This window comes from Coturnix japonica, chromosome 5, assembly GCF_001577835.2.
Source record: "Coturnix japonica isolate 7356 chromosome 5, Coturnix japonica 2.1, whole genome shotgun sequence".
NCBI classification, from domain to species: Eukaryota; Metazoa; Chordata; class Aves; order Galliformes; family Phasianidae; genus Coturnix; species Coturnix japonica.
Window position 1 is genome coordinate 2,478,153 of NC_029520.1, and position 121,896 is coordinate 2,600,048.

The following is a 121,896-nucleotide window of genomic DNA, read 5'->3' on the forward strand; positions in this document are numbered from 1 at the left end:
TGGTTTTTTTCAATTGCCTTACTCACATCCCTATAGAAGGTATTAGGTGCTAGTTAACTCACTTGAAAAAAGTACTCTATATAGGTCAACTGAAATAAAACTCTGAGAGGTTGGCTGGAACTTTGCAGTGTTACATGCTGTTGTGCCCAGTTTGCAATTAGAATACAGACACTTGAGGGAGTTGACCTACAAGAAGGAAGGAGTGTCATCAACGTTGGACAAAATTCACCTTACTATGATATAAACTTCTCATATCCACCTGAAAGTTCTTAATATTTATTTTAAGCTGTGATAGATGGTCTCAGTAGAAGATGCTGTTAATGCATTGCTAGGCCTTTTCAGAGCTTGCCACGTGCAGTAATGAATAGTAAAGAATAATTACTCTTGCTTTTTAATCCTTAAAGCATTTTTGTGGGACTTAATTACTTTAAGGCCTGATCCACTGCAATAATTATTTTGGCAGATTCAGATGCTGAGCATATTTGTTGATAATTTCTTTAGCTTCAATAAGGAGACTCAGAAGTTTTTTCAGTAAAGGCATCACAGAAGTGTTAAAAATATTACTGCATAATAATGGATATGTTCTTTAAGGTTAATCCTATACTTGAATTCCTCAGTAATGATAAATCTCTACTTATGTAATGATATTTCTCTACTCGTGTAGTAAGGGACTTCAAAGCAGGTCCATTTATCTCTGAAATTGTCATTTTAATGACAGTAAGCAGAAGGGCAGAGAGGGAACATTAAGGATAAATTTCAGCTTGGGACAACATACCCAGTAAGTCTTTTTAATCTGGTTTTAGCAACTTTAGTTTAATGATGCCCAAAAAGAAAATTAAGATGCTGATTAATGATTTGGTAGGGTTCTACTCAGGAATGCACAGTGCTGGAATTTCATATGTGTGCCAGCTGCTTTTGAATCTGGTTAAAGAGCCAGCTTTGACTGATGCATGGGGTTATTTAATTAATTTAATAGGAGGTCCTTCCTCTCTGTCCCCTTTTTCTTCAGCATTGCTGGCCTTAGTTCTCTGAGTGGCATGTTGTGAGCTGATAGCATTGAGTGAGGACAGTGGAGACCTTCTGCAGAAGCTGTATGACAAAGCTGCCAGCAGCTTCTTCATGGTCCTTTGGGGAAGAAAAACAAAAGTCTCCCTAATAACTTACAGTGATAAAAAGTGGGTATTTTTGTTTCCTACAATAGATTTTCCTCCTTTCCGACTTATTTAATTCATTAAATAAGTCACATTCCAATGTGCAGAGCCAAACTGTCTGCTTATGCTTTTATAAGGGCTTAAAATATGTCATCTCTGTTTTGTTTGATGCTTTGGATGAATTAGGTCTAAAAATAGTTCTTATGCTGCTAGATCTTGTCTAGAAGGACATGGCTTAGTCTGGAAAAAGGAAAAAGGTTCCAACAGTGTTACTTGGATGTGATAAATTTACTGTGAGCAGAGTTAGGCAGACACTGCATTGAGGAGAAGTTGGACATTTCAGTGTCATTCTGTCATTCAATTTCTATTTGAAATATATTATCTTGATTTATTTATTTATTTTTAAGCAGCTCTGAGATCATCAGTTGAAACTGAGAGCTTTCTTCAACTATGATTTGTACTGATCATGCTATCTATACTGAGACTGAGTATGCAGCTGGTTGATAGTCCACTGGCTTGCTAGTTGTATGTAGCACGCTTCAGTTTATTCCCCTGTTGTTTTAAAGGCAGTAATGCTATGAAAAACCATACAAGAAGAAAATAACATGGCAGTATCCCACATAACCAAATAATGATACTTAGGGGTTGTTGTACATTGCCTTCCAGCATTTTTGACTTGCAAGATTTTCTCAGCAGGCTTATCCCTCATGACTGCTAATACCAGCATGCTTAGGACATACCATTTGATTAATGAATGCCTATTTTGAGTTATTCATTAGTTTTCTTGCCTTTGAGACTGTTTTAATTAACTAAATGCAAAGGCCCTCCTGTCAGTACAGAGATTGTGATATCTTAAAAACTAAAGTAGGTTGAAAAGGATGCTAATCATGTTCAAATAACTAGTGAAAGGATGGCAGGCTGTTCTGTGTGTTATACTTTTGGGATGCTTTGTTCCACATAGCTCTGCTGTTTTGCATAACTTACACATTAAAGTTGTTAAACACGGTAAAGGCATTTGATGTATTAGAGTCATGTCCTGGAAAGTTGGTGGAAAAAGAAAATGGGGTGCACTAGAAATGTCTGGGGCTTTCCCAAGGATGGAACCAAATGTATGGCTGGTCCAAATCTTAATTGTAACCTAAGCACAGAGAGGTAAATTTGACAAGGAGTACATAGTAGTTCCATGCTTTTCAATATTCTGAGTGGGATGAAAGAAACCAAAATCCATTCCAGCAGATAACAACCTTCATGAGAAGGACCAGGGCTACGTTGGTACTAGATTTAATTATGTTTGCTAATTTACTTTGATTATTGAATCTAGTCTCGAGGTCTTTGAAATAGAACTAGGTAAAGTAGATTTACTTAATGTAAACTGCTTTTCTTCTTTTCATATTGAGGGCAGGACTAAATTCCTTTGCACAATGCAGAAGTGAAAATCTGCAGAGTTTTTGAAGGATCTTGGCATTTCTATAGTCATCCTATACAATTCTGTTGACATATCCATGCATTTAAGTAGAGATTTCCAGGCATTAACAAAGATGTGTGCATCTTGACGTAAGTCTTTATCTACTTGAAGAACTCTTCACCTTCACTGATTACTTTTCTTGTTATACTGTTTCATGTTGTGAGAAGTCTTTGTATTGAAGAACCTTTAGTTCACTGCCACTCATGCACTGCTCAGTATTCTGTCAGCCATGTTTTTTTATTTTACATCATGTATCAGTTTTGATATAGAAAGTCTCAAACACAGTTGGTATATTGCTAGTTGCTGAAATATATATATACATACGTATGTATATGTTTTAATCAATGCATTTCTCTTTATTTAAACTATTTTTATTTCACAGACACATGAAAGTATGCTAGAAACTGGAGTAACAGTTCTGATGAGTTTGCAATTTACAACCTTAGTCGAACACTTATACTGAAATCAAAGGCTTTGGAAATTGTTATCACTGGAAATGAGAGCAGAGCATTTGCTACTTTGCTCTTCTTTAGGCTGAGGAAGTTAAGGAAGTTAATCTTCTTTTAATGACTTAACTCTGTGGTTTCATAGCTATTTGGAGCTAGAAGAAAGGCAAGCTGCTAGTTATTTTTGAGGCGTTATCCACCACCATCCTTACCAGTAATGCTGCAAAAATAGTACATTTATTGGCTGTACTGAATGTGGGTAGAAGAAGAGTAGGGGCTGCTCTCATTGCAGCTTTTCTTAAATTAGTTCTGCAGTGAGGTGCATAATATATATAGTGGAAATACTGCTTTTATTCTTGGAGGTTTCTGTCAGTGCTGAGTTCTCGGAGGCATCTACATCAGTGTGTTGTTTGCTTCGCAATTGTCTTGCTCCAATTTATAGGAGGGAGAGGAGGTTCTTTGATATATGTTACCGAATATGAGATTATGAGATTAAGAAACAACAGTTGAAATGTTGGTCCAAGCAGTTTATTGCAAATCTTTATCAGGGAGATGGGGAAGGGGAGGTGGGCGATAGAAAAGATAGGAAAGAAGCAAGAATTGCATAAAGCAGGGATAGTCACCACCAGGATCCAGCAGTGTCCTGTTGCATGCTGTTCTGATGGTCTCAGGCAGAAGTTGCTTATTATGTTTTTCTGGATTATCTTAATGAAAAAGAATTAGTTGATGCTGTTTTATGTTGTAGTTACATAAAAATCCTAAGCTTGGAATCCTTTTGCAGCTACCTCAGATGCTGAATTCTTATCACAATAATAATGCTGATTTTTATGATGCTGATGGCTGCCCTTGGTGACCAGGCTGAGTGTCAAGGAGTCTGTGTGCTCTGGCTTCAGCTCTCTATGTGTGCTTGAAGATGACATGATTAATGAACTGAATTACTCTTTTGCTCTTAGATTTTGTAGCTTGAATTTCAATTTGTTCCTTTAAAAATGGTATTCTTATGAAGTAATAGGGGAAGAAGTATCTCAGACACATGGGAAGGTTGGTGGTATGCTCAGGGATTTCTGCTGGTAATACCCCAGTAACTGTGAAAAGTTGCATGGTGTGAACCTGATGTTGATCCTTCAGCCATGAAATGGGGAATATAATGCTGCAGAGGAGAAAATTGCAAGCAAGTGGGTAAGTATTAAACAGTCAAGTGGAATAAAACTGATTTCTAGAGCTCTTTAATAAACCCCAATATATATGTGGGCAATAGATGGCCATTTGCACTGTGTCACCGAGAGCACGTGGATTCTGAAGGTTGCATTAGAAGTGTAGCAGGGCTCTTACTTCTAGAACAAAAGAATTCACTTCACTTGCTTTGTGCATGTGTTGGGGGAAGGTCTGAGAATGGAATCTATATGGAGATGGACACATACTCAGTCATTCTGTAGGGATGTTACTGAAAAGCTTTTTGGTTTAGAAGTTGTCAGCGCCATAAGCTAGCTCCAGGTCTGAATAAGTGAAATAAATAAATGAGCCTCATCAACGAGGCTCTGCATGAATGTCACTTAACTTGGAAATCCGATGATAAATTCTCATAAACATGTTCCTAATGTAAAATAACCTTATCTTATTCACAGAAATATTTAAGATTACTACCACTGCCAATTTAAAAGATGCAATGTGAACTAAAGCAGAGCACTTGGGTGATATACTGGAGAACCCTGTACAAGTTGGTGCCAAAACAAATTCCTTGTGATTATACTTATTTAATGTGCCCTGTTGATCTTCCTATTTCCAGAATACCTTGTGAGTTGGTCTTTTGCTTACTTTTCATTGTGAAAATCATGCAGTCTTCATGTATTTTCTTAGCATTTGCTACAGGATTATACCCTCTAATTTCCTTTTGCCTTGACTTACTGTTTATATTAGCTTTTCATTATTGTTAGCTATCAGTTTCTGCTTCAGTGTAGCTGTTAAGCTGGGAATCTAGCGTTATATAGGAACTTTCACCACTATTATTTATATGCTGCATGTATTGTAGACTACTTATCATCTATGCGGTACTATTGATTATTGATTCTATTTGTAAAATCCTGGAGTTAGGCTCTTCTAACCAATATGTTGGAACATAATAGGCAGTGTGTATTAGAACTGGAATGTAGTAAAAAACAGCAGTCTAAAAGTTTTTTTCCTAACTGAAATACTCAAAGCATCTGTGATGGAAATAAATCTCATCCTCTTATTACTCTTCTGTGTAGTGAGAGAGGGACAACTAAAGCAGGAAATAGCAAAGAGTGGCTCTCTCAGCACTGAGTGTTTGCTTGCCGGCATGGTAATGCAAAGCAGTTGAAAGGAATACTAAGAAATATCCAATACAATGCTATAAAGCTGATTCTGAAGTGTAGTGTTATATTAAAGAAGCTGCACTGCAGAACTAGCTTCTGTCAATAGAAGTGAAATTGAGGGGCTGAAGTGATGCCAGGGGGCACTAAGCAGGAATTTTGTTTATAGCTGAAAGTGGTGTAAATCTTGTGCCTGGCTGTACTGTACTCTGGGGTATCCAGCAGCTCTAGCAAATATTGTGAGTTGGGGAGAAATAGGAATTAATGTTACATCTGCTCACAATAGAATCAGCTACAAAACCAAATCTGAGATCTACACATTGTTGCTCATCATAGAGCAACAGGTGAGTGTAAAAACAGAATGGATGTTTGTATACAATTGTAGAGTGGCTTAGTCTTAGTTAGAAGGGACCTTAGAGATCATTGGGCTCTAACCCAGTGCTGTGGGCTTTTGCTTACGAGTTCCCTTCAAGCACTGAAGGAAAGATGAAATGAAATATGCCATAAGATATGAGAACGTTTTTGTTCTGTAAATGGATCGAATTTATTTGGATGGGGTTTAAAAGTGCTAAATAAAACTATTTGCACATTTGAAAAAAGTATAAATGAAAATATATATCTTGTTTCTGCTTTAGTAAATACCTTTGTAATGGATTGAAATAGTTAAGGGAGGACTTGTAAATTGTCAGTGTCTAATTAGCTATGGGAAATTCATTTCCAAGCCAGTTGTACTGAAGTACCTCCTAAGAATATCTCTTTTAAGTATGATAAAAATAGAGGCTGACTGAAGTGGCAAAATTATAGCCTTTTAGATAGATCTCAGTGGTCTGAAGAGAAATGTGTGCTTAGAAAGAAATTGAAGTAGAGGAGGAGGATTTGCTCCAGGACAGACATGAAGGAAATGGTCAGCTGCTTTGAGTCTTAAGAAATAACATCCACTGAGTATCTGGAGAGCAGCTTAACTCTGTAAAGAATTTGATTCTGCATGAAGACCACAACCACAAAAAGATATTGCAGTTGTCTCAGTGCAGCCTGAAGTCTAAGTTAGCATGCTCACATATGGTTTGTGCTGTTGTAAAGAGGAATGGCCTTATGTTGCACCAGGGAGTGTTTGGATGTTGTGTTGAGGAATACGATTTAGCGGGGAAGTATTGGTAATGGTTGGACTAGATGATCTTCTAAGTCTTTTCCAACCTTGATAATTCTGTGATTCTGGTCAGGTTGGATATCAGGAATGATTACTTCTCAGAGTGGTGAGGCATTGGCACAGGCTGCCTGGGGGCTTGGGGACTCACTGGTGGAGATATGGCACTGAGGGATGTGGTTTAGTGAGCAATACTGGTGGTAGGTGAATAGTCTGAATTACTACTGAATATCTCAGTACTGAATTGTTGGAAGAAACCGCGGGAGACGAGTCTCATGCTATCATAATCAACAGGTCTCGTTTATTAGGTGTAACAGCATCTCATTTATACAGTCAGTAATAAGCTCATGCATATTGCAAAAGTAAAGCTCAGGATTGGTGGGTTACACATTACTTCATCTGACCTTTGTGGTTAGTCTTGTGGATACTTTTTCTTTACAGCTATGTCTTCACCTTGCTACACATCTTGTTTTTCCCTCAGGCCGTCCTTGCCTCTAGCTACATATCCTGTCTTTAGCTACATACCCTGTCTTTCACATCCTGATTTCTCCTCAGCTGCTGCCTCCAGTCACGTACCTTCTCTTACAATTTAACTAGTGGTGTTTCATCATGTCCTTTCTCATGAAGCCATTCTGCATAAACACTCTCCACACTGAATTACTGAATATCTCAGTAGTCTTTTTCAACCTTGGTATTTCTATGATTGCATGATTCCCTGGAATCAAATAGAGTTAATGTTTGTGGTCATGGGTGATCTGATCCAGCACAACTTCTGTGTCTGTGAAGTGCTTGAGCAGATCTTCAAAGCATTCTTGTAGGTGCCACTTCAATCTGATCCTGACTGATAACTTGGAAATTAAATACTGAAATAAAAATCTCTCAAGGAATTATGAGCTTGAGCTGAGTGCTCTCAGAGCGTGGGAGGCTTTTTAGAACCCCACTCAGCTCTCTACCTTGTTTATGTTTGGCCCTCTTTACTATAAGCAGTGCTAAATTTCAAGCCATTCAAATTCACTTCAAATTATCCCTTAGCCTTTGGAATATGAGTATTCTGAGTAGCAGTCTTTGCAAATTTTAAGCTTCTTGAGGTTTCTGTAGGCTGATCAAAACCCACTGATATTTATTGTCTACCACTGAAGAGGGATGTGTGAATGTAGAAAGAGGAATTGCTTGCCTACGGCAAAGAGACATCTCTGTGATGTGCTAGGATATGTAATTGAGCCAGCACCATGTATTTCATCCAGAAAGAGTAATTGAAGCTGCTTATCACATCTGTGCAACAGCACAGTGGTAAGACTAATCAATAGTGAAATATGTTGTTAAATAAAGCCAAGTAGAACCCATTAGTGTATTATTTCACAAGGAAAATCCTAGCTGTATTTAAGTGACAACTGGGGATTTCTTTCTGAACAGAAGCGTTGTTATTCAGATGGAACAGAAATGTTTGGATATTTTTTTTTTTTTTTAAATCCATCAGCCCATACACACACACATTTGCCTCATTGGAATGGATGAGATTTGCAATTGACCTGTTGAACTTTTGTATTGCACAGATTTAGCAATCTCATAAACAGGCCTGTAAGCCACTTGGCTTTCCAAGCCTTGTAAAGATCTTGATTTCTGCTGAAATCACACCTGCTGTGTGAGGCTTGGCAAGCTAGGTCAGGGCTTATGTATCAGCATGGCAGAGGAATGAATGCTTTGGGCTGCTGGTTGTAAAATCAGGAGTCTGGAATAGAGGGACCTATTGCCAAGAGTGATAGATGCTCCTACAGCAAGACCGGTTTGAGAACCCTGGCTCACTTGCATGGACTGCTGTGTGGGTATGTTTGCATGGATGTGATATTTAGTTTGGGGAACTTATTCTACGTCTTTAGACTGTGAAACATGTGAGTCCGTATGCTTGTGTTAAGGCCTAGAATGCAAACTTCTCACAAGTATTACAGAATGTTTTGAGCAGAGTAGTTCTGCTGTGATATAATACTTAATGATCACATCTGTCTTCTCAACAATATACGACTGAGAAGCTTTACTTCAGCTGCAGACAGGATGCAGTTTGTCCAGTCTCTATGAGGAGAGCAATAACAAATTTGTGGCAGTGAATGCTCCAGTAATTGCAGAGACGATGTGACTGAATTTGTTAGCTGATAGCAACTGCCTCCAGGTGACTTAACTCCACTGTCCACAGTGTTCTCTGCTTCTTTTTCTTCTTGAAGAGTTACTAAGGTATTGTATTCTCTGGAAAGAAGGGCAGTTATGACTTCAGGGTAAATATTTAGTGAGTGGTTTTGTGATACTGTAACTTCATTCTGGCCTTCTCCTGAGTGTTAAAGCTTGGAACACTGAGCTCTCTTTCCAGTAAACAAAAATAAACACAAGACTCCAAAGAGCAACAATGATATAAAGACTTAAATTGAATGAATGAGAATTTCCCCTTGTCACTTATTTTGTTGTTGTTGCCTCTGTTCTGTATTTAATTAGAGGTGTGTCTGTAGCACTCAACAATATGTTAGGGGGAAAAAAAGAAAGATGGTAGGAATATACTTTTGATCTCAAGTACTGGGAACAAGTATAGTCAAGATAATATCCAGTATGGCACAAAGAAGCCATGAAATACAATTTTTACTTATAATCATACTTTATAGATGTATTGGAAGGCATCACAAATATGATATCATTTAAAATAATGGGACAGTTTCTCTCCTTTTGTAGTTGGAAGACTTTGTCTTATTTGGTTTTATTGCCTTCACCAAAATGAAGTGTCTTCAGCCTCATTTCAGCACATGGGTGTAGAATAGCTGAAGATCATCCAGTTGTGCCTTTAGAACGTCCTGTCAGCCATATGACAGGTAACAGCATGTGCTTAGTTTATCTTGTGATGCCTTTTACTTTCTTAAAGCAGAGTCATTATGGGCAACCAATGAATTTATTTGGTTAAATATATGAAAATGAAACAAAGGGTGTTTCCACACTGACTGAAGGAGTACCAATTTTATTCATGTTGACAGTGTGTGCGGGCACAAGATGAAATATGAGATTTGGTATGGTTTAAAAGTGAAAACTAATATGGTAGAAAAGCACGCACATCTGAAGAAGTGAGAAAGAGGAACAAGAGTGGAAGGGAGGTGATGGTGGAAGAGAAGGTGATAGTTAAAAAAAAAACCAATGTACTTTCAGAAGTAGAGATAAAGGACTCCTGTTAGAATAATTACTTGTGGGTTTGAACTGCAGCAAGAAATACTAAATGTGGGGACACCTGAAGGTGAGAGTTGAATTGCTCCAGCAGAAACTACTGAAAGATAAAGCATGATGTGAATCTCCTCTGTCCTAATCAGATAGTGAGGATCCTGATGGACTTAATTACAATTGTGACACATTTAAATACTACCTTTTTCTTAACAAATGACAAAGAAAGAGGAACAGCTGTTCCTCTCATCTTTTTTGTATCATTCTTAGTAATGAAATTCTACCTACCAAAGGATAGGTAGGCATATTAAGAAGAATTTTGGAGATATCACAAAACGTTCTTTCAGAAAAAAAAAACCCCAAACATTCCACTTTCTTGGGGTTAATAGGCATATCTGCAATGCTTCAAAGCAAAATGGAAACTTTAATATGGTTCCATAGACTTATAATAGGTCAGTAAGTTGTGGAATTAAAGGATAGTTGCAGCAGAAAGTACTCTAATCATTGGCTTACTTTGTTTCTTATCCCTTTTACAGTTGTAACTTCCTAAAATGTTGGCTAATGATTTTATTAATTAACTTCAGGCCAGAGGCTCCTTTACCCAAAGAATTTGGAAATGATGAGCTTTTTTACCCTGGGTGTTTGAGGTTGATGAAGTATAAAAGGGAGAAGAAATCTTTAGATATCAGAGGACTTAAAAACTAATGAAGATGAAATTAAAATTAAAGAAAGGATAATATACTGAAAGCGAAGCATGACAGTAAACCTACAGTGGTTCATGTAGCCTGGAAAGAAAATACACTGACTGTCAGAATCCAAAATCCTTTGGGAAAATAACATAGAATGAAATAGATTAATACTTAGCAAGGAAGTCAGCCACTGCTTTCCATCTGACTTTGTGTAGTTTGCCTGACTTCCACGTAGAATTGGAGAGAAATCTAATCTTCATTAGTCTGAAATGCCTGTTGTACTGTATTATATTATCTCACATTCAGGTATCGTAGTTAGTAAATTAGTTTTCTCCTTAAGCTCATTGCTGCTGGTTTGTTTTAAGGCCCATCTGGCTACATTTTCCTTACCTTCCACTACAAGGGGTTTTCTTCTTTCCCAATTTATTGTTTCAAGAAGAAAAAGGCTGAGACTTTGAAACAAGCTGTAAGGTACCCATTTCCCTTAATGTAGATTTCAGCATGAGTGAAGTAATGACTAAAACCACATACAATGTGAATGACAAGACTTTGAAGCCATCAGGAAGTCTGCTCTGGATGAGGACTATAGATTTTCAGGGCTAGCACAAAGCCAGCTACTTTGTGGCACTGGTAATAAGGAGAGAAAAAAAGAGGCATTAGCTTCATTTAAAATAATTATTGTTTTAAAATATCTGAAACCTATTTTCTTGGATCCTTTGAATCTTCATTCTTTGTAAGTGATACTAATAATAAAATTCATCTAATACGAGGGCCACTCTAGAAGTAATGCCTTTTATTTTAAGACATTGGTCCACAGTGTCGGAGGTGGCTGTTTGTGGTATGGCAGTAGAGACTGAACCTTCCCCGTGATATCCCCTTACATGTTGTTGCTGTGTGACAGATGGCAGCAGAAGGGCAGTCTGACAGAATGGTGTCTGACAGGAAGCGCGTATGAGGCAGAGGGGTGTCACTGAATTCCACCATGGAAAACAAATGATAAAGTACTGGCTGTTTACAATGACATCTTTGTGCAGCAAACTGAGGAAGTTGCACAGCAGTGTTTATTCCTTGCCACCTGCTGCTTTGTGAATAGCAAGATGTAGAGCTGGTACATGGCTGAGGAGCATGAGTGCCCTAAAAGGAGAGTGATTATGGGAGGAATACATAAAGAATATAAAGAACGTGAGTCATATACTATGTCATCAGTAACATACCAGTTGGACTGAAAAGACGTATTGCAAGGGCATGTGGAAAATACAAGTGATATCACTTTGTTTAAAATCAAATATTTCAGTCAAAATTTCTATACAGAGCTGACTAAGTTAAGGCAAAAAACATCAAGGTTTTTAATATATGATTTCAAAATGCTTGTGCTTTCAGATCACTCTCCAGAGATTTCTGACCTTCTTTGCAAAAAGAAATTCAAGATAATCTTATTATAGGACACAAGATGCTTGTGATTATTCATTTGTCTAATATATGGCACAATTGTGCCAGTTGCTTTGTTTGGAACTGGGGCTGCTGGTTCAGTGGACACAGTATAGTACTGGTCTAACATGCAAATGGACAGCATCAGAACCTCTTCCTTGGGCCTGTCTGCTTCTAGCAAGAGCTGTAGTGTATCATTCATCACCATAGATCAGAGTTTCGATTAGTCTAACAGCTCAAAGAGCTACATAATGGACCTCAGTTTATTGCATTCTTTAGATAAGCATGTTTTTCTTGCTGCTACTTGGGAAAATATATATTTATTTTAATTGGATTTAAGTGTGTTAATAGTAGGATTGAGTTGTTTTGTTTAGAAGGTGTTAGAATTACCCTAAGTGTGAGCACAGATAAAATAAATGCAATAGTTGACTCATGTTATATGAAAGCTACCCTTATTACCTAAGATATGTGATATTTGCTTGCATCAAAGTTTCTGCAATCGGGCTTCACTAAGTCTACTTAAACTATAGGTGTAAATGTTTGCACAAGTTTGGGAAGAAATGATAATGTGATATTGAATGTGAGGATAATCTGTAGAAGCAAAACTATGGGTCTGAGGCTCTTGTGCTCAGTGCTGTTAAAGATTCTGCAGCAGGCTGAACAGTTGGAAGGATGTCAGCGAGGAGTATGAAAGTCAGTATAGTTCTATTTGGTAGATTTTGATAAAGGAAGGGACCTTCCCTGGACTATGTCAAGCATAGAGAATTTTATTTACAAAATTCTCTGGAAAGATTATTTATTATATGGCAGAGGGCAGCCCAGTACTGCCTTAAATCTAGAGGTATTTGCTCTCTGAGAATCTCAGAACACAACCCTGTAAAGATAGAGTCAGTGCTGCCAGAGAAATGCTTGTTTTTTGTCTCCTGTTCATTTTTCTGGGGAAGTTAATGCTGAAAAGACAGTATCAGCACAAATGCTGTTGAAAATGGATTCAGATGTTTCTGAATACCTGATTTCATAGCGGTGTATCATTTTTAACTTGTACAGAAATTGAAAAGTCTTTAAGCAGAGCTTTAGGAAGCTCGCAGTTGGTGAACTGAGCAATATGTTATCTATCACCTTCAAAGTTCTGTCTGAACTTGTTCAATCTCCATGACAGATAGTTTATGCATTCAGTTCCATTGCCATTCATGGGTAGTATTTTATATTGTGGTAGGTACCATTGGTGGACATTACTTTTTTCTCAGCCTAAGTCAGAATGAAGATTTGGTTTTCCTAGTGAATTACACTGCTAAGTGCTTTTCCTAGAGGTTATTATTGAAATACAAGAGTGCTTGGGGCAACATCTGCCTATCTCATGCAGAGTTCAAATAAATGGCTTTTCCATAGAACATGCTGTGGTTAAATAAAGGGATTTGAAAGGTGCATGTGTGGATGCCATCTTGTGTGGTGTGCTTTAATGAGTGACCCAGGCTGGATGTAATGAAAGAATCATATCCTTTTTCCAACCTTCTAGGAAATGGTAATCAAGTTTGAATAGCTGTTAGACATATTGGCCATTGCAAGAACTCATGTTTCTTGAAAGAGAAGCAGCAATCATCCAGCCATAATGTAAAAGTTTAAAGCTTCTCTTTTAGCTCTGTACCCTGACACAGTCCTCTGTCATTCTTTTTCTCTGATTTAGCTTCACAGATTAATATTGATCCATTTTCCTTCTACTAGAAAATTAGGTTAGAGCAGAGAGATAGGAAAGGACAAAGCATCTGTGGAGATGAATGTTGTATTATTACTTTGCAGAGATTTACATGTGAACATTTGTGCAGGTATTTCTTCCAAAAACTGAAATACAGTGCAATAATATGTGCTAACTCATAATTATGAATGGGAGTAATAAAGCAAGAGTTCCTCTGAATGGAATATATATATATGGAGTGTATATATATATATATATATATATATATATATATATATATATACACATACACACAGCAATTGAATGAAGGTCTGAGGACAAGCTTCCTGAATGAAATATGCCATAACCTAGATTTGACCAGAATCTTAATAATAGACTTTACAACATGAAAAATAACACTAAAATGTAAACAGAATGTGAAAATTTTAGGTGGTTAACTATGCAAGTATTAACCATATATGCAGCTAATACAAGAAATAAATGTAATGCTGTGGCAGGCTGACACAACCCCTGCAGGCTGCGTTTACTTTGTTTAGGAGAAGAAAGTGCAATTATGCCACTATAATATGGAATCTACAAGAATTTCAAACTATGCAATTATAATATACTATTAGTGTGACAATTTCACTGTTGATGTAAAGTTTTGCACTGAGTTCCCTTTAATTCTATATTAATGACATTTTCATACAGTCTTGATAGTATAATTCTAATGCATGTCATATCTAATAAAAATTGAATTAGATCTGCACTGAGCTTTCAAAAGTAAGTTTTTTAATAGGGTATAACAAAACACAGTTTGAAATATTAAGAAAATCTCATTATTTCATCAAGAAAATCCAGTTATCACTCAGAGCCTTACTTTATTCCTGCTGCATCAAGAGAAGTTATGTAGACTTGTTTGAGGGATGGGATGCCAAGGCGCTTTATCACTGGTGCAGGTGAGATAAGGCAATGTACTCTATTGTAGCTCTGTGGAAGGATGCCATGAGACATTCTCCTTTGCTCACAGCCTGTCGCAGTATCCTCTATTTGACCATAAAAACAGCATAACTACTTACATATCACAAAACAACACAGTAAAACAAACCAAGTATAGAGCTAAGTGGAAAACATATTTATGACCATCATAAATAGCTGTTAACAGTTCCAGGATGATGCAATAAATGTATGGTTTATGCATGTGCTTTCCACGCTGCTGGTAATTATATTGCACATTATTGGAATGTACATTTATACTTTTTATCAGAGACTACTTGTGATGTGTCACATGGGGCTATAAATACTAATATGGAATTGCATATGAGAATCTTGACGATAGTATTCTATGTGTGATTCATCCCACACCAAAAGAACACGTATCTTGCATCATGAGTTCCCAACAGGTAAATTGTGCTTAAATTTTTGGGAATTCATCAAAAATGCTTAAGTTTGTTGCTTCCAGACTTACTGCAGCCCCAGTGTTGCCTAAAATGTAGCCCTGCAGTGTGAAACTAGGCTAGGCAAATTGGGTATGGTAAGTATTTAGCATGTAATCGTTGCTGTTTTGGATGGTGGGAAAAGACGTTTCACAGAGTGACATTTAACTATTATTTCAATAATCACATTTGTGAAATCATTCATTTCTTTGTATTTGAACAGCAAGCCTCTGTGTGCTGTGTGTATTTGCTGAAGAATCGTGGTATAATTTGAGCTGGAAGTCCAACCTGCTCAAAGCAGGGTTGGTGAAGAATATTGGGATGTATTGGAATTTAATTTATGATTTTAATGAAGTCCTGAACTGGCTGGTTCTTAGATAAAGAAAGAGCTTCCCTGGGAATTTCTTACCGAATTGAAATGACCTCCAAAATGATTTTTGAAGCAGCTGCCAGTGAACTCTGAATTTTAAGCTGTAATTCCAGCACTGTGCTGGCTTTTTCCCTTTTCCTTGCCACTGTGAAGTTAGGAACTCTCCCTAGGCAATTGAATCCTTCATTCAGCTGAGTACAGGTATAAAATATCCATGTTTTGGGAGCTGGCATTTTAAACATGCTTTGCTGTGTTATATGCTGTTTAAGCATGTTAGTAGAAAGGCATATTTAATACTTAAAAACTAAAAGCTAAAATTTTGGGCAATACATAAGGCTTGCTCTAAAGATGCCTGTGGAGGTCAGGCTAGATAGCTATAATTCTGAGTACTTATTTTGCTGTACGCTTTTAAGTGACAATATTCTGTCTTGCTTGAAATACATTTAACTGGAAATGCAATGTAGGCATTTAAAGAAGGAACTGACAGAAAATCCCACTTTAAATGCACTTATGACATTGATGTGCTTTCCTTTACCATTCAGGCAAGTCTCCGAGGCTTCATCATTCAGAGCAAATAGATTATCATAGTACTGAAGCATGTGTTGAGGCTTGAGATATGAATCAGTCACTCTAAGCCTAATGTCTCACAAAGTGATTATCACTAATGTGTCAGGTATCAGTCAAGAATGTTAGTACAATTAATGTGTGCAGTTGATGTATGTGTTTACATTTAGATTGTGTTTGTACATGTGACTATGAAATATTGGGCCCAACTGCATTGTAGTATTTCATCCTGAGACTTAGGCTTGCCCTTCCTATTTTGGTAAGAACATTTTGCCTTAATGGTAATTTAACATATGTGCTGAATTTTTAGTTAAATCAAACGGTGTTCCCAAAGATAGAAGAAGTCTACTGGGTGAGGGAAGAATAAAAAGATTAAGTCCTGTTGATGACGACCATTGTCCTTTTGATAAGGTAGTGTTAGAGTTGGGAGTGTGTAGGATATCAAGGAGACATAGTTGTTTCCCTGTCTTCATCAAAGAAGAGAAACTGGCTTCTGTTAAGTCTCCTGTCCCTTTTGCTTCTCTTCAACCAGTACTGCTATTGCAGAACCACGCTTGTGGATATCTTGCATTGCTGAGACCAGTGACGTGCGCATTCGCTAGCTCATAACAATTTTAATTAAGAAATGCCTGTTTATCAGACTTCCCAGATAAAACTAAGAAACTCTGTCTAGTCTTTAAGTAATGCACTGAATTTCAGATGTAATATAAAAATGTATCAAGTTACTTTTCTAGTTACTCATATTAGTTCTACAATTGAACAAAAACAAATGTACTGATGCATTCTTCCATCTATCAATAAATTTAAGCAAAAAAGGGAAAATTTTTCACTGAGTGAAAATGCAACATTCCTTGAGATCTGCATTTCTAATATCATTGTACGGAATATTTGTATTCAAGGTCTTAAAAGTTGTTGTTTGTCAATATGAGATCTCCATTTAAGAATGTACAGTGCCAAATAAATTATTGCTAAGAAAGGCTTCAAAAAGTCCAAAAAGTCTATCTCTCTCTCTCTCTTTTTTTTTTTTTAATATGATTAAGATTCTTTTCTTAAGAAGCACTTTGTGCTCTTCAGAAGACATATCTGCTTTAAAAGACAAAACCCTAAACCCAAATTCCTTATGGCTCAAGATCTGGATCAGTTAGTTTTGAGGGGTGAATGGATGTCTTCCCATATGTCTTCAGGCAAACAGCTTGAACGCAATCAAGTCTGACAGCTGTAGTGTTTAAGATTAACTGCCTGGTCCTTAATTAAAGAACTTAGTATCTAAAAACCACAATTCGTTTAAGGTTCATTTACCAGTGAGTATTTGTCTTAGCAGTAACACAGCTTATCTGTGCATGTGGTAACAAAATTAGTGCTGTGATCCCCTGACTGCCTGGAAGTGTACAGGCTGTTCCCAGGTGGATAGAAAGCCTCAATTCCCATACCACAATTTGTATAATTGAGCATTAATTACTCCCTGGTGCCTTGTCTTTGTCTCTCTTCCACCCTGTATGGGTACATATAAAGGAAGGATGAAAGAAGTTGTAGCTGCTGATGGATACCTGGAAGGTGCCTGGTAGAGTTAACTTTTTTATCTGGAAGAGAAAATGAGAAGCTGACTGCACTTTTTATGACCTTTTTACTGTTCTGCCATAAGTATCCATGGCAACGTGACTGTTTCTGATGCTGGGACTGTAGCATCAAAATAACAATAAATGTTGTGTTAAATTACTGCGGTCAAATACAACTTACTGCCAGGTGTGACAGGAAAATATCATAGTTGGGACACAGTGAGTTGTTTTCAGACATTATTTTAGTCTTTTTTTGGTATTATTTATTCCTTTTCCTATGTATATTCCTCTTCTTGTTCTCCTTTTCTCTCCCTTCCCCCTCCCTTTATTGTGGTGTGTGTGTAATTTAATTTATTAATTCTATCTCTAAGCCACATGAAGTCTTAATAAGGGTCAAAACTAATTTTAAAGAGGTTTCCATGTCTATTGGCTTTGATACAACTGGCACATATTCTTCAAACAGTTGAATGTAATGACACACCATACTAAAGTGTAGAAACTTTCATGCATGTGTTGTATAACATAGTTTCTGGATGCCTCTCATGTAATTTGACAGGTACACAGACTGCCAGAACTCTGTCTTCTAATGATCAGATCTCGTTCTTTACTCCGAGGGTAATGAGGTGCTGGCACAGTCTACCCAGAGAACTGTGGATGCCCCATTACTGGAAGCAGTGAGGGCTGGGCTGGATGGGTACCTGTTTGTTTCAGCTGCTGTATTTGTCAGCTTCACTTGTGACAGAGTAAAGAATGCTTGGATTTTGAAAGCATTTTCAATTGACAGTGATTTCTACTTGTATTTTTAAAATCAAGGTCAAGTACAGATGGAATAAAAACACATGAAATAATGTGAAGTAAAGCAGAAAAAAAGAGTCTGAAGTGCTGTTAAAGACTTCTGAGTTGCTTCTACTAGTGAGGGGCTGTTAGAGATGACATAAATATTTCAAAGTATTATTTTTGGGATCTGTTTCTCCTCTTTAACTTGACGTGCCAATGGGGTGAATTCATATCTAACTGCCATAATGATTTGTGAATTCTTGCTGTGCAGAGGTGATACCTCTCCAGATCCAGTCTGTCGGGCTGATTTGTTTGCTGCCTGCTTCAAGCATATCCTGCCTTTGTGCCATGATCCTGTATAGATGTGCTTCAAACAAATGAAGACTTTAATTAGAAAATGATGTTATTTTCATAACGTTTTCTTTCTTCTTCCAGGCGGAATCTCTAAGCACTGTTACCGTAACCTCAGAGCCAAGTGCCAGCTGCTGCCTGCTCGTCCCTCCCCATCCACCACTATCAAACCCTCCAGGACGCGGCTGGAGGCAGCACGCTGACGGATCGCCTGGAGCAGGCTGTGGGCTCGCAGCAGCAGCTCGCAGCCTCTGACATCACTCCCGGAGCTCACAACCCACTCCGAGCTCTTCTCGTATAGTCGTCTGTCGGTCGGGAGAGGAGGCAGGAGACGCTGTGAAGAGGATCGTGGAGGAACAGAACGAAACAGAGGGGCTACATCATGAAATTCCTCCTTGTTTCTTACTTGCTGCTTCTTTTTCCTGCACTGATCTTCAGCACTAGGTGAGTACAGAGAGCTATTTTGCTTACAGTTCTGTTCTGTTTGCTGTTTATTCTTTTACTCTCAGTATTCAGGAGAGGAATATCACAGGTTTCAGTTTCTGATGGGGTTGGAAGTTTAAAGCGCCAGTATCTTCTCTGGTTCTTGTTTTCTTCCTCCTCTTGATCCTCTGAGACACACTGAATCTTTTATTTGATCTCTCTGGGTTTTCATATGCCGTTAAAGAGCTGCTCCTGATCAAGTTGACCCACAGCTTGGAAGATGAAACCAAGACAGTTATAAAAATGAGCTTCATATCTACAGCAGCAATAGCATATACTGTGCTTTATGGCAAATAAGGAAGTCTGAAACTAAGGATGTACTAACATTCTCCTATTCAGTACAGAAAAACAAACACTTAGGTAATCTTATCCCAGCTCAGGCTTTTGCATCTGAGCCTATGGCTTATCCTCTAAGACTCTGAGGTTTATGGCTTATCTTCTTGACTGTGAGATACAGGTGAGGTGTTGCAGTGTTATTTCAATGCCAGGTAACGTTAAAAAGTTAATGTAATCCAGAAGCAGTACAGCATGTCACTGAGAAAGTGAACAAAACCTATTGCAGCCTGAAAATAACAACTACTCCGACTGTTCAGTGCTCTGATGAAATAGTGTCCACTTGCTCAGAGATGGTCTGTTTACTGTGCTGTGGGCATAATGTGTTCAGCCAAGGAAAGATGCAGCTTCTACACTCTGTTGTCTTGTTTAGAGAAGGGTTAATGCTGGCTGCTGAGTTGATATGTCCTAATGACACTGCTCTCAGTCCAGGTTTCCCAAATTCCCATTGCTGATGAGAAAATAAACCTAGATTTAAAGTGTAGCATTTCTCTGCTGTGATAGTAGTAAATACGCTGTCATTTTCTAAGCCCAGAAAGCCTGCTGTCAGAGGATGTGTATGTTCATCGTGAAAATGCTTGTTACCTTAGTCTTCATCTCTCATAAAACATCTTCCTGTAGCTGTTGGTTTGTTTGTTTGATTGTTTTACTCTTTGCAGAAACAAACAAACACGTTTCAAGTCTGAATACTTACAGAGTTTATAAAGGAAAAAAAGTCTGTTTGCAAGCTATTCAAAGGGAAGGGTACCAGGGGAATCACTCAGTGCATATGCAAACACATGAAAATGTTAATTGGAAAAGCTGTGTGGAAAAAGACCTGAATGCTGGAAGAAGGGAGGAGTATCAAAGTGTTTCCGTTACCTTCCTACTGCACCTTTGCTGGGGTGACACTTGTCATGTAGAGACCACAGTGCCAGTCAATATAAAGAACTCCAAGGCTCTTAGAAACATAAATCAGAGAGGATTGTAACATACAAGTGTTTGATAGCTTTCCTCTCTGATTGAATAAGTCTGAGGAAATATTCACTAGCAGCCAAGAGTGAAACTTGTGAATTTTGATGAATATTTCTACTCATTTAGAAGTGATATATTCTTTGAAACTGACCTGTGAATGCTAACTGTGAACATTTTGACTTGGAGGAGCGTATATATTCTTGAGTGTAACTTTTGCACGCAATGATTTGTATTCTTTTCTAATTGATGGCTGAAAATGATAGATGTGAGGAAGTTCACTTAATTCTGCTTGAGTGTACCTTATGTGTTATAAACTGAAGCTTTGGTTTTGATACCAGACTGGTCATCGTGTTCCATAGGATACCAACCCTCTCCTATATCATTAGTGATTTATGAGTTTGGAGGTATTGTACTATCCTGGTCAGCAGCTTCCTACAGTCACTTGATTTTTGACTACTATGTAGAACTTAGAGTAATTTCTCAACAACTCATAATAGAAACTTAAAAAAAAAAAACAAAACAAAAAAACAAAAAAAACCCAACAAAACAGTGCTACCAATATGCTACCTATTGGAAAGAGATGATGCTTTATTCTCTTCCAGCTGAAGATGGTTCTGTCTGCAGCAGTAGTTTTTCTTTGGAAACATAGTTAATGCATTTGCTGGACTGAAATGTAGCAGGTTGTCAGGAGCAGTTTTGTTAGCAAAACACAAGGTCTAATACTTGGTGTGTGAAATTGCTTAGGTAAGGAGAAGCACCTGTCTCGTGGTGCAGAATGTTTTCCACTACGATTTTTTTATGTATGTAAGTTGATAGAGAAACAAAGTATCACTACTGAATACATTAGTGCTGAAATGAATGTATGCATTACTTATTGGGGTTGTGGACAGCAGAAGTCCTTTTTTCCTTGTCATATGTGAGGTTTTGTTCTTTGCCTCAAGTCGCAGGTTTATGGCTTGAGCTATAACAAGCTTGCAGTTCCTGCCTGTTTTCACATTTCCTCAGATGATTTTGTTTGGGCAGATGTTAAGTGATGGTTGTATACAAGTTACTTTATTCACACTGCACTGGAGGCACGTACAAAAATGTGTCCCACTGTACTGCACACAGAGCGTGTAATAGGCAGAGGGTCTCATTCTGCCTGTGTGCTTCTGTGGATGCAGATGCATAAGCCTTCTAACTGGGGAAAATATTATTTGCAGAAGGGAGTATCTGCATGAAGTTATTCATTTGGGTCAGTAACTGAGATCCATGGTTCTGATTATCTTGTCAAAGTAGACTTGCTTGTTTTTAGGTAGAAGGACCCTCTTTTGAATAGTAATAGTTAAAGCTGGAAGCCTTTGGTCACCAAGAGTTTTGCTGTCTGAATGACGAATATCTAACTCAAAGAGCCTTGGTGTGAAGCAAAACTTGTCTTTTCATTTATGTGCTTAAAACACAGAACTTTTCTGTCCAAGCATGAAATTTGCCAGGTGAAAACTGGATTGAAATAGAATTTTATAGTTGAGAATAGGCCCATTGGCCCAGTAGATGCATTTTAGTATCAATATTAATATTACTAAACAGCAATTCTTTAAAAGGATGTGTAAATACCAGGGTTGTGAAAGGCAGAATTTATCTGCATGGCAGTGAAATGGCTGACACTTTCTTTCCTAATAGAACAATTCAGTGGTAGACTTATGGTGCTGATGTTAGAAGACAATCCAGAATTCAGGTGAAATGCCACCTTTTGTTTTATATCCGGAGAAAATCAGTGTGCTCATTTCTGGTAGATGGGTGCTTCTTAATGAAGGTATGGGACTTGGTCTACTGCACAACCATCGTTGAAGCGATGGATATAACGTCAAACCACTTGCCTTATAAAAATTGAGAATTTTACTCAAAAACTTGCTGTTTCTTTTTACTTACACTCCTTTTCATCTCCGACACACTTAGGGCTGATGTTCCAAGTGACTGCTTTTGAGACTGACAGGAGAGTAGGGGGAATCTTTCCCTTTCCTGGATTTTGAGGTGGAAGAGTGAGAAATACTTGTGGTAACATCCCCATCTGTAGCCATATTGCTGTTACATGCTCAAGCAGATGGCCAAAAGCAAACTTCCCTTCTGGGAATCTTAGGCTGAGGTCTAGCAGTGTTGTTCCTTTTTCTCATGTCTGAGTATGAACTGTGAAAAGTAGCAGTTTGATATTCTGATATCTGATATTCTGCTTATTATGCCATGCACAATGCATTTCTGCTCAGGACAACTGGAGCAGAGATACTTATGTAATTTTTAACATTTTCCTTGTTTTCAGGGCAATTGTATTGCTGACATTGCTCTGTTCTCATCTACTGGTTCAGCTGAATACAAGGATACCCAACTAAATTTGTAATCCTTTCTTCTACAAAAATGAATTTAACAGCAACCCGTTCCTAGACAGTGAGCCTTATGATATACCAATCTGCAGACAATTCTCTTTTATGCAAGTTGTCAGAAATCATTGCTTCCTGTTGTCTGGTTTTGCACTGGCTGTCTTGTAAGGGTCAGGTCCGTAAGTATTCTCTGAATGGAAAACAAGTGATGTATTTTCCTGAAAGAAGATTGTTCAGGCTGTCCTTCAGTCTCAATATTGCACCAAGGTTTAAGATGCATGTTGTTATAGATGCTATTTCAGGCATATTAGAACAGCAAGTGCCTTTGAGAAGTGGGATAGGATAAACTGAAAAATTTGTCATTGCATCAAATAATATCTGAAGTGCTTGCTTATCTTGTGCTGTTACTTACCCATCTTCTACCTTTGCCCCATTTCACTCCCATGTTAATTAATCTTCTACTGCATATTAGAGGGAACGTGAAAAATAAAAACACAAAACACTGCTGAAATCTCTGCTGTATTCACTGAAACAGTCTGTTTTAGTGAATCATGAGAGCAATCAATGATTTTTGAGCTGAAGAAATAAGTTGGTGTGGAATTTATCAATACCTTATTTGCCAGTATTAATTGATAGCTTCTATACAAAGCAGTGCAGAGAAATGTCAGATTCCTGATGCACTCTTACTATTCCCTACTATCTGAAGAAAGTAAGGTCAGCATTCCGCCTGCTGTTGTATTTTGCCTAAATGGTTAATGATTCCAGTTGTTTGCAGCATATTTCTGTTGCTGTTTCTAATGAATGCTCGTGGAAGCTGGTTAAAAACCAGCCTGATTGTCAAAGAAGTTGCAGCACTGAAAAAGAAAGAATGTGTGAAGCAACACCTTCCCCTTGTAGTCCCCTTGCTTGGACTTCTTGAGGTTACCATGCCAAACATTGTACCACACCACAGGCTTTGCTACACCTTCAAAATAGCTTCTGTTATAGCACACGTGTTTATCATACTGTACACTCCATGTAACCTCACTGTAGTGAGAACTCTTGAGGATCTCTGCAGTTGCTGTTATGAATGCTTGTAAAACTTGGTTGAATAATGTAAGGGTTTGGGAGGGAAACAATTTGCCAGGCGTTAAGATGATCATAAACAGGAGGGGGATGGACAGCTTATGTGGGTTGATAGTGTTAGGATAAGGGAGAATGTTTTTAAACTGAGACAGGGGAGGTTTGCTGGCGCCATATAGCTGGGCTCACAATACCTGAGGCTTTAAGTGCTTCTGTGATTTTGTTGGTGTGAACGACAACAGAAGTAAGCAAAGCAAACTTAGAACTGGTAAACTAGAAGACTGGGAATGATAGCAACCATTTAATATATACCTTATGGCAAGACTTTTTTCTCATCCTCATCCCTTTTGAATAATTTTTATTGAAATGCAGATGAGAAATGTGTGTGAAAATGGAATTGCTGAGACTGAAAAACTGATGTGCTCTGGGTGTAGATTATGTGTGTGTGTGTATATATATGTATTACATTATATATATATGTATTGCATTAAAATATATATCACATCCAAATGTAGTATTTTGAAGATAAATATTAAGAATATATAGCTTCTAAAAATGAAGTGATTATTTATAGGAAATGTGTCCTGTTAACTTCATCTGTTCATGTTTTTCAGGAAATATTTTCTTCCTCTCCAATGTCACCATTAAGACAGAGAAATACAATGTAATTAGTTGTTGCATACAAGATAGCTCTTCTCTTTCCTGAATTTGTTGCGTTGTAAAACAGTTGGAAAACTTCTATTTAGTAATTATCAGGACATTACCTCCTCCTGTATCTTTGCTTAACAATTGCTTTGGCACTTGAAAACTTCAGGCTGTGTTTATAAAACCATAGCGGTCACATGGATAAAACTGTTCCTATATGTTACTTGGGTAAAATTGATTCGAGAAGAAGCATGTCTTTAGCCATAAGTGAATCCATTTATAGACCCTCACAGTTCTTTTCCCACTTCTTGATTGAGTTATTGTTTTTGTGATTCTGAGTAAAATATCTACTTTTAAATACCTTTTCAAGCAGTTACAGCCTCTCTTATATAGGAAACTGAGAGTTTTGATAGGTGCTTTCAAGCTGTCAGGAATCTTCTCCATTATAAGAAATAGCAACAGATCTGTAATAGTCTCTGTCTTAATGAGGCAAGACCATGAGCTATGAAATATTTTATCTCTATAAGGATTCTGAAGGTTTTGCAGTCTTCATGGACATTTGCCTTCCTTGAGTGACATGTAGTCATTGGGAATATTGAATGGCTTGGCAGGATTCCACTGGAGTAAAGCTGGAAACAGTCTGTTGCTTTAAAACAACAATTTGATCACTTTCAGTCATAGCGAAGAAGTAAGGTAGGCCTGTTTAGCACCTCTGGAGTCACTGTACCATCCACAGAGTTCACTGAATCACCAGGATTCAGTGGGATCCTTGTAGCACTGATAGATTTTTGAATGGAGAATTCCTTTGTTTCTGGACCCACAGAAGAAGTTCATGACTTATTTACTTAATTTTGGGAAGGTCCAAACAACTGTCACTTATGTTATGGGAGTCAGCATTTCACCTTTACTCTTCACCTTTTACTTTTGAGGTGTGTGGTAGCCACATATGTTGATACTGTTCTTCATTTGTTTTATAACTTGCATATGAACAAAAATTGTGGATATTTACCCCATGTTCTTACTGTCCTGACTTTGTGGCACCCTGTTGCCAAGCACACAACATCTTGGGTATGCTAAGCAATCTAACTTACCTTCCTTTCATCTCTTCGAGAGCCATCTAATTCCAGGAGATACAAAGCACTTTGCTTTTGAGCTTGTGGGCCTTGCTTTTATTTTTTGAAGGACATCTGTGACAGCTTGAAGTGTTTGTCCCTAATGAGTAGTGAATGGATTATGTACTGTAGCAATTGTGAAATATTTATCAAATCTACAGTGTCCCAGATACACTCGTAACTGTCCTAGTTTGTCATTTGCATATTTTAAGCTCTTATTTGCCATAAAAATGGCCTTCCTTTGCTTTTCTTAATGTTTGCTACTTAATGTGTTTCATGGGATATTCTCTGTGTACCATGAGCGGGGTTACTGATGATTGAGAGGATGTGTATTCAGTTGGTGGTAATTTGATGAGTGCTGGGACAATGTGCCTCCTAATGTGCAGAAGTGAAGAATACAGGCATCACATAAGCTGTACTTCAGTTTATCTGATAGTTCAGTAGGGAGCTCAAAAGAGTAAACTGTGTATCTGTAAGTAATTAGACATAGCACACTGTCTGTCATGGCTGAAGGATGATTCAGTTCAAAATAGAATCTGCCTATTCTGTCTGAATCCATACTACTAAGAAAAGAAGGAAACAATATTAAGGCTCAATTTAAGAGCCTCTCTCTGAGGTCAATGACTACACAGCAGTGTGAAAATCAGTGTTCCCTACCAACATATGAAGAAATGAAGTACTGTGTTTCAGATGGATCCATCTCAGATCATCAGCTGGCATCTGCAGCTTTATTCCTGCTGTGGATCTGGCCATGCACCAAATGGAGACATCTTTTAATTGTGAGTATTATATCTTTGCCAGCTCAGTTAGCACTTAACGATGTTTTGTTCCAAATGAGTATTTAAGACTGGATTCTTATGCTGAGGTATTTAAGAGCAGCCCCTGCTTAACATAGAAAGTGAAAAACAGTGTTAGATGCTGACTTGTTTCCAAACCTAAGCTGGCTCCTTTGGGAAAACTGCACTGTATGGAACAGGGCTCCCTGCAGACTCTTCCTGTGGGAACCTGTTGCAGCCTTTATGTAGCTATCAGCTGTTTCAGACTGTTTTACTTTCTGTGATGCTGAGCAATCCAATGCCTTCCTTCTTACACACCTGCAGAGCTCCTTCCGAAATCCTCATTTCTTCTGTGTGAGCAGAAGGCATGGCAATGGAGAAGAGAAAATTATGTGTTTATGTGGGGTATAAGTCTATTCATCTCTCTTCTGCCACTCACTGTTTTTCATTAACAAAGGAAATTGATGTTAAGAGTGGACAGTTGGTTTACGCAGACTGCAGTAATTGAGATAACTTTTGTGGATGATGCTTTCCTTTTGCATTTACCTGCTCAAATTAATTAAGGGATTGAAGTTCTTGATAAATCTAGACAAATGGTTCAATTATCAGAACTGTTCCTGGTAAGTGCTGGCGCTACTGTGTTCTATGTTTCAAGTCCACAGGATCTGGGAAGTTATGGGGAAGAATTGTATTATAACTGTATATATATATACACATATAAGATATATACTGTATATCTAGGGAACTGAGTTCAAAATATCTGATCCAGCTTTCCATTCCAGGATGAAAGGAACAGGGGCAGAAAATGAGTTCAGATTTAGAAAAAAGAAGGCTGGTAATGGAGTGAGAAATCCCATTAACTGAGCTTGAATTCCATTTATTTCCCTCAGTGCTATGATATTCACTGAAGCCGTATATAAAATATTAGCATCAGGAAATATTCTCAAGGTTCCCTCAGATGACAGGCATATTCTGACATGAAATATATAATTGTTTTGGTCTCTGAAAGAGAGACTAAAACTGTGGATTCTAATTCGTCTATGAGCTGAAGTGTGGCTTGTAGAACTTGGTAAATGAGGCACAACTGAAACGATGGGACTGCAAAGGAACGTGTCCCACTTGTTACTGTGTCTTCAGCTAAATGGTTTGTACAGCTCTGAAGGGAAGCAGTGTGTCTGAGGCTCATGCATTTGGAGGTTCTGACAGGTGGGTGTGAAAGGTTTGCTCAGCTGCCTGGAGAAGGAATTGCTACTGGAAACTGAACTTGGAGAAATGCAGCTGTCATGCCGCAGTGGAATTACTGTTTCCAACAGGTAGCAGAGTGCAGTGGTGCTTCTGGAGGAACTAATAAGTAGTGAAGGATGCAGAGTAACTTAGCTTGACAGAAATAGAGGTCTGGAAAGATGGGACTTGTGATAGACTGAACTATAGTACTGGAGTTTCCTTAGAGACTGACCATAACACTGAAGGAAGGAGTAGCAGAAATAAGGTGGAGACAGGACTGCAGTGTGCAATCATAAGCACACGTTTCTCCAATTCAGATAATGATTGACTGTGAAAGTCTTGTCATTTTCAGGTAACATGGCAGAAGATCCATTTTCCTCTTTCCTTATACTAGTATTGAGATATTAGACCAGAAGCACAACTGTCTTTGCTATAGGGCATTGTCTTTGTGACAAGATCATGGTCACGCAGCTGTAACTGAGGGAACTGCATCTCATTCCCTTGGACTTGTTTTCCAGTGCACTGCAACAGGGCAGACGGTCTCATGTTTGTGTGCATCAGAATCACTGTTATTTTTGTGATAGTTAGTGTCATAAAGCTGCTTTCTCCTTCAAAAATACTTTTGGGAAGAGGACATGAGAGTGAGGCTTTGAGTGAGTAGAGTCTGCAGTGGGAAAGGTGGCCTTTATCTCCAAAATCCTGAGGATGATACGCTGTTGAAAATGAATTATTTTCCTCTTGAACTATTCCACTGGCCTGAGGAAATAAGCTTTTTGAATGCTTTTCAGTAAGCACTGAGAGAAGAATCAGAACAGTTTCATTAGAGTTATGCATGGAGGATAGTGAGCAAAAAGAATGGGACTTGTGGAGAGCGACATAAAAAAATTATGCTGCTTAGAAGCAGAAAAGCCCTTTCATCAGGAAAAGACGGGGAAAAAGAGTAAATGTCATAGAGTAACAGCTTGACCAAAAAGATAATTCAGATGTTTGGCAGTACCGTGAAGTAATGCTTTCTTGGGTGAGATGCTACAGAGAATGGGTCATTGCCCACCATAAAGGGTGTTCAGTGTGTGCTTGCCTGCCTACTGTGTTTCTCAGTATTATATCTACACCCAAACCATAACCCCCTTTGGTTGCAGATAGAATTCAACTCCAGCCTCAGTCAAGCACAGTCAGAATCCCACTGACAGAACAACTGCTGCACTTGGTCATGAAAGCCAGCATTATAACTGAAGTCGATGCAGTCCTCAGAATGCTTTTGCATTGGTGCAGTCAGTATTTGTAGGGACACTGCAGGGAAAATGATACAGCTGAAAGGTTGTCTTTCAGTCTAAATACTGGTGTATTTGTACATGTTGGCAATGTATTAGCTGCTGCTTACATTATCTCAACATTTTCTTAGAGATTTCTAGTTCCAAATAGTATTTCTGCAAGGTTTCGTGAAGCTATTAAGAAAATCTCCCCTTGTCAAGTCACTGTACCTGGCTACTAAAGATTGAATATTCTATAAAATAAAGGAATAAAGGTCTTTTGTGTACTTTCATAAACTATTTCAGGGTTGTTTTTTTTTTACTAGAAAATATATGAACTTTTCTGTGGGGAGATTTTATACGCAGCTTTGTAATGGATAAACAGAAGTTAATTAAGAGGAACTGAGACCTGAACCTGTAAGCTGTTCTTATCCTAATTTGTTAAAAATGACTTGTTTGTACTTTCAAATGAAGATGTTTCTATTTTATGCATCTTTTCATTCTTTTCATAGGCCCTCTGTTGTAGCTTATGTTGTTATCATAGAGACTGTGGTATTATGATTGTTGTTGGTACAACATTTTAGGCTTTGCTATTATTATTAGTTTGTTTACTTGATCATAATGAACACAATACTTTCTAAGGGTAAGAAAGACAAATTGAAAAAGAAAACTTAGGAACAGTAGCAACTAGTAACGCTTTGAATTTGATAGGTTTATTTCTAGAGGAATGAATAGACATCCCTCAGCCTCCTTAGGTGCGTAAGTAGAAATGGCCAAAAAATGATGAAAAGGCACGTAAAAAGTAACTTCTATTTATCTGTTAGATAAAAGAAATTACTGTTTCAAGGATTGACAAACAAAATGATGATGTGCTAGTAAAGTCTACAGATGCAATAATCATGTCTGTGCATGTAGACAGTAAAATTGCTCATGAATGGTGCAGATTTAGGCTGGTGACGTTGCTATGGATGTCAAGTTGAGGAAAAAATACACCCACAAACCTGTCAATCTAGTATTTGTGCTGTGTATGTAACCTGCCCAGAATCAGGTGGAAGATGGAAGAATCAGTCTTTTAATATCAGGAATTCAATGTTTTTTAAATCACCTGTTCACCTCATTGATTTTAATGCAAGTACATCCCATTAAAATAGCCAGTAGTCAGATATTTTCAAATTTAGTTACTGTTAACATAACATACTTAACAGCGCCCATTTAAAGTGCTTCTACTTGATATAGACTGGTTTGCTTAGTGATAGGGATTAGTACATTAATTTAAGAACCAATATATTAATTCAAAAAAATAAATAAATAAAATCAAGGGGTTCAGTGATGAAATTGATGGTGGAAAAAGGGGAAGAAGCAGGTGGACATTCGAAAACTCTAAATACCACTGAGCATGCCCAAAGGGACATTATCATACATCTGTGATACCTTGTAAAATAATGGATATGTAGGCCAAAGTACTGCATATGTTTGTCTTAACTGTATAAATATACAACCTGAACTCTGAGAGCACGTACTTACTTGTCAAGTAGCCCGGTGTGCATTGTGAGGGATAAAGGAATGCTACTTTCTAACACCACATTGGAGTTAGAGAGTTTTCTTCCTGGATTTTGTATTACATACTACTTAAAGTAAATGGAAAAAGTGACAAAAGCAAAATACTGTGGATACTGTGAATTTTCAGGCTGCCATGACACAGAAGGGTGGTCCAGACCTGCTTTCTCTGGTTTTCAGCATTAATGGTTATGGATATGGCATACAGTTAATGATCTTTAATGGTACCTAATTAGCTTTACAGTGCAGCGGAAGATTTTGTTGGAATTAGTGGAATAGTTCTTTTTCATGTAAGTCTAAAAAGTATGACTTAGGTGACCATCCCATAGAAATAAAGGATTGAGTTAATATGAGTATTTTCTTCCTTCTTATTTCCTAATGTCACATCAAAGCTATTTCTTGTATTTTTCCTCCAGATGTAATTCAGAGCAGTAGTTAAATTTGGCAGAGGGAAAAAAAAAACCCAGAGCTTTAAGGAGAATGAATTTCTATTTTCTTGACTAAAATAGTATTAGACCAAGGAATTACGCCTGTTCGGTATTAATACATAGTCTCTGTTGAAAAATCTGTGTGAATCACTTTTGTTGTTTCCTGTTCAAGTGTGGCCTTAAATGATCCCATACTAATTTACTTGAATTTATCTACTGGAAAACAGCAACTTCAAGGAAGATTAGTGAATAATAAATGGCTCTATGAGAAACTTTATGCTGGTGTCTTAAGTGAGCGAAGTCTTCTGTGTCTGCTCTTCGTGAATTTAGTCACAGCTTTAGTACAGTTAAGGAAGCGACAGCAGTATTCTTTTCTTTCAGTGTATTACTCTTTGCAGCCCCTTCTGCTGACAGCTGAAGCCTGTGAGAAGATTTTTTTCCTAACTGTGACTGCGAAGCCACATATATTGTGACCAGAAGTGTCCAAGTCATGTCAGTGAAACTGAATTGGTTTTGTACCTGTCTGTACAAGATTTATACGGTTTGGGGAACAGTGGAAGGAGGATGTAACTTGATTTCAGCTCTTGACAGGAGCACTGGACTTGCACCTGAAATATATCAAATAAGACTACTCCTCCTTAATGTCAAGAAGAAGAGATGAAGAACTTTGTAATGCAATTTTTCTTCCTGTTGAGTTGTTTATGGAAGAACACAGCTTGTAAAACAGACAAAAATCATTTGACTTGCCAATTAATGTACCTTGGTCATAAGTTTTGATGACGATCGTATAATATAATTGGTTTTGAATAATTTACGCTGTAGAATTGCCTTAACTCTAACTAATGCTAATCGCTGTGCCTTTTGGTTGACCTTGAGCTGTTCTTCCCCAATTTGCAAAATTTCCATTGCTTGTTATGCCACAAAGAGCAACTTTATTTTTTTGGTGCACTATAGCCCAAAGCGATATATGTGAAATGCAAGGCAGAAGTTTCTTGCATCTGGTGACTGTAAAGATGAGAGGAGTCTATTGTGATTTTAATGCCTTTGTAAAAGCAGAATCGTTGAGAAAAATGAGGCTGCTGACACACCAACCAGAAATGAAGTGGAAAGATTTAGAATGAGTGCTCACTCGTTCCTTTTGATAAACTAATATATTGGTCTTTACACTAATGTGCTGATCCCTATTGCCAAACTAGCCTATATCAGCGAGATGAAATAAGAAATAAAATGGATCTGACTGCATTCCATTATATCCATTTATTTCTGAGGCTTTCACCTTGTCAGAGACTGGTAAGGAGACAGAAAAAGGTTAACCTTCCTTGAAACCCAGTGAGTGGGATGAGGCACAGCTCTCTCTCAGGGTTCTAGTGTGGATACAGCTCTGCAGGGCTACAGGAGATGTGGAGGTGACTGGAATGAGTAGTACTGTGGAGGCTCTGGACATGATGGTAGGTTACTGTTGTGGTAATGTACCTTGCTAAGTATCCCAGGAAACGTGAAGTAGGCTGGAGATTTCATTGAGAGGACTAATGAAAAAGGCTGGGAAATTAGTTTTGTTGCATTTTACTTTCCTTCCCACAATTCATGATTCTTTAAACGGCATCATAAATTCTTTCATTTATGTAGGTAAACAGCATTAAGTAACATGCAAAGAATTTTATATTGCAAAACGTAGAGAATATATGGGCATGCAACAGAGTCAACTAACTTTGTTAACAAAGAATTATTAAAAAATCACTTTTTAAAGGTAGGAACAGACAAATAGCTGAACAATCTCGGGAATAGTTCTAGGTGTTTCCAGTTGTGGTAGATATAATAGTGATGTGAACACTGATGGGATTCTGTAGTACCCCAGCAAGTTACTGGTACTTGTGTAGTAGTGATGTCTAATGATGCCACTGTTTATCATATCAGATGAGTGTTTGCATGGAGTTGTATAATGTATGCATGTAGGAATGGTTTGGAGTCATAGCTGTAGTTGAATTAATATCAATGTAGCAACAATCAGTAGGCAGACAAAATCATAACTAAATATTTATAGAAGTATTTGCTTTGTAGTTGTTCAGAGCATGGTTCTTGGAAGGAACGATGACTTATTCAATGTTGAATGAATGCAGCTAGTAGTTGTAGTAAATTTGTATCTTCAAATTCTTTTTCTTTAATCTATAGGAAAAGCCTTCTTCAGAGTCTTTTGCCATAGGTGTATTTTTGAAGTTGGTTCTTCCTTTATTTATGAGGCTCTATTTATCTTGGTGCATTTTCTTATTCATGAACTTTTTGTGTGATCATTATTTCTCGCAATAACACAGAGAAGATCTTAGAGGTTCACTAGTTTGTAGCATTCTCTTTAAAGAAGAAAGATTTTATGCCTAATAGTGTCTGTATTAAAAAGAAATGCTAGTGATGATGAGCATTAAGTAATTGAAAAATCCTGCTGAGATCTCTGATGTTCTTTTAGCATTTAGTACTTTGCTCTCACTTCTTGAAGGTTTCAGAAAGCCTCCAGTAAAAAGAAAAGTTGCCATTGTGTGCTTTTATGGGTTGGCTCTGGTGGATATGGGTGGCAATGGATTTAGCTTTCTGTGTAGTGGTTCTTATGGTGCTGTAGAATCACTAAGAGTGGAAAAGGCCACTAAGATCACCAAGTCCAGTGTCAATCCACCCCCAACTTGCCCACTGATCGTGTCCCTTAGTGCCACAACTGCACAGTTCTTGAACACCTCTAGGGACAGTGACGATATCCCTGACCAATCTGTTCCTCTACCTCACCTGTTTTTGCTGCTGGAACAGTGTGGATAGCCCACTCGTGTTTTTATTCTTATGTAACAGTACTTGCAGAGCACCAAGACAAAGGTTTTTCTTCTACCACTTGGCTCCAGAGCAGCAGTTATGTTTGGATTTTGCAGGACAGCCAGGGTTGCTGTCCTGTATTGGTTGAGATATTCTATGACATATAGAGTGTGCTGGTGTCAGTCCCCTCTGTCCCTGCCAAACTGTACATCCTGCTCAGCAATGAGTGGAGGAGGGTTATCTTCCAGGGCAGCTGTTGCTTGGCACCTGGTCATGGATCTGCTTGTGGAAGGCAGTCAGTGCATTGCTTTCCTTTGCATTGCTTTCCATCCATTTATTTATTTGTTTTTGTTTTCCCATTCTTTCCTTGACCTATTAAATTGCCTTAATCTTGAGACACAGGTTTATCACTTTAGCTTTTCCTGTTCACCCCAAGGACTGTGTGTGTGAGTGGCTGCCAGCTGGGGTCAGTCCACATGACAAGGATAAAGATGGTATGAACAAAAAGCTTGTAGACTGAATGCTTCAATATTTTATTTAGAGGCAGATTTAAAGTGGAGGTGAATAAGAAGAGAGGGTTTTGTTTTTAATATTTCAGGAGATTGTGTATCTCTTTATTCATATGCTGTAGCAATTTACTCTGTGATGTTGTTTTGGTTCTATGTGGTATTCAGCAAGGGAAGTGCTATTTTCACTCTTTATAAGTAAGAGACAGTTTAGTGTCAGAGTTTTACTTATAGTTCACATGATGGATTTCTTCTGGTCCAAATATGTTTCTCCAAGCTGCTTCATTGGGATGAGGTGGGAGCTGGGGTCTGTGGAAGACAATGTTTTTTACTGCAGAGTTTTTACTGAAGGGCTGACAGTCTTTGTCGGTTGTGTTCTAAAGAATTCAAGTCGAGGTATCATAGATGCTCCTTTTAAGTTGTGCAAAATACTAAATTATTCCTATTGTAACGTTTGTTTCTTTGTAGTTGCTCAGCTCTAGGAGTAGTGTGCTAATTAGGGCTATTTCAGTGCTGCTTATAACCTTCTCTTTACTGGGAATCAATGATAAAGGCCAACTGTACACATTGAAATTATGTTATGTTTACTTGAAAGTGTCTGTGTGATATGTATAAGACTGTATGTATACTTTTCAAATCCAAATTGGAAATACCATTGGGGAAGTAAATTACTGTGTGGAAAAAATGTTTGCAGGATGTAATGGTGAGGCTATATCTCAGTATTTACAAACTCTTTGTACCATAGTGTGGTAGAGGACATGTAGATTTTGTTGAAGTAATTTGATATTTCAGTATCTTCCTGATCATCCCTGATTTCTCTTTGCTAGCATACTATTGTTGCAGAGTTGAAGGGCTTGAGCAAAGAAAGAGTAAAGAGCAACCTATGGATACAGGAAAACCAGACGAATGTTTATATCCTACTCAGGTAAAAATTTATTGTTAAAATCAGGTTGTTTTATTTTTTTTGGTGGAATATCTCAGATGCACATTTAATTATAGCTTAAATTTGTTCTAAGAGGAAAATAAGTTTTTCTGATTTTTTTTATTTTATTTTATTTTTTTTTACTGTTTAATTTGAATTAGATATGCTTCTCATCAGGAAGTAGTTCTTAGTGGTTGTTGTCATGCTCTTTTGGAGCACACTGATACAGCAGGGAACATCTGTAGCTCAGCTGAATCAAAGTTTCTAACACAACAAGGAACTATATTTCAGGAATGCAATGATGTTTAGTGCAGCCCTAGCATGTGAAGAGCGCGGTATTTCAGAACAGTCTTCATTTTTTCTCTTCCATCATGTTTGTCCTTTGAAATATTTTTAGTATAACATTCAAGTGAAATGAGTATATGGTCATATTCTGTCACTCCACAGAATGACCTGTGCACTGCCATCTTGCAACAAAGGTATCTTTGTTGCATCTTTGGATCAGGATAGATAGGGAGGAGGAATGACAAAGGCTTTGAAAACAGCTTGTTAGGAAAATGTCTTTCTGGACCCATTTTTGTGGATTCTAGCAATGGAAAGCCCTTCTTTTTCACATATATCTATCTTGGATCCATAACAGAACTTGCATCTCAAATTTCAATGGTCATAGAGTCATAGAACGATTTGAGTTGTAAGGGACCCTTAAAGGTCATCTGTTCCAGCTACTGTGCACTGAAAAGGGACACCTACAGCTTGAATAGGTTGCTCAGAGCCTGGTGCAGTCTGACCTTGCGTGTCTCCAAGGATGAGGCATCCACCACATCTCTGAGCAATCTATTCCAATGCCTTGTATTGTAAAAAACAAAACACAACTTCTTATATTCAATAAAATATAAATTATATTACAAGTATAAATTGCCCCTATTTTAGTTTAAAACCTTTTTCTCCTGTCCTACTGTATGATATATACTAGCTACTGTTAAAGAAGCAGTTTAGTACGTTTTTCAAAGTGAGGAGATATGTAAAAATTTGCCAAAAATGGCCAGATCTCAATTGAAAACATAGCTTTTGCAGCTCTAAAGAGGGACTGCTACTGATAGAAAACCTGCATTTTCCTGCTTTTAATGTAGAAGATATCTTGAGAACCACAGCTGCAGAATTAGAAAGTATATTACAAATTATACAGTCTTAGACAACTTGGTATATTGTATCTGAGATCAAATCAGAGGTTTTTCCCCAAATATCTGCACTTATGATTTCATTAGATACTGGTTCTGTTCATGCTATTGTGTAGGAATGTAAAGTGTGCATCTGTAATTCCTCTAAAAATAAATACAGCTACCAAAAGCTTTTGGGAGTGGGCAGTCTTCAAGAACAAAAATAGGTTTCTTGCACTGTGTGCTTCAAGAGTGATTCATACATTGTCTGAGAATCAAGAAATCATGTAAAGAGAAGTCAGGATGTATTTAATTTTAAAGTTCCATCTAAAACTGCTTGAGGTAGTTTGTGGATCCATTCTTAAGTGAGTGTATATTGGAATTTACTTAGACTATAGTTTTACTATAGTGTGTGTGCTTGTCTCAGTAATTGTGGCATCTTCCTGCCAGCTTGCTGCCTCTCATCTGCTGCTGTTTACTACTGTGAATACTGGCAGTCACATCAGCCTTAGGCAGGGGTAGCAAATGAATGACTGAAAGCATTACAACATTTAATTTCGGTCGACTACTAGAAACTTTAACCACCCAAGAGCCAAGTAGAGCGACTCTTCAGAACATTTATTATGTATTTATCACAGTGTAATTTAATGCAAAACAATTTTTTCTGCTTTTCCTTTCCTATAGCATTGTCATAATAGGCTCCTTTCTCCAAGCTTGTGTCAGAGGTGATAGAGGACAACAGGTGTTTGTGATTCTTCAGAACGTCTTTATAGGAGTGTATTGGTATCTCAATAGCAAAGAATTAAATCTGACTTGGCATGAGTGGCGTGGTAAACAGGTTTGTTCCAACATGTTTTCATGTTTTCTACTTAGGACTTAGTCATCTTGCCAAATGCCTTGTTTAATTTCGCTAGTGTTTCCTAGTAATTAAGAATACTTAACTGGGTTGATGAACCCTTCTGAGATTAAAATGTAGTTAACTGAGATTAAAAGAACCCAACCAAACAACAACAACAACAAAAAGCCCAGAATTTAATCCTTTGGTGGGCAGATTATTATTTGATTTTAGGTAGATTTACAGGGCTGTGGGATCTCCTTGTTTGTTCTGTTTGATTTCTCTTGATTTCTCTTGTTTATTGGAAGGTTGTGAGCATCTTTACCTCTTAGGGTAATAGCCCAGTACAGATATCAAGTGTTTCACAAAAGCCATTTAAAAAAGTAAGATTTATTCCCAATTCTCCATTTATTTTTATTTATTATTATTATTATTATTGTAATTTTGTTTTCTTTCTTCTCTCTTTAGTTCATTAGCCTACGTGACCGAATGATATTTAAGCATTCAGTAGCATTAGTAAACCTGTCAAAGTACTTTAGAGTGGAGAGTAAGTATACTTTTTAGCAATACCACTGAGCTTAGTGGGTCAGTTGAAAACTGAGCTATAAAACTGCCTGGAAGACAGAAGGCTACTTGGAGAACTGAAGGCAAGTTGCTGTTATGTTCTGGCATTTGTCTGCAGTCTCTATGTTATTATTGCTGGAAAACAGACATTTCTCACCCAGAACCCATTCTCCGGACATTGTTTGGATTGAAATACTATTGAGAATCTTTAGCAGAATGGTTTGACGTTCTCTCCATACACAGTGAACTAAGAAAGCAAATGCCAAGAGGCTAGGTGGCAATTCCTATTTGCAATTACTGCAAAGCAGACTACTTCCTAAACTCTTTTTTGGCAGTGTAAATGCTGTATTACAGGGTCACACCAGTATGTCAGAAAATGTAAGGAGTTTATGTAACAATATTTGGCAATGACTCTGTATGAAGTACAAAAGAATATGAAGTGTAAAGCTGTGACATTTCAGGAATTAAAATGTCAGCAGTTATCAAATCAATAATGCAACAGCTTTTTATTGTTTCATTTATTAATGAGTGCATCAAGCCAGATGGCCGTGAGTAATGATTACAGACATAAAGCAACCGGTATTTGTAGGAGATGTGCTAAATTAGCATTATTCACCTTGGTTATTTTGTTGGATGCTTTAAAATAGTGACACAACTGCAATACCCGAAATTGTGTGCTCTTAAGATTTTTGACAGAAGAAGTCAGAAAATGAAGATAAAGCATTACAGTGTAGTGTGGAACATAGTGTCGTTTGTTGAATGTTTGTCTTTAGAGGCATGGATTATGTAAGATAAGAAAAATCCACCACAATAAAACCAAAACTCCATTGGTTTAATTGTTGAATTCTTGCTGTCTTAGTGTCAAGTTGCATTCTGGAATATCCACATTACAAATTCTTAGCTAATGCAGAAAGCTTTTAAGTGAAACTGATTCGCGTCAGGATTAAAGAGATGTTCTTTTCTTTGATCATTATTCTTCAAGCAGAAGTTTGTACCAGTGAAAGTTTGGATATACCATGCTTCAGGGGCTATCTTTGCAAACTCTTATAGCAGGTGTTTTCTGAGGGTGTAATTAGTTGTGGATGACTGACAATCAGTGTGTAGGGTCGTTTTGGCAGATTAATCATGTTATATTTACAAAAGACTGACAAAGATATATTTGGAAATGGAAATTTTGTAGAAAAACTTGATTCTAAACCCAGAATTGATGATTTGCTCTGATTTAAGAGCGTATGTTCACTGGATACACAGCTTTCTCGAGCTGGCTGCCTGACTCTGGAGAAAGATCTCCAGACCATTATTACAAAGCATGTTATGTATTCTACTGATGTACTTCTCAGCTGATATTGTGTATTGTGCAAAGGTCATGCTTGCAAAAGGTGTAACTTTGTGCATCTTAAAACAAAGTATTTAGTGGGTATTGGATCTTTTAGTAAATCTTACCTGTGTTTAACGGTAGTTACTTGGGTTTTAAGCTTGTCTAAAAATGTAAGTAGCCCTTTTAAAGCAAGTTCAACACAACTGGTCAGGGAAGAACTGGGTGACCTGCAACATGTATACACGAGAAATGCCTGATGTTCCTCTGTTTTCACAGAGAGGTGTGGAAGTGTCTTACACATAGACTTTGCAGCTGTAATTAGATGGGTATTGTAAAGAGAAAAACCCCAGCTTGCTTGTCCACTAGCACATCTCAAATAATGATGCTGTCCTCACACTTATGGAGCCTGTTCGTGGTTATAGGAATAGTACTCTGTATTTTTAGGCAGTAAAATCAAATCTTCATCCTAATGATGCTATACAGAAGTGCAAGTGCTCTGCATTCAAATGGCTCTATGGCATGCAGAAAAGTGCGTGTCACAGAAGCAGGCAGGCAAGTAATGGAAAAATGCTCACAGGCAGTCTGCCTGTTCAGCATTGCTCTGTAGGAAGGAATTACTAATGCTGCCATTTGGTAAGTTCTTAAATCATATGATATTTAGCAAAGCAGACAAAACAAGCACTAAAAAGAGAAAAAGAAGCTTAAACAAAACCAGTAACTGTGCAGCGGTTGTTACTGAGGTTTATATTTATGTATATGTATTCACTTTAAAGAAGACATCACTGGCTTTATATGACGCTTAGTTGCTTTTTTTTTAATACTTGCTGCTCATAGACTCAAAGCATGGCTTGGGTTTGGAAGGACCTTGAACAGCATCCAGTTCAATCCACATGCAACACCATGATCTGTTCTCAAAGGAAAAGATGCTGTCACCTTACCAAGTGTATTCAGAAATCTGTGTATTGCCATAAACTCAAGCTTGAAACTAAGGGAAATGGAAGACACTTTACATGGTGGCATAAAATAGGTAAGTAAGAGTGTAGATGACACAGTTTAACTCGTGTTACTTGCTTTGGGGCTATTTTAAAAGGATAAACTCTGGCCTTGAAAGTCAAAACATATGGGTTCTTTTTCCATTGCAGATCTCATATGGGATTTGGGTCATGCGTGTCTGCAACTGAGGTCGCTTCTTGTTTGTCCTCTCAAAAGAGTAGCACCATGGTTCTGTAGCAATGCATCTGGTGAAACCCTGATCCAGGGCATGATAGTATGCAAGGTTTCCATGAACAACAGCAGTAGTAGTATGTAAGACTGAGAGAACAGAACAGCTGAACAAGGAAATTGTTCTCTTTAAGTAAATATCAGCTGTACAGAGAAATATATACATAGGAAAGACAACCTACCTTCTCTTTATAATACTGTGGTCTAAATCATACAGACTCTCCAAATTAAAAACTTAGGACCTAATAGAAAACTGAACTCTTTTTAAGATGCTTCCTTTGAAGGTTACTGGTAAAGATTCCCCACAATTTAATCACCCGTTTACTGCTGCATAGGGCTCCAATTCTGTCTATATATAACGTGTACCATTTAGGAAAATATTTTGCAAGTTTAAATCCTCTTGTGAGCAAATATACCAGCATGACTGCATATTCTGGGGTGGCATATGGTCTGCACTGATATGGCAAAACCATAAGAAAATTGTACATAATGCTGATAAACATTTCTGTTTGAAGCTGGAAACTTGAAAGTCTAGAGTTTGTTCCAGTCTAATAATTTTATACAAGAATGTTTCGGTTTCTTGGTAACTCTTAACTTCTGTTTGGGGTTTCTGGGTCGTGGCTATGACCTATGTATTTTTTTCCCTTCAGTTTTTTAATTTAACGTTAGTACAAATGAAGCCGTTTTTGTGATTTGAATTGTTTTTACAGTCAGGTAATATCCTCTAATTACAAGTACTTAGAGTGTTAGCTTGTCGAAGTGTTGTCCCGGAAGACAGCAGTGTAGTGGAAGTCACAAGGGCTGAGACTTCAGAATCACCATTCAGTGGGAACAAGAGATGGAAAACTAAATAATTACTGAGATTAGATGGATAGCAAATAGTCTGTAGCTTTCTTTGCCTTCTAGCTGTCTTATACTCTTTTCTCTCTTTACTGGTATCTTCTGTCAGATTTTGCATTCCTGACAGCTAACATTATAAATTAATGGTCTTTGTCAATAATACTATTTGTGAAGTCAGTGATATTTCATATGCAAGGGAACTGGATTCATATGTTTAATACCTCAGCATATTTGCATCGATCTTTAAAAAACTGATAACCTGGGTCTATTGCACTGGGGCCTGTTTAGTCATTGATGTAACTGTAAATGAAGCAAGATGTATGTAGTGAAACTGTCATTATTCTGTCAGCTTACATAGACTGTAGTAAGAAGAATGATTTGTGATCATAAGCAAACTGCTGAAATGATTATCTACTAACTTAGAAAATTTCATTATAAGAAGAGCATACCCTTTTAATTACATTTGAATAGCTTGTTTTGGTAAATAAGGTAGTCTAGTCAATATCAAGGGGCTTGAATTCCTATTGTCAGCTCTGCCATGGACCTACTAATCTGACCTTGAGCAAGGTGTTGTGCTTGTGAGTGCTTCTCTTGCCCCACTAGTATTTTTTTACTTGTTTGTTAGATATAAACAACATAGGGTAGAAATACTTTCTTTTAATAATATCCAGATTGCACCTTTTATGTAAAGGTCTTAGTATCAGGGTCAGTATTTCATCTCTCACTATTCTTGTACAAATAAATAATAGATAATAATTGAATTTTAGGTAGTAAACCAGGAAGAACTGATGGCTTGTTGATTTTTAGTAATGGAGCCCTTATCTTCTTTTTGCTGTGCTTATTAGAAACTACTATCTCCCACCACTTTATCTACAAACCTTGATTATAGGGAAAACAAAATAATAGTGTTAATCTCAAAAGCTGGGAAATAATGTATTTATCAATGAGACACCTCATTCCGTGGATGCTTTGTTTTAAATTTGTCCAATTAGGTTTTGCTTATCTTTTACGGCAATATAAACAATGTTTGTCTGAAATCACAGACAAGCTAAGCTGTAATTGCAACAGCTCCCCTAATAGAAAATGAAAAATTAATCTGAATCTTCTCTTTTGCTTCTTGTCTTCAACAGATTATCTTAAAAATTCCTTGATTTCTAACATGGATTTGTGATTTGATAAGACTAATGAAATAACAAAACCATGAAGTTCTTGTCCAGAGTATTTTCTTAGCTAAAGTGTTGAAGCAGCCTTTATGTAGTGTACAAATGAACGTGACTTCCTTATGGATGTGTCCCATTTATGTTCTGTTCCTACAGTTAGTTATCTGAGATAGCAATGCTGATTCAACCAAAGTTATAAAAAATGAAGTGTAGTTCCACAAGCATATAAACCCTCCTTAAACTTATTTCCTGCTTTTTCCAATGGCATACTCTAAAGTACCCGCTTCAGATTATCCATAATTAAGTTCCTTAGAAAAATGAATTGTTTTCTCCTGTTTCATCAAAATAGGAGCAAAGGAATTAGTGACAGAAAGCTTTTGCTTGCTCTAAGGTGCTCTCATGTTTTGTCATTCTCTGCAGTATGTCATGTATATACCAGTATATTATGCCCAGGGAGGTGGTGGAGTCACCAACCCTGGGGGTGTTTAAGGAAAGACTGGATGTTGCATTGAGAAACATGGTTTAGTGGGAGCTATTGGTAATAGGTGAATGGTTGGACTGGATGATCTTCTAGATCTTTTCCAACCTTGGTGATTCTATGATTCTATGTGCCAGACAGCTCTTTCATGGACAAACCAAGGCTGAGAAATCTTGGCTCACTTTGTTCTCCATGTTGGAGAGCATGAGCTTCTTAGCCAAACACCTTTTTTCTTATTAATAACCAATGTGTAATTCTGCCTTCTGCTGATAGCTCATTTCAGGGTGTATTGGGAGCACCTGATGTGATATACTTTGCAGTATTTTTTTCTTTAATTATATGTTAAATAATTTAAGGATTAATAAATATGCAGATTTCTGGATTGCACCTGCAGCTGAATTAACCAGTGTGTAAGATTACATTTGGCCTCAGTGTCATAAAAAACGGGCCAGTTTCAAAGATCAAGTATCATTCATTTCAGATGCAGATTCATAACAACATTTTTAGTCTTAATTATATGACTTATGAATATCCTGGCAGATGGTTATTGTCACTCTGAGGGCACTATTGAGCTCATGCTATTATTTTTGTCCCCAGCATTTGGAAGGAAAATGGAGAGAGTGAGATTTTATTATACATATATTTTTGCCTTCTTCCATATTCTCTAAATAGACCATCTTAAACTGGTTAGTTGGGGAAAAAGATAGGAGAAGTTATTTGCTGTCATCTTTCATTCACTAAGCGACCTGCCTTGACATTCACATCCTTGCATGGACTTGGCAACTCCCTTCCAACAGCACGAGGAGCTTTGCACATTACAGTGTATTTTGTTGGGAAGAAGGGAGATAAAAGCTTTCAAGATAGGCTTTGCGTGCATAGCTACTGTGCATATTTACATAAGTGTATTCCTTCTTTCTGTACCGGTGGCTGTGATGGTTCATGGAGCTCATACTGTGCCTTGCAGGGTTACTGCCCCACATCTGCATACATAATTGGTTTGAAGCCCACTCCACACTGCTGGCTACAGCTTGTGCACAGCCATAGCTGCACTGTGTTGCTAAGGTGGCCTCTTCATCATGTGGTATTAATGACCTTCTCATTAACTGTGGCTGTGCTCAAGTACTTCAGCAGGTGTTGGTGATCTGCAGTGATGAAGCAGCTTTACTTTCTTGGGGCAGTCTGCTTTGGATTTGGAACTCTATGGAGGAAATGCAAGTAGAATTTCTAGGTCCTTTCAATTGTGCTATTTTTACACTGATAGCTTTGAAAAGTAATGAAACAAGGCTCCAGAAGCTTGTATGTTTTATGTTAAATAAAAATTGCCATTGAAATGATAATGTCCAGGTAAAAGTTATCTGTTTGCAGATGAGCTTTCATTTAAGTATTATATGATATGTTTCTTTAGTTTTATAAACCTTCACTGTTCAGCTTCTTAAATACCCTTTTTTTCCCTTTTATTTTTCCTGGAATGGGCACTACTGTCCTCTTAGACTAGTATTGGTGCGGGGTGGGGGTGGGATTATGCTTTTATTTCAGACTGGAAGCAATGTTAATTATACTCTATTTGTTCAGAAACCTGTAAAGCCACAGTTATTAGTAGAAGACCTCCTTATCTATTGCACTGTGAAGATTCATTTTCATCTGCTATTATCTGTCAGCTCAAATTAACAGTCTGTTAGTATATCTTTGATAAATGCACAGTATTTAATGCAGTCCTTAATGCAGCCCCTTAATTTTAGTTCCTAGTGTGGTGCCAGCTGAAGTTTGCTTCAGCTGATGTAATTAGCAAAGCTCCATGTATGTTAATCATTTTGCTATTAAACTTTTATATGAATTCTTAATGGAAAAAAGAATTTTCACAAAACAGAAGGTTAGTATTAGTTTAGTGATAGCAGTAACTTACGTGTTATTCTAGTAAATCTGTTAATGGTTGATAAATTATTTAACCATAGGTGTCTGAAGCAGATTTACAGATTTTAATGAGCTCTCCTAATTTGACTTCCCACATGAAATTGTACTATTTTTTTGCATATTTATTAATTGGAAAGGTTTCACTGGTAGAATATATTCGTTGATATATTATCTCTTACTAATTATGGCATTATTATTCCCATATACAATGTCTTATTTCCTCAGAGCTGCATGAATATATTTTTTTCTACTATTTCACTTGCGTGTTAGTTTCTCCATGTGGAGTAAGAACAGGCTTCTTTGTTTTGACTCCTACTTTCAAAGCTCACATATGGATGTGTTTGGTGTTCATTGTTATAGGAAGCAGTTGTAGGTGTCTCAGGTACCTCTAAGAGAAGACAAACAGCGAAGTTCTAACACTAGTAGTAGGTAATTTCATTTGTTCATGGATATAGGAAATATCAAGTTGATCTTAGTCACACAGGGTAGCTCTCTCAGGTTCTGCTTTGATGTTCCAGTTTAAGTCATCAACATGTGAAATAACCCAGCCAATTTATTAATCCAAGCATTTGTCTCAGGAAGTTAGTTGCTTTTGTTTGCATTCCACGTGTTCACAAATAAGAGGAAGGAAGGAGTTATTCAGAAACTCTAGAAAGGCATGGGAATGGATCCCTATTTTCCCTTCCTGTGGTTATTGCCTCTCTAGTAGAGTATGTGTTCCTCAAAACACAGGGCAGTTATGATTACAAGGATGTGCTGATGGGAGATGTGAATTAAATTAAGCTTTCTGCCTGATATTTGGAAGAGCACAACTAATTGCATGCTAAACTGGGATTTTCCTGCAGATTAGCCATATGCTTATGATGTGGCTGATCTGAGGTTGTGTGAGTTGCTTAATTGAGGATTTGAATGTGGTGTAGTTTACAGTCAAAATAAATCCACTCCAGTTAGGAAACTACACGAACACATGCACCAGAGCAGACTTCTGAATTCTATTGAGGACTGACTCTATGCTTATCTGAAATATGAATGAGTAAGCTAAGTGTATTCAGGCATCAAAATGGGATTATCTGTGTAGCTCATACATCTGCATCTGCTCAGGCTCCTTTGATTTCCTAGGCCATACGGAAATCAAGTGAGGAGCTTACAGTAGTGAGAATCAAAACCAAATGAACTATTTGCAAAGATTTCCTTTCTCCTCACTTAATACTACATCACTTGGATAAACAGAGAACTTACTCCTTTAGCATTTATAGGATTTATTTTTCTTGGTTGTGATTGTTCTAAATCATTGTTATCTGTACAGTGAGCCGTGTTTCCTAGTTGGTTTCCTTGTTGATTTCCTTAGTCTTTGCCTATTCTCGTAGATTTCCTTTTGGTGGTAGAGCAGGAGGGGGAGCTATTGGACATAAAATATGCTAGTGATTTTAATGAACGCCTTAAAAATAAATTATCTGTTTGAATTCAAGGATGGTGATCAGGAGATCACCAATGTTGAGCAGGATCATAGAATCACCAAGGTTGGAAAAGGCTACATGGTGGGTGTCCTCCGGGCTTGGTACTGGAGCCACTTTCATTTAACATCTTTATTAATAATCCTGACAAGGGGATTGAGTGCACCCTCATTAAGTTTACAGGAGACACCAAGTTGGGAGGTAGTGTTGATCTGAAAGAGCAGCTGGTACTAACTGCTACAAAAACAGTGCACAGATGGCAGTAATGTACTAACAGGGTTCCTTGCTCCCCATTTATAAGTTGGTTTGTCATCTAGAGAGTCAGGGAGTGATCAGCAAACTCACTCAACTGGTAAAGCCAGTGGAGAATGGCAGCTGATGGTAGACTACCATGGTCTGAATGAAGTCACACCTCCACTGAGCGTTGCTGTGTTGGACATGCTAGAACTTCAGTATGAACTGTGAATCCCTCTGCCCTGTTTGTCATGGAACTGGGCTGAATCAGCCTGTAAACCCTTGACGGGTGAGAATCAACATAAGTGTACTTCATAAATGCTGACATTTTTATGTGTGTATAGAGTTTCTTTTTTATAAAGCTACGATGTACTCTTGAATTCCCAAGAGACCCCAGTTTTCAGGTGGAAAACACTGTGCAAAGGTGAATTTTCTTTAGGCTTATTTTGTTCTGTCTGTATTTTAGTAGTCTGTACAGGTCAGCTTTGTAGCTCATAACTCTGCAGTTGCTTTCAGGAAAGGCACTGCTGCTGAACTTACAATCTGCCCCTGAATCATTTTTTACTGTTACAGACATCTAGATGGAATGCTGCATAGGAAGAGTTTCTGTTTGCAAATATCTAAAGGTGATATTTTTAATGACAAACCAGAAATGGAAGAGCAGGATATTGTACTTCAGCGATGATGAAATATTGCTGGGTTGACTGTGATACTCAAATTAATGTAAAAGTATAGTGAAAAGTGTTTCACATCTGATTTTTATGTGTTGAGGGGTAGCATTATTAATTATATATACATTTTTACATTATTATATACATTTTTAATAGCTGCTAAAAACTATCCCTGTCAGAGCACGTGTGCCTGGCTTGCATGGCTTGGCAGAATAAACTTTCTTGTTGGAATAGTATTACAAAATGTGTTTAAATGTCAGCCTTGTGCATGGTATAGCCCTGTTTATCTCCTAAATCAGTGAAACCGTGGTGTGTGCTCACTAAATTATTAGTCGTAGATTATCTTTTATTCTAGTGTTGGACAGAGCCGAACCAACATAATTGTGTTCCCTTATAGCTGTGGATAGGAACATGATATCAATGTTCTCTCATTTCCAGTGGATCATCAGTTCTTTTGTAATGGGTTGTATTTAACAGGTAATCACTATTATGCCTATTCAATGAGGTTTAGGAAAAAAAAGTTAGCTGATCAAACCACACCTTGTCAGAAATGGATAAAGGGAACAGAAATACTCAGTGACCTTTCCGCTTTGGTTTCAGTTCTGTCAAAGTCATCTGTTTAGCCCCAGTAATTGAGAAAAGACAGAAATATGTGACTTCACATAGATTTTTAGAGGCATTTAATAGATTTTAGCATGCTAAATGTAATGAATGCAGGTTATGAGTGTTTTGGGGATATTTTTTAAAAGAAAATGATTTCAGTAGCTGAAAGATAGAAAATGCACTGGTAGGCGGGGGGGAATAAACAGGATTTCACTTCAAACAGACGAAAAAGTTCACCCTGAACACAAGAAATGAAACTTTCAATAGGTCAGCTCTCTTAAAATTCTGGGCCAACTGAGCTAGAATCCGACACAAAATCTGTTCGTTAGTTTCAACTGTTCCAGTGCAGCAGAATTTACTGTAACACTGCTCTTAGCCTCCAAACGCTTGCTCTGTTATCAAACGACAGGATCTGTTATAAGCGATGCTGAAAAACAAGGAAGGAGGTACAATAAGCCACGGGTATATCTGTACTTTGTACTTCAAATATTCTCTAGCTAGGGGATTTTGTAATGGAGTGCAATAGTTTGAAAGGAGAATGTATTTCTTCTTAACGGGCACGAAAGCTCTTACTCTGCTTCTGCCTTCTTTATTGTTTTCGTTCTTTTGACTACCTGACAGATGATGTTCCTGTTTCCCTTTAATTAGTACTATCCATATTTGGTATGAACGATGAGACTGGGAAATATTAATTGTAAAAAAAACAAAAACAAAAAACAATTAAAAAAACACACTTCTGGGTTAGTCCTGGAATGAAGACTTTTGTCACATGTTATAAATTGTTAATTCAGAGTAATTGAACAAATCTGTGTTTGGACTGGGGATGCCTTAGAAATCTTCTATATTTCAGTGAAAACTGTTTTTCCTGAGGCGCGATAGCACTTCATGACTCTCATTTTCATTGTGCCTGTTGTCTCTGTTGCATGTTGTTTTGCTTTGGAAGCAAGCAGGTTATACCATCATTCTTAGATATCAAAGCAATAACACCCATTCTTCTTCGTTCAGCCCATAAACAGTATTCTGTATTAGAGATAATAATTGTTGGTCAAATGAAAAATGATATGGATTTATATTTCATCCCTTGGGTTCCTTTGTACTTTGATCTCAAGACAGGTAATAGATTCACATTTAGCTTGGTATCTTCTTGTCCTCCTATTATTTTTTTTTTTCATCTTCTGACAGCATGATTCCTTAGTGTGGAGAAGACAACGTTGTTTTCAGTCTAGTTGTATAGAACTTAAGTTCCTTTAGGCTTAAATTACCTGTGAAGGCTGTAATGTGTTTGCTAGCAAATTTACCTGGAATACTAATAATCAAATTAAAAATGGTCTTTTTTGACTTAAGAAACAAGATGCTTGTCTAATGGAAACCAATGGGCTGAAGATGTCTGGAATAGATTTTTGTGCAAAGTGTTTGAGAGCATAGGTGTGAGCCACTAAATAACATATTACAACATCAAAAATTAACCTTTGTGCCTTCCAGTGTAAGGCTTATGATAATAAATTCCTACTCTGTGGTAGAGTACGTTTGTATCTTCAGTTCAGCCACTGGAACCCTGAGGGCAACTTAATTCAATATACATCTCATGTTAGTGTTGTGTGCCTTACTGAGTGGGTCTTAGAACAAGATTATGAAGTGAGTTGAATAAAAAAAAGAAAGTGGAGTAAACATGCATAGCATAATGCTGTATGATCAATCAGAATTTAATTACGTCTTGGCAGTTTACAGCAACTTTGCACTCTGGGAATAAGAAGTCAAATGGATTATGTTGGCTAAAAAGAGTCAGATGTTGCATTGTTTTTGAAATGAGGGCTCATCTTGCTGTCTTCTCCATAGTGTGAGTCACACCAGAGATTTGCCTGGCTATTGACAGTTCTGCTTCACTGGTGTGCGAAGCAAGTAGCTGCAGAAAGGCCCACAGCCTTTATATATACCCCACTATATATATATATATTTAGTATATACATGTGCATACATATGCATACATATTTTATAGGAAGAAGATATGCATTTCTCAGGGAGTTTCAGTTCACTAAACACTAGTCTTATCTTGGGCTAGAAACAAAACTGAAAATACAGCTGTTTCCTCTCCACTCAAAAAGAACTGGTTGAGAACTATGCGTCTTGCCTTTTTTTTCCTTCTTTTTATCTGAACCACGTTTGCTGAGGAGCCTTGGTTTCACAGGCTGCTTCAGCCTATTCAAATGAAAATGAAATGTGAATGACGAGTTGGACATCAGATTTTTGAGAGCCTAGGGTTCAGTGATCATCATTTCCTCAGTATGGCTGCATAAAAATAGTAGTGTAAAAACACTCACAGATATAAACTTCATATTAGACTTGGAAAAACAGGCTGTAGTTGAACAACAAGAGATGAGAATTTACCATATCCTTGGAAACTGGCAGTGGGGAACTATTCAGAGATCTCTTGGGGACGCACATAAACTTTCTGAATATGGCTGTAATGAAAAAGTTGTAAGACTTGGGGGAAAAACAAAGCATGAAGGTGAAGTAGAAATTGCTTCCCTACAGAAAGCGTTCTGTACTCAGAGTTCTCCCTTGCCCCATCCTTGGATGTGTGATGGCCTTCCATCATTGAAGGGAGCATAGAAAGAGGAGGGGGAACAACTGTATCAACATGGTTTGATAGTGATAGGACAAAGGGAGAGGTTTTAAACTAAGATTGGGAAATTTAGGTTAGATATTATGGGGGTGTTTTTTCACACAGAAGGTGGTGATGCACTGGAATAAGTTGCCCAGGGAGGCTGTGGATGCCCCATCCCTGGAGGCATTCAAGGCCAGGCTGGATGTGGCTTTAAAATGACTTTAATATGTTGCTGGGAGAGGAATATTCATGGCAGAACTAGTGGCAGCCTTTCCTTCCCCAAAGAAATCTTTCTGTGATGTCAATTTATATCCCATATAAATGATCTTGGAGAAGTTCTCCAAGCAGCCACACATGAGAGAGTCGTTCAATATGATGTACAGGAGGTTATCACTTGATAGTTTATTGAGCTACACAAAAATCACAGTTTCTGGTTTTATGACAGACCTCAGCTTCTAATGTTACTCTCCTGTAGCTATGAATTCATGAAATAAAGCAGTACACTTTCTAACTTGCAGATCTGAGTATGAAATAGTGCTTTTGGAGCCTAAATGGTCGCTTTTAGTTTGTAGAAGAGAGCTATGTTTCCCCATGGAGCTGCAGGTGCTGGAGGTGTTCTGGAACTGATGAAGAAGTTAAGAATTCTGGATTGTTTTGGGTCATTCCCAAAGGCCCCTCACTGATCAGGGCAATCATCTTCAGTATGGAGCAGTTCTGTACCTCCAAAATCTGGGGATTAAAGATTAAAGGAAAAAAAGAAGTTCTACATAAAGGATGGGATTTTTACCCCTACCATCACTTAACTCTGCAGAGCATAAGCATCATCAGCAAATGATGTCAGGATTTGCTGGGTCACCACCTCTGAGTGATCTAAGATCTGGTTAAGTGACATTATTATTTGAGATGAGAGCTAAATTAATTGAAAGTATGACCTCAGATCTACATACTGTTAACTGGGCTGTAGATGTGGAGCATGTAGTCTTTGCTATTCTTGTGCTCCTGTTCTTTGTTCTTAATGACAGCCTTGAGTAATTAAACTGCATCCTAAATAAGCTGTTAAAGAGTATTAATTCCTGAAAAATGTGGATATTGGTGAAGTCCAGCAACAAGAACAAGGAACAAAAAATACATTTTTGGCTGAGTAAACCTTTAGCGATGGGCCCCTCCAAGTTTTGATCATTTTTAGAGTCTTTTTTGAGCTCATGAGTACAGTGCCTCCTTAACTGGCATTTCTTTGTATATATTATGGCAGAATTGTACCGGGTGTTGCTTGTAGCATAAATGGAGGTGTGAAATGGGAGTTTGAAATGTGGTTATCCTTTTATCACAATATCATTTATTATTTCTGAGCTACACAGAAATGTGCAACTCCATACAGGCACATTTTTCTAATTCTCCCAACAGGGATATGTAAATATATCATCAAGGCTCTACATTTCTCCCCCCCCACCCCCCCCCAGCTTTCTCTGAAGACAGTGAAACAAATATAAGACTCCACTGACACTGTGGTAATGAATAGTGCATTTAACTACCAAATAATGGTGGTTTTTTTGTTGGTTTTTTTCAAGATTTCAAGTGTTTTTTATTTGATTCTCAAGTGGAAGGTAACTGGATGTGTTTTTAGATATAAATATGAGTGCAAGTATGTTACAGAGAATTATTTTTCTTGGTTTAATGTGAAGAGTTATAGTGTTGTTATAGTGTTCTTTCATAGCTATCACACAACTTTTGGTAATAGATACAGAATTGTTTTCTCTGGTTTACTTTTTTACCTTTTTTTTAGTTTTTTTTTTTGTTTGTTTTACACTCATGCATGCATATTCTGTTCTATGACATTTACTCTGTTAAAATTTTTACTTGTATTTTTAAGTAACTTGCCATATGGAAGGAGCAATTGGTCTAAAAACAGCCGTTGATTTCTGGTTTTGAGCAAGGAGTGAACTGCTCACTGGGGAGGGAGTTAAGTGTGAATAGTGGAATTACTAGGAAGTCAGTACATCAGATATTGGAGTTAGCACAAATCACAAAGTGGGATGTGTTAAATGCAGCTTTCTCTCTGGAAGTACCTAATTCACTCTTCTAGTAACACCAGCTAATAACTCAGTATAATTAAAGTCCTTTATTCATGTTATGTTTAGTTACACATCTGGATATGAATGCAGCAAGGCAAAATATATCACTCTGAAAGAGTGGACTTGTCCTTTCTTAAGTTATCACATATTGTAATTCCCCTTGAGAAAACTGTTCACTAATTCAGGTAGAAGCCAAATCAATAAACCCCTTGAATTGCTGCTGGATTCTATAGGTTGTACTCCTTTTCTAACTTTCTTGATAAGTGTAGAAGCAAGCAGAAGATCCTCCTTTCAGCTCCTGAAAGGCTGACTACTGTTCACCTTGATTGTGGGAATTTGTACTTAATCTCTGTTAAAGCTTGGATTGTTTCTCGCTGTCAGAGTATTCCTCAGTACTCCAACCAAGTGCAGCAGGAAAGGTATGCCGAACTGAGGGCTACCACTGGGGGGGAATGTGATTTTCCCCATCCCTCTCATGACATTATTTGAGGTCCTGAAATAGCTAAAAAGCTTGGTTTTCTGTTTCCAGAAAAGTGATCAACATTTTAGCTCTCTCGAGGCTAAGCCATACCAGTAAGAAATTGAGTGTAGGGTTAAACTAATGATGTAAATTACTGAGCTGATGTCTAAGTGCTTATTTGACTCTAACCTTGCACAGTAGTGCACAGGAGCTAAATTTTAAGAGAGAAGAGAACACATAGGCCAGCTGGACATAGCATTTCTATGACCTTTGTCTTTCTTTAGTAGAAAATTAGAGAAGAGGTTTTTGAGTTATGCCTAAAGTTGTTCAAATTTTAATTCCTTAATAGCTTTTGAATCGAAATCTTTGTATTATTATGTTAATTATATATGGGGAACAATCATCTGTATGAAAGGATGTAAGTGGGTATCTCGTGAGTTTCAACAAATTTAACTGTGGTAGTTATTTGTAGACTGGAAAACAGTCTATTTTTATTAGTACACTGATAGCCTGGGAAATGCAGCAGGAGAAGTATAAATTTACATCATTGCAGAATTTCTGTAGTTGTACTAGAGGCCATTGATTCCAATATTCCATAGTTGTATTTGAGTTTATATTAGTGAGGGTCACAAAGACATTACAACCTCCCTTTATTTACTTATATATATATATTTTTGTGTATGTCACATTAAAATTATGTATGTAGACAGCTGCATGAATTTGTATCTGTCTGAGCTAAAATAATGGTGCCTGTATATCATCCAAGTCTCCTTAGTTTGCACATGTGGTGAATTTCAAGAGTGTTCACGTGTCATTCTCTGAACCAAACCTTTGATCTCACAAAGTGCATTGACAAAGAGGTTTCTGCTGTGGCATTCCCTTCTGTTGATCCTGAAAACGTGACAGTGAAAAGTGTGATTCAAAACTGGTAGGGAATTGGAGGAGAAACACGTGTGCGTTCACAGCTGTTCAGTGATGATTAGAAACTCTCTGAGAAGGTTCAGTTCCACCTCGCTCTTGGTGTAGCTAAAGAAGAGGAGACTGGGAGCCTGATAAAATAACTTTATGGTGAGGGTAAGAAGAACATTTTGTTCCATCTACAAGACAAACCAGGTGCTGGCTGCTGATGGAGGCATATGTTGAGGTAAGTGTTACTTTCTGAGAAAAGGGAAGCCTGTAGGAAGTGAGACATGCATTTGCTTTCAGTGTGTCTTTTCTGTATGTGAGTGTGTATGTATATATACAAACACACATATACACACAGTGAAAAAGAAAAGGAAAAAAAGCTATTTTAGCAATCCAGAAGGATTTTATCAGCAGCTGTTCCCCCCTCTCTATGTAGTTCTCCTTATGATATATTCTGAAAATAAGTGTTTTTAAATAATTCAAAATATCACAGTCAAAGCTGTCAGGAACATTTATAATTGCACTTTGAAATGCTTTGTGTTATAATTTATGCTGTGAGCTTTGAAAAACCTCTTAGATACTTGCAGTTCTCATAGCTGCTCAAAAAAGCCAAGGGGGAAGTTGTAAAGGTGGAGATACCCTTCTGCTGTTCCCAAAGTCACTTAATGATGAAGCTGCTATGGACTGCATCCAGCTGTCAGTGCAGTATATTCATGCACGTTCCTCACATTCTCATTCCTTATTACAGAAGCATCATGAACTTGCTTTGGACAAGAGTTGTGTGTATGTGGCAAGCAAACAAGAATGAAGTGTGGTGAGCCCTGATATAGGCTGTGGTTTGATGTATGACGACAGAATGGTACCTGCATCTGCTGCAAGCTGTACCATGGTGTTGTGTAGGGTTGATCTATCTGTAGGCTTGTACTGATACCACTCAGGCTCAGCTGTACCCAATGCACAAGTGACATCCAGATGAGTGGAGTTGTGTGTATGTGTAGCTTGAATTGTGGCACTTGTTCTGATGCAGCCCATCCCACAAGTAAACACAAGTAGGAACAAGAAGGGAGCAAACTGACAGAATGCTTTGTCATAGACTTCAGCTATTTTCTGAGATAGCAGTGTCAAAGAAAACCTTAAAATATTTCCTTAAGGACTGCTTCAAGGCTCACCTACATGCTAGTAAGGTTGTTATCAGAACGGATGGACAACATGGTGATAAGTGATTCCCAATAACTTTCCAATAGCAGAAAAGTTTACAGGTGATTTTTATTTAGAAGATATATTTTTTTAAATTAACAGAACAAATACTAACTTCACACAGACTTCATAAAGAGAAAAATCAATGTGGCTTTAGCCGGCCTAATGGCAATATCAGTTGTTTAGAAATATTAGGAGCGTCTTTTTTTTCATGTGTATGAACTATATGTTTGTGTATTGCATATTAAAAGGAGAGCCACAAAGGACGTACATGATGCAGTGATTTCTACATACACTTGTTTATATATACCATTTTACTGATGAAATGAGGACTGTGTCTTTGCCACACAAATTTTGGCAATATATTTTGACATACTTTGTTTTGGCAAGAGTTAAAGATATTCTTTTACTTCTGCACCCCTTTCATTTATTTTGCATCTACCTGGCTTGTTCTTTTCTGCTTTTCTTCAGTATTTCAGAAGTGAGCATCTTTTTGGAACTGCCAGTTCTCAGCTTCCCAGGTAGAAAGCTAGTGATTTGCATTCACTAATTGTACACTTGGGATATTCCAGGTTTCTCTCTTGTAGTCTGTGCTGAAAGCAGACCTCTCAGTGTTTGTTGTTAAAGAGTTGGAAATACAGCAGTAGAGTTTAAAGTGTTCATTTATCTCTCTTAATTGCTTAGTGAGGACTGGCCGCATCTTTTGAGCTGTTCATGTGTTTGTCTCTTGTTTAAATTTCAACTTGAACTTCAGAACTTCATAGTTATTTTATTAATCTTTTGAACTCCAATTTTTTATTTATTTATTTATTTATTTCATGTTGTTAGTTTTCATGTAATCCATGTTCTCTGCTGTGGGAGTAGAGCTCCATGGTAGGTACAGGAAAGGAAATAACCAGTGATGTGAGGATAAGGTTGCACTGAAACACAAAAGAAGGGACATTATAGCTAAGCAGTTTTCTTTTGTCAGTCAGTGTGTGATCCTAATGAGCAGTGTTCTTTGGTTTAGTATTTGGTCGGTCTCCAGTTAAAAACAGCTTTACAAGAATATGAATTTGGTTCAGAACATTACTTTTAGAATTCAAAGGAAATAAGTTTGAGATATATTAAATAATCAGCAGCGTTGCAAAAGGCATTATCCCATATTTTGAACAAGACAAGACAGCAGTATTTTGAGATCTCTTTTCACAGTGGATTGAACAAAGTTAAAGGTGACTTTATACTACAAAGACAAATTTAATGTTTAAATGATCAGAGTTGCCTTTTCTGGCAGAAAATGAGCTATACAATTGCTTCTGTCTCTTCTGTTTAAAGTTGTGTTGCCACTAGTAATAGAAAGAAGAGAACATGCAGGGACAGATCTGCTGATGGAATTGCTGGGCAGGTGACTTATTTGTTATAGGGAGATGGTGTTCTTTCCTTTCTTCTTCTTGCCCTAGATTCATGTTAGATTCTATACAACAGGTTTCTGGATAAGAAGAATTGAATTTTGCTACTTTTTTCCCCAGGAGAAAGAAGTCTTCTACAGTGTTTATGTTTGTATGTTATCTAGAAGATGAACTTAAAAGCAGTAAAACAACAGGAACAATACAAGGAAGTTTGCCACAATAAAGTACCCCTGAGCCCACAGGTAGTTCTGAAAAGTTCACTGAGATTGAATAGGGCTCCCCACGCTCTGACTTGGTAGTCTCGGCTGAGGAGCAGACTGAACCCCCTGTGATTCTTGAAGAAGAGGTCAGGGAACTACTACTCCAACTGGACTGCCCAAGTCCATGGGTCTGGATGAGATTCATCCGAGAGTGCTGAAGGAACTGGCGGAGGTGATCGCTGAGCCGCTTTCCATTATCTTTCAGCGCTCCCTGTTAATGGGTGAGGTCCCGGAAGACTGGAGGCTTGCCAACATGACTCCCATTTACAAGAAAGGTTGTAAGGAGGATCCAGGGAACTACAGGCCTATTAGCCTGACCTTGGTGCCAGGGAAGGTAATGGAATGAATTGTCTTAAGGGAGATCACGCGACAGGTGTGGGATGACCAGGAGATCAGACCTAGCCAGCATGGGTTCGTGAAGGGCAGGTCCTGCTTGACCAATCTGATCTCCTTCCACGATCCCGTGACCCATCTAATAGATGAAGGAAAGGCTGTTGATGTGGTCTACTTAGACTTCAGCAAAGCCTTCGACACTGTCTCCCATGCTATTCTCCTACAAAAGCTGGCAGCCCATGGCTTGGATGGATGCACTCTTGGCTGAGTAAGGAGCTGGCTGGAGGACCAGGCCCAGAGAGTGCTAGTAAATGGAGTTAAGTCCAGTTGGAGAGCAGTCATGAGTGGTGTTTCCCAGGGGTCGGTGCTGGGGCCTGTCCTTTTCAACATCTTTATTGATGACTTGGATGAGGGCATTGAGTGCACCCTCAGTAAGTTTGCGGATGAGACCAAATTGGCAGGGAGTGTCAATCTGCCTGAGGGTAGCGAGGCCCTGCAGAGGGATCTGGATAGGCTGGAGAGCTGGGCTGAAGCCAGCAGGATGAAGTTCAACAAGACCAAATGCCGGGTTCTGCACTTTGGCCGCAACAACCCCAGGCAGTGCTATAGGCTTGGGGTGGAGTGGCTGGAGGATTGTGTGGAGGAGGCGGACCTGGGGGTACTGATTGATGCTTGGCTGAACATGAGCCGAAAGTGTGTGCCCAGGTGGTCAAGAAGGCCATCGGCATACTGGCTTGCATCAAAAACAGTGTTACTAGCAGGAACAGGGAGGTAATTGTCCCCCTGTACTCGGCAGGGTGCGGCCGCACCTCGAGTACTGTGTTCAGTTTTGGGCCCCTCACCAAAAGAAAGACATTGCAGCCCTGGAACACGTTCAGAGGAGGGCTACAAAGCTGGTGAGGGGTCTGGAGCACAGGCCTTATGAGAACAGGCTGAGGGAGCTGGGATTGTTCAGCCTGGAGAAGAGGAGGCTCAGGGGAGACCTTATAGCTCACTATAACTTCCTGAAGGGAGGTTATAGTGAGCTGGGGGTTGGCCTCTTCTCTTGTGTAATCGATGATAGAACTAGAGGGAATGGTTTTAAGCTGCGCCAGGGGAGATTCAGGCTGAACATTAGGAAATATTACTTCTCGGAAAGGGTAGTCAGGCATTGGAATGCACTGCCCAGGGAGGTGGTGGAGTCACCGACCATGGGAGTTTTCAAGAAACGTCTGGATGTTTTGTTGATGAATATGATTTAGCTGGGAAGTATTGGTAATGGTTGGACTAGATGATCTTCTAGGTCTTTTCCAACCTTGATAATTCTGTGATTCTGTGAATCCAAGATGGTGCTGCCCTGGATAAGGGTTTAGTATTGGAAGACTGAAGATGTTTGTTGTGTGATTATAACATTCCAGCTTAAATTTAAAAATAATCTTCCTCGTGGCGTTTGTGCTTAGAAATAATTAATAGATTTACATAGCTGAGACATAATATTTAACATGACTCTATTATTGGAGATGCTGAAGAAAAGCATTGCTAGTTATGTGATGAGAGTAGTGAAAGGGTAGTGCATTTAAGGGTAATACCATTGAGGTAATAGTCAAAAGTTTTAGAGTTGCAGTATAAAAAAACTAAAGCAGAGGCATTATTATGGATATAAATGATGAAGAATATCAGATCTGAAAACTAGGAAAGTTACTTATCAAAAAGGGAAAGGAATATATTTCCTATTAAATACCAAATCCTGTAGAACTGTGAGGTGAAATGTAAGCTCTTCGTGCAGAGGATAAGTGTGTATTTATGCAGTCTGTATTTGAATAGTTGTGAAAAATTTGATAACTTACAGAAGATTTAAGTGCTTGTTCCTTATTACAGTTGTATGAACTCAATAAGAATGCACTGCTCTAGGTAAAGTGCCTACTGACTGATGAACTGAACAAATAAAATGGCTTGTCTCACCTGTGTTTGGAAGGAGTTACTTTAGTGTGGAGTCAGTCACAGGGTTTTGTACTGTCCTTTCTTATGACATGAGGTCTGTTTTAGTGGCCTCTTCAGTTTTATGAAGATCAATCAAGTTAGTTTTTTTTTCCTGTGGGTCATCATTCTCACCATCAAGTTATGCCCAACAAGTCAACTTGCTGTTTCACTTCCTGGGGCAGTGTTTCTAAACCAACTACAAGTCTTCAGAAGTCTCTTTTTGCTCCTTTGGTGGGAACTGGCAGTTGTGTGCTTTCCCTGGTGGGTCATTGATTCTGTAGAGCCAAGTGTTTAAGAAAGAGAAGCCAGGTTGGTTTTGCCTTGTTAATGCATTCATTTTAAATAAGAGGCAATAGACGGGCTTATTCTCTAGCTGCTAGTTGTGTGGAGCCCAATAAAAAACATCAGAGCTGCAATCATTTCTGTGGGCTGTTGCACTTAGAAAACCTGGGATGCTTAAGCCTATTTAGAAGAGATATTAGTATTGATTTAAGTGATTATATTTGAATTGTCATTAAACCAAGCCTAGCCAACATATTTATTTATGAATCTCAGTAGACAGGGATGAAACAGTTCAAGTAAATATTCTGTGCACAAACTATGGGCATCAGGTTTTAAATGCCCCTGAGTGCAATGAAAAACTTCTGTACCGTAAGTAATTGAAATCTTTATAGAAGCTGTGTTTCTCAGATAGGCTCTGTTAGTATAGTTGTTGTGGTCAGGAAACAAAATCAGTTTTCCTTTGTCCTGCCATTGTAGACGTTATTCAGGGAAAACCTCAACCTTTATTTTAAAGACTATAAGCTGAACTTACAAAGTTTAAGGAAAAAACAGTCAGAGGTGGAGTGGTGGAGAAATGGAGTTATGAAGCATTTCTCTGCACACCAAATCTAGAAACCATTGAAATGTTTACTATACTATGCTCTGTTCTGTTCAGTAAGAACAGTAGAAGAGTCAAAATTACTGATTAAACTTAAAACAATTGGGGAATATTATTCCCTGAGAACAAATGATATTTGGACTCTAACTTACAACAAATCAATAGACTGATAGTACAAGAAAAACAGCTTGCAATTACTGAAGACTTGAAAGTGCAAAGTGTTGCTGAATTATTCTGCTTTGCAATGCAGACCTTAAAACTTTCAAAAATGAATATTTGTTCCAGTCCCAGATGTGTGTTCTGATGACAGCACTTGTTTTTGCAGAGTGGTGTAACTGGTGTAACCTAATATTTGGAGAACAGATTTAGTATGTATGTAATTACGCAGTGAAATTCCTAGGAATGGATTTAAATTTGATTTGCCCAAATATACTGAAAAAGGAGTAGGAAACCTTGATGTTTTTTGAGTATTGTTAGATTTCAGAAAGTCACTGGGAATGGTATGGAATCTCACATCTGAGTCAGCTTCCACACAGATTGTCCCATAGTACAAAACTGGCATCAAAGTTTGTCATATTTCAAAGTAGAAAGTGAGGTCATGAACTATGGCTAGGTTAATTCGAGGGTTATTTGGTTATCACACAAGTGCAGAATGGTACTTCCAGGACACAGTGCAAAGAGTGCAAAGTTTGGTGGCAGAGGTAAGCTTGTCCACAATGAAAAACCTTTGGGGATCTAATAGTTAATAGATCTAATATAGCTATGGCTTGTGTTTTCATTCTTTTTCTTTGCTTATTTGTTTTCTCCTAATAGTTCAGAGGGTTTAGCTTTTAGATGCTGGCAAGTGGATTGGCTTGTTGTCTTCTTGATGCATGCTGTGTCATAACATATGAAACAAAGGAAAATTAGAGCTTGCATGCTTAAAGTAAATTAAATTTAAAAATGAGGAAAATACCCTAATTAATTTAACTTTTATTTAAGACAGTATTACCACTTGGACAGATTTTTTTTTAATGCAGCATTTGACTACAAATATGACAGTTCAGTGACAAAAAGCTAATACAGTGATGTGCTGCATAAGAAGGATGGATGTGGTGAGCTTAATGAAGCTCCCTTATTACCTTACCTGGAGGAAATTCCTGTTTGACTCTTGTTCATTATCAGTTTAAAATGGGAACTACTGTACTGTTACGTCATTTAATTCACATAACTGTACACTGTTACATAAATTGTGGAAGTTTGACATTCTGGGCCTATGAATTTTCCTGTAAGTGATACATCAGCAACCTGCACTGATAGGTTTATTAGTGTGTTGTTAATTCTGTATGTCAAGGATAACCATCTTATTACGTGGGCAGACCTACATAACAGTTTAGAATCTAGATATCATACAGTTGTAATTAATTAAATCTGAATGGATTAATACTATTTTGAAGTGCACTGAGGGGTGTTTTAAGAGAATCTCATGCTTTTGTTTTCTATGTTAGGCAGGGCTATGAAGAACTGGAGAGACAGCTGAAAGAAGTCTTTAAGGAAAGGAGCAATATTCTTCATCAACTGTCAAAGACTTCTAAAGAACTTGAGGGAATTAAAGTAAATCTCCAGGTAAGGTTATATCTGGGTTCCTTTGCCTTAGAATTACTTGAGGTTTTTCATCCTAGCCTTTAAACAGCCACTGTTACTGTTGATTTTATAAAGTGAAAATAGTTCTTTTGATCTTGCATTAAACAGTCTTGTTTCCAAGGGAAGTAGTAGAGTGTCCATTTATTCAAAACAAAAAGCAAAAGAGAGGAAGGAAATGTGAAAACAAAATACAGTAGAACAAAAGAAGAAATAGAAAACAATAAGATGTCTTAGTGGAGTTTCCACACATTTATCCTGGCAGTTACTAAGAAAGGATTTCCTTTCCTGCTGTAGGCTTCCTCTTTGCTTTTAAGCTTAGCATAGTTGCTCACTTTACCTTGCCTACATGCAATCTGGATTTACAGCAGGGGATTACTTTACAAGTATAACTGTCAAACTGTGTTAGAAGAGCTGCCAGCCAGCCATTCAGACTTGAGATACCTTCCCATCTAACTAAAGGCGTTTTCTGGGTATCATAGATTGGCTGAAAGGGCATTGGTCAGATTTACTCTGCAATCAAATCTGCTCCTCAGAGTGAAAAGTAGAGATCCTATTCTGCATCTGAAGTATTGAAATGGTCAGATGATTCCTTAAGACCTTCCCTATCTGCCTGATAAAGCCTGTTGGTCTAGTAAAGGCTCATTTTCAGCTGACAGTTTCTGTATTGCATGCCTTTTTAAAGGACAGTATTCTCTGGCATTGTGTATTTTCCATCCTATTGATGTAACCTAAGTGGGAAAAATATATTGAGTAGCATATTTATGCTTTTCATAGAATACAGGTACTGTGTCTTAGTACTATGTTGTAGTACATTGTTGTGCTACATCATTCTATACTCTGGAATTGCCTCCTGCAATCAATGTGTACTATGCGCTGTAGAACACTTTCTCTGTTCACCCAACCCTACCCTCTCATGTGCTTTGCCACTCCTTTATTATTCTATGTTGTTTTGTTTTTGAGAAATAGGATTCTCCATGTAGCTAAGTTGTTGTAGAATGGGATTTATTTTCATGCTGCAGATTGATGGTAGTACTCAGAAAAATCATACCACGAGGTATTTTAAACTTAACACTGCAGATATCCAGATATACACAAGAAGTGCCCTGCTATTATTTTTGTACACCCACTCATCTTTGTCATGCCTCCTTAATGTCTTTAGTCATTTATTTGTTTACTTTGTAATCAGATCACATTTAATGCTTGAGGCAGAATGATATGTGCAGTCAGTAGAGCTGAATGATGGTAAAAAGTAAAGTCCAGGTATTCCTCCTTTTCTTATCATTGGCAGTTCTCTGAGAGTATTTTACAAAAGAGAGCCCAATCGATCATTTTGCTACTGAGTAACATTGATGATGTCTTTAGTGACTGATTTCTTGCTTTGCTATCAGTCTTTGAAAAGTGATGAAGCATCAGCCAGAAGTGATGTGCAGAAACTGCTGGAACTGGGCCATAAGCAAAGGTAAGAACATACTTCCTCCCTTTTCTTTCACTTTCTAGAGTGAAAGCAGTTACATTAGAAAATGCCACCTTTCCTTTTGCCTTAAATTTTAGACAGTCATGTAGACTGGATTCTGCTGATCATAACATTAACGGTAAAATAAAGGCAAGGAAATCTATCTTGTGAAAAGAACTTGAAGCAAATGGCATGTGCGCTGATACTGGACAGACATTAATATGCTGCGTGGAGGTGCCTGCTAAAGAAAAGGATTTTGAATGTCTCAGGAAGATTTAGGTATGAAACTTTCTGTTCCTTAGTACTGTCATTCAGCACTGTGACCCACTTAGCCATTGGAGTTGGGACAAGTAAATATAACTTCCATCACGAGTAAACACAACTAGTATAGAGATCACTTTGTTTCAAACGATGTTACATAATAAAATCCCTTGGACCTCTTATTGATAATTTTTTTAACCTATTGAAGGTATACCTATTTTTTTTTTTTATTATTATTTTTTTTACCTATAGAAGCGCATATGGCAGTGAAAGAGGGCTTGTGACAAGAACCTTCAGTTCTTCAGTAGGAAACAAGTTGGAGTCATAATAAAATACTGTAGAGCTTTTGGAAGCTTCTGCTCTACTGGAAAATCATGGTGTAGGGAGGAGGTGTTGCCCTCTATGTCAAGAAGGAATAGAGTGTGAAGAGCTGTTTCAAATATCAGTGTTTCAGAATGATTACTGTTGTTAGTACAGTAAAGGAGCTGTTTTGTGCTGATGATGCACTGGTTCCATGCTGCTCAATCTCTCTCTATCAGACTGTTTCAATCTAGCATTGTCCGAATTGCTGAAGTAATTGAGGCCTGAACAAACAAAAAAATGATCCGGCAGGTCACAAATTCTGTTCTGGTATGAGTTTAGGTGCTTTCCACTCCAAATTAATTTTCTTTGAGTTAAATTACCAGCTGAATTACTGAATTACCAGCTCAGTTCCACGCTGCTCCTTTTTCATGGAAGTTATTGCAAGAAACAGCTCTGAAATCTCTCTACAGATGTTCTGAAATATGTCAGTCTTGTACTGTGTGACAGCTCCAAAACGTGTCGTGTGGGTAGAAGGAGATCACCAGCAGAGGATCTCAGCCTGCTGCAATCACTCGGAAGAAACCTGAAATGCAGAAACGTTTTGATTCGAATAATGCCCATTCTAAAGTGTTACCTTGTTTTCTCTTGTCCATTTGTACACAAAATCTTCCACTGACTTTCCTGTTACTTCTTTCTAGAAAGAGACATGTTGAATTTTATTAGAGTGGTTTTATAACCTTTTTTGAAGTTATCCTTGATAACTGTGTTGTTTCAGTCCAATATAATTTCAGAAGCCTAATTACCTTGATTTTTTTAATGCTAGTATCTTTTCCTAGAAAGTAGGCACTGACAGATGTTCTATACAACAAGCTATTTGGTGGACATTAAGTGTAGCCAAATTCCATCAGGTGATTTTTGTCTGGCACCATCACTGTAGTTCATGAGGTTGTTTTAATTCTATTAGTAAGACACCTAGCAGATACAGCACATCTGTCAGTTACTCTTACAATTAAAAACAAACTTCTTCTTGAAGCTGATAACTGAATTCTTAATGGACACTTGGGATGAAATTTGTGTTTTGTGTTTTCAACTAGGGAAGAAATGAAATCTCTCCAGGAGGCCTTTCAAAAGCAGCTTAATGAGGCAGCTGAGAAAGCAAAAAAGCAGCAGGCTACTGTGAGTGAGTCTCTGTTCCTCTTCCAATTTTTGGTTTCTTTCCTTCTGTCCTTTTAAAATTCGTTCTAACATGGAGATTTTTGTCATCATCTCAAATTTGTTTACATGTAAAAACTGTATCTTAGGTTTGAAATGTATAGTAGTACTCTATAAGAGTCAGAGGGAAGGAGTGGAGAAAATTTGTATGCTTGGAAAAGCTAATATGTTGGTCTAATTTCTGTGAGCTTTAGGTGCGTGTACTTAGCATCTTTGAGGTTTGGGCCCAAGTCCTTATGCCAGTGAGGTACCTTTATGGATCCTCATGTCTTACCTGTACCAGAGTACACTGTCATACTGCCATTGACATTTATATAATCGCTACTGATTGTTGTACAGTATATATAGTAGTGTATTTGATGCTGATCTCATTATCGCTAGAAAAAAAGTGCTAATTCAAAGCATAAATAGCCAAATTTTGTTATTGTGGGAGAGCAGAAGGATCATTCTTTGTTTAATTCTTCAATATAAATATGAACGTGTTTTTACTCTGGTGAGTGGTATTCTTGTAACATGAACATAAGTTGACTAGATGATATCCTGAGATGCCTTCAAACCTCAGGTGTTCTGTAATTCTCATTCTGGGCTTGTAAATAATCTGCTAGAAGATTTTGTAGATGTATTTTTAGTTTCACAGTTTAGTTTCCACAGGGAGCTAGTTAGATTCTGGAGCTGGGAAGGCAAATGCAGGTCCCTCCATTTGAACTTGAGAATTTATGTCACCAATGGCAAACATAAATAGCCATCTAGTGTTGAATTATGATTTATATGGGTCATGTAGCGCTTGGGTTATAAATAGATATATGTAGTGTCTTTCCCTTTGTTACTCAGAAATCAGAAGTGTAAAGGTAACATTTTACCAGTTCCTTTGACTCCCACGATGTGTCATTATTGGATTGTCAGTACATGTAGGTTTAATGAGAGAATAAAAGCCTTCTTCTATACTTGAGGGAAAAAATAAAAAGTATGCTGTACTGAACTTACAGAGTATAAACTATACTTGGATCTTTCTCAACAGTCAGGCCAGAATGCATATAGAAATCACAATCTGCACTTATAAGATTTTCTCCTTAAGATATATTATCATGAAATAAAAGAATAAAGCCATGTTCTCTCTTTTGGATATATAATCTAAACAGGCTATTCCAATGTTGTCTTAATTGTCTTTTTACAGATACATTGGCACATTCTTGCTAGCTTTTGTGGCTCAGCGAATTCTAGCCCTACAAATGAAATGCGGAAAATGTATTTTGACATTTAATCTCTGTATTCCATTTTGAGCCTTGAGATGAACTCAGCTGTGGGTTAAATAAATCTCAGCTATAGCGAATGGATTATCGGCTCTGTTCTTGATGATACAGTGCTGTCTTTTTAACTTGAACACTGGTGCCTTGCATGAATTCAGTCCCTGAAATAGTGCTTTGGAAGAACATAAAACCATTACAGAAAACAAAAAAAAAACAGCAAAAAAGCAGACACAAAGTAGAAAAATCCCTGAGTTTATAATAGAACTGAACTTGGAGTGTTGCCATGTGGTTAGAGAAACCGAATTCTTGAACTGTATTCCTCAAGTTGCCAATAATAGAATACTTAATTGGCCACTGATTTTAAGGAAGGCTGTAATGAATTCTTGGCTTGTGACACTTATTTCCTTATGCCTGGGGGTAAAATGTACATATTTGCCAGTAATGAAGCTGAATTAATATTCCAGAAGTGCTGCGGGGTCCTCAGATGAAAAGATGAAATAGAAATACATATTATTACTGTCTGTATGGGAACTGTTGAATGAAGCATGGCCCGAACCTCTGATTGACCACCTGAGGTGAGCAATGAGCCCTCCCTGGGAGCACAGGTGAAGGCAATTCAGCCATGTAATGGAAGGGGTGGAGCCTGGCTGCACCTCTCCTTGACCCCATTTAAGGGCTGATTGCCACTGGGGAAGGATTTCTTTCTGGAGATCCCTCCTCTTGGAGTTTTCTTGCAAGCCTATAACACTGGTGAGCATTTTCCATTTATTTCTGATTATCCTTTTCCAACATGAATTATTTGCTCTCTGAAGACCAGCCTAGCTTTTCTTGTCAAATTATACATCTATATTCTTGTTGATTATATGCTGTTGCACACAGTTAGTCTGCACCTGATTCTGTGTGATTAAAAATATGAGTTTTGAAAGAAAGCCTTGTGTTACTTTGAGGCAAGCCTAGCCTAAGTTTAGTTCTAGTTTTATGAATTGAGTTTAATTCTAATCAAGCCCAAGCATTCTTCATCCTACAGGATTTGTTGAGTGAAGTCTGGGGATTTAAATCAGAGTAAATAAGCATAAGGTTACATTTGTCATCACCATTCATACTGAACACTAAAGAGGGGTTGCAAACACATAGCCCTTTTGTTGTCTTGAGTAGTGCAATGTATATAGATGTTAATGTTTATGTTCAACAGAGAACACTTGTGAGATGATGATGTTTCTATTGTGTAAAAGTAAAGTGCATGCAAGAGGATGAGGACTCTGTTTCTTCAAGTAGGGAAGAAACAGGATGCAGGTTGGAGGAATGATTTTTTTTACAGTTGTTAGCAGAGAAATAGAGAGCAAACAATGCATTTACATGTTTAACTTCTTTTTCTCAGTGAACTTGAATATATAAGATAGTAGTGGTTCTTGCTTCTGACTTAGGTTAACAGGCTTTTGAGAGCTTTTGGAAGATAGGCTGTTCATTTGACTGTGTTTCATGCTAACTGCTTGTATCTTTGCAAGTAGCTGCTATTTTAGGAAGTGACCTTGAGATCTGTAGAGTCGTTTCCTATAAATTTCAATCAAAGTATATGAAACCAGCTGGGCTGCTTTAGATGAGTGAGACAGTGAAGAATGAAGCGGGGGAATTTCCATAAGGATTGGAAGGAGGAAAAAGAACACAGTGAAACTAGGATAGGTAATCTAATTTTAGACTGCCTTTCTCATTTCATTTTGCTCCTGCTGCTATCTTATATAACAGTAATAGTTTTGTAATAGATAGTAATAGATATGGTGATGGGATTGTTTGACAATATAGTTATTGTGCAGCCTGCCAAAATGAGGGAGAAAACTTGTCTGCAGAAAATCCCGCAGCGTGTAATTTGTTAAATAAAAAGATGTAACAACAACAACACAAACAATATGATGAATTGGATATCAGTAGGATGTTCATAATAAAGCACAGATATAACACATGGGGTTAAATTGAGATATCTAATGCCAAACAAGAATCCTAAGATATATTACAAACTTATAATGAGATAGGATGTCCATTTCACTCCAACATGTTTTGTTTACTAACAGTTCTTGTGACAGTCATAAGTGCCTCTATGACAAAAATGCTTTTTCATTAAACTACAGCTTAAAATTGAAAGGTTGTTCATGTAAGGTATCTTAACATACAAAATACATTTGGCTTTGCTTTCAGAAACATTGAATGCTTTGTAATTTATTCTTTTTTTTTTTTTTTTTTAACCAGTAGATAGAGTATTTTCTGTTTCATGGCCTCAACCACTTTCTCTGGCTTTTAGAATCAATTTCTACATAGTAGTTTGAAATTAAGGCCATAAAAGTCAGTGTTGAGTATGTTAGTGACTTAGTCAATGGTGTCAATGAATGTTTTTGATTTCTATCTTAACTGTTAGTTCTGAGCAATGTAGATGATGTCTGGAGCTAACCAGTAAGTGTATGGCTGAGCCTTGACTGTGCAGTAATTACTTCATTGGTATTCCTCCACCTTTTGTCTGTGGTAAGGAAACTAATATCTGTCTCACAGAATTAGGTCACAGTCATCTGCTAAAGCACATCATATTTCAGTTGGGAAATGCCTAATTTGAACACTTCAAGGTCACACACTGCAGTGAGTAAAGGCTACTGGATGGAACCTGTTGCCCTTTATAAACTTTGAGTTCTGAAGCACTCAAAGCTCTGACTACCTTGGATGTCCATCTCCAGGAGACGGAAGCAGCATCCATGCTAAATACTGAGAAGTTCATTCTTAGAACCACCAATACATTTTTGTTATGTGTTTTCATAATTACTGCTAGGTAGTGACTAAAGACAGCCTAGTGTAGGAAATAGCTAAAAGTCAAACAAGAACAAAGAGCAGTTGAGATGTGTCTCGTGCACCCCATATAGACTTGCTTTAAGTTAAGCTGGTGTTCTCTCATCTATCTTTGGATAATTGGTAAGAGCTGTGTCAAGCCCAGTAATGTTTTCTCAAATACTGACATCTGCCTACGTCTTTTCCTCTCTCTTAATGTGTCTGTGGCACTGTCAGGTGAACTGTAGTTTCCCATGGATAGTTAGCAGCGTTTGTATCAAAAGTGGGGAGAAGAACAAGTGGAGCATTGGGTATACTGACGGGGATGATAATTTATTGAATTGTAGGTGGATGCTTATGGGCACCTTGAGATGAAAGCACTGTGCTCATTTAATGCTAGTTGTTATAGTTAAAATGTTCTTTTTCCAATTAAGTTTTTTAAGTCTGGAGGAAAACTCATGCTAAATGGAATTTAGATGTGTAAAAAATACATTTAAAACTGCTTAATAAACTAAGATTGTGAGTGTTACCTTCCAGGCCAAATCTTGCAAATGAATAAGGACAGAAGAGCAGATTTAACTACTTTCATGTATAATTTAGGCTTTATTCCACAGGTGAGTCTGATGGGAATTGTCAGTCTCACCTCCTCAGGGCCAATAAACGTTAGAAACGTGCTGTGATAGATGTGGTATCTTACAGAGTTTAGAAATCATAAGCTAATATTCCTATACACCTCCTTACTTCACTGAGGATCACCTTGGACTTCATTAGAAAAACAGGCACTATATCTTCTGGTACAAAAGTTAGGGGTTTTTTTATGTGTAGTGATTTTTCCTTCAATTCTAAGTTTCTCACTAAGTAACATCTATCATTTCATAGGTTGATCAGGTTATTCAGAGCTATAATGTATACCTGTTGGTGCAACAACAGTAGCTTTCAAAGATACGTTGTTGCTAGGCATGGTTTATGTATTTTTTTGCTTTGAAAGTTGTGAATAAGGTTAAAAGGTATTAAAAAGGAGTTTAAGGTGGTGAAGTGCTGTTACAGGCTCCTCAGAGAGCTGGTGAGTGCTCCATTCCTGGATGTGTTTGAGATCAGGTTGGATGGGGCCCTGGGCAGCCTGGTCTGATACCAGGTCTGGAGGGTGGTGGCCCTGCCTGTAGCAGAGGGGTTGGAACATAATGATCCTTTGGGTCCCTTCTAACCTAAGCCATTCTATGATTGGCTTCATTTCAGAAACTCAGTGTTTTGTTTTTGTTTTCCACTTGTAGATAAATTTTTTGAAGACTGAAATGGAAAGGAAAAGCAAAATGATCCGTGCCCTCCAAAATGAGGTAAGAGGAACGCTTAAGTGTTGGGAGTACACATGTGAAGTCAAAGAAATGTCAGAATTTGACTGTGTCCTGGTTTGGATTGGAAAACAGTTTTTTCCCTTGTAGTGAGTGTGATGTTCTGCTTTGGGTTTAGGATGTGAATGATGTTGGTAGTGTGCTGGTACTTAGTTATTGAGGAGGTTAATTAAATAAAAACAATAAAAACATAGAAAAATGTATTAAATTTTCACCTCTGGATGTGCCTTCCAACCCTTGTGATTCTGTGATTTCTTCAATGGTTAACATTTTTATAGCCTATTTTAGTGAGTCAGCTTTAAAAGAAAAGGTGTTGTTTTGTTCTGTTTATGGGTTGTTATTTTTTCTTCCATCAGAAGTATTTATTTCTCAGTTTAAACATAGAGTGACTCAGTGATGCTTGATTACCTTTCTGTCTGAAGTTAGAAATGTTGAATGGGTGGCTGGATTTACTGGCATTTTAGAGCAACTTAGTCTGGATGCTGTCAATCTGAAATTTCCCAGTGCTTGTCAGTCTGCAGAGTGACTGAATATCCCCACATCTACCTAAAATGAGTGGTCAATGAACATAGTCAGCATTCCTTTGATTCAAAACATAAGTAAGTTGATGGGGATGTCGTTAGATGTACTGCTTCAATTCTCCACCCAGAAGAAAAAGTAATTCACAGTGAAACTCTGGGGTACCTTCAGTGAGATGATACGCTATGATAGCAGACTGTATTAGCCTGCCTCACTGCAGGCACTGGGATTTGTGAGTGTGAGGATGTATTAGTGCATATACCCTGTAGTATATGTTTATGAACCAGTTGTTCATTGAATTTCTAGACCCTTTCCTGATACCAAGCACCTCTACAACTTATATTATCACATTCCTTTTTACTTCACTGTTTAACTTGACTGCCTGTAATAGTTTTTCCTGTTCTCCTCAGCAGATTTTTTTCTCTGTTGTTCCCTGCGGCAGTCTTAGTATTTTTTAGGTTTATTCAAGGCTTTGGGCATTATCGATACAGTATTTTTGAACAGCTTCTATGAAGTTTGTATGGGTTTTGACTGTTTCTTTCAGAAGCTTTTATTATATGCCTAATTTTCAACACAGCACTTGTTCATGAAATTGAGTTCTGTACATAGGCTTTATGTTGGGTTTGCAGCCCTGATACCCTTGTACCCATTATTGCTCTTGACTAGAGGTTGCACATATTGTCTGCCATGAATTCCCTTCAAGCTCTGCACAAGAAAGTGCTTAAGAGAAAAAATAAAACAACCCTATGCAGCCAGAAACAGAGCAGTAGCTGTGTAGCTTCTTTCAGTCAGGCACTAAGTGCACCTTCAGCCTGACTGGGCTCTCTAGATACTACTCTACATGAAGATTGATGTTTTTTCTAGCTTTTAAAGTGCTTGGAGAATAGATAAATGCTCAGGGAAAAGAATGCAAGTTGACATTCGTAATATCATAAATGTTTTTGGGGTATTTTGCATATATAGATGTCTCTGATAACTTGTCATTGTGATTCTCTCTGTTTTCACTAAAGCATTTTGACTTCAAAATAGCGAAGGTGCATAGGCATTCTGTGAGCCACTGAGTGAGCAGTTTCTGGGTTTCTGTGTAGATGTAATTTGGGGCATCTATATGATTGGTGCTTATCACAAAGCACACATTCTTTAGTAAACTGCATTTGCATTGGGAAAAATTTGGCTTGAGTGAATTGCATCTCCCTTCTGTGAATGAGTTAGTATATGAGAAAGGAACTAGCAGCTATCCCTACTTAATGGGTATTTGTAGAACCTCTATTCGACATTGCCAGTTCCCTTTATGCCCACTAACAGCTTTTTAGGATTTTCAGTAATTGATATCAGCCTTTTCAACAAGGACCTCATATTTTGGTAATCGGGTTGACAAATTGAATTGTAGTTTTTTGAGGAAAGATTGTTTTTCTGTGCCTTGCCTCCATTCACTGAATATGCAGTATGCTTATAAGAAAACTGTTTGCAAGTGTAAATATGATGCGTTTTTAATTGATAGTGCTGCCATATAATTGTAAAGGTTCTATCTTCATACAGGTAGATAGAGGTGCATAGCGTAAATGGAATTCTGTTCTCAGCTACTGTTGCCTGTCTTTCAAACACTGCATTTACCCTCTATTTGTATTGACAAATATTGAATGCAGCAATCTCAGATTCCCCTGTGACTATAAAAATCCCCATTATTTTTCCCATTCTTTCAGCACATACCCTACTGCCATTCATCCTGACAATTCAGAGATAAGAATAGACAACAGCAGCTTTCCAGCTGAATGTAGCAGCTGTGCTGTAGCATATGAGATGCCAATGGATAGAAATGTATTTTTCAGGCTATTCAAGGCTTTGACTAAATAAATAAATAAAAATCATCATTTGTGTGAAGGGGAAAAAAAAACAACACTATAGACAGTGCATGGTGTTGTCTAAAAATTCCTCTGTTAGAGATCCTTGACTGCTTCCTGAATAAATCTGTGAGACCTCCAGCTGATGCATGCTTATGCATTATTTCCTTGAGATAAACAAGTTAGGGATATCTCCCCAAATGTAATAAATGGTATCATTAGCTATATTCTGTACTGAGAGGTAGCAAAATGTTATTCATCTCTGTTACACAGATAATGCACAGATATTAGACTTGGAAAAGGTTATCTGTAATAGAAAATAAATAATACTTATATTTAATAATGCTATTACAGTGTGTGTAGAGAAGTTATGACTACCATTTCAGGTATTATCTGTGGCAAGGTGTTTTTATTCTAACTGTGCATACTTAAATTAAATGATTTTGAAGTCTTTACATGTACTGTTTTACCATAATCCCGTGTATTTATTAAGCTGGCACAGTTGTTTATATTGGGCAGTATATTTATTGACTGTTTGGGCTGTGACAGTACTTTGAAAAACATGGATTGCATAAAAGACAAAGTAGTACAGGCAGTACAAAGTAAACCAGGAGCAGAAAATGAATTTGACTGTAGCTCCTAGTAATGTGTGTTCTTCCCACTAAGAAGCATTGTTTCAAATCAGTACCTTGTAAATGGTGGTTTGGTGCTATTCGTATATAAACTGTGGTTATAGCCTTAGTGTCAAGTAAATCATACTAAAACAGTAATTTCTTTAGTCTTTCTGTGCATAGCTGTGCTAATAGAAGGTAAAGTCAAGGCAGTTTGATGTCCCTGATCTATTGAGAATTTTGTTCTGTGCAGGGTGAATTCAATTGAACTTCACTGAAAGATGGTGAGGAGGAAAAAATGTGTTCACATAGTAAAGAAGAAATGAAATTTTAAGGCTCTGACACTTTGCACAATTCTATAAAGGAGGACGTTATATTCTGTCTTTGTACTCTGGAGATAAAATTAACTCTTATCCTATGAGTTTTCTAAGTACAGAAATCTGTTCCCACATAGAATGAAGGTGAATCAAGCCTAGTTTCCTCTTTGGATATTATATAGGCTTTCCAATTCAAAAGAAATCATCCATAAGTATTGGAGGCAGCAGCACTGCCAAGGGAAACTTACATAAACAGGAAGAATACAGAAGCAGATTCTGACAGCAGGCAGCTAAAGGCCTTTAAATCTTCATTAGAGGGTTAAAAAAATAAATATATCCTTTTTCCTTCCCTGGATTAATGACTGACTTAAATTTTATCAGCGTGATTTGTACAGAAAATGAGAAGTTTGAAATGCAGTTTAATCAGTAAGATTGGGAAAGAATGTACTGATCCACTTTGTCCTTGTGATGCAGATGAGTGGAGAAGTTGACTTTTAGCACTAGGACGTTAAAATTACCTACTGGGAAGACCACTTTGAGAAGAGTAACAATGACATATGTCATTTAAAAACAGGACATCCATTGATAATGGAAAAAATCTGGAAAAATTGGTGGCAAACTATTTTTTGCCTCTGAAAACAGTACAAAATATTTTAGAGTATAATAATTATAAAGACAGAAAACCCCCAAACTAATCATGTTATGTTTTGACAATAAATAAATAAATAAATAAATCCATTGATTTTGAGGGAGGAGACTTAATGTTAGCATTTTCTTTATGATCATGCTGTTGAATAATACTCTGAAGGCTTGCAGGCTCTTCAGAAGAGATAGGCAAGGTAGAAAGGGACGGGAAGTTTCCCTCTATGTTGGGAAGTGAAGAGATTGCAAAGAGTTGCATCTGAGTAACAGCTACAACCAGGCTGAGAGCTTATGGGTGAAAATCAGGGATCAGTCCAGTAAGGGGCATTCAGATGATGGCATTGAGTGCACCCTCTGCAAGTTTGAAGACAACACCAAACCGGTGCAGTCAATACACTGGAGGGAAGGGAAGCCATCCAGAAGTACCTGGAAAGGCTTCAGAAGTGGGGCCATGAAAACCTAATGAGATTCACCAAGTTTATGGTGTTGTGATTGGCCAAGGGTGAACCCAGTCTGTATAAACACCTGGGAAAAAAAAACCCTTGAGAGCTGCCCTGTGGAGAAGGACTTGGGGATCCTTGTGGACAAGAAGCTAGATGTGAACCAGCAGTGTGCACTTGCAGCCTGGAAGGCCAACTATATCCTGGGCTGCTTTAGAAGAGCAGGGAGAGGGAGATGAGATGATTGTTCCCCTCTATGAATACAAATGAGTTCAGTTGCTGAGTTGAGTGAGAGCAGACATTTTTCTGCTCTTTGGAGATGTAAGCTGAGACAGGCTGCTGTTGTTTTGTAGTTTTTAATAAAGATTTAGTGGTGTTGGAAAATTTCAACTTTTTAATGTGAGGTACTTTTAAACTGAGGTTTGATAGCTTGTGATGTGATAAAGATTGTAGTCCTCTGCTGAGACTCATTACCCTCTAGCCTTAATTAGATTAAACTAAATACAGTATTTGGTCTGATAATTCCTATTATATATAGATATTCAAGGAAGATAAAATGTTGAAAACAACTACTAGATTGCAATTAATGGTGGGACTATTCTAGAAAAAGAAGTCTTCAACTAGAATTCCTAACTTATTAGTCTTTTTGTTGCCAGAATGAAGTTGTCTGTTGGTTTTTACAGTCTATGCAAAGCCCCACAAGGTGTCTTAAAAGTAGAAATTGTGCTGTTATTGGGCAAAATTTGTTTAATTTTTATTATTATCATAAGGATTTAAGCCGTTCAGTTGTGGTATCTTTCCTCCTCTTTGTGCACTCTTACACTATATTTGAGTTTGTAGATGTCCAGCCCTGGTAATTCTATGATTCTCTGATTTGTCTGTAATTTTAAGCTTATAAACTTGAGTTGCATTAATTTTATTTAGTTGTCATTTAAGTATTGATCTCAGGCTTATTTATTGCTGTACTCTAATTTAAAACCAATTTTCATCCGATACCCTCAAAATGGCTTTGCTGTACATGTTAGAAGTCTGATAAATAGGCATAATTATTACAACAAATCCAACACAATGTATCTGCAGAATTCAATTTTGCAGTATTCATTAGTGAAAATGTGATAAACAACAACTGAGAATGTTTGATTTTATTGTTTTTTCATAGTAGTGTAGGTGTTCTGATAGTTTTAAATGTGCAAAATATAATAGATGAGGAAGTGTTTGCTAAGCAAAATTGTAAGGGTTTAATCAAACGGGTGATGTTAACACATTCTTCTGTAGGAGTCTTCTCTCATCTGTGTTCCTTTGTGAGTGAGGATGTCTAAGTAGTGTTTTGTTTTATCAGATAGGTACCTGAAATCATGGAAGGCTTGTGTAGGTTAAAAACAAACAAATAAAACACAAACGCCTACCAAGGCCTTATATCTGTTCCCCTGAGCATAAGTAATATCAGCTCAGCAAACAGTGTTCTGGGCTGTGTAGTGCTTGTCTCCTCTGGGTTAGGTGACTGGAACTGGAGCATTAACTCCTCAACTCCCAGTGCACTACATGATGCTATGTGGAATACCAATAACTAAAAAACATAAAACCAGGGCAGACCATAAGTGTAGTGCTGTATATTTAAAACAGGGTTATCGCTTCCTGGTTTTGCGCGCATGTGCACAGGTATGTGTTTGCATTGATGTCATTCTTTACATCTAGATTCAGTTAGATATTTAGGTGTACAGGAGAACAGGATGTGATAGTAAGTAGCTTTTGAGGTACCAAAATGCCTGCAGTCTTAACACTGGAGACTGTCACGGCTCTTTTTCTGGCTGTGCTTTGGAAACTTTCCTTCTTGTGGTATTGATAGCTCTGGCTTCAGAGGACCAATGCAGTATTGCGTGCTGGTGGGCAGGATACCCTTTAGTTCTGTGACTTTGGGTGCTACCCTACCAGGAGGCCAAAAGGATTTGGGGAATATTACCTTTGTACAAAACCCATAGAATCAGAATCCTTATAGTTAGAAGGGACTCTCCAAGATGACATCTAGTCCAACTCCCCTTTACCCTTAAGGAGTGACTCCCAAGAGACCCCTGCAGCAAGTGTCCTGAACAGGTTAAAGTCTGCCCTCTAGAAGTTCAGGATTGTAGTTTTGCTAATCACCCTTCTGACATCTCCAAGAATTCTACAATATCATGGTTATTCTGCCCAAGACAGTCCCCAACCTTCACAACACTCACCGGTACTTCGCTGTTAGTGAAGAGCAGGTCTAGCAGGGCACCAGCCCTGATTGGCTTTTATACCAGCTGCGTATATTCTCCACACTCTAGAAACCTCTTGGACTGCTTCCTCTGCACTGTATTATATTTCCAATGTATATCAGGTTAGTCATCTTCTGTTCAAACTCTGACATAGCACTTTGGTAGACACAGAGTCTGGATGAACCTGGTATGTTCCTGATTTAATTTTCCTGTCTATATTAAGACCAAGGCTTGCTATGCTGGTGATATCTCAATTTCTCTTTGTTATAGAATCAGGAAGGAAAATATATTAGAGCAGGTTTTTTCCTGATTTCCCACTAGTATAACTAGTGCTTTTAAAGAATGTTCTCATTTTGTGTACTTGGCACATTACAATTGTGAGCCTCAGTGTGTTTATTTTGGCCAATGCTAAGCACTTTGCATTTAAACGTTGAGTTTGATCGTACTGAACTTTGAGTATTAGGAGAAGTGTTGATCTGGAGTCTCACTGTTAGGATCTCCATCATTTGCCAAACCAGGGCCTTTCCTTGATTTATCTATTTTTTTCAAGCTTCATACTATTCCTTTAAGTGTAATTTTGACAGCACTCAAGAACTGGCTCACTGAATTGGCTTCTGTTGTTATTATTACATCTTTCTCTGGCTAAGAAGGTTGCTGTTCCATAGGTGTAAAAGGAAAAACAGAGTTTATTGAGCTTTCAGACATTACAACCAGCAAAAGCAGATTCTGATTTGATATCCAAACTACGCAAGGCTAACTAGAAAGCAGTCATTATTATCATTGCTATCCACCGAAATGCTTGCTTAGGTAGAAAGCACATTGTAACTCATTTTCTCTTGATTCAGATTCCCAGTGACCACTGCCAGCTCTTCTTTTATCATTTGGGAAAAGCCCCAAGTTATTTACATCCAAAACAGTCAAATGTGCACATGCAGTTTGTAGTATTTGCCTGGCATTGCTTCCTCCTGCTTGTATTCTCTGCACAGTGCATTTGCAGTGTGAAAAATCATCAGTTCAGTAGCACTTGGAGTGCTAAAGATTTCATGCTTAATGTGCTATAAAATAATGCCCAATTTTTATGGTGGTTTAAGCTCAATAAATGATGTAAAAATTACTCTGTGATTTGAAATTAATTGTTTACAATAATTAAATGTCCCATATTATTTCCTTCTGGAAAATTATTTCCTTTTAGTCATTCTGGTTCTTTAAGTACAATTGGAAATGGTCCCGCAGTTATGAAAAGGAACAAAATAAAAACCGAACCTTTTCTAACCTTTGGTGCCATTTTCTCTTACTGTTAGTGATGGTTTATAGTGTGTATTTCTAAATCTAGTTCATATTTTTGTATAAGTTTTATTATGAATACTTTGTTTTGCTCAGTTGACTGGAATTAGTTTTATTTCTTTATCAAAATATAACTATTACTTGCAAATGTGATAAGGGGAGCCAGACAGGGGCAAACAGTGATGTAATGGGGACAACTGTTGGTCTTTGTGAGCTTGTATGCAGGACCGTGTTTCTGGGGAAAAATCAAGGTGATCTGCTTAAAGGCAAATTATTTTTACTGATTGGTAGGTGGTTGAGATTGAGAAGCATGTCTTATATAAAGCTTAAGCCTTTTGCTTTGTATAAATCTAACAAAGGTTTTAAAGCACACAGTTTATTGATTCCACAAATACCAGCTACAAACACTGGCGTTAAATAAACACTGTTTATAAACCACTGATAGGATCTTCATCTTTATAACTCTTCTACTTTCAGGCCTCAATCTCAAGTCCCTACAGTAGTTAATGGATTTTTTGAACAGTGAGATTCAATTTGATCTTTTGAGCTTTGCATCAGCCTCCCTAAAGTACACAGATGTTTCCTGATTCTCTAACCTGATAAAGCTGTCATATCAGTGTTGCCTCTGAGATGGATACATGTGCTGCAGATTTGATGGCAGTGGCTCAGATGGTGGTTCCTCTTCTCCTGTTTTGCTCATGCTGCAGGTTGTTTTGTATGAGTTTAATTGCCATGGCTGAATTCCACTGGTAATTGTTTTGTAATAGCTGGCATATAAAAACAAGCCTATAAAATAGTTTATATGTTACACGAGTTAATTTATGGAAACAATACAGAATGATGCTGCAGAACATAGAGCTGTAAGCTGAATGTCACGGTTCCACAGGGAAAGAACTAACATGACTTTTCACCTGGCATGAAAAATCTTCTACTTCTGTCAGTTCTGAAAGGCAGCTGCTTTGTGTACTAGTGACAGCAGGATCTAGGAATATCCAGCACTATGACTGCAGCTGATGTCTTTGCTAATGTGTGTCAGATGAAAAAGGGCTTTGTAGCAGGTATGCTCCTTCAGCAGCAAAGCTGACCGACTAGAAATAGGCTTGGTTTGTCATTGTTAGGATGTAACTGAGTTCAAGAAAGATAAGTTACGCTGTGGAGGTTTTCATATGCATGTCTTTATATAACATTATTTTCTCTTCATCTCTTCTGATTGATGGTGTACATTTAGCTGTCAGCAAAAAATATATTTCTTCCAGGGGAGCACTAGTTAGCACAATCAGCTCTCTAGGTGACTAATTGTGGCTTCTCTTTTGTCTAACTAGCAAGCTGTAGAAGAGATTGGCACTTTATCATGCTCAAGAGGAGTCTGCAAGGTAGCTAGGCTGGCACTAGCTAAGTCACATCTCATAGCTGTGTTATGTGCAGTGAGAGAAAACATAGACAGGGTGTGGGTGTTAGCCTACAGTTGATTCATCTTGGATGGCCAAAACTATCTGAACTTCACCTACACTGGGTATAGCTTGGTAACAATCTATTGATCCAAGCCCAAATTCACAGTGTCATGTTTTAAGCAACCAAGACCTCAAAATAAGGGAATAAATGCATATTCTTGTAACAAATTCTTTAAATAAATGTGTATCTATCTCCTTAAAGTTATCAACAAGTTAAACTGTTAATAGCTTTCCTTTTAAAAAGATGAAATTTCCTGTCTATTTTACCTGATGAAATTACCAAATCTAAATGATTGATAGTAGATAGATGGAAATGTTACTGTATTCTCATTTGTTGCATGTGGCTCCATCCCGTATCAACTACCACTGCATTTGACAGAGTCTCCTTTGAACAAATACTGAGCTCAGATTTTGAGCAGGGAAAACATGATGCAGATGTTATTGGATTGTGAAACATATTGTTAGGTGGAGACTGGTAAAAATGTGGTGTTACCTATTGGCACGTATTAAAGCCAGCATGAGAAAAAACCGGAGGTGATCTGTGATTATGCTTTCTCATATTAGGTGACTGCTGACTCCAAAACTAATTAGATACATAAATCAGTTTTTTCCCTCTGACCTTGAAATAACCACAGCAACCAGATAAACCCATAACAAGAAGAAGAGAGTTGAAAATGCATCAGTAAGGATTTACCTTTCTTCCTCAGTTCTGTTTTGTTTGATCTACAGCAGTTTATTCATTCCGCTTCAATTTTTTCCTTCAGCCATAGCCACAGTTTAGGCAACTTAAAAGTCATCTTAATCCTATCTTGATTCCTAGACCATATATGAACATAATGTTTCTCTTTAAAAACCTATATATGATTCTCAATAAGGTATGAATTTATCTTCTTTTTCTGGAACAACACTGGGGAAGTGTTGGCATTTCAGAACTTAGTCAGTCATGCCAGAAATTTGAATATCGCCACCTATGAATTACAGTCTTGAATGTGAGGAAATTTGCAATTACACATCTTTATGGTGGATGTGGATCTTGGATTAGAGAAATAATTACGGATTCCAAGACTGAGGTGACTGAGCAATAAGTTCATTAAAGACTGCTCACCTGAAAAACCAGCTGGGTTAAGATACACCGAAATGTGTGTTACAGTTAAAAACAGACCATTTTAAAACATAATATATGTATTCAACTGCTGTTTTGAGAAGCATTCCTAAGAACTACAGTTTGTCTGACCTGAAGACAGAACTTCAAGCTATTTCTGAGAATTAAATGTACAGAGCACGTATGTGACTTAAGATTACTTGCCTATGACTGACAGACCAATATTCTCTTTGATATCATCGGGTTGGGTAGATTACATTTTTACATCTTCAAGACAAGCATTAATTGGAAATCTGCTGACTGTCAGTATTGCTCTCTTGAGCAAACATTTTAACACTTAGCTTTGAAGAATGAAATTGAAAGTACTACTAGCTGTTGAAATACTTTGTCCTCCACAGCCCTAAAATAACAAGAAGTTGGGGATTAAAGCACCCCTTTGAACAAGTGATTGTGTGGATTTTGGGTCTGTAGTTGGCAAGAAAAGAGCCAACTCTTTTAGGGGGATTGCTTGCCCTTTTAAATTTGGAAGTTTAAGCAAAAGTTCCCATACACTTCTTAAGAGAAGTTGCTGCACCTTGTTTCAGCTACTGTCTTTTATTATATACACCTTTTCCAGTCACTTGAGGGTGTTATTCACATGTAGAATAAAGACAGATTGATAAAATAATCAAAAGATCACTCAAAATGTCACTGAGTCTCAGTAATAAAACAACTTCTTTTTTACCTCCTCAGAACAAAAGCCTCAAAAACAAGCTCCTGTCAGGAAACAAGCTTTGTGGTATACACGCAGAAGAGGTAAGGAAGGTTCTTCTCTATTCTAAACTTAACATATCCATAAGAACTTTGTGTCGGACTCTTTTGTACTGAGGTTCTGGCATATGTTAAACTGATTTCCTTTCCCTGTTCCTTCATGCTGGGAGTAAGACAGGAGTAGCTAAATGCCTTCTTAAAGTCATTTGTAGTGACACTAAAGGTTTATTACTACTGGTACAATGTTTCACTATTTCAAGGAAAAAGTATCATATAAAATGCTTCCTCTACAGAAACACTAGTGAAGTTAGCTGATGATACTACTCCCCTCGCCCCCCCCCCCCCCCTTATTTCAAACACCTAAATGCCTAAGTAACTGTATTCTATCAGAATTGAACAGTCACATAACACTTCTTTACTGAAATTTTCATTGTTTAGGTTGGTCATAGTTTCTCCAAAGATTGCTTTTAACCATAAACAGCGAAATGTATGAGGTCAAAGCAGAGGCTTGTACTAGCTGATTAGCCTCACTGAAGATCTGCAAACACTCTGAGAAATCAGCAGGGATAGGGAGGTGATCGTCCCTCTCTACTCTGCTCTTGTGAGGCCCCATCTGGAGTACTGTGTCCAGGTGTGGAGCCCTCAGTACAAAAAAGATATGGAGATTTTGGAAAGGGTCCAGAGGAGGGCCACAAAGATGATCAGGGGCTGGAGCACCTCCCCTATGAGGACAGGCTGAGGGAGTTGGGTTTGTTCAGCCTGGAGAAGAGAAGGTTGCGGGGTGACCTCATTGCAGCCTTTCAATACCTGAAGGGAACTTACTCCCAGGAAGGGAGTAAACTCTTCGAAAGGGCTGATAATGGCAGGACTAGGGGAAATGGTTTTAAGTTGAAGGAGGGAAGATTTAGGTTGGATGTTAGGGGAAAGTTCTTTACTAGAAGAGTGGTTAGGTCCTGGAACAGGCTGCCCAGTGAGGTTGTGGATGCCCCGTCCTTGGAGGTGTTCAAGGCCAGGTTGGACGGGGCCCTGGGCAACCTGATCTAGTAAATGTGTATGTTTGGTGGCCCTGCCAGGCAGGGAGGTTGGAACTACATGATCCTTGAGGTCCCTTCCAACCCGGGTAATTCTGTGATTCTGTGAAATCCAAAAGCAGATGAGAGCCTATCTTAAGCCTTAAGAAACGTTTAGACTTGATGAATCACTGTGGTAAATATATGAATTTAAAGTGGGTCAGTGCCATGAGAATAAGTAGAGATGCTACAGGACCATCTCTCTTGTTGTTGTTTTGCCTGATTTAAGTGGTACAAGCTGGAGAGATAGTTTGTTATTCTTTAAGTGGGTTCTATACATCAAAGGTAGTAAATATGTGAAACCAATGTTCTTTTAATCAAAGATCTTTCATGGCTAGACTTGCCTACCAGGAAGATCATGCTTTATTTTTCTCTCCCAGACTGTGTGCACTGAGTGATGTGTTTCGTGGGCATGGTGATGTTGGGCTGATGGTTGGACTAGATGATCATAGTGTCTCTCTGCAAGCTTTATGATTTTATGATTCAAACATTTTTCATCTGTGTTTAAGGTTGTTTTGAAAGTGGTGCTTCCAGTTCTGCTTTCATGCTGTCAGAACTTGCTATTTTTATTCTGGTTTTAAAAGCTAGTATTTTAATGACATGAAATCACTGATTCTATTCTCCTCCCTATTTCAGTCAAAAAAGATCCAAGCCCAGCTGAAAGAACTTCGTTATGGGAAAAAAGATTTGATTTTTAAGGTGAGTTTATTTCAACATAGTTTAGATACTAGAGTTGCTATCATGCTGAAGTAATCCGAGAGTATGATAACTGCCTTCATTAGTTTTAAGGAATCCTTTAATGCTGTCTATACTGAAAAGAACTCAAAAGACAAAAGTCAATTTTAATGCCATCAAGTAATTTCTGAAATGCTGTGGATTTTTGCGGGTTTATTTTTTTAAAGATCACTCTAACTGGGACAGTGGTTTTTATTATATCGATTTCTAGGACAAAGAAGAGAAGCTTCAAATCCTAAAGTAGTATTTGATATCTTTCTGAATAGGTGAGATGAATAGAAAATAGTTAATGAATATCTATTTGCATGCTCAGAGAAAGCAATGTTCTAGTTCCTTGCTGGAGACCAAAATTTGTTGCCCTACTTCGTAGATTCTTTAGTGTGTTTTTCACCTTTCTAAGTGAACAGCAGAATTCAGGTAGATATTCTTTTTCCTTTGACATCCACATCAAAGTAAATTTATTATCAGCATTTAGAATGGAGTTAAAAGTTTGTAATAAACTTAGGTCTCTGGATCCAAATTCCAGTGATGTTCTGAGATATCTTTACTAGAACTGATGAACTTATTCCCTGCACAAAAGATGGAGATAAGTGGTCATTTTCAAAATGTCTAGAGGTAGAGTTAATTACAAAGTAACTCAATACGAAATATCATCTGGAAGGCATACCAGGGAATACTGAGCTATCAGATACAAAGTGTGTCCCAGGTTGGTCATGGTGAATTCTGTTCTCAGGGCTCTGACTTGTAAAATAGGGAAAATGTTTACTTGCCCTGTGGGGAGACTATCAGCTGATTAAAAGCTCTTTGAGAACATCAGATGAATGATGTTAATGATGTGAAAACGATTCAGTAATTCCGTCTCCTGAGAGGTTTTGTATGCAAATATCTGAAACATTACTCTTCAGTTCTGTCTGTGATAGATAACATTTCCTCATTTGATAAATCCTTTTGCAGCCAGAAATATCTTGGTTAGCCATTTTCCTGATTACATAAAATTTCACTTAGAAAGAAAGTAGAACAAAAAACCCCTTGTGTCATCCTCTTAAGTAGCTGTGGATGAGTGGGAAAGAAAGAGGAAGAGTAGGGGGGGGAAAGATGATCAGAGGTCTGGAGCACCTCCCCTACAAAGATAGGATGAGGGAACTGGGTAGTCTTCAGCATTTAAAAGGAGACTGTAAACAGGAGGGGTTAATGCTGTTTGTTTATTAGCATTCCACTTCATAATATCATGTAATGTGCTGGTAATTAAAGAGCTAATGCTTGACTTCTGGGTACCTGTCCCAGAAGAGAATAAGAACTACATACTCCAGAGGACTTTGCATTCAGAAAGTAGATGAAACACCTGGCAAAGTCATGAGACCTCACTCTCTTCCCTTGTGCTGGTCCTGATTGCATGTCTCACCTCCACACTGGAGTGAGGGCCTTTGGCTTTTGGACACTGATTTAATTTGATTTATTAGCTTCAGCTTTCATTATATTGTATTCTCGTGTGTTATCTTATGCTCTGGTATCTTACTTAGTAAATTAGCTTGTTTCTTCTCAGATTGTTTCCACTGTTTTGTCTTAAGGTCCATCTCTCTACTCTTTTTCCTTTTTTTCCCCTTTCCTGGGAAATCCCAGTCCTGGAACTGGGCTGTACCAGCCTGTAAACTGCTCACAGGAACCCTTTTCAGAAGTGTTCTGTGTGCCTGCGCGTGTACCAAGATGCAGGAGTGTTTGGTTTTCCAGTACAGTTCTGCTTCCTGCTTTTGTAGGTGGTCAAGCCTGTGTGAAATCCACCCATTTCATAATATGCATTCACTTTTCCCAAAGAAAAATGCTTCCTTGTATCTCATTGGAATCTACCTTACTGAAATGGAAATCAACTAGCTACCATATTATTTGTAATGCACTCAGAAAGTAGTTTTATTTTCTATTCCACTTACAACTGTATTTTGCGATTAAAATAATGACATAGGGATTGGGTTTAATGATTGTTTTGTTGGTTTTTGTGTGTGTGTGTTTTCACTTTCTTCTCAGTATTAAGTAGCTTTCAATTAATATGGAGCATTATTCTCATGTATCCATTTACAATGCCCTGAAGTGGCAGCATAGAGTAAGGATTTAATAAGATAGTGTCACAGGTATCCTGTGGGGTTGGCCCCAAGCCCTGAGAAACAACCCCACTAGTAGGATTTTGAGTAATTGTTTTGAATTATGATTTGTGCTCTGGTAGGGAACGCCTTTGAGTTAGGAGAATGCATCGTGACTACAAGTGTTGCAAAATGCTCTTCTTCACCTGTATGATCGTCTCTGTGTTTTTGTTACTAAAGTTTTTTGAGTAATAGGCCAAGTGAATTTGTGGTTGTACATGCAGCTGAGGTTCTCTGCAGGCCAGGAACTTACAGAGTAATTTGCATTTTATGCTGTAGTTCCATGTGTATGCTTTGTTTTATGGAAAGCCAGATAGTAAGATTGATGTCATTCCCCTTCTGAAGAATTTGCAATACAAAGTGATTAAATGTGGGAGATGTACAATTAAACAATCGGAATTAAATGCTTCATAGCTTTATCAGTAATTAATGCTCTTCCACTGAAGTTGCCATGCTTGATGATATATGACAGCCAGGATCACATTGCTGGGAAGAGCTGATTTTTCTTGTTGAAGCATGGTAATTTATAATTATTATTTTCACACTTTTGTTAGAGAATAGGTGTTTTTCTTCGAGGACTATCCTTGTTTGTGAAAAGTCATCATAATGACAGGAGGGAAATTGTAAGTTGTACTGATGGCTGAGGAAGTGTATTGCAGTTTTCATTTCTGTTTGAAGCTGTTCTTAAATGAAAATTCATCTGTTTTATCTATTGATTTCTGTTACAGAATTCAATTTTCTGCTGTTTGGAAATAGCAGGCTTGATTTGTTACCATGCTGTTCTGGTATTTTTGTTGTTTTTTTTTTTTACTTTGTCAGTGAAGATGCAGGCAGTGTCTTTAAATGGATGGCTGATAGGTTGGATTGTGAAGGGTTTTATGGGGTCTTTCCTGAGGTGCTTCTGCTCCATAGCAATTGGACTCATTCACATTTGAACTAAGTATTGGATTTATTCTATGTAGTTTAGAACCCTGTTGTTCTTGCTGCTTGCCACAGTTCAATCTTTGAAGCTGCTAGATATCTTTTTCTAAGTGCCAAACATTATCATATTTTTATCAAAAAGCTTTTGTTGATTATTCACATAAGTTTTGTGTTTGTTTTTTTACTTCATGAAGTCAATGCTTTTATATACTTATAGATATGTAGAGCGATGTTACCCACTACTGGACATAAAATTTTGTTTCTCAGCTGATCATTTGCAAAGAACATGTAGACATGCTCTCTCTTTTGATAAATGAATTTGTTAATCATATAGAATCCTTAGGTTTGGAAAGGACCTTTAAAGGTCATTTTGTCCAACTTCTATGCAATGAACTGGGACATCTGCAGCTCAATCAGGTGCTCAGGGCTCCCTCCAACCTTATCACGAATGTCTCTGAGGATAGGGCTTCCACCACCTCCGGTCAGCCTGTTCTAATGCCTCACCACCCTCACTAGATAAGTCTTTTTCCATACATCCAACCTAAATCTCCCCTCTTTAAATTTGAAACCACTTCTTGGGTTTGAGCATGGAGAAGAAGTCGGTGGTACACTTCAGCAGTGGTGACAGTGGGTCACCTCTGCTGTTGCAGGTCCCTATGAGCACATGCAGGCTCTTATTCATTGCAGGTAAAAGTGTGTAGTTAATGGTGGTAACTATGTTGAAAAATAGTGTTTTGTAGCTGAGAATTTGCTCTATCAAACAGTGTTACTGTGCTTTTTGTTGTAGTTTCCGTGGTAAAAATTACTTATATAAAACTACAGATATGTGACCCAAGACAATTTCTAAATGGCGGCCTAGGCAAGCTGAAAGATTGGACATGTGTGATTTATGGCTTTAGGTGCATCTGTAATTAAATGGAATAGCTGCCAAGAAGGGGTGTATTCTCAGTCGCATTCAGCATCTGCGGTACTGATGTGCAATAAACAGTACAATTACAAATAATGCTTACAGAAATACAGAATAAGCATGTTTTTGCTTACGGGATAATGTATTCAGTTAAGCATTTGTTCCATTTTCTGGTTAAGTGGTTTCCAATTAGAAATTTTTCCTATTCAGGCAATGTAAATTATAGAATGAAAATTTATACACTAAATTATTTTTAAGCAGTTATTTTATTCCTATTGTAAAATAAAACAGAGTTGAAAATATCCCATCTACATCGCATGTTGCTAAATATCAATTAGTCTGTTATGTTCTCTCATTAAGCAGGGATCATTGGATCACCTCATCTGAAAACTGACCCTAAGTTATTCTGGGTATGTTCATCCCAAGGAAGATGTTAGGAAAAAAATCTCTTTATTAGAATAGAAGCTACAGCTTCTCCAAAGGTATTTGAAAGGCCATTAAGGTCTTAATTCTTCTAAATCACTTTGGATTTCTCTTTTCCCACCCCCCATCCCTTTTTTTTGTAATATTCTCTATGCCTGGAATTACTTAAGTATGGGCATTGTGTGCAATGTATTTCATGGTGAGCCTAGTTACATCCCTTTGATCTGGAAAGGTGCACTTCACAGATGGAAATTGCTCAGTGAATTCTTTCAGGGGATGAGGAATCGATTTATCTCAGTTTTGTCAGTAAGTCTGGATTCTATAAGAATGCCTAAGAGAAAAGAGTTTTTCAAGTTTTCCCACAGCAAGCTTTGCAGAGGCTTTTTCCTCCTTCAGAAAACTGGCCTTGTACTCCTGCAGGCATTTTGCACTTGTACTTTGTAAGCTGCCTAAGCCATGTATATTGAACAAGCTCCTTAAAAATGTTTTCAATTAAAACAGCAGTGAAACCATTGTAATAAGAGTTCAGCCTTCATGGATAGAAAGACTTTAGGAATAACTGATTACTGTTTGAGGACTAAGATATTAAATAGTTGTCACTAATTTTAAGTGAGCAGTTCATCACTGCAAAACAAAACCATTTTTAATATCAACATTTTATCATCGCTTGATTTCTGCTTAGTCAGCAGCCTTTTGGTTCAGTTATCTGTGAAATAAAATGAATGTGCATGAAAGATGCAGATAAAGTGAATCCATTGAAATACTACAGTGTGGCCAGAAATAAGGGTAAGATCTGATGAATGATGCCCATAGGAAGACTTTACTAATACATACTGGCTTATCCATAAACAGAAAATGTTTTGCTTGATGTTATTATTCTGTGTAAGATTACTTCATCCTTTTTACTGGGAGTCACCCAGGAATGGAATCAACTGATTGTCCTCAATCTTGATTTTAATGTGACTGGATTTCCACTGAGAACAATGAATGATGTTTCAGCAGGCAGTGCCATGATGTGAAGGAAGCAGCCAATGCCTGTAGCTCTGGTTTCGTGCTTCATATCAGCTACCCATATTTTCAGCCACTTCAGTAATTCATGTGCCTACGAAAAGCAGATACTCTGAAATTTGCATCTTTAGGTCTGGTGTTTCACAGATGGTGATGAGTGGACAAGCTGTCTGGCTTACACCAAGTGACGATTCATCATCCTCTATGTAATCCTAAGCCTTTAGAAATACATACAATCAGTGCTGCCATCCTGGCCTTTCATCTATCGCAGCAATGCTATTTTGTATGATTTCCTTCTTAATGGCAATGAAGATTATTTAGTTACATATACTGCTTTTCAAAGGTTGTTTCTCTGTCTAACTGTAGTGGGAAGAAATATTTTTATATATAACTATAATTAGTGTTAACGATGTGAGAAATTACTTTGCCCAGTCCTAGTATTGAATGAGATCTGTCTCTATGTAAAAGCCACATTTTATTTTCTGTCTTTCCAACAAAGGAATGAGCTTATTGTCAGTGTTATGTGCTGCATTTAGTAGCAACCATAAATGTTACTGAACTCAAAGAAAATTCCTACACAGAAATTACAGTTTTTTTCCTCTGAACAGCCGGTGTGGTTACTACTCTTAAACTGCAGATAGTGAGATCAAAGGACTCTTGATATTGGCTGCTCTGCTGCACGCTTATGAGCCAAGCCAGCAGTCCATTCTCTTTTGTATGTGAGACCATGACTTGTATCAGCTGTAACAAATGGGATACAGTGGAAATTACAGAATGCATTCACAAGGGACATCCCTTCATCTGAGCAAACAATTTCTGCTTTGAAGCAAGATTGTCTCATTGTACAGGTTTTTGACTATTGAGAGTGTGACTGCTCTGATTAATCCACAGATAGAGATGCAATCCTATTGTATCTTGTATGTTGTAAAATGTGACTAAGTAGTTCTTTACACGACCAGAAAAATGCTGGCAGACTTTAGTAATTTTATTAGCCACTACAGCCTATGCCTAATGTTGGACAATGGCATCTCTTGTGGTGTCTCCTCCAGAAGGACCCTGCAGGCAAATAGTATAGAGCTGTGTAAAAGCCTGCAGTCCTCCCACATGTGGGCTTGGGTGCATGACACTGACTTCAAATGCACAACTCTCCACTTTCTTACTGTGCAGCTGCATAGCTTGTTATTCCCATGACTTTTCCTTTTGTATCTCAAGGGAAGAATGTGGAGAAGCAAACTGGGAGTTAACACCTTGTGTACCAGCAGAAAGTAGCATCTTATAAGGGACCAATATGTTTGAATGTTTGCTAGTTAACATGTCAAATTACAAACAGAAGTGAGATAAAAAAGCTAAATTATTAGAACTTTATGAATATTTTCATGTTTGCAAAATAATACCATGGTATGATTACGATCACTTCCTAGTGTGGAATTATTTGTGCTACTGACACTGAAATTAAAGAGTAAATTTGCACTAACATAAATGGTGCAGATTTGAGTTCAGTTCCCACATAAAAATACATTTTTTCTGCAGGGAAAGTAGTATCCCTTGAGGCCTGGTTTTTTGGCAAGCAGTTCTGACTCAATTCATATATATTACTGAGAATCTCTCCCTTTCTCTCAGGCGCTGCATGAAAAAATATGTGCTAGATGACATTAGCTTTCTCTTTATTCTCACAGGCACAACGGCTAACAGATCTGGAGCAGAAACTAGCAGCTGCAAAAGATAATTTGGAAAAGGCAGCCCTTGATGAAGTAAGAAGTGTAACGTGATGTAAGCATGTTTATCAGCTGTGAATGTTTCAGTGTTATTAGACAAAAACAAGCGGAATTCTTGCAGAAATTGAGATGAGTTCTTAATGGCACATATCTGGGACTACCAGTCTGCATGTTAAAAGCCAACTGACCTCTCTGACCCTATGTTTCTATCCTGGTTAATATTATGGAACAGTGTAAGTGTAGGAAAAGAACAAAGTTCATACAGGTGGAGTTATGGAAGAATGCTATGAGCCACAGTGTTCATGCTTATTCTAAATGCAAACTAATACAACCATTTAAGTTTCCACACACCTTTTTGTCCCTGGCTGAGGGCTTTTCTCTGTGAATTAAAAATACATGGAGATGACTGTAGTGAAGACTTAGCCTTAACTGCTTTGACAGTGCTTGCATGTGCAGTAGGAATGGGATCCATGTAGAAAGTAAAACACATGTTTTTGGAACATGAGCTGTTTTGGTGATGAATAATTGAGTGACTGAGTCTCTTACCATGTCTATAAATAGGCATAACATTGAAATTTTCTTTTGGGAGGGTACCAAGCCTCTCTTTTTAGTATTTGTTTCAAAGTATTGTTTGCGTAGTTCCATTGGACTTCATACAATTCACTACTTTGATTTGTATGGCATTATCCATTCTTAATGCTTTCACACATAAATTTTCTTGGATGCATTGATATTTCATCAAATGTGAGTTGCCAGTGGCAGTTGCACCATCTACTAATTTTGCAAATCCCTCTTTTTTTTTTCTTTTTTTTTTTACAAAGATGATCTAAATAGCTATACCAGATGCTGATAAGAGATGAAGACAGTCACTTTAATGCAATTTTTTACTGCTCCATATGAATAAAGTACTTTTGTTGTATATTTTAATGGCACTAAAGCAGCCATTACTGCAGTGACATTATATTCAACATCAATACCTCAAATGAAAACGGCAAGTTGAGCTGTATCTCTGTATTTAGTAACTGATTGCTGCACTTGTTGATACATCTGTTTCTATTTCTGCCAGAAAAATAACAGTATTCTAGATCACCTCACAAACACAATAACGCGATCACAAGAACAGCATTCACCAGTCAGAAGGTTTAACTTGGTTTCAAGTACAGTCATACTCTTAATGAGTGGAAAGAATTATGGCTTACCTACTCTACAGTGCAAACACATAATATGCATGTGTATATACGTGAGGGAAGTCATTCTTCTGTGGGAATGAAAACAACATTTAGAATGTGGAAAATTACTAATTATTCTGAATATTATGAACAAAATTATGTGCAAAGTCTATTTGCAATACTTGCAGATATCTGTCTCTCTCTACTAATTATTATAAGCTAGAATGTGAACGCAGTGATGTTTGGTAGGTTGCTTTAATGATAAAATAAGTGTGAACAGTAATTAATATAGATAAAATGCAGGTATGAAAGGGAAGAGTGCAAGGATGTCTTAGTACCTTAGCACAGTAATTTATATAAAAGACACATAAATCAGCCTTAATTCTTGAACTAAATTAGAAATAAATAAAAGCAGCTCCTATTTGTAAATGTTTGCTTTAATACGGACAGATGAAGCAAGTAATTCTCTTCATAATAGCACATCTTGGAGAACTGATGGTTTCTTATTTTCCCCAGGAGTCACAGCTGAAAGCTCTGAAGGAAACTGTGAAGCTTTGCTTGTCCTTCATTCTGCACAATCAGCCTCCCACTAACCATCAAGTCCCTTCAAAACCAGCAGAGAAGCTGACATCATCAGCTACGAAAGGCTCAAAAGTCCCATTTCCAGTGATAAGCACTAAGGTATTGTTTCTCCCTTGCTTTATTTTCAAGCATCTATGAGGGTCTGCCCTGTAAGAGCATCAAGCTGGAACCAAGGAGGGTTTAAATTCATTGCAAGATGCACAATGACTTTTGAAGCCTCTTATGATGTCAGTAAACTCGTACAAAGTTGGGAAATGAGTACTTATTTTGCTGAGGGACTTCTGCCTGTCGCTTGCTAAATTGACCGTGTCTGCATGACAAATCTACAAGGAAGATTGATTTACACCTAAAATAAGTGAGAATACAGATAAATAAGATAAATACAGTTTACCTGCTGGATGCTGATAATGTGTTAGTAGTAATACAACACTGAACAGCGAGGCAGATTTTGTTTTTCTCAAAGAAATGCATGACAAAAACCAGCACAGAAGTTGTAAAGCAGGTTGGGACACCCAAACAGAGTTTGCCAAAAGGGAGGCTATAATAGGCTTGGGGATATTTGATATGCATAAAATATTCATGAAACAGGAATGGCAACTTAAGAGAAAGCTTGATTCAGTAGATTAAGTCATTTTTTTTACAGTCAAAATTTACAGTGATTGATAGATATCCTGATAGCTTCCATCTATAAGGCTGCATTTTACTCATCTATTCAAGTGATTCAGTAAGTTTGGACCAAGGAAATTTTACAGCAGTATGATGGAGGGAGAATTTCATATATTCCTTAAGTTCTGAAAGTCCTGAATATTAAAAGAAATTGCCAACTCACAGCCAATTTGTAATTTTTGTATATTAGCTGCTGATATGCACTGTTAGTACAGAGACTGAAGCCAAAAAACCTGTAATTAAAGCTGACATCTAATTTCAGAACTCAGAATATAATTGTAAAATTGAATCTCGTGTTGCTGCTCTTACTGGAATGATTGTAGGTTCCTTAACTATTTAATACTAAGAAACCTCCATTTCTGTATGAAAGGCAAAATAGTCTTCATTCCTTTTTCATAATCAATTAGATTTATTAATTGTAGCAGTATTTCCTTGCTGCAATCTGACTTCTCTGTATCCCAAGGGTACCTGTATAAGCTATACTGCCTCTTTAATAGACGTTGCTCTGCATGTGGCATATGCCATGAAAATGTCTACAGAAATAATGATTTGAAGTCTTGCTCTTCCCCATATCGACTCCTCATTGTTATGAGTCTGTGCATTATCTGTAATCATAAAACCACTGAAATCTGTTACAGTGAAATAGGCTATTAAGTCATGATAGGAAGTCTGAAACCATGCTCTCTACATCTGAGCCGTATTATGGAAGGCTTTTTATTTATTTATTTTTTAAGAATGACACCCTTTCTTGCTTACCTTCTTTTTGGCATTTCTTTAATCTTACGCTAACATATTCAAAGTTATTATCCATCCAATTTAAAAATTTTATTCTAAAATTGTTAAACTCATTTAAATCCATTGTATGGCATCTGTATTGCTTGGATAAATGTTTATCTCTGGGATTGGGATACTTCTTAATAGAAACAGTGAAAATAAGAAGGTTATTTTTTATATTCATGGTTGACAGTCACAATATCAGCGTGCCTGTCAGAAGATGTTTAAGACAAGAGTACAATGCAGAAAGAATAATTGGGGAAGTGTACCAGCAAAATTCTTGTGAAGGTTTGATATAAAAATCTGATTTGCTGAGGTGGTATTTTATCCTTATAAGAGATTGGAGTGTAAAGAGTTAAACACAGAGTTTCAAAAAATCAATGCTTAAAGGTGAATAAAGTAGTCCAAAAATAAACAAAAAAACTGGCAGACCCCAGTGCAGGAAGGATGTGGAGCTCTTGGAACAAGTCCAGAGGAGGGGCCACTAAGTTGATCAGTGAGCTGGGGTACCTGTCTTATGTAGTAATGTTGAGGGAAATGGGCTTTTTTAGCTTGGAGAAGGCTCTGGGGAGACCTCATTGTGGCCTTCCAGTATTTGAAAGGATGGTATAAATAGGAGTGGGTATGTGTGTTTACAAGAGTGGGAAGTGATAGAACAAGGGGAAGTGGATTTATATGAAGACAGGGGAGGTTTAGATATTAGGATGACGTTTTTCACACAGGTTGGTGGTGCACTGGAACAGGTTGCCCAAGGAGGTTGTGGATGCCCCATCCCTGGAGGCACTGAAGGCCAGGCTGGATGTGGGCAGCCTGGTTTGGTGGTTGGTGACCCTGTGCATAGCACTATATTATTTTATTATATAATGTCTTTTATCATTATAAGGTCCCAGCAAGTAACCATTCTATCTTATGTAAGTGGCGAATACTCCCGAGTTCAGAATTTGACAGGAAGGTCACAAGGAAAAAAGAAAAATGAGGAGGGCAGAAATTCTGCTTTGTTTTCTTCTCAAATCTCTGGAGGTGTGCCTAAGGACCCAGAAATGTACAGCCAGTTAGGTACTTAAAGAGTGTCATTAATGGATGTTAATTGGTGGAAATGGTAACATCTGCCAGGGCTACCTGCTGCAGGAAACATGAGTAGGGAAAATCCGTGAAGTATAGTACTGGTATTGACTTCCTATTGAGATCTGTTCTCCACTAACTGTAGCCTGACAGTAGTAGTTGACTGGTAAATCAACACAGAAGTTTCAGACCTGTTAACGAGTATATATAACGAGTCATTAGATGGAATGCTTTCTCACTCTAATTCTCCTTTCTGGAAAGTGCTAACATTCCACCTAATAAATGTTTTCTAATTATAGCTTTCATTCAGGTATCTTTGTGCAGAGTAAAGATAGCGGTGCCCCAAATGTAAAACAAGCAAACAAAAAAGCTAACTTCAAGAATTCAAAATATTAATGGCAAAGCAAAATCAGACGTGAAACAGAGGAACAGCCTCTATTTGCAGTAGTAAGGTTGAATATACAGGTAATGAGGAATATAATGAAAAAGATATCACTGGAATAACAGCAACTGCTTTGCTCCAGGGAGTTTTTGTCTAATATTGGCTCACATATTTCTCAAATGAATTATTTCACTATAAATGCTCTGTGGTTTTTGTGTATTTTGTGAGCTGTAGTATTTTAAGAGTATAAATAGCCAAAAATTTCAAGCTGTGATAAAGAAAATAACAACCCTGGCCTCATCCCACACATACTTGAACAAAGACCACATACAAACACCACTACTGTGACCTTGTTTTGACTAACAGAGGAAACGCAAGCTGGGTAGGAATGAGAGCTATTCTTCTGTAAAGATGTTAATGCTGTAGGATTTTATCATGACAATTGACTATAAATTTGACAAGAGTTTATAATTACACATGTACAGTTCTTCAAAATATACGTGAACCCTTTGATAGCATAAATAAAACTCTTGTGTGCTTAAGTTGTACCTAGTACAAGTTTTTGAGGACTAAGTGGCTTATTTTGCAGTCATATTTTATAATCATGTTGCATAGCATAGAAAACTAATACAGTAGCTTCAGATTCATGAAAATTAGCCAGCTGTGTAAGGCAATGTATCTTCTCATCTTTGTCTCAATGTATGTTAAGGAACAAACTAAATCAGAACAGATTACATGAGGAAATTATGTCTTTCCTAAAATTAAAGCTATTACCAATCAGATCATGTAGCATAATATTCCAACATAAATGAAGGTTCTGACCCTTGAACAAAACAGTTACAAACTCATTGCTCAAAAAAAAAATAATAATAAAATAAAATAAAAAAATAAAAAATCTATGGAACAGTAATAATACAATTGTGTTTGTTTTTGTTTCGTCTTTATAAGGTGGATTAAGACTCTCAAGTCTTTTCTAATGCATGTGATTTATTTTTACTCGAGTGACCTTTACTACAACATGTTGAAAATTTAACTTGGAAGTTATTTTTCTTCAGGCAGTAGATTTCAAACCTGATATTATGGCATCATGTCAGGAAGAACTCTGTCAGTAATAACCCCGCTCTAGGGACCAAGTGACAGGGAAAAGGGTTTCATTTGTAAAAGAGAGTTTGCTGAACTGAAGAAGTTAATGATAGGGATTGCATATTTGAGATATGCCTGTGCTTTTTGCTAATACAGTCTCTCTTCAACAGACTTTGAAAACCAAAGCCCTTTAAAGCAAAAGATTTATAATGATTGTTTTGCATTTTTCTCTTGATTTGGCTGAATAGTTCCTCAGTGTTACCCAGTCCTCTCTCTGCCCCTTCCTGGTTGTTTGGCTCATGGTATTTTAAGTAGTCATTTTTTTCCTCTTACTCTATTTTCTTTCATCTTAATGTTCTTTGTTTCTAAATAATGAACTTTTGTTACTTGTAACTGTGAAAAACACATAGAGCCAAGTTTATTTCATGTCAAATATACCTCCAGGATGATACAAACTAACACAGCTACAGCTGTGGATGCTCAGATCTCTTTAGAAAGTAACCACTTCACTACTGAGGAGAAAATATTAGTGGGCTCTCATAACTTTACCAGAAGAAGTTGATGTTAAGGATGAGAAATAACACATCCCTGATCATTCATGTGCAAATGGAAAGAACACCAAGGACAGCACACAGGGCTATGCTTGATTAGGGCTTTAGGAAGACTGCCATCTTCATTACATTTCTGCTTTTCTACATATTGCTTTCCTCCACCTTTGCTTCTGACAGTTCATGAGGTATCACTGGCATGTGAAGTTATGGTTCATTGCATTAAGCACTGGGATTGGGAAACAGTAATTAAAAAAAGAAGAAAGCAATTACTGTACACAGTATGAAATGGTATTGGAAGACAGTATGAAATGGTACTGGAAAAGGATGCCTTCCATTGCTTTAGAATTCAACCTCAGAGTGAGTGAGGTATGCTTGTGTCCTTCAAAGGTTCTTATAGTAGAAATATCAGATAATGAGAGTATCTGTCAGCCTAAAGGAGTAAGAAATTTGTTTTTTAAAAGATGAGAGGTAATGCAATTTCAGAATCCCTCACATGGCCTATACCTTCAAGAAATGTTCTCCTTTTTTGTTGCTCTCTTTAGGCTTATAGACTTTGATTATCATTATGATAAACTGAGTGCCAACCATAGTCATATATCAATTTTTCTTTAATGATGATTTGTAGAAGTATGGCAACCCATTCTCTTATATTTTATTTCCTAAATTAGCCTTGGATTGAGTATGATTTTATTTGCTCAGAGAACTTCCATAGACCTTTTTCTAGAGTTCTTAAGTGACTGATTTTAAATAACGTTTTATTACATGCTGGAAAGCATTTAATGCCAGAGATCATTAAACTGAAAGCTCAAATTCCTTGATTTTATTGCTCACTTTAAAGAAGACTTCGTTGATAGTAAATTAGAGATATTTTTGTTTGTTTCTTTTTCACTAAGCACAAGAAAGAGCTTCTGGCATCTCTTTAGTTCATATCCCCAAATAATAATGTTTTCATTTATTAATGTCATTATAATTAATATCATTCAAGTTTTAGTGTCATTATAATTATCCTCATTTCATAGATTAATTTTCTGACCTCTCAGTGTTGTTATGGGGTACAAGTAGCTGATGATAATTATTGATGTGGTTATCCTGTGTACAGCATCTATCATTAATCTCCTTCACTTAATATGTAGATGTGAAGCCAGGTGAGAAACATTAGAGATAGTTGTTATTTTTCCTTTATTTGAGGAAAGATGTGATATGGAAAATATTAAGAGATTTATCATTGATTCTTGAGAACTGAGTATTCGGGGCTTACTGAATAATCTACTTGTTTGATTAAAACCTTTTCACTGAACCATCAAGCATAAAAAAAATCCCAATGAAAAAGAATAGACCTAAGGCATTCAAGTTCAATTTAGTTTTGCGTGATTTAAGGAATTGCCTATTGACCAAAAGCTGACATTTCATTCCATAAGTTTTAAGGAATGCCTTCTTAGTTTATTGTGTATCTAAATAAAATCTTAATTTATGTATCTAAAATGTCATATATTTCATTTTGGGTAAGAGTAGTAGTGTGGAGGAATGTGCTGCTCATTCATGGAATAGCTCACATTCAAATAAAACGATTAAACAAAAGCTTCTTAGTATTAAGTCTAAGCATGTTATTATGTAAAAGTTAAGCGGAGGGTGATGACATTGAATGTTTGAAGTGATGGCAAATGAGTTTTAACATTGATATTTAATCTTTTTCATTACTGTATATTATGAGATAGTTCTTTTAAAGCAGTAGCCCTGATTTCTGTTCATATACCTGCATTTACATTGACAGCTGCTTTGTCAAGGTCTTTTTTTATGAGGATTGGCTTTACAATAAGAGCTCAAAGAAACAGGGAATTGGAAGAAAACGGTCTATTTTAGGGAAGTGTACTTCTGTTGGGTTTCTTGCTTTCTCTTAAATTTAAAAGACTTCTCTGTGAACTCAGTTCTGAAACTTATCTCCTGCTTCAGAAATGTTCCAGCTTCACTAAGTCCATCCTTCTGGGGCCTATCACTTGTCTGGCACTGAGCTTTGTCTTCCTAAAAATACATATGTTTGTGTTTGGGACTGTATCTTCAGTATCTGCTTACGCTCATCTGAGCAGGCTGTAATTACTTATAAAGTATATCCTAACACAATGTACTACCACTGCTCTGACGTGTAAGGAGTGTTATATAGTGTTAATTGTCCCTCAGTTAATTGCTTTCTCCTTTTTGGTGGATGCAGAGGACCAAGACTGTTATGGAATCAATGCATTTGTTTTGTTGCTACAGTTTAAATACTATAAAGTCAAAGACCAAGCAACTAATGAGAAATCAAGTCTAAGATACTTATATATCTTACAAAGATCCCACTGTCCATGGTTCTGGGGAGCTACCAGCTGCATGCAGAGTCATGGTGTGACACACAGAGGTGGTGAGGAGAATCCCTTTGTCTATGGTTGTGGGGAGCATCTGTTTTCCTGGTCTGTGATTCATTACAGGTTGTGTCTGTCCTTCCCCCATTCTTAGGTCATTGTCTCCACAGAAAGGTTCTGTCTGAGAGGTGGAGGTCATAATCTGGTGATGTCTGCCTGGCTTCAGCAGTAGAAGACAGGAGAATTGATAAAAGGAGCAATTATTTCCTTTTACCAAGGACAGCCTGGGGCTCTCCTATTCTCATGCTAAGGCTGTCCATGCCTTGTCAAACTTCTCAGCAATCAGGAGTACATGATTTTAAAATGAAATCTAGGGGGGTTTTCAAAGTTCTGTGTGAAGTCAGGGACAAATTAGTTTATATATTTCTGCTCATGAATATAAATCTCTTCAACTATCCTTGAATTTTTTGTACTACAAAATATTAGGTATCAGAATTTGGCCAATATGTGGGAAAGCAGATGTTAAGCTTTGATAATCATCAAGGAAATAACAAATTATACATTTAGATCATAAATATGTATGTGGCTGGCATTTGTAACTACATTAATGCGTTTATCTCTATTAATATTAGTTATGTGTGTCACATATACATGATGATCCAACAAAAAATTCATTTTAAGCTTAGTTAATTCTATTTTCTTGTTGTTTTATCTGCAGATAAATTAGCAGTAGACATCTAGAGCTACTGCTAAACAAAAGACTATTAGAAGGAATAAGGAGTGAAATGATCCATATCAAGTAAGCTAATCGCAATCTGGCTTTAGACATATGTGCTCACGAGTAATTAGACCACTATTAAAAAAAGAATTCTACCTTTCTACCAGGTAGATATGCTGTTGAAGTCTCATTGGAGTTAGCTAATGTTGGCATCCACTATGAACTTATTTTATCGTTATACAATTTAAGGATGGAGGAAACAGGTGTGGGCACCTGTTTTTGTGAATTTTGGTGAACATGTTTCCCATATATGTTTTCTTTAAATAAAGCATCTTTGAGAATCTTAATCTGCTATTTTAGCACTGATATAATAACTTTGCAAATTTATGCTTTTGTTCATGTCTTCAGCGTACCACACAGAAAGGTGCATTCTGTAGCTTTAAGAGCCCATAGAAAGAAGTCTCTTTCTGTTGGGCCAATACATCACAACAGATTTTAGTTCAGTACTGACTGTTATCATGCAAGCAACAGCCCAAAACAATAAAGAAAATGGACACAGATAAGCACAGGGCATATTACTGAGTTAAAATTTTCTAAGCCAAAATGTGATTAAAGAAATAATGTGAAAACAGCTTAACTTGTCAGTAAGCAGCATATTCCACAGTTGCCTTTCCCTTGTAAACCCTGCCTGTTTTCCATCATGAAGATTGGCACTATGTTGATGAAATTGGGGTTTAGACAATGTTGAGATACCATTCAGAGATACTTCGACAGGCTCGAGGAGTGGGCCAAGTAGTACTTAATGAAGTTCAATAAGGCCAAGTGTGAGGTCTTGTTCTTGGGTTGTGGCAACCCCCACTATCAGTACGAGGTGGGGGAGAGAAGGCTCCAAGGAGGCCTGTGAATGGCTTTTCAGTAACTATAAGGGAGCTATAAGAAAGAAAGGGACAGACTCCTTAGCAGGATCTCTTTTGATAGGAGAAGGGGAAATTATCTGAAACTAAAAGAAGGGAGATGCAGATTGGATTGGCCTTTAAGGGTCCCTACCAACTCAAATAATTCTATGATTCTGTACTTCTGAATTATTAGCAAAGGGAATCATTAAGCACAGGATCAAGAATGATGGAAAATTTTGAAAGGAATACATCTTAAATCCCCAATTACAGTGTTCCCATGGTTTTTAAGTATTCCATTTAGTTTCAAGTTTAACAATGACTATTGCCTGCTCGGTATTTCACAAATCCCTTAAGGTGAATGTTCCTAGAAGTGCTAGGTTGATAGTCTGTATTTTGTGGAGTGATTTTAAAAATCCTTTGTGGGAATGTAAATACATATATAAAGTATTTATAAGCTGTCAGAAATAAACTTACCCTTCCAAACAGAAGTGCTACAAATTACAAATGATGTCATTATCTTGACTGAATTTATGTAGAAATACTGCAGTGCTGTTTATTTAGGCATCCTACTAACATGACTCTGTAGCTGTCAGCTTGGAAAGAAGTGATAACATTCTAGCAGGAACATGTTTTTTAGTTTCAGTACCCCTGAAATACTGACTAGACTGGGAGTGAAAGGTGTGATTCTTAGTACATTGGTGTAATCATAGAGAGCAGCAAGGTGGTTATGATTTTTATTTTCCCCTTCACAAGTTTATGTTCCCATTATAGTAATGAAGTATAAACAATAATCCCAGCTGTTTTTAATTCAGCTGTCCTGAGAATTCAGAGCATTCAAGCTTCAGCTGATTGCCGAAGGTTAATACAACAGGAACAGTTGAAGAAGCAAGAAGTTAGCAGCCTTGTTGGTTACAACTAGCTGTATTGAGCCCAAGCAACATACAGCTTAGCAATTTCAGTTCTCTCTGCTTAGCAGACAGATTGTGGTGCTTGCTCCTGTGCAGACACTGCTGTGATTGTAGTGTTGACATTGCACCTCTGTTGTTTTCTTGTTTTTTACCCGTAAGACTATTTTAGAGCTTTCCAGTAAGTAGCTACTAGATGAGAAAAGTTCACAGAATGAATGTAGATAAATGTTTGTAGTATCGGCAGACGTGTGAGAAACACAGCCATGTGTGGCAATAGCACATAATAAGCTATGCTTTTAAGTACAACTAATAGCTCAAAGGGTACAGAGCTGAGTTCCTTTTAGAAAGGAAAGCTTTCCAGTATTTAGAACTATAATATAGGAAATTAAAAAGAAAAAAATGTGTGGCATAGTGAAGATATCTTTAGAATTGGAAGGGCAACATTTTAGCTTTAAGGATGCCAATGAATTCTAATCATTATGTGTTTTGCATAAATCAGACAAAAGCTCTACTCTGTTTTCCTTATGAAATAATTGATATGTGGCTATGGAGCACATCATCAAGAAGTACACGTGAATAAGAAAAGACTAAACACTTTGTGGTTATAAAACAGATGATAGTTAAAGGAATCACGCTTTTCTCACTACCAAAGGAAAATAAAATGTAAGGGTAGTTTGTTATTAAACTTAGTAGTTTTATTCTCTCAGATACTGACAGAATACTCATGGCAAAGCACTGTAAGTGTGCACTGTGTACCTTCCTAATGCTGATTTTTGTTTTGTTTTTTAACAAGTTCCCCTCTGTATTTTGTGCCCTGGGTGTGTGGTATTGGTATGAACAGCTTAAATTTAGTGAGCAGTGTTCTTCACAAACAAGTTTTCCCCTGGAAGAAAGGTGTATATGATTTTCAAGTCAATGCTTTTCAAAGTGATTACTTCTTTTGCTCATTATTTGCTGAACCAACCTATTAAAAAATTGATTAAAGCCCTGAGGATTTTGTTTTTTCCTACAGAATGTGCAGTTTGCAACATTCCCTTTTCCACATACTCCAAAATTCTACTAAATCCACACAAAAGTATCCTGTCAGCATTCTGGAGAATTTTGTATGCAATCTAAAGTGCAGGTGTGTTTTATCTAGGTAAAAATACTTAATTTCTAATATGTTAACCTTGAATGATTTTAATATTTTTTATTATTCAGTGAGATTTATAGTTGCTTGATTTGTTTTGTACCTAAGAGGACTGGGATAGCTGCTGTAGTTCTACATTTTAATATTTGAATGGAGATATGCAGTACTTTTAGTAACATGACTTGCTCTTCAGTCTTTGCAGTTTAGACAGTTGTTTTCAGGTGTTTCTTCATTTAACATTTCCATACTACAGACTGAGTAGCAAACACACATAGGATGGTTACAGTGTGATTATGGAATATGTTATAAATTAATTATTTAGAATAGAAGATAAAATAGTTCAGTTGTAAGTGACCTTCAGAGTTCATGTAGTCCAGCTACCCAACTGTGTAACCACCCACCATTTATACCCTAGCAGCCTCTTCCACCCCAAAAAGTCATGAACCTCAGAGAACAGGGAAGTATTCTAACTGGAGTACTTCTATCTTAACACATGGACTAGAACTTGAGTTCAGTTGTGCAGTTGTTAACCTACTGAGAACCTAGTGCTGTCTTTTCAATTATCAGCTGTAAGATTAAATTGAAGGTTGGGTTGTCGTAATGAAGCTTAGCATTGCCCCAGTTCTGAATGGAGATATTAGGAAATCAAATGTGTTTTGGTGATTCAGTGCTTTGTCTTCTTCAATATTGTCTTGCTCCAATTAATAGGAGGTAGAGGTGGTTCTTTTACTATACATGTATATCCAATAGCACAATTAAGACACAATGGATCAAATGTTAGCCCGACTAGTTTATTACAAATCTTAATTGCTTAGGGATATGGGGAATGGAAGTTGGGTGATAAAAAAGAGGTAGGAAATAAAACAAAAATAGCAGCCAGATTTCATATGAAGTGATCTGTAAAACAAAGTTACTGACTCACATCAACATTCAGTTGAAAGGCAGCGGGGTGATTAAACTTTGTCAAGGTGACCCTTCCTCCTCAAACAATAACATTGTGCCTGTGTATTTAATGTTTATTGGGAAGACACTTGAAAAATCAGCTTAATTTCCAGTTATATTGTTTATAGTACATATCCTTTATTGATGAAGCTTTTTGTTTCTTTTTATTTTTCAAAGTGTGCATTAGTATTTCACTGGGGCTCAAGAGGAATGAAGGATACTGATCTTAGCATATAATACAAATAGATGTCTGGAGCTCTTGTGCTGTACAGAGTAGCATTTGTACAAATGCTGTACAAGCTGTGCTTTGCAGTAGAATATTTTTAATCGCTGTATATGGAATACTTATAAAGATTTGCTGTTCCTTTGTGGAACATATACTGCAGTTTACTTGCCATCTTGACTTATATTTGTTCCCATCTCAGTGTTCTAAATGCACACAAAGCCTAAGAAATTCTAAAATGCATTCACTCACTCCACGTGCCTAGGGCACAAAAGAAAACTTGCATTTTTTGTAGCTTGCCATGCTGTATTTCTGTTTTATCATCTATGAAATAAGTGGCATTGCCTACTGGAAAGCAGTTTGGGAGAGCCCTTTGGAACATGCTGGTTGTTATAATGTCCATGCTTTGTCATCATTTCAAATAAATTCCAATGTGTAATGTGACAAGAAACAATTAGAAATAGGAAAAGGAAATGAAGATAACCTCACAGGAATAACTATCTTATGTTGTAAACATCAGAATATAGTATATTTTGCCTTTTAAATTGTCATTTGTCTCTAGTGCTTCTTTCATTTCTTATATTATTATATAAGGTGTATAATATTGGTTGTCTCTTTTCATATATGTCTTTTGATGCCTTGTCTATATAACAATAACTTCTGCCTTTGTTTTGTTTAATCATGTGGTTGTTTCTTGTTGTTTAATAGGTAGCACTATCTGGGTGATGAGTTTTCAGCAGCTGTGGGGCTCTGATTTGTATACTTCAGACAGCCAAAATTCTATCTCTCTGTGTCCTTATGTGGCCCTTCAGGTTTTCCTACTGCTAAATTGTTTAAGAAGCTGAATTGGTCTTTGCAGATCACAGAAGAAGTAGGTAGAAAATAGAACATTTAGAAACAGAGTGCCCTGATGTTACTGAGAGGAGCTACAAGATTTGAAGAATGTTTTTGTTAGGTAGTATAAGGCAGCAAAATGTAGTGGAGTCCTTACTGCCTATATCCAAGTGTTTCTTAGCAAGCCTATAGAATAGTCAGTATGTCATAGAATTGATCCTTTAGGCAATGGTAGGATACAGAAAATAGATATATCTTTTACAGTTTATACAACCATCATTTCTCAGATTGCCCCCAATTATTTTGCTCAACTTAGAGAAGCAAAAAGGTAAAAGTTAATAATTGAAATGGAAATGATTAGTGATATGGATGCCAGAAGTCTATTAGAAAGTCCTTCAACAGTACAATAATTCAAGAAAATCTTGAAGTGCTGTGTGACAAATCCAGCCATATTTTTAGGCCAATGAGTTAGCAGCTCTACTGACTTCTCAGACTGAATTCCACATCACTTAGCTGAAGATAATGCTGGAATCTTGTGTTACGTTTTACTGATAAGATGTTCTTTTCAGTGTACTTGTTTTATAAATTCTTAAATACTCAGAATTTTTAGCTTGTTGTTTGCACTAGTATGAGTGAATGAACAGAAGGCTAACACAGCACTGGTATTAAATGAATTATGTCAACACTTGATGCTGAAAGTAGTATTTTTATTTATTTATTTATTTTTCATTGAATAAGCATAAAAAATAATTGGGCACAGGTGTTTTTGTAATTGGGATTACTTTGGAAAATTTTACAGTGGTCAGTGACCCTCAAATTTGAATAGCTGTTTCCTTTTGTGGTGTTATTGTGACGAGACGCCATTTCAAGTATTGTCAGAATGCCATCTGTCCTCAAATTTCATGGTTGTTTATTGCAGATGTCCTCATATATTTAGCTGCAGATCGCAGTTCTGTTATCTGAAGGGAACTATAAATGTAGTTTTCTATTAGGAGTTTTTCTTCTAACTGCACAAGTTGTCAGCACCTAAAAATATGTGGCAGTAGAATTGCCCTATATTACACAGGATGCAGCTGAGTGTCCTCTATAGTCATACATGAATACATTTCAGACAGATTAGCTATTTTGTCTCTTAAGTTAAGCTGTGCTTTCATGGTAATTTTGTTACTTTGTTTGGTTTGGCCTTTATTCATAGAGCATCACACTGCATAAAAGGGAAGGCAAGAGAAATCTGGCAGCCAGAATAATCTTGTAGAGTAAATGTCAGAATGTACCCAGAATTATGTTCTGCTGGGTAATTACTGAGTTTTATGTAGAACAAATGGAAGTGATAGAGGATTTCTTTGGCAGCAAGAGCTTTCAGAAAATGGTTGTCTGATTCGTTCTGGACTTGAGGTTGCTTTTGGGTTGTGGGTCATGAAAAAGTCGTCCATGCTCTGCTCTCAGTTCATTACAAGTTAATACAATCTCAGAGTGTTGGTGATAATCCTACACCTTCCAGCCTCTGCTAAGTGGAGAATAGAAACTTTGTTATTCTGTGTGCTGAACATTTTGAGTATTGGACATGATACACATTTACTTTGGAAACTTGCGAAGTCTTGTATAACTTGAGAACATAATGTGGCTCTCAGCAAAGAGTTTATCTGATTAACATTTGTTTTCCTTTTAGCTGAATTATTCACAAACACCTGCAAGTAATTTGTTCTTGCTGCTGTTGTTATTAGTGTTAGGAGATATTCTAAGACTTAGGGGCTGTTCAACTCTTACACAAATAAAAACAACAGGAATTTGTTTTCTTGCTGTCCTTGTGCAAGTGAACATCTACAATGATAAATGCAGAACACTTGAAAATATAAATCTGAGACCACAAACAAAATCAGTGCTTCAGAGAAGTTGCAGTGACAATCAAAGCTAAAGATATCAGCAAGTGTAAAAACAGTTTGTTTGATAATAACTGCTAGAAGAGAATGTAGGGAAACATGCATACAAAAAAGAACAAACCCATCGTTGCCTCTGCCTCTACTGAAGCTGCCATGTTATTGTGGCACTGAGGGATGTGAGCTGGTGTGGATGGTGGTGATGGGCTGATGGTTGGACACAATGGTCTTAGTGGTATTTTCCAACCTTCTATGATTATGAAGTGATCAGTTTAATAATAATTAGTAATGAAACCAATGATATTTATTATTAACTTTGTGTTCTCTCTCACTGAGTGCAGAGACACAGTTATATCTCAGTGTATCACACGGCATGAATACGGTGGTGATGGGCTGGTGGGTGGACTAGGTGATCTTAGTGAACTTTTCCAATCTTAATGATTCTGCTATATAATCTTGATTATATCTATTATTACATAAAAATGACTATTCACACTTGTGGTGTATTGTACACAACTTAGATTTTTGTAGGATGATCATTACTGAATTAAGTTGTAATCTGGATGGTCAGTGCTTAGCTCCAATAGAGTCCAAAGCTTTGTTGTGATATATGTGGTTGTCCTTGTGCTTAATTTTCCTGGCTAGCCGAACATCTGTCTCCAATAGCTTCAGTATTTGTTTCTTTTTACAAGTATACATATAATTGCTGTATGACAAGTAGATGGTGATGTTTTGTCTTCAGCTTGATGTATGTTATTTTTTTGTGGATTTCACAAAGTCATTCTGAGGAAATAGTATTTCTAACTTCTGTTTTCCGTTACACTGGGTAATTTTAGCTCTCTTCCCTGTGAGGTCTCACTGGAAATAGTTTATTTGTAATTTGTCCCCCGAAAACAAGTGACTTAGGTATACTTTATCATGAGTCATTGCTTGCAGTTAAATATAGGCAAATGCATCGTTTTGACTATCTTGAAAACTGAGGTACAGTGAATCATTACAGGTAACTCCTTATTGATCTAGAGAAAATTGATTACATCCATTTTCATGAGCCTTTTTGCTGTTATTTTTTTTTCCCCCTGAGATGGTGTAAATATAAATAAGAAAATGCATTTGTTACAAGTGAGGCAACTGAAAATCTTGGTTTAAGGTTCTACTAGGAAACATTTGGTTAAATTAGGTGAAATATGCAGTGCTCGCAGAATGAGCTGTAGTAGAAAAAGGAACTGCAGAATTCAGAGCACAATACCACAATGGACAGATGTAGCATCTTTCTGTTAGCCTGTAGCTTTGTATTGAATAAATTGCTTTAAATATCCATCTGCAGCCTAATTAGATGCCCTAGAGTACCTCTCCAGCTATTTCTGTAAAAGGATGTTGCTCTTCCATTGGAGGTATTTGAGCAGCAACTTAAACACTAGTTTGCTGGGCACAAAATTCTATTGCAAATAGCACAAATACACGTGAAAAGAAAGAAAAATGTATTATTTCAGTATCCATATTAAAGATGTGCCAACAGCTCTCAGTTTTAATGGCAGTGGGTTTTTCTTAGATTCTTTGTAAAAGCTTTTGCTTGTTGTTTCTCAGTGTACAGTGTTGGCATAATGAATACCGGAAAGAAAATACTTTCCACCTCAAAGGTGTTTGAATATAATGCAGATTAAAAGTAATAATCAAGGGAGCTCTGTTTGCTAAAGAAGTGTTATGCAGAAATTTAAACATCTGGTATGCTGTAGGGTTTGCGGCCCTTTGAGATGAATTGCCCTATATAAACATAAGTCTGTAAATGTGGATTAAATAGAAATCAAAAGTGAACTATGTCTCTTCCTCTTACTGGTGGGTAATACTGACTGCATAGGTGAGTTAAGTTAGCTACCTCTCCTGAATATACACAAACACACAAACGTGCACATAAAAATATATGTATATATATGTGTATATGATGACCATCATAGAAATAAACACGGTGATGTATTGTTATTAGAATTGGACTTATCATGTATTTATTCTGCTGTGAATAAGTGGGGATACTAGAAAATGTGATACAGTGGTTTGCTTTATACTCCCTGCAGGCAGTCATACATATTTATCTGTGATTTCTATTGCAGAAAATTTTAACAGATGACTCCCTTTAAAATATCTCAAATTTATAGGACTAGGAGAGCAAGTAGAAGGTCTATTGTAGAATGTAAAAAAAAGCAACTGTACTTCTCCAATTGCAAATGATGCAGCCAAAAGGGGGAAGGGAAAGATGGCAGGATCAACACATTTTTCTTGACCGAAGGATGTGAAGTGTCATGTGGCTGCTGGCCTGTGCATGCAAGTGATGTGCCGACTAAGTATGTGGTTTCCAGGAGCAGTCAAATAGAACTGATGCTGAAAAGGAGATATTTCTGGCTCTTGCACTATGTACCTTGCCCAGAAATCTCTGACATCTTCATCTGCTTGCTACGTTAAGAACTGCTCTGCTTTTTCACTGTAAGTGCTACAAATCCTTGAGTGAGTTTGGATTTCCTAGAGGTGACAATAAATCATTTATATCCCAAAAGAATAAGAAGTCTCCCAGAAGAGAAAAACTCTTGAGCAAAGCAAAAACAGCTCAGGTGCTGATTATTTCCTATTGGTGGTCCTTTTGAGGAACCCAATTAGCAGCCCCTCTGGAAGCAGCTGAATGCCAGCACCCCTAGCCTGGGGGACTCTGATGCTGGCCTCAGTCCATGCACCAGCCTGTTGTCACCAATACAGCCAGACAGGACAGGTGTGCCAGTTGGCTACCAAGTCTTCCCTGTGCATGATTTTGAGTTGGGCCAGTAAAAAGCTGTTTCTAGGTAATGATTTCTCAACCTAAAGTCCGGGCTATGGATTTGTCTATCATAATGATGATGCCTGTCATTGGAGGAAAAAAAAAACTTGATTCTCATACAAATTTATTTACATATTGATTGTATCATGAATATCTACTGAGCAAGAAGCTGCTTTGTTTGCTTACATCCAAAATGCCATACAATCCCTTTATTAGATCTGAATTTTCTTAATTGAATAACTTTAACATGGAAACTGAATATCACTAGAAACCCATAGTGTAGAAAAGAACTGTCTGATGGTCTCAGTGAAAGGAAATAAATGTGCTGGTTTGTGTGGGCAAATCATTTGGCAAGTAGGCCTGTCAGTGGAATTTTGGGAAACACATCACCAAATAATGACTGGAGAGTGGTGCAGTGATGCTGAAAAGATGGGAAGATGGATTGGATAACGTTATCACAGCACACCAGTAGGAGCTAGATGATCTTTGAGGTTCCATCCAACCCAAGCCATTCTATCATTACAGCAGGAAAAAAATCAGTGATGAATCCAAGTCAAAAGATTATGAATGGTGTAATGCTGTTAATTTAACTTTCTGGTTTTCTTTAGTCACACAGTGAGTACAATTTAAACACATGCTTGGAGAAGACTGTGTAAGATGTTAGAAGAAAAAAAGATACAAAGTATAAGTGAAAGAAATTCCAAAGGCTTGTGCCAGAGCTGAACTCTGTCATTTCTTCTCAGAATTCTCTTTGAAAGAGAACTGAAAGAACTAATGAGTTAGGATTGCTTTTTCAGTTATAAGGATTCTGAAATCTTGGCCACAAGCAAAGTGTGCCCCAGTGGGCTCCATCAGCAAGTATATGTGTTAAATGTACTGTAAAAATTCTATTTATTTCAAGTATCTGAAATTCCAAGTTTTTAGTCAGGCTTGTAAGGAATATTCTGCAATTTAAAAACTATATAAAAAATAAAAATGAGCCTTGAAAAAATATTCAAATGTGAAATCTTGGATTGAAAATCTTTGAGAAGGGCTCAGAAAGCTGAAGGCAAACTGGGAAGGAGTTGAGAAACTGTTAAACTGTTTCCAGTGTAGTTTGCTCCAGCCTGCTTAGTGGCAGTTCCATGAGGTTATCTTATCAATCTAGTAAACAGGCTTCATTCAGGCAAAGAATAATGTATCTCTTTTTTGTTAGGAGGAAGTACTTTTGACAACAAAGCATCTTGTTTGCAGAGCACACTTCAAAACCTCATGCATCATCAGCAAACAGATACGCCTTCAGAAACATAGATTATTTCTTTTAATATTTACTTCCCCCCCCCAACACACACACACACACAATTCTTATAAAAAACCAAGTTTAGTTTCAAAGTGTTATGCATTAAAGGTAAATAGTTAAAACACAAGAATGCCATATGCTGTTCTGGAACCAGGCTGCACCTGGCAAGACATCTTCCGATCCCCTACCCATGTCTCTCAGATTCTGGTTAACTCTCTGTGACCTGTGCAAGAAGTTTCGTTTGTGACATTTCACTTGAGAACTTTAGATGTACAGAGCAATGTCAGCTTTGAGTAACAAAATGAAAAGCAATTGGAGATGAGGGTGGTGTGATAGCTGGAGTGATGTGATGCCTGTCAAGTAGAAATCAGACCAAATGAAGCAGACCTGTTATGGTTCCCTAGTTTGATGTCCTGAGCAGGGCTGGAGGCTACAGAATCTGATCCTACTGGGTAAGGCAATTGCATGGAAATTGAATTGCTTTGGAAAAACATTATTTATTGTTTGGGGCGGGGGGGGGGAGAAGGGGGCGGGGAAGAAGTTGCTTCTAGGATAAAGCATGACATCTCAGATATTTTGAATATTAAAGAGGATAAGAATGAGAAATTTTCTTGTATTCATTTTCCTAGGAATAGTATTTGAAAACAAGACACTGGGGAAATGCTTCCTTGCTGGCAAGTCTCCCCTGAGTATCTCAGACTTCACCTGGTTTTGTAGAAATGGGTACAACACGCTGAGAAATCTGGTATCTGTGCAGAGACCTTTATTTTGTTAGGTTAATAAGGGTTCAAGCTGACTGCATTTCCTCACCTCCTATGTAGATTTACTCCTGCAGATAGTCAAGAAATCAGATTAATGTGTATTCTACAGGTACTGCAAATCATTCCACATCCATACACCTGTGTCATTCAGCAGGAAGACATTTAAGTTTGTGTGACTGTATTATTGTGATTGCAATCCAAACAGGCAAATCACTCAGGATAAAAGACCAGTTGTGAAATTATATTCATTGTTTCACAAAACAATTTCTTTATACCTCTCTTCTCACCCTCATCTCCGAAATGTTGGTGCTAGAGAAAACGTAGTTTAACTTATATTGCATTACGAAGTATTGATCTTGCTTAGTAATGTACCAGACAATATACAATCAAGTCACTTCTGTGTGGTCAGTTTCAGATTGGAAGTCTTGATTATGTATGCAGATGAAACCCTTTCTAGGGGAATGATTTAAGGAAAACATGTCTTAAAACATTCCTGTGTATAAAGCATACTGAAAATGCAGTGTATAAAGTAGTTAACAGTTTGTAGTACCTGACCTTTGCAGTTCTCCTGATTTTTATTTGACTTTTATGAAGTTTTATCTGTAGGTTTAATTTTTTTCTTTTCTTTTGATGTCCAGCAAAATGCTTCACCAGGGAAAGAGAGTCTTCACATGACCTCAAGAAAGGAAGAAATTCAGAGCATCCAGGAGTGCGATTCTCAAGATGTAAGCTGAGCTCACCTAGAAATCAGGTTTTTAACCTAGATTGTATAAAAACATTAAGCACCAAAGTGACTATCAATGTGATTTACTTATCCTAACCAAGGTAATGTGTGTATTATAAAGTTTCAGGTGAAGTATAGGAGATGGCAGCAAAAATGAGACAGTCACAGTGGCTCTTGAATGAGCTTCTGAGTGCATCTCCTTCATCCAAACACAACCATCTCCCATAGAGGTGAGCATGTGGCTTGCTGGCAGTGATCACAGTACTTTGTGCTGTTGCACAAAGAAATCTGGGCAACTGATCTAGGTGACAGAGTACCCAGCAAAGAAGCTGCATGCATCACACATTTATTGCAAACATTAATATTTTATTTAGTTATGAATGACTTCTTCTCTGCCACATCCTCTTGAGAAAGACAAAAAGGAATAATGTACGCAGAAGTGTTTTTAACTTGCTGTTGCAGCACTCTTTATGTCTAAAGATAAAGAAGTTGCTTCTTAAAGAGAAGGAGAAGAAAGAATAAGATCTATAATTCTGAGGCTGGATTTGGGTCTGGGCAGCCTGGTCTATTTGTGACCCTGCTCATGGCAGGTGGGTTGAAACTAGATGATCTTTGAGGTCCTTTTCAACCCAGATCATTTTATGATTCTATGAACTCCATTTAGAAAGTAGCTGGGAGTTGGTTACCCTTTGGGAAAGTTTATGAAACATTTAATGAAACATTTAATGTAACATTTCATTTATTTAGAGGTTTGCTGAGCGTTTGTAGAAAGCGATTCAAACTTTTAACTGAAATAAATATGTTAAGCAGAGAGGAAAAAAGAGAAATTATACCATTGCTCAACTCAGGAGAACAACTAAACACTCATTCTGTTTCAAATTAGGCAATGGAAGATACTGACAAAGGAGCATTTTCCATAAAAGCAGGGATTTAATTGTTTGTGTTTGGAGAAGGGTGTTCTTTGCTGCTGCCAACTTGTATTCTCATCGATTTAGTCAACATAGCTCAAATTGGTATGAAGCGTTTGTTTGAGAAGGCAGAGGAAGTCTCTAACTGGAGTTACAAGTTTTGAGAAGCTGATGCACTTGTCACAATTGAAGATCATTGAAACTTCAAACCTCTTCCCTTCCCTCCTCTAAGTGCACTATGAGTTACAGGTGTAGAAACCAGGTTATACATCTAGGCTTGAGTTGTAGGATTAAGACTTATATCATTTAATCTCTCAATTATTATACCTCCAGTGAAGTATTAATTCCCAATAGAAACAGAACCTGCAGTGTTATTAAAAATGTTAATTCCATTTTTAAGCATAATGAAGTGGACAGTGGTTAAGAAGAGAATGGCCTCTGGGATGCAGGACAGACTGAAAAAATCTGCTCCTTAAAGTGTAAAAAATCTTTTTGTTATTGATTATTCTTTATTGGAGTGGTCTTGTCAATAGCACTTTTTTGTCCACAGATGCATTTTGCCTCTGGTTCCTGAAAGTCTCTGTGCAGAAGGGACGAGTTTTCCTTGCATTGTTTCCCTCTACCCAAAAGCTCCCCCTTTTTGACACCCTTAAGGACAAATACTTACACACAAAAATGTTTTTGTCTGTTTTTCATTTCAAATAATTCCTATGCATGTCATTTAAAACCATTTATTTGGGCTAAAAACTAACAATCTATAAAGTGTTTCTTTGTTCTCTTATCATCTGAAGTTTCTTGTTCTGTGTCCTTGTACAGTTTCTCTGATAAATAAAAGTGATAGTGCTTTTATTTACAGCTTTAATTTCCTGCAGTAAACAAACACTGCATAGTCATTAATCATTCAGTAACAAAGGACATTGAGTATTGAGCTAAAAATTATCATTGTCTCTAAGCAACCATAGCATTTGCCTTCATTATTGTGTTCCAATTTCAACTGCAGAACTTTAATATCATGTTCTCCCGTTGCTTTTCCAAGGAGGTAAAGAGGGGGGGGGGGGGGGGGGGGGGGGGGGGAGGAGGGAAAGCCATTATTATAAGTATTTCAATGATAGAAATCATGATAAAAGTCTTGAGGTGATTGCAGTAATGCTGCTTCTTAAATGAGCACTATGCAGGTCAGAAAGATATTACTTGAATTTAATTTAACCATTCTCTAAGTGCATTGTGCACTAAAATAGGAGAGGATTATGAAAAGCAGCAGAAGTGTGTTATGAACAGAAATGTGCCTTAGAATCATGGAATCAGGGAGGTTGTAAAAGACCTCCAAGATAACCTAGCCTGACCATTCACCTACCACCAATATTCCCCACTGATTATGTCCCTCAGTGCCACATCGCTGTGATTCTGGAGCACCTCCAGGGACAGTGACCTAATTTGCCTAATAACAGCTTTTTCACAGCAGAATGGCATTTTAATGGTTTACCTGGTTAACGATGTGGTTAATGTCCTAGTTCAAAAATTGGAAAAGTTGTATTATTACAAGAAAAAAAGAAATACAAGAAATCAAAACATCTACATTCAGTGTAGAGAAAAAAATCACATGTCAGAGTAGTGTGTAATGCATGTGGTGGAGAACTAAAATCTTGTGACCTGATGAATTTCAGCCTGACGTGCTGGTTGTAATGGTAGGTTAAATGAACAACTAGAACAGAGCACTTTTAGCGCTAATGTGCTTGTCACAGATACAATAAATTAACAAGCAGATTACAGACAAGTTGCAGATTAATAACAATTCAAACATCAGATTAATTGCAGTATTAGATAGGATTTGTCTGAGAAAATGCAGTGGGTTCTTTTTCTGCTTTAAATATGTATTGAGTTTTTTTCAATTTAACATGAAATGTTTTAGCTAATTTTAGCTAAGTTTGCCTTTTAAACCTTTCAAGTTGTTTCAACCAATATTGCAGAATATCTGGAAATAGGAAATGATTTATCCCTTTAGCAGAGTTGGATGTATTTTCTTGGTTTCCTGTGCACTAGTGATAAGTGGTACGATTCCTTGAGTAACAAAAGCAGCTCATAATCCCTGCGTAGATGCAGTGGGATACCCTTGTAGTTGCACGGTTCAGCAGCTTGCAGATGAAATTGCGTAGTTTAATAGCCAAGTGAAATACTGAATTTTAATTGGCTTTTTGAAACTTCTTTTAAATGAAGATGCACACTTGGCTGATCCATCTCTATAATTTATACATGCAGCTGCAAACCTCTCTTGCTCTGCTCTATAGTTCACAAGCTGAACTAAGTACCATAACTCCTCAAATGTTGCATGTTTTACTGATAGATGTGCAGATTTTATAACCAGAATTTCATATAAATATACTTAGCTAATCAAATTGCATACTAAACTAATCAAGATGGAACAATATTTCAAGGCACGTGCCCTACCTCAATTATCATGCCCTGTTCATTTTCTCTCTTCACTGTTGCAGATGGCTTTTTTCCTGTTGCACACACAAAATGTGTTGCCGAAGGCAACATTATGAATGCATTTGTGGTTATTGCTGTTCAGAGTTCTCATTGCTGTGTATTACAGCTTTTAAAATTAAGTGCTCAAACATTAGATGCTTCCTGATGTCTGACAATAGAAGTGCAGCATCTGTAACATGAAGAGGAAATTATTTCTCTTAAAAATAAGCCCATAAATAATTTGGCAGACATCCTTGACTGCATGGGAAGTGCTGAATCATGGCCTGAACCTCTGATTGATCACCTGAAGCGAGCACTGAGTCAGACCTGGGAGCACAGGTGAAGGCAATTGAGCTGTATGTCCAGAAGGGTGGAGCCTGGCTGCACCTCTCCTAGACCCCATTTAAGGGCTGACTGCCACTGGGGAAGGATCTCTTTCTGGAGATTGCTTCTCTTGGAGTTTTCCCTGTAAGCCTACACAGGTGAGCATTTTTCATTTATTTCCACTTATCTCTTTCCAACTACACTACTCTATTTTTGTTGATTATGCATTGACAGATAAGTGTCAGCAACTTAATGGCAAGGCAAACAATCCATCCACATGTAATCCATAGAGATTGCTGTGTAGGTGTGTTTTATTCATGGGTGAAATTCTGATGTGTCTTGTTAACGGTGACATATTAAGTTATGGTTTTTATTAAATAAGATAATATTAGGGAAGGGAGGAAACAGAAAACAGCTTTCAGTATGGTTCATAGAAATGCACTGAGGATTTTCAGTATCCAGAAGGGAGCTATGAGAAAGAATGGGATGGACTCTACAGCAGGGACTGTGATAAGACAAGGGGAAATAATTTCAAATTAGACAAGGGTAGATTTTAGATTGGTTGTAAGAAGCTTTTCTATGATAAGGATGGTGAGGTACTGACACAGGTTGCCCTGTAAGATGGTGGAAAGCCTCTCCTTGAAGACGTTTGGGGTCAGGCTGAAGGGATCTCTAAGCATCTAATGGAGCTGTTGGTGTTCCTGTTCATTACGGGGGAGTTGGGCCACATGACATTTAAGGTCCCCAACAGTTCTATGGATTCTTTGATCTGTCTGCCTCACTTCACTGCCATTTGATTTCAGAGAGTAGTCATAGTTTATTTAATAACTGTATGCAGGCTGTTGTTATAAACAATGAAAACATTTCTTTCTGAATCTAGAAAGAAAGAGTTGCTTCTGTGGACACATGCTAATGAAACTAGGATGAAAGGTCCTTGATTTGACAAGTCTTCAGGTAAATAAATATAGCAGAATTCCTCCTCATCTCTAATAAACCTGTAAATATGATGCTCATTCTTAAAGATTTAAAAGTTTAGCTGGGTGAGGAAAACAGCCTGAAAGCTCCTTCCAGCTGAATTGGTGTGTTGAAATCTTGATGCTAAGCATGGCAAAATCCCAGAATCTTTCAGGAGAGTTTAATAGAATCTTACTGTTATGAGATGGGAAACCACACTGATGACAGTTCAGCCCTTTATTTTGTAAAAGCAATTATCATTTTTCTGTGCTAGTTTCCACCATACCAAACTAGCTCTCATAGGAGCTAGTGGGATAGAAAGAGACATGCAGATACAAAAGCAAGCAAAAAAAAAAAACATCCAGCTACTTGGCACAGAGTGACCAGACTAGTAAAATATATACATATTTGTGAATGTGCTTGTTTATTTGCTTTAATCTGTTTATCATCTATAAGTGGTATACATCTGGATTACAGAACGTGTATATGTGATTGTATAAATGTGTACACATGGATACACGGAAATGTGTGTGTGTGTGAATAGGTGTGGGGTTGTATATGCGTGAGACTTTAGTTGGGCTGGTTCTAGCCTGGGTTATGCTTATGGTGAGTGATGCTGTTGTACTAGTCCATCTCAACTTTAGGAACTGACCTGACTTGAAACTGAGAGCTCAAAGTGACCTGTTACAGTCCTGGCTATGGTACTTCTGTTGATTGATGCCAAGATGAAGGTTGTGGTTGGCACTTAATCTCTAATTTATTTGTTAGTAATACACCTTTTCGCAGTGATGAGTGACAATTCTTTGTGATTTAACAATGTAATAAAGATGTAGGAGTCGCTTTATTTAGAAGAATGTGCCAGATGGTGTTTTGCCAGAAAGAAAAACTGTGAGTGGAAAAATTTGGAATGCTACAAACATTAACCTTCACTTTTGTTTTCCTACCAACAAGGCCTTTCTTACCTGGTCTATGGAAACAGTGTTTGTAAATGATTCTGTATGCCATTCCTAAAGCTTGTACTGGAAGCCTGGAACAGGATGCTGAGAGGGGTTGAGAAGTCTCTTTCTACACAGATATTGAAGGCCCATCTGGGTGTCTACCACTTCTACTTATTGTAGGGTACCTTCTTTAGCTGGCGGGTTGGACTTGAGGATATCCTGAGGTCCCTTCCAAACCCTGGGGTTCAGTGATTAGTGTGTGATGGTAACAACATCTTCTTTATTACACACCTTGACATGCTGTTTCTTTTTTGACCTGCAGCATCATTTATCTTGAGACTGTTGGCTTGCAAGGCCCTGAAACCCTCGCGTTTATCTCAGTGTGACTAACCAGACAAGAATATTTTACTTAACATACTAGGCAATACACTAAAAACAAGTTCTATCAGACCCACATATTTCATAGATCAGCATGGTCGCAGGCGAAGGACTGTCAGAATTCCTCAAGTGCAAAAACATAATGAATTTTCCACCCCCATGTCAATCTCTGACTTTTTAATTAACTTCAGTCTAATGTAAATTGTACTGGAATGATACTGATTCAAAACTTCTTGACGTTTAGTTTCTGTGATAGTGTTGATTTTCAATGTTCTCTGCTGAGAGAGTTGAACCTGCTGAGATTTAAAATGCTGTGGGCTTAATTCTGGCTTTCTCTTTATTCCAAGCAAAAATTATCTGAGAAAAGAGCCTTAAAACATATTGCTTTGACATATTCGTCTTCTTTTAGGTTTCTTTATTTCCACTCTTGTATTCTATCTAGATAGTACTCCAGGAAAGTATTCTCAATCAGAATTTTTGTGAAACAAATATCTAAAAGAAGTTGCAGAAATACCAGTGAAATTTGTAATGGTTGTTACTGATCTCTTTTTTGTATGTGTGCATTTATATACTGAAGAATGGTATGTTTTTTTTCACCAGTGTATCTGATGTGTAAAAACATAATGCAATTTAACTTAAAAATTTTCTGGATTGTTATGCTAAAAACGACCTGTTTCAGGGGAAGACTTATTAAAATTTAAAATAAGTAAAATCTGTTAGGTTGGAAAGAATCTTAATAACTTAAATATATTTAGTAAAGTTTCACTTCATTTACATGTATCGATTTCTATTAACCAAAAGAAAGCACCAGGTTGCTAACATAATGCACTTTCAAAGAAATGACCATAGATCTGTAACTATGTTGCACATTTTCTTTGCCTATGGTGTCTAGATCATAGTCTGGAATGAGTTTTAACTTAATTTCAGTGCTGTTAAAGACTTTAGACTTACAATGCAAGATCTTTTCCATTTGTAACCTACTTTGTAATTCTTCCAGCATGTTATTTATAATGTTCAGCTCTGTTTTCTGTGATGTTGAAGTGTGTATTTGCAAGGAAAATGACATTTTTGCTGTAGTAAAATGACAGTGATGAATCTAAAGAGCCTTCCCATACCTTGAGAGTTTTCTGACTTCTCCATCCAATAAGCTCAGTGATTTTTATATGGAAGAGGTCTAGCAAATCAGACAAGAAAATAGGAGTAAAAGAGTTCTCAAATTTAATGTTAACTTTCAGCTGTTCATTGCAATTTCTTCAATCACAACAGAAGATTATAATTACTGTCCTTTTCCACAGGTCACTTGTAGGAATAGACTTGACTACTTAAGCTGAAAGGAGAATAAGTACTAAATTGCTGAACATTTACAGCTGCATCAGACTACACAGGGTGATGTTACCAGTGGCTGTGTATTTTAAAATAGCATGGGTATTTTAGAAGAAAATCCATAGAAGTTACCTGTGATATCTCCATTGGCAGGTTGGCAAGACGTGTTTGGGGAATCACAATAATTCATCATCTGAATTGAAGACAGCGGAAACAGAGACAAGCTTTCAGGTATTCAGTTCCCAAGAAATTCTTGTTTATTTATTTATTTTAATTAAAATCTCTTGTAAGGCATGCAGTTGCTTGAAGTATGTTTACATGTTTAATTCCAGCACTCTGGGAAGAGAACTGCTTACTCAGTTCTGTTATTGGTACTGCTCAGTTTGTCTGTCCAAAAAGACTCCTGTCTATTAGCACTGTTTCAAACTGTTCCATGCTTGAACTGGAGTAGCTTAGTCATCAAATGTCTGAATTTAATGCTGTCATGTCAACAGTTTTGGGAAGGGGAGGGAGAGTGATATATTTGCAAATATGCCTTGGTGTGTACTGAGCAATATTACCAATGGAAAAACCTTAAATGAGTGATACACCTGCTCTTGTCTCCTGATAGGCCAAAACAGTTGAGCAAAAATAATAATAACAAAATAAAGATCCAGACTTGCATGATTCTTCCCCTGTCAAAGGCTATTTGCACTGATGCTGTTTTCACCCTCACCAGATGTTGCACAACCCTCCGTGGTTTAACCCTGAAGAGGAAAAATCACCTGAAAGAAATGAGAACAAGTCCGAAGATTCTGTTAGCGCAAAAGAAAAGAAACTCTAATTAATACTAATTTACCTTTGAAAATGATCATCACTTGCTACCATCTTCACATTCTTTTGAGACCAGAAGCATGAATAGTACCGGTTTTCTAAAGCATGTATTTCCACTATTTTATGAATGTTTGTAAACTAGTCTAGAATAGACCTATTAGTACCTTTCAGCAATAATCCAAAATGGATGTTCAGAAAAATGCTTTGTAATGCAGTCCAGGTTTTGAATTGCTATTCTAACTGACTGGTAATTGTAGACTGTAAATTAGTTTATTTCTTTTTAAAGAAACAACAAACCCAAAACTATAAAACAAAAAAGATTTTGGGGGGGAGATAACAAATCTGTGTAAACTGAGTTGAAGTACAGTGTAACTCATAAGAACAATTGTAATAATGGGACAGTAATGCTCCACGTGTATTTAACTTTGAGTAACAGCATTTCAAATCTGCTTACTAATGACAATAAAACATAATGGGTTGCTATTTTTTCTAACCTGTTGTCATTGCTAATTCTGTTTTGGTCTCTGAGCTGTTGGCAAAAAAGCACCGTTCAAGAGCAGAGACAAGAAGAGCTGCTTGTTTTAGAATTCAAGGAAAAATTTTTGCAGATGGAACCTTGTTAATATTTCTTACTTTGGTTACCAGTCAAAGGATTTCAGTTCCATCCCTTATAGTTGCACTTACCTCAGCAATGTAAATGGACTTTAAATCTTGGGAAGATATTTTGACCCCAACAGGTGGAATGTTGGACGTTACAGCAGTATTTTGGATAGAGTGCGCTCTGTGATTCTTAGAGTTCTTCTGGTTTCTCACAGGTCATGTATTATGTGGAAATTTCAAAGCAGAAAGGAAAGAGGAGGAAGAAAGCATATCTTCTTGCAGTACATGCCGTTGTCAGTGGAATCCATATGCCTCATATGATTGAACTGGAAATCTTCGAAAGCTAGTGCCTTAGGAGCAATTCACTGCTTTTATGTTCTACTATTGCATGAAGTATTTTAAGCAGCTGTAACTTGTAAGCTCCCACCTCCCTCTTATTATGACTGTGACTGGACCAAAAGTAATTTACTTATGCTAGTTTGCTTTTCTTTGTTTCTGAATCAGCTTAAAAGTCAAACACACAAACTTTTCATTTAGTGGTATTCTCTGTTCTGCTTTTAGCTCTCTCTCAGCAATTATATCAAGTAACTGTTTCTTCCTGACATTGAACCCATTCCACTCTGACATTTTGCTTGTGCTTCCCTACTCAGGATGCTGCAGAATGGTAAGTTTTGTTGTGTGGGGGTTTTTTATTTAATTTTTCTGGGAGAAATCTCAAGAGTTCTGAAAATAAACTTGTGAGCTGAGTGAGTGATGTGACAATGCTACTCAAAAATGTCAAATATCATAGAAAATAATCCATGCCGAGTGTCCAAAGAAGTGAAATTCTGGATACAAAGATCTCAGAACTGAGATGTGGGTTTGCACAATCAATCCTAACCGCAGTCATCAAATTGTATCTATCAAATTCAATAGTGTTATGTTTAAGGCACTCTGGGCCATGTAGCAGAGATTTATTTCAGTTACTGCCATGACACAAAATGTGTCTGAAGAGTTTCAGAATTTCCAGTGAGCAAGAGAGTTGTGGTCTTGTCATAGCTACAGCCAGTTTCCAGTTCTGTTATATGCCAAAATCAGCTTTCTTTTGTGTAGCACATCAAAATATCTGGGGTATGGATTGAAAAGGCCACTGAAACTGTTTCAAGCTTCTATTTGGAAAGGATATATGTCTTCAAGAGCACATCCCAGAGCAGTGAGGTAAGCTGTCCTATGTGGCGTTCATTTCTTCTTTCTAAAGCATTCAACTGTTGCAGGGATATAGCACTGTTATTATAGCTGCACATTGCATTCTGGTTCAAGAGATGTCTCCATGTTGATGACCACAATATAAAATAAAGACTTATCAATCAGCAACAGTCATGCACGTGTACTTTCTGTTCTGTATGTCCCTTTCTCTATGCAGTGAATATCAGGTGAGACAGAACTGACTAACACAGTGTTGGTGAGGATAATTGGATAATTTATCCATATGCTTAAAGCTTTGGAAATGGACTGTGTCCTCTCCAAGGATTACTTGACTGCATTCATACAGGATGTAGGCTGCTGCTCATTTTCTGTGTGATTAAGTTTGCTGTCTTGGTTATGACAATGGGGAATCCTTGCTTAACTTTGCACCAGTAGTTTTTAGAATAATTTACATCGTAATGGTTCAGAATGAAGGAAAAATAATGATGG

At 37.4% G+C, this 121,896-nt stretch overlaps 1 protein-coding gene across 1 annotated transcript; it reads left to right on the plus strand.

Moving 5' to 3' along the window:
- The first annotated feature begins 18,552 nt into the window (after positions 1 to 18,552).
- LUZP2 (leucine zipper protein 2) lies at positions 18,553 to 120,115 on the plus strand. Its single transcript, XM_032445007.1, has 12 exons — positions 18,553 to 19,009; positions 60,952 to 61,069; positions 62,476 to 62,546; positions 64,199 to 64,280; positions 69,640 to 69,702; positions 80,894 to 80,956; positions 82,618 to 82,680; positions 89,784 to 89,858; positions 91,508 to 91,672; positions 111,433 to 111,519; positions 118,963 to 119,040; positions 119,528 to 120,115. The coding sequence occupies exons 1-12, from the start codon at positions 18,948 to 18,950 to the stop codon at positions 119,630 to 119,632; spliced, it is 1,032 nt and encodes a 343-aa protein (XP_032300898.1). The 5' UTR covers positions 18,553 to 18,947; the 3' UTR covers positions 119,633 to 120,115.
- The last annotated feature ends 1,781 nt before the right edge of the window (positions 120,116 to 121,896 follow it).

Coding starts and splice junctions, on each gene's coding strand:
- LUZP2 (XM_032445007.1), top strand. CDS start 18,948: ATGAAATTCCTCCTTGTTTCTTACTTGCTGCTTCTTTTTCCTGCACTG. Junction 61,070..62,475: donor GAATTAAAGTAAATCTCCAG/GTAAGGTTATAT, acceptor CTTTGCTATCAG/TCTTTGAAAAGTGATGAAGC. Junction 80,957..82,617: donor GTGGTATACACGCAGAAGAG/GTAAGGAAGGTT, acceptor TCCCTATTTCAG/TCAAAAAAGATCCAAGCCCA.